At 37.5% G+C, this 144,179-nt stretch overlaps 4 protein-coding genes and 1 pseudogene across 5 annotated transcripts in view; 2 read left to right on the forward strand and 3 right to left on the reverse strand.

Annotated features, from left to right (window-relative positions):
* LOC306847889 (uncharacterized protein) overlaps positions 1-1,241 on the reverse strand; it is a 5,240-nt gene extending 3,999 nt beyond the window's left edge. The window contains exons 1-2 of the mRNA XM_079382117.1: positions 1,015-1,241; positions 571-705 (exon numbers count right to left, since the gene is read on the reverse strand). Coding sequence (XP_079238243.1) covers positions 571-655 — 85 coding nt within the window. The 5' untranslated portion in view covers positions 656-705; positions 1,015-1,241. The remainder of the gene's footprint in view (positions 1-570; positions 706-1,014) is intronic.
* Positions 1,242-16,495: 15,254 nt separating this feature from the next.
* On the forward strand, positions 16,496-36,009 carry LOC306848793 (histone-lysine N-methyltransferase SETD1B-A-like; the record flags this gene model as incomplete). Its single annotated transcript, XM_079383561.1, has 18 exons — positions 16,496-16,538; positions 16,667-16,809; positions 16,961-17,059; positions 20,298-20,562; positions 20,715-20,836; positions 20,950-22,965; positions 23,083-23,238; positions 23,410-23,497; positions 23,868-24,037; positions 24,160-24,250; positions 24,790-25,212; positions 25,739-25,957; positions 31,745-32,920; positions 33,061-33,227; positions 33,702-33,827; positions 33,988-34,107; positions 35,121-35,258; positions 35,412-36,009. The coding sequence occupies 18 exons, from the start codon at positions 16,496-16,498 to the stop codon at positions 35,583-35,585; spliced, it is 5,736 nt and encodes a 1,911-aa protein (XP_079239687.1). The 3' UTR covers positions 35,586-36,009.
* Positions 36,010-37,078: 1,069 nt separating this feature from the next.
* Positions 37,079-38,467, reverse strand: LOC306848794 (annotated as a pseudogene). The gene is made up of 2 exons: positions 38,438-38,467; positions 37,079-38,224 (listed from the first exon to the last, which is right to left on the reverse strand). The product of its transcript is annotated as an uncharacterized misc_RNA (transcript).
* A 1,285-nt stretch (positions 38,468-39,752) lies between these two features.
* Positions 39,753-44,504, reverse strand: hpdb (4-hydroxyphenylpyruvate dioxygenase b). Its single transcript, XM_079382490.1, has 14 exons — positions 44,412-44,504; positions 44,299-44,325; positions 44,011-44,073; positions 43,551-43,655; positions 43,373-43,415; positions 43,202-43,284; positions 43,014-43,103; positions 42,735-42,838; positions 42,473-42,550; positions 41,303-41,465; positions 41,145-41,216; positions 40,894-41,016; positions 40,568-40,684; positions 39,753-40,390 (listed from the first exon to the last, which is right to left on the reverse strand). The coding sequence occupies exons 1-14, from the start codon at positions 44,412-44,414 to the stop codon at positions 40,280-40,282; spliced, it is 1,182 nt and encodes a 393-aa protein (XP_079238616.1). The 5' UTR covers positions 44,415-44,504; the 3' UTR covers positions 39,753-40,279.
* A 4,152-nt stretch (positions 44,505-48,656) lies between these two features.
* gapvd1 (GTPase activating protein and VPS9 domains 1) lies at positions 48,657-87,980 on the forward strand. Its single transcript, XM_079381920.1, has 27 exons — positions 48,657-48,813; positions 60,013-60,217; positions 60,892-61,159; positions 61,375-61,950; positions 62,502-62,588; positions 63,026-63,160; positions 64,288-64,480; positions 66,639-66,796; positions 66,895-67,024; positions 67,503-67,628; positions 67,742-67,915; positions 69,672-69,797; positions 71,078-71,212; positions 71,931-72,050; positions 73,119-73,196; positions 73,944-74,290; positions 75,026-75,113; positions 76,708-76,779; positions 76,856-76,996; positions 79,387-79,516; positions 79,690-79,802; positions 80,220-80,379; positions 80,557-80,744; positions 81,859-82,072; positions 82,351-82,423; positions 82,502-82,699; positions 84,716-87,980. The coding sequence occupies exons 2-27, from the start codon at positions 60,033-60,035 to the stop codon at positions 84,854-84,856; spliced, it is 4,356 nt and encodes a 1,451-aa protein (XP_079238046.1). The 5' UTR covers positions 48,657-48,813; positions 60,013-60,032; the 3' UTR covers positions 84,857-87,980.
* Positions 87,981-144,179: the final 56,199 nt, after the last annotated feature.

The following is a 144,179-nucleotide window of genomic DNA, read 5'->3' on the forward strand; positions in this document are numbered from 1 at the left end:
AACAAAAAGCCAAATGGGTTTTTAAATGTATAAAAGCCAACAAGCCAGGCCAAAATAAAATTTTTAGAGAACACTTATTCTATAACATATCATCCGTTTCTTTGTTCTACTTTATTGACTTTTCACTTTACCTTCATGTTTACTTAATTTAAAAAAAATAATTGAAGGCTACATACTGTTTTAATGTATTATTTACTTAATATCAAAAAACTATTTTTTTTTTATCTTCAAAAAGTTAAAATACTAAAACCGAGTTCTGATATTTTTGTTATATACTAAAACTATTACTGAGAACAGTGACATTTTACTGGCATTGGTAACAACTACTTAAATTTGGTATTGTGACAGCATATCATAAATGTAACCCTGTATTCCACAGTGTCCATGGTGAATGATTACGGCAAAGGTAGGCTATTATTGCACTGTTGATGTTTTTTCTGTTTTTTTTTTACACGACCATCTTTACATGAATTTACATGACCAGTGGAAATTACGTTTTGATGTTATGATTTTAGTAAAGAACAACTTATATTTGTGAAAAAAAATTACGATTCACATTTGAGAACCAACCTGTTTGTTCCTCAGTATCTTCACGTTTCACTCGAAATGGCTCTGAAATGCTCATGTCTTCACGCTCTTCTTTAATAAACGCCATCTTAATAACAGAAGGTAGCTGATCTCAGTTGTTTCAGCAGCAGTTTTCCCCTGTGTGTTTGGACATTATATCATGTTAAAAATTAGGGAAAAAATTATATGAATAAATATGATTCCAGACAATTAAATAGCAGACAAATAACACGCATAAAAGAGATACACCCTTGGGGTTCATGTAACGCTTAGTTCAATTTTTAGACCATAACAATACAAATGCAAAAACATGTTATTCCGCATAAACAAAGAAAATCACACGTTTGTAACGATGTAATTAAATAATATGATTGATTTCACATTATTTGTAAACTACTATAAATATATGTAAACACCTTAAGTACATAAACGTTCAAAAACACAAACCTTTGGGGAGCAGTTCTTCTTCTTCTTAATGTTTAACGGCGGTTGGCATCCAGCGTATTTGGTGCATTACCGCCACCATCTGCTCCGGAGTTTGTCTCAGATATTAGGTTTACAGGGCAGGCCCTTCTCCCCCAAGCATACAAATGCACACACTTCATTCTGTCAGACCTCACACACTCCAGTATCATGTTTTCGTTTTCTTCTTCTTATTATTATTGGTTTTATGCAATAGGTGGCGGATTGCAATCATGATTTATCAGGTGCATACCGCCACCTACTGTACCGGAGTATGTAACATGGCTTATCCTATATCTCAATGACCCCCCCCATATATGTCATCATCCTGTGCATCTTTTACCCCTTCTCCTGTTGTTCCCAAAACACCCTCAAGGTTCCATTTTCTTCCTGTCTGATTTATCTTTTGCTTTAATCTAATCCTCTCTTCTCTATACTTCCTACAATGCAGCAGTATATGTTCTACATTTTCTGTGATTTTACATTCCATACATTCATCTGATTTACTTTTACCTAACAAAAACAATGTTTTATTTAACCCTGTATGGTGAAACCTCAGCCTGGTTAAAACTGTCTCCTCCCTTCTATTCTTTCCATTCACACCCTGTGTATTAATACATTTCTGTATACTATAATATTTTCTTCCACTATTATCCATGTCCCACCTGTCCTGCCATTTCTTCATCATTTCTTTTTTAATTATTGCCTTAGCTTCTCCTTTACCAAAGGGAATATTCATTATTTCGCTCACCCTAGTTGATTTCTTTGCTATTTTGTCTGCTTTCTCATTCCCTTTTATATTTACATGAGCAGGTACCCAGCAGAATCTCACATCTATCTGAAGCCTTCGCAATCTAAATAAATTTTGATGGATTTCTAGCATTAAATCTTCTCTATTAGATTTCATATTTCATTATATTGAATACTATATAGGGCTGCTACAGAGTCAACACAACATACCACTCTATCTGGTTTTACTTCCTCCACCCACTGCAGCCCTACAATAATCGGTATCATGATTTCCTATCAACTTGAGTGTTTTATTTAATAGACAATGTCCCAATCTTAACCTAGATATGACTGTTTCTTCTCTGCGATTTCCACGTCCAATCACTGAACATTTAACATCCCTCTGGATTTCTGTTAAGAACGGCGCAGCCTTATGACGTCTTAACACCAGGCCAAAATAAAAGTCTTTTCTACACGCTGTTTTCAATCGGAAGGCTGTTTTTTTTTTTTACTTATATTAATTTCTTTAAGCATATATTATTTGCTTAAAGAAACTGGATAAGCTATGAAAAGTACACCTAAAATTCGAATGCAATGTTTTTGCATTCGAATGTGGATTTTTATTTTAAATTTGACAAATATTCAAAATTAGATTTTTTTTGACAGCCCTAGCGCACACTCCAATGTCACAAGCTAAGATCTGCAGTTTCAACAGCTACACCCGACAAACAGAATTTCTGAAAACCTTCACACCAGCAGGAGTTTTCAGAAAGGTCCAGTTTCAGTATGGGTGGCCATATGTGTCCTTCATATGGGACACATCCTGGCCAGGATTTTAATATTGCCTAAATCATCCAAAGTAGTTTGACCAATAACATGCAGGTATTGTACATAATCAACCAATCGTGACTCTGCATGTGAGAAGGTGAGATCTACAGAGAACGATCAAAGCAAATATGCGCACGTATTTGTTGGTTTGTTTGACTTGAAGCGTGGCTGCGCACTGATCAAAAAAGACACCAAGGTAGGCATGAGAGCGATTCGAAAGCATAAGGAGCCGTCTGCTCTGCTCTCTATAGATCTCAAGATTGTCACAAAACTATCTACCTGCACAGTGCAAACAGCCAAAACCTGGATATTTTAGGCAATATAGAAATCCTGGCAAGGACTTAAAAATGGACCGTATGGTCACCCTGAGTTTCAGTGACCTGATACTGCGTTTGCATGTGGACGAATGGCCAAACCACAAAGAAAAAGCTGCGGTTTTTAAAATACCCATGTTTGTGTGGACAGGGCCTAAATTCAACCAAGGAAGACAAGAAATAAACGCAGTAACAGGGAACTCAAAACTAAACCAAAACAAAACAGACACATGACAGGGCCCTTACTAGTTCTTCTTCTCTTCTGTGTTCTGTTTAACCACAAAATGTGTGCCAGTAACAGGCAGGGAAAACTTTACAGAAACGTCCATAAAATGTCCAACATTACTGATCATTAAACACTAACAGGTCTGAAAAATGTGTAAAACACTTTATCCCTAAATTTACTCACCCAATGCAGTTCCTTTCAAAACATGCAGGGAACTACATATCCACGGCCCAATTAGTTATGTCAACAAAAATTATTCATGTAGTTTTAACACAAATTAATTAGGTAAACTTAAATTTTAAATATAAGTAGAGTGAACACAATAAAATTAAGTTACTACAAAATGCTCAAAAATGGTGTTACTTTTAATAATTATACTGAATAAGAGACAAAAAATTGTTTCGGCATGCCTTCCTCGGGCAGAGTAATACAGCAAACATAGCACAGATGAAAGCAGTGTCAATCATTAAGTCATCTGATTAGTTGACAACTGCCATGATGTGACCAACATCTCATATGGGTGCTTCTCAAACGGAAAGTTGCATTCCACGAAGGCTGCATATCTCAGCTGCCAGGTCATCAAATGTCATTGAAGGCCATCTCAATCGGAAGGAGCCTTGGAAGGCAGCCTTCGTTTTGCATCCTTCATGCAGCTTAATTTGAAGGATGCATAGGATGTATCCTTTGCGACCCTCAATCACCCACAATCCCTTGTACCCTTTCCATTTCATGAAAATAAACTGATGAAAATTACTGAGTCAGTAATGAGCTTGTCTGAATTTATTATGAAATATTAGACAAAAAGAATGTTTTCGGACATGAAAGCATAGATGCTATTTTTTGTTTTGGTGTAAATTATTCAATAAACGCTTAACTGCCAATAACTTAAGCCACGGGGAGACTGTAGACCGCTGTGATTAATTGTATTGCATTGATAGAAAGCCAAGTAATATAAAGATTTGTAATACAAAGTATTTTTCCAAAATTAAATTTTAGAAGTATTTTCGTGCCGTGACGGTGAGAGCGGGAACATATGTGACCCTGGACCACAAAACAAGTCTTAAGTGTCAATTTTTCCGAAATTTATATTTATACATCCGAAAGCCGAATATAAAAGCGTTCCATTCATGCATGGTTTGTTAGGATAGGACGATATTTGACCGAGATACAACTATTTGACAATCTGTAATCTGAGGGTGCAAAAAAATCGAAATATTGAGAAAATTGCCTTTAAAGTTGTCCAAATTAAGTTCTTAGCAATGCATATTACTAATAAAAAATGAAGTTATAATATATTTACAGTAAGAAATTTACAAAATATCTTCATGGGACATGATCTTTCAATATATCCTAATGATTTTTGGCATAAAATAAAAACCAATAATTTTGACCCATACAATGTATTTTTGGCTATTGCTACAAATATAACCCAGCGTCACATATGTGACGTAGCCACGCACACTTACTAGACCATCTTATTCTAGCATTTATATGCAGATAAGGACTCAAGCCTACAAGACTCTGAAGGACTGAACTAGGAAGAACGCAGCTTCAGTAGGATGCAGCCTTCTGTTTGAGAAGCACCCTATCAGGGGTGTCAAACTCAGTTCAGCTGCAGTCCTCTCTGGTGGAATACAGTAGGTTTGTATGAGGTGCAGAGCAGAATTTAAATTGTTAACCATTGAAAATATACAGATTATTTTCCCGATCCAGTCTGTTGCGTGAACTCGTGAAGGCACGCGCATCATTCAAACACACCTCACCAGAAACACGGCATGTCACAATCTGTGATGAATGCAGGAGAGAGTTACCATGTCTGCATTTGTGATCGGAGAAACGACAAACAACAAGCACTACTCTACACAGCTCAAAACTCGCGTTTGAATCATCAGTGGCAAATTCTTTAAATAAGAAAACGTACTTACAGGCTGTGAGTCAGTAGCACCAGACTGTCCTTGCAAAGTTGGAATTGCCCCACTTTATAGAAACAGCCTTTGTGCGTAGCTGGCAGGCTTCTCCCAGGTTCAGGAAATAGTCCTACGTAAAATGCGCTGCACACACTGTAATATTTGGGTTGAACTGTTCTGGAACAGTGTTGTAAATATAACTTAACCACTGATTTCTAGTTGTGTCCTCTTTTGGAAGCCCACACAAAGTACTTTCTCTTTCACAGCGAAACACAGTGTCTCTACGACATGGCGCCGGTGGCAGCAACAATACTACAGCATATACCTATTCTTGGAAACGAGCTGGCAGCAGAAATCACACTGAACAGAATGAAATGTTATCATTTCATATTAAGTGAACGAGTAAACAATTTAATAATGCAACTGAAAACAAGGTCATTGATATGATAACTAAAAACAACAATAATAATAAAATTAATGCTGCGACATCAATATTCATAAGGATCCATCCGTCAGTACGTCAGTTGTATGTTTAAATGCTGAAAATATGTCTGTATTGTACGTTTTAGTGCCTGTAAAACGTAAGTAAATGTATGTTTTATAGAACCACATTTTACGTAAAATACATATATGATATATATGAATTATCATGAGATCACGTTGCATTATCACAATGATTACAATGGGGACATTTAAAGCAACCCTTAGGTTTATCCCCTAACTAAGAACCTTTACTGGTAAGTGCTAAATAGCTGTACTAATTTGGGCCCTAAAGGTATATTATTTGTCAACTGCATCGAGCATGGAGAAGCATGGGGAATTGTATTTCTGGGCTTTTTACATATTAATGTATGTAAAAATATGATTTCCTGCCATACAGGTACATTTTCATGTTTCATTGTCTTTTATTGTTGTGTACCTTAATCAAATATCATTGTGATGTTATCATGACAAAATTTAAATGGCATCCACTAAGCAAATTCTGAATTTAATTGTGCATGTATTGTCCTGACATTAATGTGGCCATATGGACTCACTTTTCATGCTTCCATTTTATATAGAAGATGCTGAAATAAAAATAAAAGTTTTTTTATCATCATGTCAAAGTTTTTCAAATTAATCTGAAAATTAATATGTTGCTGAATTTATATTGCTGCATAAAACGGTGTACTCACATGGCGCAGGAGAGTATATAATCCGTGATGTCCCAGATCCTCGTCCTGAATAAGAATGACAGTTAAACCATAATGAATAAAGAGTATCACAGAAACATAAAACTACATATGGTGAACTTTGAAAGAGTGTCTCTAAAAGAACTGATGTTTGATTTTCAATGCGTGCATAATTATTAGGCACATTGATATTCTGATCATATTTTTTTCCAAGCACATTTTACCAATTCCAAATCACATCAATCTTCATAACTATTAATTTGTGTATTTAATGATTTATAAGTTATATAATTGTCCATGAAGGCTGGAAGCAAAAAACGTCTTATATTCAGGTGTGCATAATTATTAGGGAACAGACAAAATGAGCAAGATAAAAAAAGAGATTTAACTCAGACTGAAAGTCAAAAAATATGAAGTGCCCATGGAGAAGGATGCAATACTTATGCAATGCTAGAATTTGCAAAGTTAAGGCATGACCATTGGACAGCGAAATATTCATTGGGTCAGCACACTCAGAAAAAACAGGTGGAGAAGAAAATACATTATTTGCAAAAGAATTAAGGAATAAGGTGATGAATTCGGTGTGAAACCACCAGGAACCCTTTTCCAGAACTGCAGCCTACCTGGAGTCTCCAGAAGTGCAAGGGGTCAGATTCTCAGAGACGTGGCTTTGGTCAAAAATCCTTAAAAATTACCCTCACTTAATAAGAATAACATGCTGAAGTGTTGTGAAATACACAGGGACTTTTTTATTATATTATAGGCTATTATAGATACGTTGAGAGTGACTCTTGAAGGACCAGCATCACATCCTGTCAGGGATCTGCAAGAAATGGGACCCAGATGCAAATGAGCAGACAATGGTAATTTATTGACAAGACGTTGACTAGAAACAGCAGGGGGAGTGAGAAGTGAATCAGTCCAAACAGAGGGGCAGGGCAGACAACAATACAGGCAGGAGGGATGACCACTGAGCCAGTCCAAGGTGGCAGCGGACTCAAGCACAGAGGCAGCAGCTCCAGAGGAAGGCAGGAAGACAGGGACCCCGTAGCTTGAAGTGAATCTCAGAAGTCGCACCAGTCTAGCCGCCGGGTAGCGACTCACAGAACCAGAGACCTGACTCGTGAGAGTGGAGAGCTGCTTCCAGGTGGTAGGGGTCAGAGGCCAGGGAATCTGGGTAAGGACAGGACAGGGCAAAACACAATAACACAAGACAACACAACGACACAAGACAGACAAAAGAAAATCTAATCAAGAGAAAACACTAGATAAGAATACACAATCAAAAAACAAGAACTTGACAGAACAAGAGAAAACAAAAAAGGAACCGAGGATATAAAATAAGACAAGAGATCAAAAAATCACTTGAGCTAGATCAAAGGATATCTTTAGGACCAAGAAACTGGTAGACACCAAAACGAACCAGCAAGGACACAAGGGAAAGGAACGCAATATAAAGCAGCAGAGCACACGAGGATCAGGTGAACACAATCAAGCAAACGAGGACTAGACAATGACTAAACAAGGGGGCGTGACCATGGGAAACAGGGAGGTTGGACAAGAGGAGCATGTGGCAAACACAAACAGAGACAGAGCCATGTGCTCAGACACAAAACAAACAAAGAAACATTGAACAGGGACAAGACAGACAAGACTGTCAGGGTAGGATCCTGACAGTACCCTCCCCCCAACGGACGCCTCCAGGCGTCCACACTGGGCAAAGGAGTCAAAGGGGGGTACCAACTGGGAGGGCGGGCTGGGAAGAAAACTTTGAGTTCCAGGGGGGCCCTTAAACATAGGGGGTGGGACTGGGGAGGAAAATACTCCAGGGAAATAGCTTGTGGCCGACCAGGGAGGTGTCGGCTTAGCGAACTCATAAGGCCTTGGTAACAGGGAGGGCGGGATGGGGACCTTGTTGGTGGTCCTTCTGGAGAAATTGGAGGCCTGTTTCAGTGGTGGAGTCGTCAAAATGGCCTTAGTGGTCTCTGGAGCCAACTCCTGACTGGTGACGGACCTTGGGACAAACTCAGGGGCCATGACTGCACTGGCAGGGAGGGTGCATTCTTGGAAAACAGGGTCAGGAGATGCAAGAACAGGCTCAGGTACAGGCTTGGAAGCACACTCCAGGGCTTCAGGGACAGACACTGGGCTTGACTCTGACGGGCCCTGCGGGACCGCAAGGACAGACTCTGGGACTGACTGGGGAGTGGCCACTGGAGGGCGCTCTGGAGGAGCGGGCACTGGAGCTGGAGCAGACACTGGAGGCTTCTGGACCAGAGCTGTGGCTGAGAGAACTGGCTGCCCAGGAATGGCCTCCATGGCCATTGCAGGAAGATCGGGCTGCTTGACATGGACCTTTGTGGCCGGGACGGTGGGAGCGGGCTGCTTAACAGCTTCAATGGTCGCAACAAGGTGAGCGGACTGCTCAGAGTCGGGCTGCATGGCCATAGCTGGGGGATTTGACCGCTCTGGGCAGGCATCTGTGACTGAGGCAGGAACAGTCTCAGAGAACAGAACTTGACAGACAGCATCCCCTTCAGTGATCATGACATGACTGGTTGGCAGTACAGATATGGCCTTCTTGGCTGTAGCAGGCAGATTAGGATGCTCAGGACAGGCCTTCAAGTCTGGAACCAGGACAGGCTCCGAGGACATGGCACGACTGACATGACTGCCCTTCTTGGGCGTGACAGGATTAACAGGTGGTTCAGGTAAAGTTACACGAACAGTCACAGATTCCTTCACTAGGGCAGAGACAACAGGTGACGTGGGCAGCCAAGGGTGTGGTTCAACCGGGTTACATACTTCTGGGACCACTGGATATTGGACCATCAGAGTTGGTTTCTTCAGGACCATTGGACCTTGGGCCTCCAGACTTGGGTCCACCTGGACGACTGGACTAGGAACCTTCTTAGTCTGGTCCTCCAAGACCTCTGGAGGCAAGGCATCCTGACTCAAGTCATCCTGGACCACTGGACTTGGGGCCTCTTGACTCAGGCCCACCTGGACCAATGTGCATGGGATCTCGTGGCTTAGGCCCTCTTGGACCAGAGGACTTGGGACGCCTTGAGAGGCAATGTCAAACTGCACCACCCGGGCCCTCCTTCGCTTTGGCTTCTGGGGGCACAGCAGTGTGTGATCAACTGCTACTGGGGAGGCGGCAGCAGCCGTGGCTGCTTCTGAGTTGACTATATTGAACTTAACCACATTTGAAGTTATTGCTGCTAATTTGGCCATCTCTGGGATGAAAGAATCTGACTTGACTGGTTCTGGACTGACTGGAGCAGGCTTGACAGGCTCTGGACTGACTGGAGCAGGCTTGACAGGCTCTGGACTGACTGGAGCAGGCTTGACAGGCTCTGGACTGACTGGAGTGGACTCAACTAGCCCAGGACTGGCAGGAACGGACTCAACTGGCTCAGAGACCGATGCAGTGTTCTGGGTTGCTTTCCTTCGTCTTGACCTACGCTTTATTGGAGTCAGAAGATGATCTGGGACTTGACTCAGCAAGGGTAAGAGAACAGGTTGGTCGCTGCAGTCTGGACCTGGGATGACTGGAGAAGACTGGACAGGCCCAGGGATAACTGGAACAGACCTAGGATCCTTTGCCGTGATCGCTTCTACACGGACTGCGGTTAACTCCGTGGACTCGGAAACCGATACAGCAGTCTTAGCTGCTCTCTTCCTCCTCAGTCTACGTTTTAACGTAGGAGACTGAAGAGGGTCTTGAACTTGACTTGAAATGAGAGGGAGGGTGGCATGGTCTCTGCAGGCTGACTCTGGTGGTGTAAGGATCTGCCAATCCTTGCGATGGTGCAAATACTTTAAAAAGGTCCAATAATCTAGGCCTCTTAGTTGCTCCATTTCCCATTGTGGTAGGGGGTCATCCAAGCAGAGATTAAAAGCCTCCTTAAGAGTTGAGTCCGGGTACTCCAAGCCCCTTGCCATGGTCCAGAAGAATTGGGCAAATGAACCCACCTCCCGGCCCTGCTGGCGGAGCGATGCCACTGCCCGTTGGAGTTCCAGTCTTCCCTTGGCAGTACTGGGAGGAACAATACGGATGCTCATTGCTGGGTCCTGAACAGGCTGGTTCGTTCTGTCAGGGATCTGCAAGAAATGGGACCCAGATGCAAATGAGCAGACAATGGTAATTTATTGACAAGACGTTGACTAGAAACAGCAGGGGGAGTGAGAAGTGAATCAGTCCAAACAGAGGGGCAGGGCAGACAACAATACAGGCAGGAGGGATGACCACTGAGCCAGTCCAAGGTGGCAGCGGACTCAAGCACAGAGGCAGCAGCTCCAGAGGAAGGCAGGAAGACAGGGACCCCGTAGCTTGAAGTGAATCTCAGAAGTCGCACCAGTCTAGCCGCCGGGTAGCGACTCACAGAACCAGAGACCTGACTCGTGAGAGTGGAGAGCTGCTTCCAGGTGGTAGGGGTCAGAGGCCAGGGAATCTGGGTAAGGACAGGACAGGGCAAAACACAATAACACAAGACAACACAACGACACAAGACAGACAAAAGAAAATCTAATCAAGAGAAAACACTAGATAAGAATACACAATCAAAAAACAAGAACTTGACAGAACAAGAGAAAACAAAAAAGGAACCGAGGATATAAAATAAGACAAGAGATCAAAAAATCACTTGAGCTAGATCAAAGGATATCTTTAGGACCAAGAAACTGGTAGACACCAAAACGAACCAGCAAGGACACAAGGGAAAGGAACGCAATATAAAGCAGCAGAGCACACGAGGATCAGGTGAACACAATCAAGCAAACGAGGACTAGACAATGACTAAACAAGGGGGCGTGACCATGGGAAACAGGGAGGTTGGACAAGAGGAGCATGTGGCAAACACAAACAGAGACAGAGCCATGTGCTCAGACACAAAACAAACAAAGAAACATTGAACAGGGACAAGACAGACAAGACTGTCAGGGTAGGATCCTGACACATCCTGTTGTACCACTCTTTCAATAATCAAGTATTGTGCCTAATAATTATGCATCCACTGTATTGTATTTTTCTAACTGACCATTAGATGTAATGAACTGGACCGAACAGAACATTTACCAGCAGCCCGTCTCTTCTTCCATATGATGACTGCAGTTATGATAAGTGCAGCCACACATATGAAATGAGGGATCCTGTGTCAGATTCAACCACATCTGAAAGTGTGGTGAGGATAATAAGATGAACAGCAGAAAAAAATATGTACGCTACAGACAGATAGTGGAATAGTGACAAATGATCTGCAGCAAAAAAAAAATACATCAATAAATTATTAATAATAACGTAATTAATATTGTAATATAGTATTTTGAGACATTTTTTCGGGGTTGCTACTCCCTAAATTTCTTTGTATTGTATGTAATGACAATAAAGTATATTGAATCTAATGTCTGTTTTGTTGTTTGGTGAAGTTTTGTTTATTTGATGGTTTGTTAATTTTTTCTTTACCAAATGTAATGTCCAGTCTGTTGTCGAGACTGAGGTGCTTCATTGAGCAGTTGTATTTATGTCCCTCGTGAAGGTCTTCTTCACTGATAACCAAACTCTCCGTTGGGCAGAATCTCTCCTCCTGTGATCTGATCATCATCCACTGGCTTCCAACATTTGTACTATGAAGCGCAGTCCAATCAGTTTTGTTCCATTTGACTGAATCTGGGCAGACATTATATCCCTATACACTTCAGAATTCTTCCGGCTGCTTCTGTCCTCTGTCACGTCATCACTAAACACCAGTAACCCAGTGCCACTGGAAGCCATGCATGCTCATGCCATCACACTGCTCCACCATGTTTCACACATGATGTTGTATATTGAGCTGTTCCAAGCCTTCTCCATACTTTTTTTCTTCTCATCATTCTGGTACAGGTTGATCTTAATTGCACCCATCCAGACCACTTTTCCAGAAGTGGTCTGGCTTTTTTATATGTTTTTTGGCAAAGCCTAATCGGCCTTGTTTGCACCTTGTGGTGAACCCTCTGTATTTCCTCTCATGAAGTCTTCTCTTATTTATTTATTTTTATTTATTTAGTCATTTAGCAGACGCTTTTATCCAAAGCGACTTACAAAGGAGGACATAAGAAGCAATCAAAACCAACAAAAGAGCGACAACGTGCAAGTGCTATTACAAGTCTCAGTTAGCCTAACGCAGTACAGATAAATATTATTATTATTAATTAAATTAATTAATTTCGCAAGCTTCTAGAGGGCATATAAGTCTGAATTAATGAATTTAGGTAAAGGGGTGCAGAGCCAGTGGTGGTTCTGGCAAACATTAATGCCTTGAATTTAATGCGAGCAGTTTTTGGTAGCCAGTGCAAATTGATGAACAGAGGTGTGACGTGCGTTCTTTTCGGCTCATTAAAGATTAATCTTGCATCTTCCATTTTGGATTAATTGTAGAGGTTTAATAGAATTGGCTGGAAGACCTGCCAAGAGATTGATTGATTCTCTTGATTGTAGACTTTGTGTTCTTCTCTTGGCTGGATGTTGTGAAAGGGTTTTTCTTTACCATGGAGAGGACTCTCCGATGATTCACCAATGCTGTCCTCTGTGGACATCTAGGCCTTTTTATGTTGATGAGCTCACCTGTGCATTCTTTTTATCAGAATGTACCAAAATGTTGATTTGGCCACTCATAATGTTTCTGCTATCTCTCTGATGGATTTGTTTTGTTTTTGAAGCCTAACAATTGTCTATTTCACTTGTATTGAGAGATCCTTTGACTGCATGATGTGGGTTCACAGCAACAGCTTCCAAATCCAAATGGCACACTCAGAATCAACTCCAGGGCCCGTATTTATGAAAAATTGTAGTGCTAAGAGTTGCTCCTAGTAACAAAATTCTAAGAAAATTCTTAGAAATGTGGGTGTTTCCTCTTAAAATTAAAGAAAAGATCCTAGTAAAGCAAAAAGTAATTCAGAAAGCATCTTAACCCTTAAAAGAGGTCTTAAGGTCCAAAATTGTTAGGAGTACGGACGAGGACTTTTAAGGGGCTTAAGAGTTTCTTTAGCAGTGGAGAAAATGGACGAAACATGAAGAGGGTTCATGTTGCACACAATGCATGACCCTGTTGGGATAGTTAGACCATAGAACCGCTGGTGGGATAGTTGTGACATTTGGCACACTGATAGAGGACAGTCTCAATACTAACCACAGCAAGTTTGGAATCTCTAACTCAAACTCTCTAGCACCACCACTTGTCCAAAGATTCACTCATGTTTATGCTAATAACTTTTGAACTGTAAGGAAAATTATTTTTTCCTCTGAAGTCGAAGGTTTAGTTTTTTCGCTATTTTTAATTGTTCGTAAAACCTACTCTTTCGAACTCATCCTAGACAGTGTGTCTCATTTTCATCAAAATTGGCTCAGATCATCTGACCATGCTGGCCAAAAGTTATAGAATTCAAGTCGATTAGTCAAACCGTTCTTGAATACTGCGCGAATGAATTTTACGGAAAACACACAAAAATGGATTTTAGGCAATATCTCGGTTTGGCGCATTGAGACCAAACTTGGGCTGTGTCCAAATTCAGGGTCTGCATCCTCCTTAGGATCCTTCCTACCCGGTTGAAGGAGGAGGGATCCTCCGACGTCCGCAAAACCCGGAAGTCGGTGTTTGTGAATTTGGACAGCCTACCCTTCTTTCAGTTCCCTCCCTTACCCGTTGCTCATATCCTGTCGCCTAGCAACCGTGACAGCGCCAAGCAAGAAGCGGGAAAATGGACAAACAAAGAGTTATTCTCCTCATTTTAATTATTTTGGAAGAAATAAAGCAATTAAATAAATTAAATACTTTCTTTGCTCGTTGTCGGAGAGTTTTTTATATCAGACTACAAGACAGTCACATCCAGGTAAGCCATTATAGCCTATTTTTATTTGTTTTTAAGTATTCTACTAATTTCTCCTACAAATTCATTGAGCCGAAGCATAAACTTTAGCTTGTTTTGTCAGAGAAACTCCTCTCCCACTCCGCTACCGCTCGCTTCGTCCGCCATTACGCTCTGCCGAAAAGAATTATGGGATAGGTAGGACGGGAAAGGATCCACCACACCCATCCTTCCAATTCGGGGAAAAGGAGGACGTATTTGTGGGCCGCATTTGAAGGATCCTACGAATTTGGACAGCCTTCGTCGCGGCGCTGTGACGTAACATCCTTCAAATGAGTACTCCGAAGGATGCAGACCCTGAATTTGGACACAGCCATAGTGTGTGTTATACCAAGTATGATCTGAGACTACCTGCAGTGTTTCGGCACTGTGCCACCTAGTGGTCAGGAGATACGAAAAATAGATTTTTTGCTTATAACTTCTCAGTGGTTTGGCCAAAAATCACAAAACTGTTCTCTTTAGATTCAATGTATCATGCTGAGTCGAACCATATCCAATTTTCCCATGTCAGCCATTTTGAGCATCGGCCATTTTGAATTTTGTAGCTATATTTGAATTTTGTAGCTATATTTAAAATGCTATATTTTACGAATGCATTGACGTATTGTTACGAAATTTGGTATGGGTCATCAGCACGATACCCTGAAGGAGCCTTAAAAATTTCAAGCTAGTGGTAAAATCAAATATTCACATGCTTATAACTTTGGTTGTGGTTGACTTATTTTGACAGCAGTCACCCTTTTATCCTTGCTGAGTCCAGCAATACCAAACTTGCCAGGTTTTGCCTTATGGTTTGTGCAATGTTGCATTTTAGCGCTTAAAAAACATTCACCAATATCTTAGAAACCGTTACTCCGATCGACACAAAACCACCATAGGAAACTCGGAAACATAGCGTTTCGGTTGAACACTATTGCCCAATTGCCAAAATTTTGATAGTAAGTGACAAAAAAATGCAAACAAAGTTGGCCATCAGTCATTTTTTTCTCTTCTCATATATAAAACTGTCTATAACTCCAAAACAAAATGAGATATTTTCACCAAATTTGACACACATATTCGACACACAAATTTAGCACACTCTTAAGGACACAAAAAATTTGGTGGGATTTTACCTCTTGGTGGCGCTATAATTAAACAAAACATGAAATTTCCATTGACTACAATAGAGTATTATGATAAAAATGCTATATTTTTCGAATGAATTGGTGTACCAATACAAAACTTTGTATGTACCATCAAGACCATGACCTGAATGTACAAACAGTTTTGAGGCAGTATGTGCCACTTTGTGATCAAAAGTTATAATGAAATTTCAAATAAATTAGTAAGTACAATAAAGTATCTAATTAGTTACCACGTACGGGCACGACCGTAAGTGACCGTTCTTACCCACACTTGTCTGTATGTACAGACTAATTACCATGCATGTACGACTGTTAAGTACAGCCGTGTTACTTATTTGTTACCATGTACATACACTTCAGGTAAGTACCTTGTGTTACTCATTTGCCTGTAGGTACAATATGTTTACCATGCATGTACCAGGGAATAAAGTGTCAAATAAAGTGCTACCAAAATAGAATTGTTTCAGACATGTGAAACAATGAGCTCATGACTAAGAAAAATATTAACATTTTATTAATTCTTACAAATTGAAATTTTATAGGAGAGTTCATTATGTGCTGGAAAGTACCCACATTTCCCCATCCCAGGAGCTTTTATTCTTATTAGTATAGGGGAGATCCAGCAGTGTAAGGTAAGTTGTAAAACAGTTTAACCACAGGTTAATGGATATTAAATTACATAGCCTAACTGAAGTAAGCTAAATCACCAGATTCTTTGGTTTAGTTCAATATATACGGTTTTCATGAAACTATAGTTTCACAACCAACTCCACCCCTGTTACAACTCACCTTGGCTAGGTTAAAACAAGCATTCTGGCCTACTTTATTAAATAAATCAAATTTAGAGATAACTGAGAGTAATATTTTATAACTGTTTTGGGAATAGCGACTAATACTATTAATAATGACGACGACGACGATGATGATAAATAATAATAATAATAATAATTAGGCCTAATAATGTTGTAATGTTTTTTTTGTTTTGTTGAGTTTGTTTTTACAATGCTAGCAGATATTTCGTTTGGTTATCTATGATATTTCCTTTGCTGATCCGCAGTGATCTTCAGTCTTGTCTCTGTCCTGGTGACAGCGCGGGTGTGGCGGCAGGTTCCTCCCACCTGTTGTGCAGTCTCCTCTTGGGAGACACCAGACCTGCAGCGTACTCCTGACAACAGCCTCCTGATATTTACAGGAAATATCGTTTTAATCAGCGTCTTATAAAGAGTAATTTAATATCATTGTACAATGACTGCGAATCATGTACGAAAGCGGCGAAAAGGAGGGTCAACGGAAAGATAACGGTAAGAAATAAATCTGTAGCCTATCAAAACATCTGTTAGTAGTAGGCCTAATTATTATATTCATGACTCAGAGCTTCCGTCGTGTGAAAACGCTACTTTTCGTTGTGTGCTGTGATTCTCAATTTTAGATGCATTAGTCAAAACCGATAGTTGTGATCCCCTGGAAGACGCAACTCCAAACTGGAGTTGTTACAAACTGATTATTGATCCGGTTTTGAACGGCGGAAGTCAGAAACTGTACCGCTATGATGGACAGCACTTCAGCGCACCGGTGAGTACATCTGGTTTTAAGCAGAACAAAAAAATAGCTATTTATATAGATGTTAACATAAAGATTAGTTATCTAAGTTAATGAGATCTAATCCTACACTGTATAGTTGTATTCTGCATTGTACAAATTAAGCTAAATTGTTGTCCGCCAGCATCCTGAATGTTTCCCTGTGGATGTTGTACGAGATCCTAGAATTGCACGTTTTTGGACAAATATCAAAGAATCAGATCTCCCAGTCCCCAAATTTAAGGTTAGTACTGTTAATTAAAAATAATAATAATAATAATAAACATGTAACCCTCATGTTATATTGGTATTGACTTTCTTTGTGTTTGGGGTCCCTGAGAAAATAAAATGTGTAAAAATATCCTTTATTATGTGTTTTCATTTTATAATTACATTTTCAATTTATAATTAAACTATCTATCTATATACAGTCCCCTCCATAAGTATTGGAACAGTAAAGACAAAATTGCTCAGTTGGCTGTGGAGTCAAGACATTTGCAAATATGATTAAAAGATGAAAATGAGACAAAACTACAGAATGTCACATTTTATTATTAGCTATTTCAACACATATGTTTTACCAAATAAAAAGAGCAGCACTTTTAGAGTTCATCCCACTCATTGATGTGAGCATAAGTATTGGGACAGTTGAACATAAGGCAGATATAAAAGATTAAAAGCTATTATTTAGCAGATCCCTTGCGCACAATCACAGCAGTGAGTCTGTGACCCATAGACATCACCAGACTCTTGGTCTCATCCTTTGAAATACTTTTCCCAGCCTTTAATGCAGCCAATTCCAATTGTTGCTTGTTTTGGGGAGTTTCTGCCTTTACGCTCCTCTTCAGCTGGTGAAATTAATGTTCAATCAGATTTAAATCTGGAGATTGACTTGGGCAACCTAAGACTTTCCATTTCTTTGCCCTTATAAATTCCTTGACTGAACTGGGTCATTGTCCTGATGCAATATGAACAGATTATACTGTTTTTTGCTATTAAAATAGTTCAGTTTTGTATGTAATGGCAAAGTGATTATATTTAGTTTTTTTTTATTAAGTTAAATTAGAAAAACGTTTGGAGAATTTTTTGTTCGTTAAATAAGTTTTTTTCTTTCTTAAAGTAACGACCAAGCGGCCAGCGGCAGACCGGCGGGCTGATCCATGTTTGATCAATTTAGCCTTCTCAAATCATCACGACTTGCCTAAAATAAAATCTATAGATATACTAAAACAGTTCAAGCATATAATAATGTTCAAACGTTAAACCTAGATAAATGTGCGCTGCATCCAATAGTTTGTGCGGAGAATGGAAGCTAAAGCGCAGGACATGGAGGCGCCAGCTCAATCAATTGCATTTTTTTCAATGGAAACAGCTTACGCCGTAATTTTTGCTTATAAAAATACTACTACTACTACTTAACGAACTAAATCAAATCGAAAACAAAAACAAAAGCTTGTTCATTATAATCCGTGAAGATGCACTTTTCTCTAAAGGCGCGTCTAATGAGGAGATGGCGAATCAGGATCATCATATTCATCTTTGCGACACTTGACACAGACACTAGTTTATTAGTAAATAATTCAAATATCTCCTTACTATTTCCCCCCGACACATTCATGGTAATTACTTTTGCTGGGGCTTTGCAGCAAGCTTCAGCCTATTGTGTGTATTTGAACGCAGAACTCTTCATCTGCACTGATGGCACTCGCTGCTGCGGTACTCTAAACACCGTCGAGCCGCTCTCAGTCACGGCATGGTCTCGTGTTGTTTCCACCAGCGCGGCAATTTTTTTCATCACTAATTGATGGATGTCTAAAATATAAAAATAAGGAGAAGCCTAAAACAGGCCCGAGGCCCGGCCCCCGTCTGAACTATGACGTAAAAACTGGCCTGAAGCCCGGCCCTAGAGGTGTAAAAAAAAAAAGCATGGCTCTAGCGTTCTCCTCGGTAGAAATCACGTTTCCCCCATCATCGGGCCCTTAGAATCGTCCTAACTTCCCCCCACCTTCCGGCGCCCCTGTTTAGAATTATTGGCAGTTCCCTTTTTTCTCCACACTTTTGCTTTCCCATCACTTAGATGAAGGTTCATCTTTGACTCATCGGTCCATAAACACAGTTCCAAAACTCTTCTGGCTCACCTTTGTGCTTTTTTGCAAACTCTAATCTTGCCTTTCTATTTTTGGTGCTGGTCAGAGGTTTGCATCTTGCTGTGTAGCATCTGTAATTCTGTGTCAAAGTCTCCTGAGGACAGTAGATTGTCAGAGCATCACCCCAGCTTTCTGGAAGTTGTTGGTGATTTTACAGACACATCTTTTAGGGTTCATTTTCACAGCTTTTATGATTTGTCTGTCATCAACTACTGTTGTTTTCTCAGCCGATCAGGTCGTTGTTGGTTGCTGGTGTCGCTGGTGGTTTCCAAACTCTTGATTTCTCCATGCCCTTTGTTTTTGCTAGAGCTCTAATTAACTTCCTCTTTTCTTTTATAGCATCCAAATTGCTTGCTTTTCTCTCAAAGTCAGCTCCCTCATCTTCTTCCTGGTTTGTGTGTGTCATCATCAAATGCAAGATTCGGTATACATAAGTAATGGATATAACTGATACGACACATTCCCTGCTTTTAATATCTGAAGAATTAATGCAACCGGACACAGCTGATCACTTAGAAAGATCTGTGAGGCAACTGTTCCAATACTTATGCTCACATCAGATAGAGGGATGAAACTCTAAAAGTGCTGAACTTAGCTGGTAAAACATTTGAATCACCCAATAATAAAATGTGACATTCTCTAGTTTTGTCTCATATTCATCTTTTAATCATATCTGTAAATGTCTTGACTCCACAGCCAACAGAGCAATTTTGTCTTTACTGTTCATCTATTTTTTATTTTTATTTATTTATTAATGAATTATTTATGCATTTAGCAGGCGCTTTTATCCAAAGAGACTTACATTGCATTAAAGTTACAGCCAATCTATCTATCTATCTATCTATCTATCTATCTATCTATCTATCTATCTATCTATCTATCTATCTATCTATCTATCTATCTATCTGTCTGTCTGTCTGTCTGTCTGTCTGTCTGTCTGTCTGTCTGTCTGTCTGTCTGTCTGTCTGTCTGTCTGTCTGTCTGTCTGTCTGTCTGTCTGTCTGTCTGTCTGTCTGTCTGCCTGCCTGCCTGCCTGCCTGCCTGCCTGCCTGCCTGCCTGCCTGCCTGCCTGCCTGCCTGCCTGTCTGTCTGTCTGTCTGTCTGTCTGTCCAATTTAACATTGTTCCTCTGACTTTGTGATAAGTTTTTTTGTTAGTTTTTTTGTAAGAAAGGTGATTGTGACTCGCAGTGTTATCAAACTTATAGTTGTTTCTCAAAAGTAACAAACAGATGTTAATGTATGCTATCTGACCAATTAAAATTTCCTTTGGGTTTCTCACATCCAAAACACAACAACAAAGATAATGCCATATGTCAATAAACCCTTTTTTTTAGGTTGATGAGAATTATGTTGGAGCACCGAAGGAGCTGACATTTGCAAGGCTTAATGACAACATTAGAGATGGATTCCTATCTGAAATGTGTACAAACATTGGAGAGGTTCAAGATTTGAAAGTGTTATACAATCCAAAGAATAAGAAGCATTTAGGAATAGCGAAAGTTGTTTTTGAATCTGTAAAGGCAGCAAATAATGCAGTAAAAAACCTCCACAACACTTCTGTGATGGGAAACAACATCCATGTAGAGTTTGACCCCAAAGGTAAGTATATTTCTACCTCAATTTTTTTCTATAATACCTTGTTAATATCTTCTAAATAAAATATTTCATGAACACGTCTATGCAATCTGTATTAATAACCGGATTTACTGTATTTGCCTGCATTACATTATTCATGATCTTCATTGTTTTAGGTGTGAAAAGGAGCCGATACTTCCAGATGCTTGTTAGTGGTTTATATACACCTTTTACTCTCCCTGTTGGAGAAGAAGCCTGGGGACCCCAGTCACCATCCTCATTCACTGACTCTTTAACTGTGAGTACAAGACCATAGGCGTTGCTATTATTATTATTATTATTATTTATTTTTTGGAAACCTGTCTGGATTTATTGTTTTACTTCACTTGTAACTAGCTTTCAACATTTCAGGAGTGTGAACCATTGAAGAGGCTAACATACACATTATCATCATCATTGTCATCAATTTGTAATGGCTCCCCTTCTTTGGATTGTTCTACTCCTTTATCCATGGATACTGCCTACTCCAGCATGCATCAGGACACACCCAGTAGCTTCTGGCAGACCCCTCAATACCAAGATACACCCTGCACCCCTTCTCTGACCCACAGTAGACCAGGCACACCATCTCAGTGTGAGAAGACCCCAAATGAATCAACACTGATAAACAGTGCCTCCAGTATCCCTTTTATTCAATCCATCCCAAACATCTCACAGCTTCAGCCTGATCATGTGACTCAACCAGCCTCAAGTAAACCTAGCATTATTCAAGGTGCTGTGCAAAACTTTTGGAAGCTAGGTGGAGCTCCTTGTCAAAATGGCAGCTTTTCAAAAATGCGAAGGACTCCAGGACGCAATCCTCACTTTAGCAACCATGTTCATAGAGGACACCGGGTCAGACCGCTTGAGAGCAAGTATCAAAACGCATATAACCGTAGGCCACAGCACCACTATATACATAGACCTGTATATAGGGGAGCTCACTACCACTCTGGATCTACAGCCAGTCAACTGCCTTTTAGAAAATTTCAGGATGCTCCAACCACACCATCACTTTCAGATAAGCTCACAGGTCCAAACTTTACTGGCTCAAACAAGGCCCTCAGTGTTTATCACAGATCTGTTGGTGAAGATCCGCCATCACTTCCTAATTTAGATATACTGCCTCAAAAGGCTATTGGAGTGGATTTTCATTACATTCTTCCTGATATACAGATAAATGCAAATAAGTCAGAAAATCATTTCAGTGGTACTCAAGAACCTTGTAAGACAACCTATGAGGTGAACCAAAATCATTGTCCACCACAAGGCCAGGCTTCTCACACATATACCCCAAAACTGTGTTCTTCCTCTGAAACCACAGAAGATCTTTCAGAGCCTACAGTGCACTGTCCTTCTCCTGAATCTGAATCTCCTGCTCTGGAATCAAAGCCTGACAGCCTGGACTCTCGCATCCAGATGCTTCTTAGTGGTGGAAGTCCAGTTCTGCCTCTTCTCAACCAAGAAAGTTCAGACTCAGAGACTTCAGCTACTGAAGAGTATGGTCCAGACTATCATCCTCAACCCTCTCCCAAAGCTCCCAGCCCCTCTCCTACTTGTTCCACAGATGTTGTCCTAAACCGTGACCAAACATCATCTATTGTGAGTAATAATGGCTCTCATCCAAGAGAAAGTTTATCTGGCATTGATGATGTGAGTCTCACTTCACTCTGTGATGTGGGAAAAGAAGACCATGTACTTCAATCGGCTAAGAAGCCCAAGGTCAACCCAAATGAAATTGAAGATACTTCAGATCAGCCGTGTAGTATACCAGTGATCTGTAGTAACAGGAGTTCTTTACCTCCAACTATTCCTCTAATGCCCCCACCTCCAATCCTTATATCACCATCTGCTCACTACCCCTCCCTTCCATCTCTTAATTTACCCTCAAAACTGTGTCCTCCTCCACCTATGGCTCCATTGTTACCTGGATACACTCTGCCTAGTTCTTCTTGTTCATTGTACCCTCCTCCAAAGACCCAGCAAGTCTGTAGGCCACCCAACTGGCAGGGTAGCCAAGTACCTCTTCCCATTCCTACTAGAATAACACAAGGGCAAACCTCATTCTCACCTCCCTTCCTCCCTCCAACCTTCAATTTCATGACTCATCACCCACCATACCCTTCCGCTGGGTGTTCATCTACAATGTTGAGGTACAGGCCACCTTGGCCTCCACCCCCCATGCCCAGGTTTGACCCCTCAGTACCTCCACCGGGTTATGTTCCTATGAATGAATCACCCTATAAGGCAACAGTGGATGGAGTTTTAGCTGTTGTCGCCTCAGAGCTGCGGGCTATCGTAAAGAAAGACATACATCGCAGGATGGTTGAGATTGTGGCCTTCAAAGCGTTTGATCAGTGGTGGGATGATAAAGAACAGGCAGCTAAGGTGGGAATTGCTTCTTACTGTATTTCAGCTGTAGTGAAAAACTGTGTAATGTCAATCTGTATTTCCATTACCATTTCAACATTATTTTCATATACTGTACATCATGTACACCTACAGGTATCCACCCCAACTGTTAAATCGGGAGGAAATAAAGATACAATGCTCAGAGCAATGGAGCACAGCCTAAGAATGGGGAATGCAGGGGTTGAAGGCTCTGTATTGGGCACAGAAAAAATAAGTCTGCATGGTGGCATCAAACTACCATCTTTTAAGGTACAAACTTGGGTAAATTTCAGGATATACAGAAGATAATCTTGACTATGATTATGATTTTACTATGATTTAGTATGTAGTATGCATTTTAGTATTGCCTGCACTATCATAAAATTTAGATCAAACAGTAATATAAAAGGTTTATGAGATTTGATTTATGTTTATGCTCAGTTAAAGAGGAAGGATCCATTAACTGAAGCATCCAGTGATGTAAAAAGGATCTGCCCTTCTCCTGGTCTTGAGCACTCGGAGGATGAAGGTTAGTTTGGAATGCGCCTTCACTTGATTTTATAAAATTGATGTTTGAGGTTGAAAATTTTTTATTTTTTCTATGGAATCCTGCTTATACCTTAGAAATAAAAAGATGACTGTGACTTTATATAGCATCTTCTGATTGTGATTCCAAAATGTTACTTTATTTCTTAATCTCACCTTTATTTCACTATTACCTTTCCTGTCTTTTACTCTGAGGTGGAAACATGCTCCCATAGTTTGATAATATTATACAGAAATGTACTGTATGAAGTTTAATTTGCTCTTTTGCACCTGTCTCCACCTGAATTTGTAGTCCACTTACATTTAAAGTAATCTTACACAATGACGAAATATGGTAAACCTTTATTTTATAGAATCAGAGCAGCAAACAGCCGTAGATAATGTTGAAAATCCCAGTGAAGACACTATGGTGAAACGCAGGCCTTCCAGGCCTCTGGTGTTAGATAGTGAAGAGGAAGAAGATGAAGAGAATTCTGACAAAGCAGAGAATCCAAAATCTGAGGAAGCTCATGTGTCTACTCAGGTATTGTTTCACTTTTTATAAACTAATATGTCCTCGTATAAAAAGTAATATTTAAGCTGAAATTGTGATCAATTCCCTGTCACAAATGGACACAATTTTAATGGTGTCATTGTGTTTTTCAGGACGGTAAAGAGATAGAAGTTGATGAAGTACATAAAGATGAGTGGAGTGACCCCAGTGGTATCATAGAGGATGAAGATCACTCAGATACAGGTATTTACTTATATCTGTTTATTGTAATAAAGTAATTGTATTTCTATACTGTATAAACATATAGTACAACATTCAGTATATTTTATACAAATATAAACACTACCATTCAAAAGTATGGGAACAGCATAATGCATTACAATGAATAAAAGGGTCAGTAAATATGTTTAAAATGTTACAAAAATATTTTAAATAAATAATTTTTAACTTTCTGTTCATCAAAAAATACAGAGGGAAAAAATCAGTTTCTACAAATCAGCACAACTTAAGCATCATATTAGCATATTAGAATGAATTGTGAAGGATCATGTGACATGAAGACTGAAGTAATGCTTTGCTGTCACAGGAATAAATTATATTTTAAAATATATTGAAATGAATGCTTTTACTGTATTGTTAGTCAAATAAATGCAGTCTTGGTGAGCATAAGAGACGACAACAACAAATAATCTTAATGAACTCAAACTTCTGTAAAGAATTTTAAAATAATTATATTTCTACATCTTGTATGATACATTTATTGTATGTTTTTATATTTTCAGATACTATCAGTCACACAAGTTCAAACTCATCTGCTTCTAAAAGCCAAGGATACGACTCCTTAGCCTCTCCCAGAACTGTCTCTGACTCTTCAGCTTCTTCTCCATCTGTTATTGACTCCTCAGTTTCCTCTAGATCTGGTTTTGACTCCTCAGATGACAGAAGCAATGATTCCTCAGACTCTCTGTCTTCTGAGGAGGACGATCAGTTGGATGGTGAAAATTATTTTCCTGAAACTCCACATGAGGACAGAAAAATAGAAGAGACTATATGGATTTCTTCAGATGAGGATGGAAATGAAAACCAGGAGATCATTCACACTCCTGTTTACTCGTCTTTTACACAATGGGAAGAAGATCTTGACCCCCCTGTGACCCCGTCTGCTCCAGATTTAGTAGAAAGTGATGTGGACCATGAATTGTTCGGTTAGTTTATAGATTTTCTGTTTTCACATAAAGCACAAATCAACCCCCATGTTTCCAAAATGAAAATAAAACAATCATGTATATGTATATATATATATATATATATATATATATATATATACATATATATATACACGTATATGATTGTTTTATTTTTATATCATGTCCACTAGAGGTCACTGTTTAGACAAGACATATTTTTATCTTTATCTGTATTGTTATTTTTTTTTAGAGATGATAAATCATAACTTTATTAAAGTTTTGAACTGGAAATTTATAAAAAAAAAATCCACTTTTAGACAATTGTTTTTTTTATTGTTTGTTTTTGTATTATTTACATTATATTACAAGGAGAATGTATGTGTTTCTGTTATCTGTGCATCAGATGTTTTTAAGAATTCTAAATTTTTTCTAATAGTTATATCAGAGATATGGTGATATAACTGGTGTAGCAATTTAGCAAAACATTAATTAATATCTAAATCATCAGTGTTGCCAAATGTAATTTGTGGTTCGGCTCTTGCAGATTTGGATCCAGCTAGCACAGAAGACCCAGAGGAGGAACTGAGCGTAAGAGTTTATATGCAAGGTCTGAAACTACCTGAGCCGCTCAAATACACCTTACATGACCCAGTTAAACACTGTTTAACAAATAAACTAAAGCTCCCAGACCCGGCGATATTCTTCTCAGAGCAGGACTCAGAGATGCCAAGCCCACCGTCTCCCACATACAGAGGATTGTCAGGTATGGTTTACTCTTCACTGATCCATATCACATTTCCAACAACTTTCTTTTTTTTTTTTTTTAGTTTCTTTCATTATTTCTTATAAAATACACTTTTGTCAACAGCAGGTGTACACAAAAATGCAAAATTAAACCAATAAAAGGAAAAGTAAGGGAAAATAGTGCCTTACAACCCCACAGTGAGCAAGCCGAAAGCCACATATTTTGTCATTTATGACATTTAATTTTGATTTTCTAGTTCATATCTAAAACACAAAAATAAACACATGCACATACAGTGCCCTCCAAAAATATTGGAACAGTAAAGACAAAATTGCTCTGTTGGCTGTGGAGTCAAGACATTTAAAAATATGATTAAAAGATGAATATGAGACAAAACTACAGAATATCACATTTTATTATTGGGTGATTCAACTCAGATGCTTTACCAGCTAAGAAGATCAGCACTTTTAGAGTTTCATCCCTCTATCTGATGTGAGCATAAGTATTGGAACAGTTGCCTCACAGATCTTTCTAAGTGATCAGCTGTGTCCTGTTGCATTAATTCTTCAGATATTAAAAGCAGGGAATATGTCGTATCAGTTATATCCATTACTTCTGCATTCTGAATCTTGCATTCAATGATGACACACACAAACCAGGAAAAAGACGAGGGAGCTGACTCTGAGAGAAAAGCAAGCAATTTGGATGCTAAAAGAAAAGAGGAAGTTAATTAGAGCTCTAGCAAAAACAAAGGGCATGGAGAAATCAAGAGTTTGGAAACCACCAGCGACACCAGCAGCCAACAACTACATGATCGGCTGAGAAAACAACAGTAGTTAATGACAGACAAATCATAAAAGCTGTGAAAATGAACCCTAAAAGACGTGTCTGTAAAATCACCAACAACTTCCAGAAAGCTGGGGTGATGCTCTGACAATCTACTGTCCTCAGGAGACTTTGACAGAATTACAGATGCTACACAGCAAGATGCAAACCTCTGACCAGCACCAAAAATAGAAAGGCAAGATTAGAGTTAGCAAAAAAGCACAAAGGTGAGCCAGAAGAGTTTTGGAACTGTGTTTATGGACCGATGAGACAAAGATGAACCTTTATCTAAGTGATGGGAAAGCAAAAGTGTGGAGAAAAAAAGGGAACTGCAAAAGATCCCAAGCATACAGCCTCAACTGTGGATGATCAGTTGGATGGTGAAAATTCATGGTGGAGGTGTTGTCGTGGCATGGACATGCATGGCTGCCTCTGAAACAGGCCCTCTCAACCTTACTGATGATTTAATGTATGATGACAGTAGCAGAATGAATTTGGAAGGGTACAAAACCATCTTGTCTACCAATATTCAAGAAAATGCCTCCAGATTCATTGGGAAGTGCTTCATATTGCATCAGGACAATGACCCAAAACACCCTGCCAGTTCAGTCAAGGAATTTATAAGGGCAAAGAAATGGAAAGTCTTAGGTTGCCCAAGTCAATCTCCAGATTTAAATCCGATTGAACATGAATTTCACCAGCTGAAGAGGAGAGTAAAGGCAGAAACTCCCCAAAACAAACAAAAGTATTTCAAAGGATGAGACCAAGAGTCTGGTGATGTCTATGGGTCACAGACTCACTGCTGTGATTGTGCGCAAGGGATCTGCAACTAAATAATAGCTTTTAATCTTTTATATCTGCCTTATGATCAACTGTCCCAATACTTATGATCACATCAATGAATGGGATGAACTCTAAAAGTGCTGCTCTTTTTATTTGGTAAAACATGTATGTGTTGAAATGGCTAATAATAAAATGTGACATTCTGTAGTTTTGTCTCATATTCATCTTTTAATCATATTTGCAAATGTCTTGACTCCACAGCCAACAGAAATTTTGTCTTTACTGTTCCAATACTTATGGAGGGGACTGTATATATGCATGTAAATATAAATTTACCATTTTATTTTTATAGTAACTGATTTCACATTTGTCTGACTATTGCTATAACTTCTGTATCTAAATAATAAGTATTATGTTATTATATATTACTTTACTTTACTTTACTTTTAGTAATTTAGTAAACGCTTTTATCCAAAGCGACGCACAAATAAGAAAAAGTAGCTAAAACTAAGTCAAAACTCTGTAAATACTATATACACACATTTAAGAAAATAAAGAAATTAAATAAAATTGACAAATGCATACAACAACATTTCATTACTAAACATTTAAATGAAAACAAAAAAATAATCTAAAAACAATTCAAAATATTAAAAAAACAAAAGGTATGAGTATAATAATGCTTCTCACATAACACTAAGCTAAACACCAAAAAACAACTACATGTGTATGTACAGCCACACACATATACATACAATAAATTCAATATATATATTATTTCATTTCCAAATAGTATGAAGTACTAAAATAACTAAAATAAAACTAAAACTGAATAAACAACCTATACAGACATCAACACTGAGCCAAACACACACGTTTTAAAACAACAACAACAACTTACTTACTCATAGTAAGAAATGGTTATAAAAACTGAAGCAGAAGTGAAACAAGTAGTAGGAAAGAGGAAAAATAAAAAGCGATACTTATATCCTTTGCCGGTGTCCCTGTCCGGTGGAGTCGTACGGTAGAGTCGATGGTCTTTACACTCTTCGGTCTTCACACGACGGCTGCCGCGACCGCTGCCACGGTATAATAAGCTTTTTTATACCCATCTAACAAATCACTATTTGAATTCAGCTGAACCCACTTTCCTGTTTATCACAAAAAATGGCCAAGCAAGTGCAGACACTGACAAAATGATACAGTAATATATAAAAAAATATATATAATATATTAAATCATTTATATATTTCTATATTTTTACATTTTGCAATAATATATAACAAACTTATAGGGCTGCCATTAGATAAAATTATATATACATAATAATAATAATATTAATCAATAACTAATCAGGTTTTTGCTCCATAATAAAGTAGTAAAAACAAATTTATATGCAATATATTTACAGTATATGCTGTTATATTGTAATAATGTTACTTTCCATTATGCAGTATTACTGTAATTTTGGGTAATTCAACTGTTTCTTTATATTTTCAACCATTTTTGCATTTTATAGACTTAAAGTATATTTGCATATCAGAATCAGAAAGAGCTTTATTGCCAAGTATGCTTGCGCATATAAGATATTTGTTTTAGTGTCATAAGCTTCCAGTTCACAGAGACAACAACGACACACAGACAATAAAAATAAGATGAGAATAAAAAATACACATATACAGTATAAATAAACAAAAAAATTGAAAAAGAAAAAAAAAGTAATTGAAACATAAATAATTGTATATACAGCTGTTCAAAAGTTGATAGAATGGGATAGAATAGAAGGAGATGGAGGTGGTAGCAAATAAATATAAGGTTATTGCACATTGGGGGGGGGGGCATTTAACTGTTCGTAAGTTGGATTGCCTGGGGGAAGAAACTTTTCTTGTGCCTGGCTGTCCTGGTAATTGGGGCTCTGTAGCGCCGATGGCTGAGTAGAACTGTTTCATCAGCTCCTGTGGCAGGTTAAACTTCCTCAGCTGGCGAAGGAAGTACAAGCTTTGTTGGGCTTTTTTTACAATCGAGTTGATGTTAGTGTCCAAACTCAGGTCCTGAGAGATGATGGATCCCAGGAACTTGAATGTCTCCACTGCAGTCACAGTGCTGTCTATGATGGTGAGTGGTTGGAGTGCAGGGGGGTTTCTCCTGAAGTCCACGATCATCTCCACTGTTTTTAGCGTGTTGAGCTCTAGGTTGTTTAGACTGCACCAGACAGCCAGCTCTTTAACCTCCTGTCTGTAGGCAGACTCATCACCATCCTGGATGAGACCAATGAGTGTGGTGTCGTCTGCAAACTTCAGGAGCTTGACAGAAGGGTCTTTAGAGGTGCAGTCGTAGGTATACAGGGAGAAGAGGAGTGGAGAGAAAACACAGCCCTGAGGGGCACCAGTGTTGGTGGAGCGGCTGTTTGACATGAATTTCCCCAGTCTCACTAGTTGCTGCCTGTCTGTCAGGAAGCTGGTGATCCACTGACAGATAGAGCTAGGGACAGAGAGCTGGGTTAGTTTGGTCTGGAGGAGTGTAGGGATGATGGTGTTGAAGGCCGAACTAAAGTCCACAAACAGGATCCTCACATAAGTCCCTAATTTGTCCAGGTGTTGCAGGATGTAATGCAGTCCCATGTTGACTGCATCATCCACGGACCTGTTTGCTCAGTAAGCAAACTGCAGTAAGGGTCCAGTGATATCCTTCAAATAAGCCAGAACCAATTTTTCAAATGACTTCATGACGACAGACGTTAGAGCCACAGGTCTGTAGTCATTAAGTCCTGTTATCTTGGGTTTCTTTGGAACAGGGATGATGGTGGAGTGTTTGAAGCAGGAAGGGACTTCACACAGCTCCAGTGAGCTGTTGAAGATCTGTGTGAAGATGGGGGCCAGCTGGTCAGCAGGCTGGTGTCATACCATCTGGGCCTGGTGGCTTCCTTCTCTTGTTCCTCCTGAAGACCTGGCGCACATCTTCTTCACTGATCTGAAGTACAGGAGTGGAGAAGAGGGGGGTTGCAGGAGGTGTTAACGGTTGTGTAGAGAGATGGTCAGGACGGGTGTGGGGGGTATCAAATCTACAATAAAACTCATTCAGATCTTCAGCAAGTTGTTGATTCACCTCAGTGCTGGGGGATGGTGTCCTGTACTTGGTGATGGCTTTCAGGCCTTTCTACACTGTAGCGGAGTCATTGGAATTGAACTGATCTTCCAGGTTTTTAGCGTAGGTCCTTTTAGCCACTCTAATCTCCTTATTCAGTGTGTTCCTGGCCTGACTGTACAAGACTCTGTTCCCATTTCTGTAGGTGTCCTCTTTGGCTTGACGAAGGTGACTGAGTTTTGCTGTAAAGTCCCCAAGAATGATTAAAACAGAGTCTGGGTGTTGTTGTTCTGTGTCTGTGATCAGATCAGCGAGTTTCTCTAAAGCTGAGCTCACGTGCGCTTGTGGAGGAATGTAAATACTCACGAGAATGAACGAGCAAATCTCCTGCGGAGAATAGAAATTCCTACAGTTTATGAAGAGCGTTTCTAGATCTGAACAGCACATCTTCTTTAACACTGTTACATCTGTACACCACCTTTCATTGATGTAAAAGCACGTCCCGCCGCCGCACGATTTCCCCGTTGATTCTGCATTGCGATCTGCTCTGAACAGCTGAAAGTTCAGAAGATGTAACATGCCGTCTGGAATGGTGTCGTTCAGCCAGGTTTCCGTGAAACACAGAGAAGCAGAGTTTGAAAAATCCTTATTTGTCCGGGAGAGCAGAAGGAGTCCGTCTGTTTTGTTGGGTAGAGAGCAGAGATTCGCCAGATGGATGCTAGGCAACGCCGTTCTAAATCCACGCTGTCTGAGCTTCATGAGCTCACCGGCTCGCTTCCCCCGTCTGCGCGTCCTGCGTTTGATCAGCGCCGCTGCTGCGCTGACTACTATGTCCAGCAAAACATCAGAATAATCGAAAAATGGTAGAAGATTTTGTGGTGTGTTCTGCCGAATGTTCAGCAGTTCTTCTCTGGTAAAACTGATTGAGTCTGAGAAACAAAAAAACTGGAAAAACTAACAAAAACACTAAAACAACTGGATAGCGAAGTACCATGGATGCCGTGCGCGCCGCCATCTTAGATCATCATATTTGTAATAAAAGACAATCAAATAAATAATCAACAGTTTATCAAGTAGTTGTTAGTTGCAGAATCTGTATCTTTCTGATTTCAGATGATTTGGAGACACAATACACTTCAGATTCAGAGGACCAGAGAGTCATTACAGAAACACTGGAGGATTCTGAGAACCTCAGACCCATCACACCCACTGGATCCTTGTTTGACAGTGACCCTGAAATGGAGGTGGGATGGCGATTTTCACCTTCTACTATTGAGGAGGTGGAGCTGCCTCACACACCTGGTGGATGTCTGGAAATGGAGGTGACTGAGGATAATTTTTTACCTCCAGGACCACCTACACCACTACCACCTCCTCCTTCTCCCACAGGCATTCAGGAACTTCCCTCCTCACCCATTTACCACTGTCCTCCTCTCCCTTCCTCATACCCCACGTATGAGGAAATACCAAAAACACCAGGCTGGGTCAATGGTCCACGCCATGTTTATCACTCTGAGGGAATAACACCAGCGGGATTACTGCAAGAGACCTCACTGAGAATGGGAAGCCCCTGTAACACCGTTCTGTCTCCATGTGCTGACAGCGGGATCCCGAGGACTCCAGGGAGAGACATGTCTCCATCTCCACCTGTCCGAACTCATAGAGAGATGTGGGCTAGTAGACTCCATCATCACAACTCTGGTTTTGCACAATCAGATGTGCAAACTAATCATTTCAGTTTAAATAGTAGTCATGCACCTCATGACCATCATATCTCCTCACGTCGAACAGCTTGTTTAGACACGGCACGCTTGAAAAGGCGGCGAGAACGGCTTAAAATGAGAAGACGAATGATTGAATTACAACGGACAAGACAATACACAAATATAAATACTCATTCGTCCTTACAAATGAACAATGTGACAACAAAATCTTCTTCCAGTCAGGTTTTGGGGCCTTTGGATTGTGTCTCAGATGTTAGGACTGAACAAAATCCACCAGAAGCCCATAGAGAGAAGTGTTCACCAGAGGACAAACATCAACAGAATGAGAATCAAAGACTTCAGGAGAGTTCTTATGTGTGGAGAAGGTGGACAGAACCTTCATCCACACGTCACCTCATCTTCTCTCCACGTTCCGAGAGAAGAGAGAAGCTGGTCCTCCATGCTGTGTGGACTAAAGGGGTAAATGAGGAGGAGCTCAATCACCTGAAGGCCACCTATGAGAGGCTTGTGGTGGAGGGTAAAGAATGTGATTGGTTGAACAGCACACGCTGGGTCCCACATCCTCATATCCTTAAACACATAATACACTTCACAGTACTTGATAATGTATTTTTTAGTCCAGTGGACTAATGTGTTAAAATATCATATATATTTTCCATATGCTTTTTCCATTGCTCTGTTGTTTGTTCCTTGACTCTGTTGCACCAACCAGCACTCCTGACGACAGGCCAAGAAGATGGCAGGATGGAATCAGGAATCATGTGACAGGTTGTGCACGCAGTGAGGGTTATTACTTTATCAGCAAGAGGGAAAAGCTGCGATATCTCAGGGAGGAACTTGCTGCTTCAGAAGAGTTTATTTCAAATAATCAGGTGAGAAAGAAACAGTGTTGTTATTGTTAACTGGAACCTCAACAAATTGCTTTTGCTAATTGAAATAAAGCTGAAATAAAATAAAAAAAATTAACAACACTTAAAACAAAACAAAACTTAAACAAAAATGGTGCTGCCTTGGCAGCTACATTAAATAAGTTGTAGTTGAAATAATAAAATGATTGGAACTGAAATAAAATTTAATTTAAGCTATATAAACCCACCAAAATTAAGAAAAATTACAAATAGTTTTATTCTACCATGTCCACCATGTTATGTCATAATTATGCATGTTGTGCAGTCTGACCAATTTACTGTCATGAACAAAAACTTTATACTGACACCTACAGGTGTGGATGCATAAAGTCCAAGACCAAGATGTTTTCAAGAATATGTCATGTCTTGAAAGTCATGACTCAATGCACCTTTAAAAGTAATTTACAGTAATTTGAGATTATATCATGATCTATGCAGGGGAAAAGTGTGCCAGCTCAGATTCCATCTTCATCCAGATCAGGATCAGAACTCAGAGCAGAACAGCGTCGCCTGTTGTCCTCCTTCAGCTGTGACAGCGACCTCCTCAAATTCAACCAACTCAAGGTGAGACAAGCTGTCCTAACAACAGCATAACACAATTTAAGAGATGCTGGAATCACAAGAAACACCTAAATCTTCCACAACAGCACTATTTTGCTACTTTATTTTTCAAGTTTTTTTTAATATGGTCCACAAGGGTTGTAAATATTTTCCCTCTTTGCAGTTCCGTAAAAAGAGGCTGCGTTTTGGCAGGAGTCGTATTCATGACTGGGGGCTGTTTGCAGAGGAACCTATTGCTGCAGATGAAATGATAATTGAATATGTAGGCCAGAGCATTCGACAGGTGAGATATACAATACACAACCTGAACTTAAAACACATATTTAGATATTTCAGCACTCATTTCTGAGTTAAAACATTAGTGATTTATTTTTTAAAGGAGTCACCGGATGCAAAATGCACTTTTACAAGTTGTTTGAACATAAACGTGTGCTGGCAGTGTGTGTACACAACCACCCTATAATGATAAAAATCCACCCAGTTGTTTTTGTTTTTAATCTACTAAAATCATTATCCCTTTCTCAAATCAAGCCGTTCTCAGCTTTTTGTCTGTGTGACATCACACAGACCCAGGCCTCTCCCATGACTGTTGATTGACACTAGCGTTTCAGTACAGACTGGACTGGTGTCTTAGATGGTACCTTAGATCTGTCCTGAGTGAGCTGCCATCAGTCCGTCATTGTTTCACTGCCGGAGCAGATGTAGACAAGAATGACTCCTAAGCGATTTAAGTGTACAGTATGTAATAAGGAACATAGCAGTCGTCATTTACCCCTGACATCTGAGTCGCTGAAGACGCAGTGGATTACATTTGTTTCTGAAGGTAATGCACCCCCGATCTACCTAAATGCATCTATGTTCGCGCAAATCATTCGTGATCCAGCTTCACCAGAAGAAGTGAGTATACGGGGTGTTTTTTTATGAATCTTTGCAAATCACCTTTCCTGAAAACATGCTAGTTAGCAAATTTCACAATGAATGCGGCTAAAGTTTACCATTTCTCAGAGAGCGGCTTGGAAGAGAGGGGTGGGGTGAGCAGAGCTCATTTGCATTTAAAGCGGCATGCAAGAAAACAGCTTGTGCTGAAAAGAGCTGATAAAGAGCAGGGTAAAAAGGGTGTTGTTTTACACTACCATTGAGAAATTTTAACCAAAGTATGTTATAGACTTTTCATTAAGACCCTAAGGAATCATATCAACTTGTGCAAAACAGGCATCCGATGAGCTCTTTAAAGCTATAAATGTTTTGCAAATTCACATTTCACATTTTTTATTATATTCCAAATTCTGCTTGTAGGTGATTGCAGACATGCGTGAAAGACGCTATGAAACTGAAGGTATTGGAAGCAGTTATTTGTTCCGGGTCGACCAGGACACTATCATTGATGCAACCAAGTGCGGTAACCTGGCAAGATTTATCAATCACAGTTGCAATGTAAGACCAAAATTATGCGTTTTTTAGTAACTAGTCATAATACACTGTCAATATGCCAAATAATTATTTTTGTTGTTTAGTGTTTAGCATGAATGTAATTAATTTCCATTTTAGCATTCTATGTTTACTGGTTTTATGTTTTTCCTTCCATAGCCAAACTGCTATGCCAAAATCATCACTGTCGAAGCTCAAAAGAAGATAGTCATCTACTCTCGGCAACCTATTAGTGTAAATGAGGAGATCACATACGATTACAAATTCCCTATTGAGGATGAGAAGATCCCCTGCCTTTGTACTGCGGAGAACTGTAGAGGAACCCTCAATTAGACAAGGACTCATCTTGCACACTCAAAGTATTAGCAGTAAACATGTTTCAGTTAACATGAACCTGTTCTTTAAGTCTGTGAGGATTAAGGGTTTTAATTATATTCACTAGGACATAACATATTCCTGACTGTCACAGACACAGGGGCAAATGACAATCTAACATGAAGGTAAATTAGTAATCATTTCCAGAATTCCGATTTTAAATTCTGCATAAGAATTTATGTTTAAGTTTCTGTTTAAATTCAGAAAATGTCCAAAGCAAAAACTTCAGGGCATATTTGAAGTTCACTGGTAAAATGTGATTTTCATCATGTCAGTTATTAGATTGTTTGGATTAAAGTTAAATATGCTTTCATGAGTTTTATTGTGAAATATAAATGAAAATAAAAAGTATATGTATTTTTCCAAATAAATGTTTTTTTTTCTGCATGCTAACAATCTTTACTCTAAATACACTATTTCATATTACACTTGGCAGTGAATAATTAAAAATATACCTTAATTACAATGCAAACAAGAGATTTGATTACCTTGTTATTTTGCTTCCGTATACATAGCATAAAGACAAAAAAAGGATATTGTAACTGTTTCACAAGTAGGCTAACTTTTTAGTGCTATGGTGCCTTAATTCACCAGCTATCCTTTACTTTTGTAATCTGCTTAACCAATGTAAAGCCTTCACGTTGTACTTTCATTCTCTATTTTTGAAGGGGGGAAAAGGATTGGAGAATGCTGGCATTAGTCCCGCTACCTCTCGCATATTGAATTCTTAAAACCTACAGAGTCACATATCTATTGTGAACATGTCAAGTCAAGTCACCTTTATTTATATAGCGCTTTTAACAATGTAAATTGTGTCAAAGCAACTGCACAATATCAAAAAAGGAAAATAGTGTGTCAATAATGTAAAATGAAAAGATTTAAAAAAAGATTTTCAGTTAAAGGCATTTCATTATAGAATTCAGTGATGTCATCATCCAGCTCAGTTCAGTTTAAATAGTGTCTTTCAGTTTGTAAACGTTATGCTTGTTGCACTGTATGTGCACAGATTACAGTCTACATTTTTTTCTGATGTAGAGTAATTTGGTGAAGTTTGCATATATGAATAAAATAAGAACGCTTTTAAACACAAGTGGTTAACCTTCAACCATTTCTTTACTATAATGCTCATATTAAATGTAAAGAAAAAAAGTACATAAAATACAAAATAATTAATTATAAATGTAACTTTCCTGGGAACAACTCCAGAAGGAAAGGCTGAGTTAAAACCAGAAGTTAATTTGCTGAGTATAAATGAAATCGGGCCAGAGACTCAAGACATTAGCTGTACATTACAGTATTTTTTTGTGCAAAATGCTCTACCTTTTTAACTTTTCCTTGGTCTAAATCAGTTTTGCAGTCATTTTGGCTAAGATTATATTTCTCAAACGGCACCCTTTATTTTTCAGATGTCAGATTTCTCACATCTGCATAATTATAATAAAATCATGTCATCAGTAAGGCCTTAACAAACCTGAAAGCTTCAAAGTCCGGTCAATATTGGGTATCAGTTTTTGCTCAAAGTCCCACATTCTTTTGTCCACAATCAGTTGCAGTTTAGTAAGATTCTCCTGCTCTGGTGTTCTCACATGCACCATCCTAGACACATGACATTCCACACTGTGAATATGTCCATAGTATTGCAACAAGGTATGCACTGAGGTTTGCTGCACCTTCCTTGGGTTGACAATCATCTTTGTGGGATTGAAAATGTTCTTTTGATTAGGTTCTCTGTAAATGTGCTCCATGATATTAACACCAGGAATATTATTCCATTCCCACTCTCCTCAAACTGTGTTATGGGCAAAACATGGCTCTCAAAAAACGAATACACTTACTTGGGGATTAGCAGACTGGAGGTCCTCCATGAGAGATGGTAAATTGGCGTGTTTGTAAGGCATGATGATTTCATCAATGTCATTCAGGAGAACGTACTTTGACTGGTACATGTGCCTGTAAATGCACTCGTTGAGTGTTACTAACTGACCATAATAATGGACATCACCCTTGTGCTCCTAGAAGTTCCAGCCTGAAGAAGGGTTTAGAAACTGGTCGATAGGCCATGAAACTATCTCCATTATCCCCTCTGCTTCATAATGCTTTAAGAGCTTTTCCAAGTCTGATCCACAACCAGTTTCATAGATGAACACATGCTGTACACCCAGAAGCTTGTACATCTCCATCGTTTGAGCAAACTGCAGTACATTGTTGTAGTCGCCAAAAAGGTTGGAGATGCAAACGGTAAAGTTATACTTAAAAGTGTCCATTCTGACATGATTTTGTATTGGCAGATACTCCGTAGCACTGTTATCTGAATCTTTAGTTGATTTGAGGACATGTGTTGCATTTTGCATGTGCCTGCCTTTACAAATCACATCTGAGACGTGAAACGGGAAGCCAAAATGGTCGTCGTGTATCTGGACATCTGTGTGAACAGTTTTGCAGTCTTGTTCAGCGCTGCAGTAAACACAGTAAAGGGGCTGAAGACTGTTTCTGTTGATTATGCTGATGACTCGAATGACCCCATCCAGTCTGTGGTCGATAAACGCAGACACCATAAAATGCTCTGAGTCTTTGATGGGTGTTATCGAATTTGAATTCTGGGATTTTTTGTGTATTATAGAAATCAGTCATATATTGGTAAAGAGGATAACTATTAAGGTATGCCAAAGTCAGTGTTAAAGTAACAGAGATACATGTTAGAGCAATAAATATTTTAAATGTGCTGTTATCCATCTGCCCTTCAGTGCCTGTAGGAAAACCATAAAACTAATCGAGCTAGTCAAGTCCAACAACTAGGTCGTTTCTCAAACTGAAGGCTGCATCCTCTGGAGGTGGCGCATTTGTAGGCTGATTACGTCATCAAGCCTGGTTTATTTCAGGTAAATGAGCATTACATTCGCGAATCAAAAGCATATTACAACTGTTTACTCTTAGCTAAGACTAGTGGTCAAATGTATAATATTCTAAAATAAGATCTTATTTATGACGTGTGCAGCCTACAAATGCGACCTCCGGAGGATGCAGCCTTCAGTTTGAGAAACGGTGCATTATAATATTTAAAAACTGTTCTAGTGGTTCCCCTGTTGAGGGCATGTGCAAAGGTATAGAACTGAAAATATTGCATGCTCCTCAAATCCCGCGTGTTTAATGGTTTATTTTGAAAAGGTAATAAAGTATCAATGTTCAGCATTAAAGCAAGAGTGTCAAAATAATGCATAGTTTGTGTAATAATATGATAAATCGTCTATAAGCTGTTTTGCCTGATTGATTACAGGAACACAGCAAAACAAACAATGAGTGAATAACTTACCTAATATAGTTTTGTTGTTGTTGTTTCTTTTTGATATGTATTTATATATTTCATTTGTGGCAGTCGATATATCCACCTTCTTCAGCAAAAGGCCTGTAAATTCTGAGAACATTTAAGTCTTCATTTACTGCAACAGTGTACCAATTGTTTTGATGAAGTGATGGGTTAATCATCTATGCTTCTTGTTTACTTTTACTCTCATTTGAAATTAATTTTTACTCTAAATAATGAGGGTACTATTTTCTATTTTGCTCTATACAGAAAATAGTAATAGCCTACTGAAGTTTTGAAGCCTATAACTTTATATGCTCCCAGAATGAATGGTAACACCAAAAATTATTGTCTGCCATTAGATTTAGGCATGCAACACTTTTTTTGTATTGTGCCACATAACATTTTATACTGACCCCTTTCAGGAAACCCTATAAAAAAAAATCCTGGAGGCGCCACTGCTGATACAAATAAATTTTGAATGGATTGTTATTGTTGCTTCCATAGACATCTGTGTATTTTACAAACTCTAAATGTATTGTTTTACTAGTATTTATGTGTATTTAAATGTCTCGGGTTCAGCGCCAGCAAACGCGGGAAACTAGTTTGAATTCGGCAGTTATGAGACGTCACCGAACGTTCTAAATCCCATATGTGGGACAGTACTCCCAGGGGCACGGAAATAAAAATCCCATATGTGGGCCATACCGCTCAAAAGGTTAACCCTTAACCTATTTAACCCCTATTACACTCGTGCTATGATAAGACGAGCATAACATTGTATTTCAATCAAAATAGAAATACTAGACATTAGGAGACAAATACATGTTTGGTCTTTATTTAACTTTATTCAGTATATAGATTTTTAAAGACACGATTATATAGACACAAATTATCACTGTCGTTGTCGACTTTCAGTGATATTTCAGTGTGTTTTGTTAAAATCAAAGAAAAAGGTTCTATTCTCATGTAAGGAATCTTTTTTTATTGTGCTTCATTTCCAATCAATATGTAATATTGTAAATTATGCATAAAGTTTGTGTGAAAATACAGGATACATAAAACAATGAACCTCATTTCCACTACCATATTATAATATTATTTCAACCACAGAATGCTGTTAAACATAATTTATAATTTGAGATATGATGCAAATGAAACTCTGGTGGAAATGTCCATGTGACATTTAGATTTTTCTAAAGGTCCACAAGGTCAGATGTGTCTGTAGTTGCAGAAACACTTGGGAATAAAATATATATAAAAAAAAAGACAAAGTAAAGCATTAGAGAGTTTATTATGCATATTTCAAAATATGTGTACCATGCATTTACTGTGAATAGCAACAGCCAATTCAGAGTTTCTGTGATGTGCCATTAGGTGTAAGGATGGTGAGGTTTCCTCTGGCATTCTGGTCTGCTTCAATTGCCTCAAACAGAGATTTGAAATTTCCAGCACCAAACCCCTAAAACAAGAAAAGAATGTACTGTTATTTATTTTTTCTCCACATAGTAAGAAAAGCAACATATAGGCCTACATAGACATTTCTGAAGAACAGTTTTTAATCAGTTAAATGCAAATTTATATATGAAGAATGCTTGCTCTGAAACAATTAATGAAATATTGCGAGATTCTTGCTTACCTGATGGTTGTGTCTCTGGATTACCTCCAGAAACAGTGTAGGTCTGTCCTGTACTGGCTTGGTGAAGATCTGGAGTAGGTAGCCATTGTCATCATAATCCACCAAGATTTTAAGTTCCTGTATAAAACAATGCCACACTAATTTCACATTCTGCTTCAGACTTGCTACAGAAATTTGCATTCATATGGACTATTAGCTGGCCAATAACTCTTTGCTGCATTTCCTTCAACTTAAAGGTCAAATTCAAAATTAAGACTCTGCATTGCTCCTCCTTCTTAATAGCAGATAAAACACTTTGATTACTTGAATTGGAAATATTGTCTTACCTCCAATATGCTGATGTCCTCAACAATTTTGACTTTGGAAAATTTCAGCTTCTCCTTGAGCTGCTGGTAGTAAGTGTCAGGCACTGTCATGAACTCCATACCACGTTCCTTTAGGTTACGGATCTGAAAATATATTCAAAATACCAAGTAAACTTTTTCAGCATTCACAAAGAGCAACGTAAACCTTTGCACACTACCTTTTGCCTTGTCTATCAATGTTGTAAAACCTCTTATTGCTGTGGTTTACTCACTGCTGTGATGATGTCAGAGGTGTTCATGGCGATGTGTTGAACCCCTGCACCACCATAGTACTCCACATACTCCTAAAAAGAGAAAAAAAATAGTGAACAGATGCATGCATTTTATAGATGAATGTAAATACAGTAGATGTCATTTCTATAATACATGCCTGAATCTGGGACTTGCGCTTCCCCATGGCTGGTTCATTAATTGGCATTTTCACAGTTTCTTCATAGTTGGCCACCACTATGGAGCGCAGTGCACTGTATTCAGTCTGCAACTGCTTGTCATCTACAGACCAGAATCTGTGGAACAACAGGTTCCTCTGATACCTTCATACAAACACACACAGGTCAATTTAACACAGTGATGCTGATGTAAAAAGCAATAGCAAAAATATTATTGACAAGGGATCATCTGCAAAATGAATAGCAATAGTTATATGCTCAAGGTTATAGTCATTAAATGTTTTTTTTAACCATTTGTTTTAAACAAAAACAAAATGACTTGAAATATAAATCACTAATAATGAATTAATTTATTTTTATTCATTTATAATTTATTATTATTTAAAATAAAAAAGGTTTATGTGTAAAAAAAGCCCAAAACAATACTGTTTGCTTTGAATTGCATTTTAAAATATTTTTCTTAACCCACTGACAGACATTTTTCCTTTGGTAAGCATAAACTCACTTAATTTTGATAATTTTCTTTAGAAAATAAGACTTAATAACACTTCAGTCAAGTAAATGCATCTTGGTTTAAGAATGTTTAGGTATTTGTTCTGAAAAACAAATCATTTTCTTCAGTGTATGTTCAAGAGCTGGACATTATGGGATGGGGTCTGCTTTAGATCATTTTGCTATTCCCACCCCTCGCCACCCTCTTTTCCTCTTTCTCCCCCTCCGTGCTGTGTCTAACTGTCTCCAGATGGTGCCTCAGACCCTTTAAAAATCATTTTGCTGAGTCATAATTACTATGGTGTTTTCTTGCCCAATAATCAGTACCACATATCCACTACCACAGACTAAAATGCACCCATCCCATCTGCTGTCTCCACCTATTCTCTCTGAGACTCTCTTCTGATCTTTCCCCTGTATCTTCACTCCATCCTCACCATGGAGACACACTGCTGATCACTGAGGAGGGGCTCTCAGTGTATTCTGACTGGATGGGATGGATAGGGAGTTTCCCCCTAAGGACTTGCACTGTTCTGAGCGAGTATACCTTTGTGACTTCTTTTATGCGTTTCAGTCTTAACAACCCTGGCACAGAAGTCTGTTGCAGTCTGTCTGTTAATATTAACGAATTTTGGAATGTGTTTAGAAAAGTTTTATACCACTCCACTACTGGCACCATCTCATTATCTGGCTGATTTCCAACCACATGATCAATGAAGTCCAGCTTCCCACTTGGCCTGTGAAAGAAAAATCAGGTTAAGAGACAAAGAAAATAACACTGATAGAAAACAATCCAAGCATGATCTGAGATATGGACCTCTTATATGATAAGACATGGACACATAATTTCACCACTGAACATTAGCAAACACAATTTAATCATATTTACATGTCATCATACAGTTTGAATACTACACTCACAATTTTGCCAAGAAAGGGTCACAGAAGAGAGGAGCATGGAATCCTGGGAGGAAGATCCCATTATATCCTGCCCGCTCTACAAATGTATGAGTGGTATCACCATACTAAAACAATAAGGAAAGAGGAATCAGAGAAGAATTATAACCAAATTTAGATTTAAACACACACACACACTACCATGTAACAGTTTGGGGTTTACTGAAATTTTGATTAATATTAATACATTATTGCTGAATAAAAGTATTAATTTGTTTTAAACAATCATGACACTATACATACTGTCTGCAGCACTGCCAGCTTCACCCTGCCAAACTTATCCTCCACATCATGAGGCTCTTTAATAATGATGGCACCTCGTTCTCTCGCTTTCTGCAGAAACATTAAGAAAGCAATAAGTGATTATTGCAAATGAAGCCCAGAAAGCACGTTTAAGAAATAAGACATGAGAGGAAACCATCAGTATTTACCTCTACCAGGAAGTCACAGTTTTCTACAGTGAAAGCTACATCTTTAACACCATCTCCATGTTTTACCAGGTGATCTCCCATCTCTGTTCAAAGAAAAGGACAGATTATACAGTATGGAAGACAATCGAATATCAAGAATCCATAATACTCATTTACAGGCCTAAGTCTTACCTTTATTACCAGGATTCAAGGCAGAGCTGAAGACATACATTATCTACAAGAAATAGACATTGACATTGATTGGAGAACATGAACAAGCAGATTAAATTTTCAAGGCTTCTACAGAATGTATTAAATGTTCAGTCCATAAGGAATATGGACAGGAATAATGACACAATCTGACTCTCACCTTCCCCTGTTTCACCACATGAGACACAACATCACGACTGCCAGTCTCCAGCCCACGATACGCCAGGGGCTCAAAACCCAGTTTGTTACAGTAATAAGATGCTGCCTAACATCACAGAGAGGAATTATGGGGAGATTTGAGAAAATTATTTACCTGCATCTATATATTTTAAATTTAGACCATTCATATAAATTAAACAAACTATTCGCAAACTGATACTTCAAAGTGAAACGTTTTCTACATGTATAGAATGATAATGGCACCATCTACTGGTGAGATCTAAGAATTGCCCAAAACGTCTCAATATGGAACACATTAGTGAGTGGAGGATGGTGGTTTCTGCAGCTGCATACTTATTTCTCCCACCCCTGAAAAGAGCCAATAGCATCTCCCTACAGGACACCTCCTCTAATATTCAGAAACACACTAAATCTATAAACATATAATGTTAAAGAATTACCTGTTTGGCATTTCCAACCCAGAAAGTTAGGTGATCAAAGCAGACAAACCTGCCCTGCTCGTGCTGTTGGCATAAAAACAATTACAGCACTGTCCATGATCATCTTAATTTTTGGATATTTTCTATTCCAACGAAGAGTCTTATAGAATATCTAGAGACTAGTTTGAATAGTGTAATGATGTTGCCTAATGAGAATCACAAGCACACAAGTTCAGAATGCAGATGGCAATTCAATATTAGTATATTAGGAGAAGGAAGGGGGGCAAGTTATTAAAAATAACAAGCTACCTTTTCACCTTTCTCAGTATAGGATGTCTAGAGAAAAAGAAACGAGAATTGAAAGCATGTTTAAATTGTTCGGACAGTCACTTTGCAAAGTCGTCTTAAAAAATAAGTCTTACCATAGTGGTTTTTGAAGGTAGCTTCTTCTTGGGTCAGTGGTAGAAATGAGGAGAGGTGAGTGCAGATGCTGCAGATGTGAATTTGTAGTATGTGAGACTCCGCCCACCGAGAGCAGCGATTAAGATGCTCTGCTGTTAAATATAAGTTACTATTTTACTACACTGTTTAATATGCTATTATGATTTCTAATGCAATCTAATCAAGTAATAATAAAATTAGTTTAATGTATAATTACTTTGATTTTAAAACTATAGCCTACTTGCAGTTTGTAATAAAGAGTGAGTCCAAAGTAAACAAAGTAATCTCCGTGCATACAAAACCAGTCAAATATACCCCAAAATAATTGATCTTCAGATTTTTTAGCTAAGCTAAACTGTGTTTTTTAAGTGATTTTCCTTTTTCATGTTTTGTGAAGCTTTTTGTCTACAAGCAAAAGAGGAGGCACACAGTTCCTTAAACCCTATTGGCCAGTTGAGTTGCTTATGTAGTTTTAAATGCAAGACCAAACCATTCAGTTCTGTAGTCATGAAGTTTGAATTTTTTCTCTCTAGGGTAAAATTATAAAGTTAAACTTATCTATTGAAGCTTAAATGAACAAAAATTAATAATAATCATAACTTTAATAAATTATAAATATAATAAATTCTACTAAATCCACCCATAACTATATTTCTTTTTAAATGAGCTTGTATTTCTATTTAAATGTACACTACTATTTCATTAAACAGTGAAATAATTATTGATGCAATTAGTTATTTTAACTTAATTAGATATTTGCCTGAGTTCATTTCAATATGGTAATGAAGGAAATGTAAATGTTTAATGTAAATGATTGTAAAGAACTGCAGTGTCATTCTGATGTCTAAAATTCAAACTCCTCCCTGTCACTCCCCCTTCCAACTAGAGAATGCATCTTAATAGTAAACATCAGGTTTACTGTTGCAGCCCCACTCCACAATTTCGAATAGTTTGCAAAATGCTTTTAACCCACTGGGGACTTCATTAACAGTGTTTGAGATGATGCTAGGAACAACTCAGGACAGTTGTGATGTAACTAACATATAAATATTTGCATTTACATTTGCTCATTTAGCAAACACATTTATCCAAAGCCACAGGAATACAAGTGTTTAAGATAGATAGATCGATAACAATTGCTTTGCTTCACAAAATTGTAGCAAATGGTCACAGTGCTAATGTTACTGTGAATCACTGTTGTAAATGTAAATGTGAAACATGCTATGTGTTCTCAAAAGTCCAAGCCTACTGAGAGCAGGTATCTCACCTTACACATACAGTATTCTTGCAATAGCTGAAATTTAAATGAGCATTTATGTAGTGTTTGGAGAAAGGTGTTGATGCACATGAGGCATGCTTCCCCAGAGAACAGTGAGTGACAATCTGTAGCCAATGCTGATTGGACAGATACAGTTCTTGAGGGAAATACAGCACTGTTGGTCTCTCTTAGCTCGACGTGATCTCAACACAAGTCATAAGAGAGATCAGAGGAGAATGAAGAAACAACGATGAGATAATAAACCATGAGACAAGCTATAAAAAGCTTATAAACAAGCACGAGGAGAGGAGACAAATAAAGAAAGGCAACAAATAGAGCTGAACACCATGAATGAGCAGACAGCAGAAAACCCAGCCATCCTGGAGAAGTGGTTGCAAAAGAGGAGAAGCAGAGATGACAAAGAGAAGGAGGAAATAAACATGCAGGTTGAAGCTGATGCTGTTCATGAAGAAATGGAGGGGACGTTTGAAACAGCAGAGGCAGTTACAGAAAAAAAAAAGCAGGCTAGAGTCCATTCAGTCTTCTCTTTGGTGAGGAGTCAGATCAGAGCGCAGACCGGTTTGGATGGTCAGCGCATGGGCATACAGGATGTTGTAAATCAACTCACAGAACTAGAGAAGAACAAGAAAGAACAAGAAGAACCTGCACTCATAGTTGAGATCAGCCCATCTAAGGAGAACGCTGTGGATCAGGCGGCCCAGAAAGAGACTGTAGAAGAGCAGATGACAGAAAACGGAGAAAATAGTAAGGAAAGAGGAAAAGAGATATGTGTAACCTTGTTGGAGGAGATATTGTTGAACTTAGAGTCATTAAAGAAGGATTTTAGAGAGGAGGTCGCTCAGCTTCGCCATGAGATGCAAAGCTACACAGACCAAGCGCTCTGCGGCCTGGAAACCCGCCTAACTAACTTACTGAGAATACAAGCGCTGGCTCGCACAACTCCCTCTGTACTTCCAAGAAACCACACAGTCGAATCCATGGAGACTAAGAAGCACAGACCTCCCAGCATGCCTCCTCTGGGAACATCTAGAAGACGAGTGCTCAACCGCACAATGACCACTATCACCCCTAAAACTTGCCTACCTCTGTCCCTGGGGCCCCGCTCCAATTCAGAGCCACCAGGGGGCTGGGGGGCTGAGAACGCCAACAGCAACGGCGCTCAGATGTTGCTGAGGAGAGACGAAGTGCTAAGTCATCCTCCTGGGCCGTTGCCTCCTTCTCTACCTCCTGCACAGAAAGGCAAGAAGGCTTTGCGAAGCAGGACTCGCATTGGTAAGCCAACATGCTAGTGAGGTCTGTGATCCAAACACACAATATTGTTATTTGGAAAAGGTCCATCAGGGGAGAAACCATCATTATTCTGAACTTTCAGAATCAACGATAGAGATTACAAGATAAGATCGTTCAATATGAACAGCTGAAAAAAGAGCTAAGGAGCAGAATGGTTCTCTTCTGTGCTATTTTGTGTCGTATGTCCATGAAACTATTGAAGACCACCAAGAAAAAAAAGGACTCTCAGAAAAAAAAAAAAAATACACCAAGGAGGTGAATAGTGAGTATAATGCTGATTTCTAAGACATAGTGACAAACGATAAGATGAATTGCAAATTAATTTCTGAATCTGTTTATAGTTTTATCATCTGGGTGCTATAATTTTACAATCACATTGCACAAAATGATTTTTGTTATTGAATAAATATATAAATATCACTAAATAAAAATATATTTTTAAGGATACTGATCTATGTATTTAAATTTGTTGTCCAACTGTATTAATCAAATGTACAGTGATGCAATTTAATGCACATTAAAAAAATGTAATTGCTAATTTTATTTTGTATTTTGGTTAATGTGTTTATGATTTTAGAGGGGTAATCAAAGAGGTGATTTTATAAAAAGTGTCTATTCAATTTTTATTTTATTTTACATGAAATAAGGATATTATTTATTATATATGCAATGATATTGTCCATAATAAAGAAATGAATGATACAATTTCATTAATTTGTATTATATTTAATTTGTATGCATTTGCTTACAGATTGACTAGAACTTATAATGTGTTCATTGCATGCATAGGTTTTTAAAAATTCAATAAAATTTCAACTACAAAGCTTCTATTTAAATATATCTATTAACAGTTTTCCTAGAAATCCCCCATTAAAACACCAGATCTTATAATTAAAATCAACAGTTCTTATAATTACACATACTGTACAGTGGTCTCTGTGATCCCACACAACTGGTTTAAGAATGGGGTTTAAAACAAACAAAAACACACAAGAAAACCAAACACAACAGAACTAGAATAAAACATAAATCTCTATGTATGAAAGTGCCAGATGTTTTCCTTGTCACATCTTTTGCCACATGTACATCAATCTGGAATATTTAGTTATAAATGCGATATATAGTTGCATTTTAGAATGCTAAAATAATATTATCATTGTAACATCAACAGAAAGGGAGTCATATCTAAAAGATTTACAAACCAAAACTGAGAATACAACTCACTTTTCCACAAAGCATTCTCCACAGCTTTCCACAAAAGAGAACATGAGAACATTTTTCAATCATGACATGCTGCTAGCGACACCTGCTGGAGAAAAACAATTTAATTTCTTCAACGATTCTGCCAATTTCAAGTGTTCAAGTGAAATTAACTTAATTAATCCTCAAATTTTGAACATAATGTTAAAAATAAGTAGGCTATAATGGTGAAAGAAAACGGTGCTCGCATATACAAAACAAAAAAACACACGTTGCAGGTTCTTTCTCCTACATATATTTGATTTTTTTTGTATACTTTTTATATATATTTGTACAAATGTTTGTACATATTCTGGAAATAAAATAAAAAAATAAAAAAAAGGGTCTGCGCAGGCTTGAATTGCGCATGCGCATAGCGCGCGTCCCTGTTTGATGACAGCTGTGTGCTGTGTCTGTTGCTAAAGGGAGGAGAAAATCTCACGACGGAGGGCTTTTTATCTCTTTCATTCGCAGCTAGGACTTTTGGAGGACTGGAACGAGAACTAAACTGTTAAACCCACCCATACCAGTCGCGACTGAATTCAGTACTTCACACCCAGCCGTCAAATTAGTCGGTAAGTCTGTTGTCTCGAGCTGGATTGTTAATGTGACACTTTAGCGAACTGAGCGTTAGCTGATTGTTGGCCTGCTTGTCTCGGTCATGTTGTCACCTTTTGTTTTTAAAGCCCGTTTGTTGCCAAATTAGGCTCTTAGGAACACATTTGGGTTTCTAGGCATATTGTTACCTGAATGTAGATTTAAATACGCTACAAAGCGGGGTATTTAATTTATTCTTGCGCTATAAAACACGATAATTCCTCGCTGACACACCGACTCTTGTAGCTTTTGTTGTTGTCATGCACTTCTCATCTGTTGTGATAATGGCACATACAGTGTGTTATTTGATAGTCTAAGGCCCTTACAGGTTTGTATCATTTCCTTTCAACGTGAATCGCACTAGGTTTTGCAGCAAATTTTGTTCCTGTAATCTCTATAATGGCTCACATGTGAACATTTCCTATAGTGATCGAAATATGGTTCGAAATAGAAGTTCATTTCTATGATAGATGTCACGTGCTTAACCATTCATACAGTATTTGACAGTGTTGTTTGCCGCAGATCTTTAAATTCAATGGTTTGCGTACTGGTCACTTATTTCCCAACATAATAATTTGTCTGGAAATATGTGACTTAACTATCCCTAAAGGTAGGTTTAGTTAAATTTCAAGAAAATGGTAATTAGGTGTGTAAAATAATAAAATGAAACAAAAATAGTCTAAAAATCTATAATTTTAGGAACATTAGCTGATGTGGTTCAACTTGCAGATCATTAGTCACGTTGATATTCAGACCAACAGCACAATTGTGAGTTTGGTATTGCCTTTATACAACAGTTTATTAAGTGAGACGGTAGAGTTTGTTTCAGACAAAACAGCCCAATTTAAAGTTATCAATTTACGTTATGAGTAATTAGTTATGATCTCTTTTGTTATAGATTTTATTGTGAACAATTAATCTGTGCATATGTTTAATTTTTGATTATTTATTTTTTTAAACCTCTGAGGTTTCATTAAAATGTCATAACTCAATCTTCTGGGAATAACGACAAACTTCTCTCTGGTCACATTTGCAGGGCTTCTCCACTCATATTGTCCAGTTAAACCCTGCCCTTTCGTAAACAACTGAAACACTGCATTAACAATTGATGGATAGAACCAAGTCCCCACCCTATTTTAATTAATTAATTGAATTTTTTTGATAATCCGGTTCACTTGGATGTGCCTCACAATACAGAAGAAGAGTGTTGCTAATTCTTCATTGTGACTTTAACCGCCTATGAAAATTATCCCAAAATAAGCCAAAGCATAAAGCTTTGCTTGTCACAAAAGCCGTTTATTCTAAAAGTCCCATTGATTTTAGACTGAATCAGCACTGGAATGCTCTGATTAGACATAACAGGGCTTTACGCTTACTTTTCTTTTTAGGAGCGCCTGTGCTCCTAATTTAAAAAATATAGGAGCATGGTCAAAAATTTAGGAGCACCTTCAAATCAATAATAAAAAATTCTGATCAAAAATTAACCTTCCCATTACGAGGTGATATTTGACTTCTTAAAGTGATTTACAGGGAATTTTGTTTTTACCTTTGTAATGGCATTTTTCTAACTTTATTAAAAGTATGTCATCTTTTGCAAATGCGACTGAAATGGTTGCACTGTAGAGCCCTGCATAATTAAGAGCAAATACAAAATAAATTTGAATGGGTTTTGGGTATTTTGAGAAACTATGATCCATACGAGCTCTCTTGCTCAGTCTCAGAAAAGCCGGACTAGTTTCTCTTAGAAGTCTGCCAAATCCTAGAGCTCTCTTGTTTTCTAATCACTCAGCTGTGTGTGGCTGGCACAGGATGGACTGCTTTTCTGATCTGTTTCATCCCCCAACTGTTCGGCCGTCCTCATGTTGCTTCATATTGAGGGTATGAAGCTCCTCCCATGGCATCTCCTCAACAAATGCCAAAGCTGTGACATTAGATCAGCGGTGCTCTTTCAGTAATATACTGGAGTTTATTTGATGCAGTAACTATTTTAGTGGTGCTCTGCTCATATCTCTACACCTTTCTTTGCTTTCTAGTATAGTGAAAGCTCAATAAGGAAGTTTCATGATGCAAATTTACTCCTACCTCAGCCAAATATTCTGGTTTTGTTGGAGTGCTATGTACTGACAAACCATTTCAGCTTTAATGGATGATTTCTGCATTTTTAACAGACTGCAGTTTTGTGTCATGTGACTGAGGCAGTGAACAAACTGTTTCCGGGACGTGCTGTAAGGTGATGCTGAGGTCAAGCAGGATGTTTCTAGCAGGGTCAGGAGTTAGGAAGTGTGAATCTCCTGATAGTATGTGTGTGTGATAATGTGCATGAGCGAGAGAGAGTGCGCTGACACACATAGTAATGTCAGAGGGGCTCTTAGCATATTTTTCTTGATGCTCTGCTGTTGGTATTTAGCAAAACTGAGAAAATGGGCAATTCTTGAACATCATGTTCTTGTAAACATACTAGAATGTGATTCATCCTTCTCTGAGATTCCACAGTAGACATGGTTCCAGATTCTCTTTATTTCTGATGACTTTAAGAAAGGATGCACCTATTGAAAATGTTTACAGATAGTAATATTTTTTTTTTCATGGTATAGCCTTTTAATTAGCTTTGGGCAGTCGTGGCCTAATGGATAGAGAGTTGGACTTGTAACCCGAAGGTCGTGGGTTCGAGTCTCAGGTCCGGCAGGGATTGTAGGTGGGGGGAGAGAATAACCAGCACTCTCTCCACCTTCAATACCATGACTGAGGTGAGACCCTTGAGCAAGCCACCGCACCCCCGACTGCTCCCGGGCGCCAATGGCTGCCCACTGCTCCAGGTGTATGTGCACTTGGATAGGTTAAATGCAGAGCACAAATTCCGAGTATGGGTCACCATACTTGGCCACACACCACTTCCCTTTCCCTTAAATATTTTAAAAAACACCTGAAAGACATGGTTTTTATGTCATAGTTTACACCACTTCATTTTGTTCCAAACTTTTATGACTATGCTGTCTCTGGATATATTGAAGAATCTTGGACAGTTTTGATGACTATTGACTTTCAAAGGGGGGTGGGGCACTGAGACATTTCTCAAAATATATTTTGTGTTTCATAGATGAAAATTTGGAATGAAATTAGGCTAAATAGACACACGCGTGCACGCGCAGGTAGTAGTTCAAAATCTTATAAGAAATTTAAATCAGTGATGTAAGATTCCATTTCAATCAATGCTAAATTGAACTAGTTGTAATTATAATAGCCCACAGTTAAATATCCAGTATGGGCCAACTAAATATCTGATATTGTTAATTAATTTAAATCCCTAATATTGGGCGATAATGTGGACATGTTATTCGTACTTCTTTTTTAATAGATTTATAATAGAAAAAACTTTGTTTTTTTGTTTTTTATGTATAATAAAGCAAAATGGTGAAAGGGACTCAATGTGTGCCCACTTCAAAAAATATAGAAACATAGTCTTAGGTGAGAGGAGTGTTTGTTGTTTTTGTTTATTTCATTGAGGAAACATTTGTTGGCCTTTCTTTACGTAATTGACCACTTTTTCAGATCTGTCAACAACTTCTCTGTCTACAACACGAGAAGTATGACGATGGTTTCTGGGAGCAGCATGAAATTGTATTTCACAGGAGGCTTATGTCATCTGTGTGTTGACTTTAGTCATGCTAGATTTTTTTTTGTTTTTAATTGTTTTTTTTTTTTATTCGTCATTTGATATGCTATTCCATCAGCAGTCAATTTTTCTGAGGCATAATATCGCCTTCGTGTCTTGGCACAGGTGTTTCTTAGAGCCATTTTATTTGGTGATTTGTTGTGAAATCTCAAAGATGACTGATGCTAAACTGTGCATGCGGTTGTTATTTTATCTCAGGATTTTTGCCAAGGTCCTCAAACTTGCTTGGTGCACTGTTTCTGTAAACCACAAAGATATTGTTTTGCGTTGTCTAAAGAGAGCAGAAAGCATCCTGGTTTGGAGACATTTCCGTGCAGTACTCCCACACCCTCCTGTACGTCTGGCTGGTGTAATGAAATAGATTTCTCAGAAAGACTTGGTGCTTTGTTATGGGATTTTCAGTGGTCAGTCAGATACCCGTAGAAGCAGAAAAATGCAGATCTGAACGCACTGAAAGGGCTTTCAGTATGGCCAAGTTGTTAATGGAAATGTGGTTGGATTGCTTGGCCATAGAGAAAGCATCCCATTCGTCATCACATCCCTAGTCACGTTCGCTGCCCTCATTCCTCAGATGTTGTCTTGTTGTATTCATAATGGCCAGGAAACATTTATTTTCCACTCTGATTTCTCATCTGCTCAGTCACTAGTACATCCACAAAGCTGTCCATTGCAGAGTCAGATGACATTCACTGCTGGAATGGGTAGTTTCTTATGAGTGGTCAGGTCTGGTGCATTGTAAACATGTGAAAGTGCCTGATGTTGCATTTGGGCTGTGATTCATATCCCACACAGCTCCACACTGCTGTGTTTTAAGGGCACTGTGAGCACTGCATCAACCAGATACAAAGAGGAAGAAGAAATGAAAAACGGATCCTTGTTAAGGCACCTACCTAACCTGAGAGTTACACGCAACTCACACAGAGTGTTTCCGGTCAGTCTGTCTTAAACAGAATTGGTTTGACTGTTAATCTTGTCAACAAATACATAAAGCAGACTTTGAAACATGGTAGCGCAAGCTCATGCAGCACTCTTTGAATACATCCAATTCGTGTGTGTATTAGAAAACATAATATTCTGCGGTTTATTTATTAATTGTTTGAGGCCATTTCGCGATTTTCAATCATCATACAGTAACCAGCATTAACCACCTCTTCCTCTTCTCATCGGAGACATGAGATGCAGCACTAAGCAGTCTCTTGCTGTCGATGTTTCGTGCTTGTAATGATTCTTACTTCTTTCTCGGACAGTTTTATATACATTCACACTGCAGACACGTTTGCTGCATTGGTGCACGCCTCTATTTGATTGCGTCATGTCATTGTTCGGAACATATTATTTGGTCTTTTCGCTTACTCGGCCGAACACCGAAAGAGCTTTTTTTTTTGCTATTTTCAGCTGAACAGTTTCGTTTGCCGAACATTTGGTGCATCCCTAATACTGATAATTCTAAATGTTTCTTAAGCAGCAAATCAGCATATCAGAATGATTTCTGAAGGATCATGTGACACTGAAGACTGGAGTAATGATGCTGAAAATTTAGCTTTGCCATCACAGGAATAAATGACATTTTAAGATATTATAATAGAAAACAGTCATTTTAAATGGTAATAATATTTCACAATATTTTTTTTAACTGTATTTGTAATCAAATAATGCACAAGACAAAAGATGTTACAGTTTTGAGAAAAGTTGATGCTGTTAGGCAAGGAATGCACCTTGCATGTCTAAAGCAGTGCTTCAAATCTTCATTTGAAGTGTCAAATTACTCTCAAAAGGTGATTTACTCTATTTTAATCGCTACCGTACACTTCAGAGTTTATATCTGAACTATAAACTTTTATAACAGCGCTTCTGTGGTTTGAATGTTTGTAACACAGAAATAATGATACTGTGTGGTTGAAAAGACTGTAAAGCTGTTTCATTCATGTCAGATGACAGCTGCTCTCTTCAGGTCAGCGGCAGCGCGAACGCAGATTTAAATGTTCAACTCACACTGGTGTGGACATTAGCTGCACAGATGATCACAATATTGATCGCAAACGTCTAAGGTTGAGGAGTGAAACAGACGAATCATTGTAATTTAGGAATAGAATCACATTGGGGTTTGAATCATGTTCACGATCTTTAACAATCTATTAAATTAATGTCATGTTGGTGGAGACACCTCTCTTGCAACATGTTTAGCTATCACAGATATTTTTTGGCTTTTTTTGGCCAAATCGCAAGTGTAGCCAAACTTTGGAGCGCTTAGATTAGCGAGCAAGGTCCTGGCAGATCGCTAGGTCACACTGGTCCTCGCAGATGAAGGAAAAAAAAGCGCATTGGAATCGAAATTTTAATTTGACAAGAAGTATCCGATTCCTGACCGTAAATATCAGATTCTGGAATCAGAATCGATTTTCGATTCCCAACCCTAACGGTAACTGTAACAGCATTGCACTGTTCTTGAATGTGACACAGCAGTACTGAATTTCATGTATCCTATCAGCAGGTACAAAAAAAGAAAGTGTTGGTAGCTGTGCTTGGCCTCTAAAAAATGTTATCTGCACATCCCTACTTTAAACCCCTGGGCTGTGTGCTTGAAGACATTTAATAAAAGATATTTAGTTCTCTTGCATAAGAATACACTAAGCACACATTCATCTCTCTCTCCATTCCTCCTCGGAGTGAGTCTGCTGTACCTGCTCAAATGCTGTCAGATCTAATCCAAACAGCTCTTCAAAATAGAGGAACTGAAAAAAGGACCTTCCTCCTGTTCCCAATGCTTTTGGAAAGTGCGTCTTTCTCTGTGTTGCTAAAAACAGCATCGGCTGCAGTCCAAAATCTGAAAAAAGCGAAAGTAGACGGATCTCTTGGTTCTAGTTGCTTGTCTGTTTATCACTGCTGTGCTGACAGCAGAGTGTCTTTTTTCCACCAGAGAAACATCCCTGGGATGTTTTAGAGTAGAAACAATACTGCTGCTTAATAACTCAGCCTGTCTTTTTGTATAAGACGCAAAATGTTTCCATTTTTTTAATAGATACATTAGTGTTCTTCTGTTGATCTTTTTGATCATCAAATCTGGGACATCTGTGTCTAGAAACTGTTCTCAGCTCCTTCAACTTCCCATTTGGCCATGGAAGAAAAGCAGTATGTTAGTTAAAAATGTAAATTTTTATTTCTCTGTGGTCCTATTATTATATTAGGTCCAGTTTGTACTGTGGCCGAATTACTTTTTAATTAAGTTTATTTATGTATAAACATGTAACCGTGCCATATCAATTCAATTATAAATGTATAAAAGCAGACAGTTATAAAGAACAAATTGTCTGCATATCTGTAAATATCTGTGTAATAAAAAAACAAATCTTACTATCCCCAAACCTTCATAGTGTACATAAGCATGATACCATATGGCCAATTAAGTTTAGATCTGTAGAAAAGTAGGCCTGGTTATTTGGTTTGTGCTCATCTCTGCACTATTTATAAGCTTATTGACACAAAGCATGAAAGCAATTACAACTACCTAAACTTCTCAGAATAGAAGAAGACAGTATGTGAATAGGTGGCCATTTCCTCTGCCCCCAAGGCTAAATCTTCACATACCACTGCATTCAACCACAAAACACAGCGAGCACAGTGATCTGCTGTATTTGGCAGGATGACAAGAGGTTGAGCTGATTCAGGAGTGAGCGGTACAAGAGGCCTCTGCGGATGTACTGATATTCTGCTCTGTGTTTGTGGGCTGCTTTTATACGGATACGCAGGGGCCCGGGCTCCATCAAGGGCATCTCTGGGCTGCTCTTCGTCCCACATTCTCCTGTGTAACTGTGCTTTACAAAGACCCCTTTGTGCTTTAGGAACGGTTCAAGAAATTATTCAGATTTTTTGCATTTTCTCTAGTTTGAATGTTTGTGTGTGTACATTAATACTTGTGTGTGTGTGTGTGCGTGAGAGAGAGAGAGATTAAATGGGTGTTTTCTGTTTGTCTATATCCCTCAATTAAGTGAGAAAGCAAAGGCGACTAATGTGATTTGCTTATTATTTTTTGGCCATTCATGAAGCACGAAGTGTCTGTCAGGTCACGGTAGTCCAGGCTTTGTAATTGAGTTATAGCTGCAATGTGCACACTTGCACAGTGCTTTTCAACCAAGCTGATAAATTAGATTTTCACAGTCTCTGAAGATTATGTATAGGGTCATTCCGTGTCAACTCAACCAGAGGTCCCAAACTTAACAAACTTCTCTTTTGGCATCTTCATTTTTAAGGCCCTATTTGGTTCAGTTCCAGAGATAATGGAATTTCAATATGGCTCCAGGAGTAGATCGATAAATTGTACACATTTTCAGTGGTCAAAAACCAAGTGTGGGTCGCATTGCAAAAATATGATAATTATTTTCTTTTAAAGAGGAATGTCTGAAGAACAAATAATGTTTAAACTAGAAATGTATCTCGTTTACATATGTCAAAACAACTGCAGTGAACATACCTGTCTGAGTACCATAAATATTCTTTTTCCAAAGTTTGTGTGCCTGTATAATAATATGCCTTGATATTATTATTATATTGAGTTTTGAGTTTATATTTGAGTAACAACAGCATTAGAAATTTAGTTTGATCTGGGCACACTCCTAAAATACATCATCGACCAAGAGCAAATTGCACGCTCCATCTCTTTTAATTTCTCAGAAGCGCTTGACTGTTGAAGGAGACTGTCTAAAAGATTTTATGTTGTCTTTGCATTGTCATTACGTTACTGCAAAGGATTACTGCAGTATAATCCTTAATACTCAGTGCTGCCTTTGTTTACCAGTTGAATGATTTTGGTCAAAGATTTTGGCGCAGTTTGTTCATGACATCTATTTTGCTCACAGAACAAATAAACAGATATGATGCATTTCATGCCTTGCTGCTTTTTACAGCAGTTTCATGAGGTTAAATGAAATGCATCGAAGTTAAATGCGTAGTTGCCATTGCTTTGTGCCGACTCGGTGAAGAGTATGAAGTAATTAAAAAATGCTTTACTTCAGCATGACCTTTGGACCTTTCTCTGTATGTCCGTGTTTATAGTCTGGTAAGTTCCCTGTATGAAAATGGCTCTATTCTCTCCCGTCTCAGAGGAAATAGAGCGGTCTTCCTTTTTAGGCATGATTATTTGTCTTACACAGTTGGATTTGCACTATTCAGCAGCTCTGTTTAGTGATTTTACTTTTATAATAGGCCTCATTTGCTTTTATCCTACTAAGGTAGAGTATGTGTAAATCTAAGATATGCTGTCCAGCTGTTATAATGAGGGTATACTACTGAATCCCCGTTGTAAAAACTCATACCACCCTAATAACACTACACTTCAGAAGGAACCAAACTGCTTCTGCTTACTTCCCAGAAGTATTTTTACTAGGGATGCACAATATTTATCGGACAGATAAATTATCGACCGATATGAGAGAAAATGACGTAATTTTTATTGCTCCGATAAATAAATGAAATCCGATAACTAGATCCGATAAAGTATGCTTGCTGGTAAATCAATCAATCAGTCTGATTTATCTGAGATTCATCCTCTTTCGGAGTGCAAGTGATTGCAGCTTTAAACTGCAGTGACTCTCAGCATGTGTTGTGCTCATTACGTCATCATTTGCGAACATGTCTTCACCGGTCTGGAAGTTTTTCTCAGTGGCAGAGGAGGACAATTTCATTGCTATTTCCAACGCATGTTCAGCAAGGATTCCAAAAGGAGGAAAAAAGGCATCAAGTAGGTTTGTGACAGTGAGGAAATTTTCCCACTGGTTAATCGACGTGTGTCAACACCTTACCGGTATCACCTCGATGGATGGGTGGTGGAAGTCGTTTGACGTCTCTTTTCCTCGCTTTCCTTCGGTTTTAAATAGCTTGTAAAAGCACCGTGCGTATTTTATTTTCACTTTTAAATTAACGGCAATTCGGCATCAATTGCTTGAATTCAATTCAAGCAACAAAATACAACATAGAACATATAGCTAACTTTTATTAACTAACTTTTATTTAGCTCGGTGTGCTGCATTGAGCAGCCGCGTTCAGTTTTAATTGTAGTGTCTGTTCTCTAACTGAACTAAATTATTTTTATTACTATTAAAAAAATCAAAATGACAGTGATGGACGGTGCTGCGGTGGGCAAGTGATAACCGGTGTTGCGACTTAACAACCTTGGTATGAGGATGCACTTTATTTTTGTTGAGCATGCACTTTTGTTTTTCATTTTTTTCGAGGCTGACAAATGTCAATGCATTTTTTTTATAATGTATTTGAAAACACGTGACTTAAAGACTATATAACTTTCTCATCCTTGTGCACTAAAAACGTTGAATAGATGCATTTCTTTGTGCATGAAATATTTTGAATATAAATTTATAAATTTGTTGTTAATGAGTTGTTAATTGCAGATAAACCATAATTCTGTTAAACCATTTATGTTACAAAGTATTGTGGTGCCTTCAGGACTGATGTTTGCTATAGTTAGGCCAGAGCTACTAAAATATCAGTTTAATCAGTGAATCTTAGATTTTATATTCTCCTGGGTGCACAAACTGCAGATTATATGAAAATTATAATATAAAAATATGAACTTATCAGTATCGACATCGGCCATGAGAAGGACTTAATTATTGGTTACCGGTATCGGTTAAAATTTTTCATATCGTGCATCCCTAATTTTTACCTCTTATTCCATGCTGACTTACTGGGATGACTGGTGTGACGTGATGTCCAGACCAGGCAACGTTTAAAAAAAAAAAAAAAGTAAACTGTTTTTACAAAAATATAAATGCACAAGAAAATTGTGAACAACTGAGACAGCAGGGAACAATCAGCCTGAGAACCTTAGCCAAAATAGCTTTATTTTCGGTCTGTCATAATTTTGTATAGGCATTTGACATGCATTTTAACACAGATCTTCATGCAAACTTTTAGTTTACCAAAAACCTTCAGCCTCTTAAAAACAGTTTTGGAAAATGAAACATGCCATACAATTTAGGAACTTGATACACTACGACATATTTAACGGACTGTCTTTGAAGACGCTGTTATCCAGGTCACTGCAAAATGTCTAGTTGATTTTATTCTAGTTAACTTAATTTTGTCTTGAACAACAGGAAAAGCACATTCATTTGACTAGAATAACTGTACTAGACAGACCCTACTTCCATCACTCACAGCCTTTTTTTTAATTTAATGTCTAATTAATTATGGTCACTGCTCCAACTGAATTCTGTTGTCTTTTGATAAGTATTCATTGTCTCTGAACCCCATTGAAAACAGTTGTTCATTTATGCAGTATATCTGTATGTGTGTTATAACTATTTTTAATAGCCCGGTGATTGTGATGTCTTCTGTAGCCTGGGATAAACATAATACTGCTCAGGTCTTGTTGCCCATAATCCACCCATCTCTTGTACTGAATTTACATTAGTTTTTACATCATACTCTACTGATGTTGTAAATATTCCTGCAATGCCACTAATTTGCTTGTCCTGCTGTCCACCTTCAGCACCGTGGCTGAGCTGAACGATGGTGAAGCCAGACATTCACACTCTGGCCCACCACCTGAAGCAGGAACGGCTGTATGTGGCATCAGAGAAGCAGCTCATCCAGCGGCTTAACAACGAGGTGCTCAAGACAGCAGAGAGGCTCTACCGTGCAGCCTGGATCGCCAAACAGCAAAGGATCAACCTCGACCGCCTCATCCTCACCAGGTGACTGCACTCCCAGACCAGTAAAACCAGCAGGCTCTTCTTGTGATTTTCTTTGCGGATTATCTCCGTGGTTGAAATTAGGGAAAGAGCCAAATGAGTATTCTGGCTTGGCATGTTCTGACATTGGATTGACTGATTTTTTTCATTTTTTTTTTCATTCTAGACTTAAAAAAATTAAGTTTTTGTCATCATTTACTCACCCTCATGTTGTTCCAAACCCGTATGAGTTTGTTCCTTTGTGTTATATGAACAAGAAATATAAATCTAAAATCTTGTTCACTTTCAATTTATGGAAGAGAGAAGCCTGTACATTCTCTAGAAGTTCTATTTTTGTGTTGAATGTCATACACGTTTGGAACATCATGAAGATGAGTAAATTACTTCTGGGGAAACTATTGCTGAATTTGGCAATGGTTTTCTTTCAAAGTTTTTGATGCTAGAAACATCTTTTACACAACATTCAAGTTTGTTCAGGACAGCCACTTTGATATTCAGTTGGGGTTTTATAAGCTTGTATTGAATAGTTGGCGTAACCATCTAGCAGATAGTATCTAGATATTTCTTTATCTGAATTGCATTTGCGCATTCATTCCAGTACATCTCCAGCATTATCAAATTTTATTCACATGATTCTCTGCAGTCCAGTTCTCTGAATGCATTTCTTTCCTTTCCAGTGCGGAGGCCTCTCCTGCGGAATGCTGCCAGCATGCCAAGTTTCTGGAGGACACACAGTTTGTGGATGGTTATAAGACACTGGGCTTTCAGGAGAGCATCTATGGGGAGTTCTTGGGCCGTTTGAGGGAGAACCCACGTTTGGTGGCATCCTGTCTGGTGGCAGGAGAAAGACTCAATCACGAACACACGCAGGGGGTCATATACGCAGTCTTCACCTCACTCTATGGCAACTGCATCATGCAAGAGGATGAATGCTATCTGCTGCAGGTACATTAGATATATGTGTGTAGTGGTAGAAATACAACTTTTTAAAATATTATTTTATTTGTTATAGTATATTATTTTAGGTATGTATTATTATATATAGGATTTAATTTATTTGTTTAATTTTTTATTTTATATATATATTTATTTTTAATTTTATTTCTTGAAGATTATACATTTATACCACAAACTACATTGTGTGGTCCTACTTTGTCCAGGTGCTTCGTTATTTGGTGGAATTTGAGCTAAAGGAAAGTGACAACCCTCGTCGTCTGTTACGGCGAGGCACGTGTGCCTTCAGCATCCTCTTCAAACTCTTCTCCGAGGGCTTGTATTCAGCTAAACTTTTCCTCACTGCAACCCTCCACGAGCCCATCATGCAATTGCTGGTGGAGGACGAGGACCATCTAGAGACAGATCCAGCCAAACTGATAGAGCGCTTTACCCCAGCCCAGCAGGAGCGTCTGTTTGGGGAGAAAGGCACAGATGAGTACCGCAGGAAAGTTCAGGCAGCAGTGGAGGCAAACGAGGCCAAGCTGGTAGCCCTGGTCAATACCTTTATTGGCTACCTAAAGCAGAACACCTATTGCTTCCCTCAGAGCCTGCGCTGGATTGTGTCTCAGATGTATAAGACGCTGGCACGGGTGGAGAGGTTAGAGGTCGGGGAGGTGAGGACGATGTGCACAGACTTGCTGCTCACCTGCTTCATATGTCCAGCCGTCGTCAACCCTGAACAGTACGGCATCATCTCAGATGCACCCATCAATGAGGTGGCACGTTTCAACCTCATGCAGGTAGAGGATAATGTTGTTTCATCAGTATATTACAAAATAACTGTAATGTGAGGGTCTTTCTTCAACTGCTGTCAGCTTGGTTTAAAATGCTGAGTAGGACAGTAGAATGTACACATTTTTGTTTGTATTTAAATATACAGTATTAATAAACATTAAAATATTCATCAAAACAATATATTTAAAAAAAATAGAATTACTGTAACTTGAACTAGGCCTACAATTGTTGCATGAATAACCAGTTGGCAATTGTAGGCCATTTAAATTTTTAAGTCCCACAAACCACTTTTTTTTACAGTATGGTACATAGATGGTTATGTATAGAGCAGAGTACAGTTTCAGTTTGCTTCAAGTTATGACTTGCAGTTCAGTGAGTTCATTAACACAACCAAATTATAATCATTTGTTCATAAATTGTACTGCAATTATGTTTGATTTTTCATATGGCCAGCACGGGTGACACTATAGAAAGACATTTTGCAATAAGTCAATGCTTCATGTCGGGCTGTGATATTAATATATTCTAAAAAATAAAACCTAATTTGATATTTTAGGTGGGGCAGTTGTTGCAGCAGTTAGCCATGTCTGATGCAGATGATGGAGATCCTCGACGTAAAAGCAGCTTATCCAAGTTTGATAAGGTAAGAGACAAAGCCAGAATTCTGAATCCCCTTTTTTTCTGATTGTCTTTTTCATCTTGTTACTATATGAAGATTAACATAGACTATTGGCGTATTGCGTACTGGCCAGTTTACAATGTAATATGATAACAATAGCAACATTTCAGTAGTGGAAACCAACCAACACCAGTGAAATTGCATGATTCTTAATACAATTTGACCACAAAATGTAATATGCTGTTGGACATACTCATATTTTAGTAAATATCATCTGGGTATTGCATACATACAGAATATTAACATGCTGCACAACGAATATTGTGCATATTACAGTACGAGTACTACGTTGGTAGTGCGCTATTCTAATCATAACCAGGAAATGTTAAATGGTTCATTAACATGTCCCAACACACTTTTTGTGGATTGACTCATTGCAGTTAGCGTTTTCATCTTTTTAGACATGTGTTGCTGCCTTTTTGGATGTCGTCATTGGTGGAAGAGCTGTCGAGACTCCACCTATGTCGTCAATGAATTTACTGGAGGGCCTCACACGGACGGTGGTTTACATGACTCACAATCAGCTTTTAGCTCTGGTATGTAATGTAGAGAAGAAAGAGATGTGTGGAAGGAAGTTAACTTCATCTGAGTTTTATGATTTCATCGTCAGAAGTACAAATGAGCTTAATGGGTTGTTCACATGGTCACAGTGAGATCACATCCCTCAAAAATATTGGTCTGTAGTTTCATAATAAGTTGCACTATGACTTATATACGAATTCCTTTGCAGTTTCACATCCTTTTCCTGCCTGAAATGTTAAGGCTTCATGAAAATGTAGTTTATAGTTTGAACATTTTCTGAACAGTTTAGCAGACAGTGGGATGTCCTAAACGTTGTCATAGTCCACCTTCTGTAAACTAGGAATGTCCATTTAAATTGTAATTTACTACAATTATAGAAAATGTAATGTGATACTAAAATGAACCCGTTTAATCACCTGCATGTGAATCGGCACACAAAAACTTTAACATCAATTCAAAGACATTAGATTATTGTAGCAGGATTGAGAGCTTTTATGTAATATTGATGTACAATAATTTAGTTAATTTAATTAATCAAAGTGTCTTGTAATTAATTTAACATGAATAATCACTTTTTTTATACATTTGAGAGCCCTAATCAAAACATATCTCAGCGCTTTTACTGTACTTAGCTGTTAGACAAGATTCAGATCAATGAAAAATGACTTGTCTACCTCACCCTCTTTCGAACCTCAGTAGAACGTGCCCAAACCTGTCCCATAATATAGCAGTAACAGTCATACTGCATACCTTTACAGTCCCAATGCTTTAACTCTTCCTGCCCAACACTGCCAAAAGCCAGTAACCCTCCGTTTCCCTGTGTTTTTCTTCTCAGCATGAGCAGCAAGATGTTCATCATCGCACTGTCATTTACAGAGCCAATTAGCCCGACTCCTATGTTGTTATTGCATTAGACTCACTGTTTGAAATCCACTAATGATGATAGCTGAATAATGAGGCCCACCTGCTTTAATTACCAGCACTGATTAAGAATGAGTTAAAAAAAATTACCTGAAGATGTAAAGAAAGCTCGTTATACATCTTTTATTTATCCTTATTTCACTGGATATCAACTTTGAGTGATTGCTCGATAGCATGTTTGTGCCAAAGAAAAAAAGAAATGTCTCATTTCTGTGTTCAGGTGGACTTTGTGCGTAGTGTCACTGCAGGAGATCAGCTCAGAGAAGAAGACCACCTGGCTCTGGAAACCCTACTAGCCAATGTACCTCAGTCCCGCACGACAAAGAGCAACAGCCTGGAGCTCACACCCTCTAACACACCCCAGCTCTCCCCAGCTACCACACCCGCCAACAAGAAGAACAGACTCCCTATTGGTATTCCTACTACATTAACTTTACTGCACGTTGATTGCTGCAGATTCTTTGGAGACTAACCCTCTGATTACAGAAAGTGCAGTCCAGTGTAATCTGATTCAAGAATAAATGACTCTTTATTCTGGTTCTTTGAAATTGTCAGAAAAGAATCAAATTGAATCAGTTATTTCAACCTACTGAGTCAGTCGAAAAGGGCATTGAATCTACATCTGACTCACTTATTGAACTGCAAGTACCATTACTTTCAGTGATGTTCATATTGAAAGTACGTTTTGAGCACTAAGGATGTGAAACTTAAATCTGTGTTGTTAGTAACTGGTTGTTCATATGATTGTGTAGTTGAGGATACACATTTTTTTAAATAAATTATAATATAATAATCATAATATTTTATTTAAGAACAAATTACAATAATAATTTATTATTATGGTTATAAGATAATACCACTGCTATTATTACTACTACTACTACTAATTATAACTATCTAAGATTATTTAATAATATTTACTAATAAAAAATTATAAGATAAAAATATAAGATACTGTCTGCTACTATTTGTTGATGTAGTTCTTATTATAAGATAGGAGGATGATAATAAGAATAACACGTTTTTTTTTCGAATTCTGAAAAAAATCTTAGATGGCATCCTATGTATCTTCCACGGAGACGGCAATCTTAAAATGAGCTTAGTGAAAAAAAAAGTCCTAATAAGACCTAATTATTATTTATTTATAAGATTATTAAATAATAATAATGTTTAAGATACTACTATTACTGCTACTATTTATTGTTGTTGTTGTTCTTATAAGATAGGAAGATGATGATAATAACAATAATAATAATAATTATTATTTTAGAATTAAAAAAAAAAAATCTTAGCTGGCATCTTATGTATCTTTCAGAGACGGTAATCATAAAATGGGTTTAGAGAAAAAAATATGTACTAATTATTATTTATAAGATTCTATAATAACATATGAGATGATACTACTATTTGTTATGATGATTGAGGTCAAAGAAATGTTGATTTAAAATAATATAAAACATTTCATAGAGTATTAAAAAGGTTTAATCAAGGTAATTTAGATATTTTTTTTTTATTATTATTTTTATGATTTTGCCCAATATACCCATGTGGTGGTGGTGGTGTTTTTTTTATTTTTTTTTATTATTATTATTTTTTTTCCTGCATGGTACATAGCGCTGTTAGCTTAGCTACATGTTGATCTATTCAAAATATATTGAAATCGGTTATGAGCCTGGGAGGTTTAAGCGTGGAGTCATAAGGATGCTGAAACAGAAAATCTCTTCTGTACAACTCGCTCAGACATGGACACTAGTTAGTAGTCTTCTATTAATTAACTACTGTCTGTTCTTACAGTCATTTACTGATCTTTTACACACTTTTTATCTTATCCACCAACTATCTGACTTCCCCCTTCTGTCTCTTCCACCTTTTTTCTTGCCTTGCTGCCAATGATCATCAGGACAACAGTTGGCAGCCATAACGTGTTGGGAGCCCTCTGCCACTGCCCTGTCCGCTCATATACCCTTAGTAACCCCATTTGGTGGGTAACCCTGACACTCTGCCATGACCGACATGTACAAATACCCCTGTCCAGCCTCTCACTGCTTCACCCATGCTTTGCCAGTGTGTCCGTGCTATTTTGCTTCTCGCTGTAGCACATCTGGTTTGAATAACTTGCCCCAAGCAATATAAATGTAGTTGCTCAGACAAGCAAAACTGTTTATGAGTGTCATAAATTTAGTAAGATGTACCTGCATGCTTTCAATTATATTCCACACTAGCTGTTTTCTTCATTTGATTTGTTTGCTCTTGTTTTATCCATTCCAGTTTCAATGAATGATGCAAAGTTTTTAGCATTAGAATTAGGTTTCATCAGCCATAAAAAGAAGCAGTCCAATTTGTCTTTAAGCAGTCTGGAACAAAACACGTTTATCGTCTTAAAGAGTTATCTGTAAAAGCTATTTTGCCACAGTTCTCTTAAAAGTTTATGTTCACTTTTATGTTATTGTTGTTGTTTGTTCAGCATTTGTGAGTGCTAGTTCTCATGCAGGCTTTTGCTAACACACTTAGCAGCCTTGCTGTTTCTCTATCCCTAACAGTTTGTCTCCATTCCTGCTCTTCCTCACCCAGCAGGCTCTCGCAGCCGAAGCCGATCTAACATGGCCCAGGAGGGTGAGACTGAAGCCAGCTCCCAGGAGTCTCTGCAGGAGGTCACACCTGAGGAAGTGCTAGTCATCTCGCTGGGAACCTCACTGCAGACCATACCTGGGATGATGTCTGAAAACGAGGTCAGACTCTTGAGTCGATATGTCATGCTGTGTAGGTCTAATTGTAGAAGTTAACAAGTATAGTGGTATTGGTAAGTGACTGCTGTGTCTGTCTGTAGGTTCTGACTCTACATCTTGGAGACGGTGGACAAGGAGATGCCCCTGTTGATGACACCAAACTGCATGGAAAACCTGACAAAACGCTGCGCTTCTCACTCTGCAGTGACAACCTGGAGGGCATTTCTGAGGGTGTGTTTTCACCAGACAACCAGCAGATGGCTCTCTTGTACATAAGCTGTCCCATATGCACCTGACTTTTTTTTTTCCAATATTACCTTTTGTAATAAAATTTCTTATTTTAAAAGATTGCTAGTTTATATCACTCTTTTTATTTAATTTTATTAATATATTTAATAATTTTTTATTAATTAAATTTTATTTTATTTTGTTCTTTTATTTAATTTTATATATATATTTTTTTTCATTATTTAATTTCATTGTATTTTGTTTAATTTAATTTTAATTTTATTTTAAATTTTTTCCCTTGCAGCCAGAAACGGACATTAAGCCCAGGAATGGATATAATCTGCTGTTTTAAATTTGTTTTGTTTTGTTTGTGGGGAGGACTGTTGTTGCAATAAGTGTTCTTTTGGATAAAACCATTAATTATGTAAGTAAGTTAGTAGTAGCTTGTTAGTTAATATGAATAAATGTGGTCTGTCTGCAGGCCCGTCTAACCGCTCCAATTCAGTTTCTTCTTTGGACTTGGAGGTGGAGTCTGTGTCAGAAGGAGGACCAGGGCCGTCTGGTAGCAATGGTGCAGAGGCCTTGCAGCTACTGGAACATGAACAAGGTGACTGTTTTAAAGTTTTTCACCATCTCCAGCAATAAACTAAATATGATTTGTGGAATTTTTCAGTTAGAGTGGTGTAGCTTAATTATTACTCTGGGTTGTTCTTTATGTAGCCACTACACAGGATAATTTGGACGATAAGCTGCGTAAGTTTGAGATTCGGGACATGATGGGACTGACAGATGACAGAGACATTTCTGAGACGGTCAGTGAGACTTGGAGCACTGATGTCCTGGGCAGTGACTTTGATCCCAACATGGATGAGGACCGACTGCAGGAGATAGCTGGTACGATTGCATTTCTGCAAATCTTGCAGTCATGGCTACAGTTAGGCCTATAATGATATGCTTTTTTTTTAGTGTGCTGTTTTCATGTAGGTCATATAAAGTTCATATAACTGTAAATAGTAGTTTTTTCCTCTCTTTGCAATGAAATTTTAGTTTCAATTTCAAGGTTGATTTTTTTACGTTTTTGATTCGGGTGCAAATTACACATTCGATAAGTTAGACAAATTACACCGTGAGATAAGGTTAATTTTGGCACAGTGGCCAGCAAATCCATTACTGCCATCCTGTGGTTAGCTGAAAAGTTGCACTTCTCAATCAAGGAGCTGTAGAATGCAATAGATTCTGTTATTGTAATTATATTCTATCATTGTTTTGCTATTGAAGACATTTTTACAAATCAATTGTCATTTTAGCCATTTTCAGTAATATTTGCATGCAACATTAAATAGTTATAATTGAAGTCATTATTATAATAATGTAACAGTTTTTATATATCGATATATGCTTTCAAATTAGATTGCAATAATGGTCATTCAGAGAAAATCTGAAACCAGTTTCCAAAATATCAGGTAATGTACATTGCCGTTCAAAAGTTTGGGATCAGTGTTTATTTAGTAAGGATGAGTTAAATTGATAAAAAGTGATAGTAAAGACATTTTGAATATGCTGTTCTTTTGAACTTTTTATTCATCAAATAATCCTGAAAAAAGTATCAAGAGTATTAAAAATATCACGTGTGTAAAATTTCTGTACAGGAACAGAGTGATGTGAAGAACAACCTAAAACTGCTTCTCGTTTAATCCCACCACATTCCATCTCTCTCTCTCTCCATCTCTTTCTCCTCCTCTGTCTTTCAGTCAGTCTCTCTCCCTCCACCCCTTCTTTTCACTCTGTTCCTTCGTCTTCCGTGCTCTCTCTCTTTCTCGCTTCCCTCTCACTGACATTCACACAGTCCCTGCAGTCTTATTGACCTTGGTTCCTTCTCATTTGCATCCTCCATTTTTCATCCTTCGGAATATGGCGTTGGGGGACTTTTCCATCATTAAGTGAATTTACAGCGATTTCCTTATGTGTTTTCTCCGAGGGATTGGGTTATGAGATACACATTAAATATCCATTAATACCTCATTATCCCACTGATAAGATTACCATGATAATGAGGTAGAAATTCTAATTGTTTCACTACTGCGGGTGCCACTCATTTAATCATGCACCTGAAAGACGGGTGGCCCAGAGCCCCTGCCTCACTCACTGTAAACAGGGCCAGCGGGGGAAAGCTCTCCTGCAGGCCCACCAAACCTGACCTTGTGCACGTGCGTATGTGGGGAGACGTGACCTGTGGAGAGCTTCATACGGAGCGCTCATGATCTCCGCTTCCGCCCGACCATCAAACGCCCCCGCATGCATGCAAACACCCCCCCGCCATGCTGGCTGTTCACTGTCCCCCTCCCCTTCCAGCGCTCCATCTCCATTCTTCTGCCTTGTTAGGCGTTAGCTCCTGTTGGGAGTGTTTGAGTGAGAGGAGGCGCTGTGTGGGATGCCGGTTGAGAGAATAATGAGGTTATGAGTGATGCTCGGCTCGATCCACACCTCAAAGTCACAACCCTGATGATAACGCGTACGCGTGTCTGCATCTGTGTGTGAGGAGGGAGGCTGCAATTAACCTTTGGCCATCTCTGGCACAGTCCGCCTACCTGCTGCTTTAGATCACAGACACCTCATACCCATGTGTTTCTTATGTGCGTGTTCTCCTCAGGGGCTGCGGCGGAGAACGCCTTGTGCAGCTTGCTGTGTCTGCCGGTGCTTCTGGACCCTTACGGTTCTACCATCTCTGAGACAACGAGCGAGGCGTGGAGCGTGGAGGTTCTGCCGAGTGATTCAGGTGAGAGCTGAACCCATACAAGGATGGTTCAGTTTGACGGTTCAGGTTAGAGTATTCAGTAAAGCCAAAGCTGAATACTAACAGTCATGAAGCTCTTTATTAAATATAGCTCTGTTCCTGACTGCTGGGAAATAAAGTGTTCCATCCATGCTAAAATATACAATTTAGTAACACAAAACTGCTGATATCACTGGTCCAAAGATGGCATTTATTAAACTTACTATAACTGTCTATAAAACTATAGCTTGCGGTGGAGGGTTTCCCAAGCATCCCCTCTGATCTAAATTATTAACCTAAAGCGTCCCTTGAGAACCTGTCAACTTTTTTTTTTTTTTTTTTTTTTTTTTTTTTATAGGATTATGAACGTAAATTAACCATTTTTATCATTTTTACTTTTAATTTTACACACACATTTTTAAACTGTTTAAGTTTAACTATTTAAGTAATTTATTTTCATATTATTTTTTTGCATTTCTGTCACAATTCCTAGTAGGAAAATATGAATCAAGTCGGGCAAAAAAAAAAGAAAACATGGTTTGTATTAAAGCATTCTATCTGTGCTTTGCTACTTGACTATTATTATTATTTCATTATTATTATTAATAATAATAATGTTAAAGATATAAAAATAATAAAATATTATTATTTATAAAACAATGCAGCCTGATTAATAATGATATTAAATAATCTTTTTTTTTTTAATTGTCAACACTCACTGCTCTTTTTTTATTCTTTATTACTGACTGTTTATTTGAATAAACACTTTATATTTTCCATTGTTTTAGTTCAGTTTGATAATTAACATTAACATAACTTTTTTTTATTATTAAACCAATGTAACAATGTAATTTTTGTTGTCGTATCAGGATTTTTTTTTTTTATTTAAATAATGTTGGTATCCATTACTGAAATTTGGTTGTTGTGACAACCCCTAATGATAATCCAACAGGACTGATTATGTTTTGAATCATGCAATTGTGAGTAAGAAATAATGCAAAACCAGGCTGTGCCAGTAGCAGGCATACGGCAGTCTGTGTGTGGTCTTGTCTCCCTGCCCGTTTTGCATCACAAACACTAGAAAGAGAGAATGAGTGATTGTTTTTTCCTTTGTTGGGGTTTGATTCAGTTCTAGGCAGTGGAAAAGTAGACTCCGAAGACCAATTGAGACCTGCATTATTACAAATGAGCACGTAAATGAGAGCCCTCCACGGGGATGCCCTGGGTGTCTTTATGTGTGTGTGGATACACCGTTTTCTACAGTTAATGAATCTGTGTTGCAGAAGCTGCAGACCTGAAGCAGGAGGAACGATTGCAGGAGCTGGAGAGCTGCTCAGGTGTGGGTAGCACTTCAGACGACACAGAGGTCAGAGAGGTCAGCTCCCGACCCAGCACCCCGGGACTCAGTGTCGTTTCAGGTACACATACACAAAAACCTAACTGTCTAAATGCATTCAAATGAGCAATCGCTGTCAGTCTGGAATTGCAGAAATGTGCGAAAGTTAATTTACAGAATTCAACAATCCAAAGGTTTTAACATCTTGCATGTTACATTTGAATGTTGTTCTCTGCATCACTGAGTTCTTTATTCAGCGACTCTTCTTTCCTGACATGCTGATGAAGACGAATAGCCATGTAACACAACACAAACTCCTTGTGGGGAATTTTCCCTGAGGACTTCAGCAGATGGATCGCCTTTCCCTTCCTCCTTCGTTCATTCTTGCCGTTTCCATCTCTCGTTCACCTACTCTGACCTCCCTGGGGATTCTCCTGCCCTCTTTGTGTGCTCAAGGGAGCATTGGCATGGTTTCTTCGCTTCCATGAAGAGCTTTAAATGAAATTGGCTGTTCAACATGGCCACCACTCCATCACTTACACGCTATACTTTTGCTTACTCTCTGAACTATTCTGTAGATATATGCACAGTCGAACTCTAGGCTTGTTTTGCTAAGGCAGCAGAACAAAGTGTTTTTTTTTTTGTTTTTTTTGTCATTTGTTCCTTGTATCAGAGGTACTATGTCATGAAAAGTTTCTTCTTTGACAAACCAAACTACTTCACAGCTCAATAGGTAATATGTTTCCTTCTGTGATTTATAGTTGGAGGTTTTGCTGATTTGTTACATATTGTTTGTGCAGGCATCAGTGCCACGTCAGAGGACATCCCCAATAAGATTGAAGACCTACGCTCAGAGTGCAGCTCAGATTTTGGAGGCAAAGACTCCGTGACCAGTCCAGATGGAGAGGACTCTGCTCATGGTACAAACACACAATCAAGTGACTGATTGGGCACATGCACACGTACACACACTCACTCATTACTTAAAGATGCACCAAGAAAGTTTCACTCCTTAAGATATGAACTGACACAAGCTGTTTTGTGGTGCATAACACAAGTAGAGTCTCATTGTGGCAGCCAAGATGTCAAGGTTTGGCTGGTTAGATGATTAGATGATTCAACTTCAGTGAAACGTAATTCAGACAATATTTGCCACAATGTGTCAGTACCATTTCTGATATCAGCTGATATTAGTGATTTGTTTTATTATTTTTTTTAACATCTGACATTATATGCTCATTTACAGTTGTACCTTTCAGAAGTTTGGGGTCAGTAAGTTTTTGAAATAAGTTTTTATTCAACAAGGATGCATTAAATTCAAAAGTGAATAAAGCCTGAATAATGTTACAAAAGATTTCTGTTTCACATAAAATTTCTGTTTACACTGAAGACTGAAGTAATGGCTCCTGAATATTCAGCTGTGCCATCACAGGAATAAATTGCATTTTAAAATATATTAAAATAGAAAACAATTATTTTATATTGTTAAAATGGTTCACAATATTATTGTTTTACTGCACTTTGAACAAATAAATGCAGCCTTGGTGAGCATTAGAGACTTCTTCCAAAAACATTAAAAATTGTTAATGTTATTGGCTAATGGCTATGCCATTTTATATAACTGCTAGCTCTTCGTTATTGGTCAGGATTTTAATATCAGTGCATCTGTATTGGAAAAGGTGTTGCTGAGAGCATAATGCTGACATATCAGTTGTTTAAAGATGGTGGTAGGAACCAGCGAAACATATGAACAATTAATAACTTGGTGCATCTTTGTTTAAATCCAAATTTGTTGTGAGTTTTGTAAACGCATCTCTAAAGGAGTATGTCAAACTTATCTTCAGATATATGTTTTTATTCACTATTAAATCTTATCATGTACAGCTGTTGAATATGGGTCTTGGGATTTCTGGTGTGGGACTAACATGTATTTTGTTACTCATTTACTTCATCCCTTTATGCAACCCTCCATTCTTCCACCTTTCTAGGAACTCACAGTCTATCCTGTGCACCCTCTCAAGCAGATTCACTGCTGGCCATGTTCGATCCCCTCTCCTCTGGAGAAGGTAATGTCACTTCCCGGCATGCACTGCTGTTGAATGTAGTATTTACACATGTAAGAGCTAGAAAGGAGTGCCATTAATGTGCCTAATGACAAGAGCCCACTAAACAGCATGCGCGCTCTGAAATAAAGCAAGCACTTGCCAGATTTCTATCCTATTATGGCCCATTCTTGTAGAATAGAGGGTTTTTAGGATGTTGGTGTTTAAAGGCAAAATTTGATTTGTGTCCAAGCCTACAAATCTACAATGGAAAGTTGCATAAATGTTGGAGAGACATTGTGAGAATACGTGTGTGTGTGGGGCTAGGTGAGGGGATGACAGGTTGCTAGACCTCACTGCAGGCGTTTTGGCTCAGCAGCCTGTCCCTACTGAGCTAGTGGCACAGGGCTGGCATTGGAAGGCACACAGCAGAGATGCTGTACCCTTGGAACAGGTGGCCTACTTTCACCTGAGGTCTGTCTGACTCTGACAGCTCTCTCTCGCTCTCTCTCTCTCTCTCTCTCTCTCTCTCACACACACATATATACACACACTCCTGCTGACGGTGTGCATGCAACCTTTTTTATGAATGCCAGTTGAACAGAAGTCATGTCACGACCCTGGCTCTAGTTTTGTTTGTCAAGAACTGGAGGTTATGTTGCAAATATCAATATGCAAAAACGTTTTTCTCACAGGTATAGAGTTTAGCCTGTGGCATGATTTAAATACAAAAGCAAAGACCCTCTAAATTTGGGTCAAATGTCTTTGCAGGTTCGTCCACTGGCACCATTGTGCGGCCCAAGGTACACTATCCCCGGCCCCCTCACCCTCCCCCTGACCCGCCCATTCCAGAGGCCAGCATAGCGGGCCACCTGGAGCCTCGTCCACCCCTCTTCCCCCCCCACCTAGCGCAGAGTGACCTGGAGCATCCCAAGCAGAGGCACTCTTACCCTGAAAGGCTGGTCAGGAGCCGCAGCACAGATGTGGTATCCTCTGGCCGCAGACCCAACAGTGATCCCGGTCTGAACCGCAGGACCATGATGGAGGAGAGAGACCCGGCTGGGGCTTATTCCACAGGACCCACCTCCTCTCCCAGCAAGGATTCACTCAAAGGAGATGTGAGAGAGATGGATTTATCAGTTTTGTGTAATCAGTATTTATCTAGACTTGCACTGCTGTATCGATATTATTGCAATTTAAAATAACTGTTTTCTATTTTAATATAATAATTAAAATGTAATTTATTCCTGTGATGCAAAACTGAATTTACAGAAGACATTACTCCAGTGTTCAGTGTCACATGATCCTTCAGAAATAATTTTAATATGCTGATTTGCTGCTCAGCAAATATTTATTATTATTATTATTATCAGTATTGAAAACTGTTGTGCTACTTATTATTTTTGTGGAAACCATGTTTTTATTTCAAAAGAACAGCGTATTTTTGAATTAGATAAAAAATTTTTTGTAACCGAATATATTTTTTGCTGCTACTTTGCTCAATTTCTTTCTTTCTTTCTTTTTCTTTCTTTTTCTTTCTTTCTTTCTTTCTTTCTTTCTTTCTTTCTTTCTTTCTTTCTTTCTTTCTTTCTTTCTTTCTTTCTTTCTGTATCCTTCATTAATGAATTCATTGTCAGTTCATTGTTCAAATTAAATGAGTAGGAAAAAAATATCTTCTGCTATGTAAAATTTTAATTTCGGGGGGAGAAAATCTACTTAACTAAGTTATATAAACTGAAACTTAAATATTTTTTCTTAATTCACATTTCAAGTTAATTGAGGTCAAGTAATTGACAATGTAAATGTTTGAGTGAATTACTTCCTTAAATGATCTTGTTTTTGTATGTGTTCAGGCTGAGGACAGAAAGGACAGTGATGATGAGAAGTCTGATAGGAACAGACCCTGGTGGAAGAAGCGCTTTGTTCCTGCCATTCCTAAAGGTGAGGAGCCAAACTCTTATTCCCTGAAGGTTCTTGTAATGAGTACATGCCTGCCTTTATGCTGTGGATCAGTGGCCAATGGCTAGAAAATTGCATTTAAATATAAAATTGCTGGCAATTCTGTTTGAATGTGGGGACAAGTGCTCATAATACCTGCTTCTATTATTAGTCCAAATGGAATGATGGCAATAAAATAACTTTAACTTTAATATTGGCTGATACTGATATGGTCACTGCTCTAATGTGCATCCCTACAACTATAAGACTTGTGCAAAACGTTAAATGTGTACTTGGATTGTTGCATTTCTGAATGTGAATCAGTGTTTCTAATTGGAGGAGAATTTGTCTTATGTCTAAGAAAATATTGTTCATTTAAAAAAAAAGTGTTTTCTATTGGCTGTTCTTTTCTTTCAGATGTTTGACAATTAAACACTAAAGATGTTTTGTATGGAATTGCCTTGTACATTTAAATGTTTGGGGTATAAAGTATATATTATATTGTATATATATTTTTTCAGTATTCTTTGAATATAAAGTTCAAAAGAACAGCATTTATTTAAAAAGTAGAAATCTATTGTAACATTATAGCCTAAATGTCTTTTCTGTCACTTTTGATCAATTTAATGACAAACTAAAAGACAAAAACAATTTTTTGGACAGTCAAACTCCCAAATGCAACTCGATTCGGTCTAACTTTCTGATGCTCATTAGCAATTAGGATTTAGCATGGCTTGGGTTTGTGTTTGTGAAGCCCAACCCTGTCTGTTGCTGTCTGTGTTCCTCACACAGTGCTCTATTGGACTGCAGAGGGTGAACTCCCAGGTAACCCACTCTTCAAGTTCTCTCCCACTCAGTCTAGTGCTGTACACTAGAAGCCCGAATATTGGCTAGCACCTGTAGACTTCTCCTCACTACTGCGTGACGGCTCGAGCTGTGACGTGACACAGTCAAGCTTCATCTTTTCCTTCATGCAGCCATCTTGGTTTTCCATAATTTATTTTGCAGTGGTTGAACTCAATATAAGGATTTTGCTCAAATATGCACTTGAAAAAGATGCATAATTTTCTGTAGAGATATAAAAACTACCTACTTTGGTATCAAGTCAAAACTAAAATGAGTAATTAAGAAAATTAAATACTTTATTAAATTAAAAACAACAAGATTGTTTACTAGCATAACTTTTAAATAACTTTTTCTTGTGGAATCAAAATTAGTGTTCAGAATCAATAAATTTTACTCTTCTTGGCAACTATTGAAATTTTGGTATCGGAACCTCAATTTTCATAATATTAAGACAACCTCATCAGTTTGTTTTCGCACACAGCCTTCACACGCGCATACACATGACATTCTGCAGCATAGAGGCCCACATCTATGTGTTTGCACTTTAGTAGTGACATGCTTCCTGTTTTAGTTCCCCATTACTGAATATTTGGTAGTGGCTTAAAAGCATTCAAAGCATGTTCGTCCATTTGGTACAGTGGACCGGAGAAGGGTCCGTGTCTTGAGGTTTGCCTTCTTGTAGGAGCACGGCTGCAGTATTGTGTGATTTTTATTTTTTTGTGAGAATAACTGTTCCTGTTAATTCTTGCAGTGCCAATCGGGGGGCTGCGAAAGCGGGACAAGCCGGAAAAAGACGAACAAGGAGCAGAGAGGGTACCACAAGGTATGCTTTCATTTAACTCTTATTAAACACTCACTGCAGCCATTGTCCAAGCTGACCACGTGTGTATGCATCTCAGGTATACCAGATGAGCCGTCACCATTCAGGCAGAGCTCCAAGACTCAGTCAGCAGAGGCCATAATGGACAAGTACAAGTACATCATGGAGAAACGACCCACCCACAGTGATGGGGGAGTTGCTGGAACTTATGTTGGACAAGGTTTGTCATATGATAATGTTCATACTTTATATAGAAACTGTAGAAACACTCTCTTTCTTTAGTATTGTGGAATAAATAACTAAAAGTAGTGATGCTTCGAACATTTTATAGTAGTCTGGTACAGACACTGTAGCTTGTGCAGCATCGTTCAATTCATTGTAGTAAATTGGTTTGTGCAGATGGTTCATGTAAATACAGGTTTTTTTTTGTAACTTATTTCAAAAAGTGAAACTTTCATATATTTTAGATTTATTACATGTAAAGTAAAACATTTCAAAAGTTGTTTTGCTTTAATTTTGATGATTAGAGCTTAGAGCTCATGAAAGCCAAAAATCAGTATCTCAAAATATTAGAATATTTACATTTGAGTTTCAATTAATGACCATCCCTACAGTATAAATTCCGGGTATCTCTTGTTCTTTGAAACCACAATAATGGGAAAGTCTGCTGACTTGGCAATGATCCAGAAGACAAACATTGACGCCCTCCACAAAGAGGGTAAGTCACAGAGGGTAATTACTGAAAGGTGTGACTGTTTACAGAGTGCTGTATCGAAGCATATTAAATGCAAAATTGACTGGAAGGAAGAATTTGGGTAGGAAAAGGTACACAAGCAACAGGGATGACTGCAAGCTTGAGAATACTGTCAAGCAAAGCTGATTCAAACACTTGGGAGAGCTTCAAAAGGAGTGAACTGAAGCTGGAGTCAGTGCATCAAGAGTCACCACGCTCAGACGTCTTCAGGAAAAGGGCTACCAAGCCACTTCTGAACCAGAGACAACGTCAGTAGCGTCTTACCTGGGCTAAAGAGAAAAAGAACTGGACTGTTGCTCAGTGGTCCAAAGTAAATTTTGCATTTAATTTGGAAATCAAGGTCCCAGGGTCTGGAGGAAGAGTGGAGAGGCACAGAATCCATGTTGCTTGAAGTCCAGTGTGAAGTTTCCACAGTCAGTGATGTTTTGGGCTGCCATGTCATCTGCTGGTGTTGGTCCACTGTGTTTTCTGAAGTCCACAGTCAACGCAGCCATCTACCAGGAAATTTTAGAGCACTTCATGCTTCCTTCTGCTGACAAGCTTTATGGAGATGTTGATTTCATTTTCCAGCAGGACTTGGCACCTGCCCACACTGCCAAAGGTACCAAAAGCTGGTTCATTGACCATGGTGTTACTGTGCTTGACTGGCCAGCAAACTCGCCTGACCTGAACCCCATAGAAAATCTATGGGGTATTGTCAAGAGGAAGATGAGAGACACCAGACCCAACAATGCAGATGACCTGAAGGCCGCTATCAAAGCAACCTGGGCTTCCATACCACCTGACCAGTGCCACAGGCTGATTGCCTCCATGCCACGCCGCATTGATACAGTAATTCATGCAAAAGGAGGCCCAACCAAGTATTGAGTGCATAGAAATGAACATACTTTTAAGAAGCCTGACATTTCTGTTTAAAATATCCTTTTTTTTATTGATCTTATGTAATATTCAAATTTTCTGAGACTGAATTATCTGACAATTTTCATTATCTGAAAGCCATAATCATCAAAATTTCAAGAAATAAAGGCTTGAAATATTTCACTCTGTGTAATGAATCTATATAATATATGGGTTTCACTTTCTGAAATGAATGACAAAAAATATTGACCTTTTTCACGATATTCTAATTTTTTTTAGATACCTGAGGTACCTTTTGAGGTACCTGCATATCAAGCATGAATCACATAAATTCACAGATTTTGACAAACAAAAGGATTTGTTTTATACGATTTATTTTTATTTATTTTTTAAATAATTTTTAACACAAATAATATTTTATAGATCTTATGGAGTACACACACACACACACACAAAGTTGTATACTCTGTTTTTTTTTTTTTATCCAAGTTCAATTTGATTAAATTATTTATTGTATTGTTTGTATCTATTTATTCAATGTTAAATCGGTCTCTGTCATTAAATAGCCTGTGAAGCTGATATGGCATAAACTTAATTGGGTCAATAAAACAAGAATAATTTATTGAATTTATTGATAATTTATTTAAGATTGATCAGCTAATCAGTGTGTAGAAGTTCCTCTCATTAATTTGTTGTCAAATACATTACGCTTAGTCTTTTTTGACAGTTATATGAAATTAAATACGAAAATAAAACAGTTGGTTTTGTTAGAAACTTGAATTGTTTGGAACAGCGCTGGAAATAGTGATGATATAGTTGCAGTAATTCCAGTAAACTATTCTTTTAACTACTTTAAGAATAGCTTGACTGTAGTTTTTAAAATGGCTTCCCCAACACTGCTTATGCTGCATCTTACTCTCATCTGTTAGACAGAATTTATCAATGAAACAGTTTGTCGTCTGCTGTTTTGTAACTGTTCTGCTGTGTTTTTTTTTCAGAGCCTTGTAGAGAAGGAGACAGTGAGCATGACTCCCCTAAAGATGAAGCTCTGCAGAACATCTCTGCAGATGACCTTCCAGACTCTGCCAGTCAGACAGCGCCACCTCAGGACAAGACATTCTCCTTCAGGTGTCTCAGACAAACTAACTCTCACTCACACATTATTCTCTTGAAAGTAAAGTCAGTACATTCTGAAAGTCTAAGTCTCAGAAAACAAAATGGCAATGAACATTTAACAGAATCAGAATGAGGAGTGAATTTTGATCTAACGTGTGCATAACCTGTCTTTTGTATCTCTGCAGTGATATTAAAAAAAAGCTACGCCTGGCGTTGTGCTCTGCAGATTCGGTTGTATTTCCCATCATTCCACCGGCAACAACACGTAACGGTCTCCCAGACCATGCAGATCCTGAAGGTTGCTTATTATCTATATTATCTTCAATTATCTATACTTGCCTCATACTATACTTCTTACAAAGCTGTAATATGTTTCTTTTAGTTTATAATAATAATAATGATAATAAATGAATATTATTTTAAAACGGTATTATTTTTATATAATTAAAACTATTAACTGCTAAAAAAATATGCAATTATTAGTGTTGTTAATAATAATGGTCATTATAATTAATGCTACAATTATTTATTTTTTATTTTATAAACTTGTTGTTGAGTTTTTATGCTAGTATGCAGTCCTGTTTAAATGGAACCTTCATCTGAACTAAAGTTTTTGTAGCTCTGTACACATGGGGTGAAAGTAGCTGTTCCGCAGGTTTTGAGGTTCAAAACGCTGTGCATTTATGTCTGGCCCCTGTCTCCTCTCTCTCCTCAGACAACGAGACCGTGTGCTTTCTGAAGGTGCAGCTGGCGGAGGCCATTAACCTGCAGGATAAGAACCAGATGGCTCAGATCCAGGAGACTACGCGCTGCGTCAGCCACCTCGACCCCCGCACCTGCAGAAAACTGCTCACTGCCATGGCAGAGGACTACAGGTACGCACATTACTCTCTTATTCTCTCTCTCTTAATGTCTCCCTAACTTTGTCACATTGTTTCTCTTTTACTCACTTCTTTCACACACATCTGTAAATCACCGTTTAATAAAAGATTGTGCTGACATATTTTTGGGCATGACTCCATAATGAGCGCTGTGATTGTTTTGTGCAATAGGAAGCGGGCTCCGTACATCGCCTATCTGACGCGGTGCAGGCAAGGCTTGCAGACGTCACAGGCTCATCTGGAGCGACTCCTGCAGAGAGTGTTGAGAGATAAAGAAGTGGCCAACCGCTACTTTACCACCGTCTGTGTCCGGCTGCTCCTGGAACACATGGAGTCAAAGATGCTTGACTTCATCAAAGGTGAACATACATGCATCTCTATGAATACAAAATGAAAGTTGTAGTTGCACTCATGGTGTTGATTGGATATCCCAGTGCATTTGAGTCATTCTCAGAGCAGAGGTGGATATTTGTCTCATTAGAGCTGAGATTTCAGACTTTAATTACCCGATGGTTACTAGGTAGCTGGAGTTCTCCATTTTTTGTGTGTGTGTTTTACAGCTAATTGTATAGTTATGTATGCATGGCTAGCCCTTTTCAGACTATAGTGACTTATATTACACACCTAGCTAAAGTCCTACTCTGTAGTTTAGTGGATTAATGATGTCTGAGATTGTATTCATGGAGAACTGCAGACAGGTTGCAGTCTCATTAATAGACCAGAAACATCACAGTGCAAGTAATTTAAAAATACAGTACTGTTAAGAATATTGAGGTTGCTTAAGAACTGTTTTAAAGTCTCATGTTCAGTAAGCCTGCATTTGTTTGATCAGCAATGCAGTAAAAACAGTAATATTGTAAAAAAAATTACAATTTAAAATGTTAAAAACATGGAATATATATTAGAATGTAATTTATTCTTATAAGGGCAAAGCTGAGTTTTCTGCAGCCATTAATCTTGCCTTTAGGATCCTTCAGTCTTACATGATCCTTCAGAAATCATTTATTCATATGTTTCTTATTATTATCAATGATGAAAATAGTTGTTCTGCTTAATACTTTGTGGAAGCATGATACATTTTTTTCAAATGAACAGCGTTTACTTGAAATGTAAATCATTTGTAACATTAGAATAGCTTTACTGTTAGTTTAATTCAATTTAGTACATCCTTGCTAAATATTGTTTATTTTGGTGTTAGAAAAAATTTAAAGTCTTACTGACCCAAAACTGAATGGTGTATAAAATGAATAAAATACTTAGCAGTAAATTTGCGCACATGATCTGTGTAAATAACATGATTTTATTTGCTGTAAACAGGCAAAATAAAGTGTCTGAAACAGCTACATCTGGTCGAAAATCTAAAATATTTTCTAAGTGCAAAATAAAATTACCCATGTGTACATTTAAGTGGTTGTATTAAATGATAGTGTGAGATCCCTGCATTTAAGTCTGACTGTCTTTGTGGTTCTGCAGCATTTCAGGGCTGCACAGCAGCTGATGATAAGACAGCAGCCGTGGAGGATTTCCTGCGTTACCTATATGGAGCCATGGCCCATGATGCCATCTGGCAGTACGCCAGTGAAGAGCAGCTCCAGGACGCCCAGATGGCCATCGAACGCAGCGTCATGAACCGCATCTTCAAACTGGCATTCTACCCCAATCAGGATGGGGACATCCACAGAGACGAGTGAGGAAACTCATAAATCCTTCTTCCTTATTCCTGTTAATTTCCACATTGTTTCTAAACCAGATGTGATGCATGATGCAACCTCCTCTATACTAATTTGTCTGACATTTTGTCAGTCAGACATGGTTTTTGCCTTTGTCGTGCCCACAATGAAATATTATTGGACTAAAATCCTGTTTATGCCTGCATAAATACTAAATATGTTTCAAATGCCTATGATTGTTAATTTGCACAAGAAAATGGTATAAGTGGTTAATGATATGTCTCCTTTATCCAAGGCTGTTCCAGGAGCACATTCAACGTCTGTCCAAAGTGGTGACGGCCAATCACAAAGCCCTGCAGATCCCAGAGGTAACCATTTTACGTCTCAGAATTAGTTAGAAACCAAGACAGAAAAATAGCTTTTAATCTCTGTGTGAATCTGTGCAGGTGTATCTGAAGGAGGCGCCGTGGCCCTCAGCACAGGCTGAGATCAGGACCATCAACGCCTATAAGACCCCACGAGATAAAGTACAGTGCATCCTGCGCATGTGCTCCACAATTATGAACCTGCTCAGCCTAGCCAATGAGGACTCTGTACCCGGGGCAGACGACTTTGTCCCTGTGCTCGTCTTTGTCCTGATTAAAGTGAGTTAAGAGACACAACCATAGAGTGATAATGCTCATAATTGCATTAAGTGTGTTGTGCATTCTGTAACAGTACGATGATAATTTCTGGTAGTTGGCACTAAGGCCCATAAGCATTAGGGTCTAAGTAATCAAATATGGCATTTAATAAAAATATCTCTTTAGAAGTTCATTAAATAAATTCAGCTTGTTCTGTTATCATAACTACAGTACATCAGTAACACATATTGGCTTTATTAAACAGCTTTAAGATGAAAAACTGCACATGCTTTCAACTACAAGCAACTGGCAATAGTTATTTTGTAAGAGCAGGATTCATTGCTTTGTCCTTTTAAAAAGATACCTATTATTCATTTGTTTTTGCCTCCCTGATGCTTAAAAACCAGCTGCACAGTTATATTTCCAATAGGGCTGGGTGATAAAAGGATAACGACAATTAGCGCAATGTAGTTTTACTTGATAAAATGATAACAAGAGCTTAATAAATGTTTGATATAATGTTTATGTGCCAAAAGCTGATCAAAACAATGCTACTTATTTGCATCGTTCCACACGGACCTATATCCGCTCAGCTCAAAGTTCAAATGGCAGCGCAGCGCGAGATTACTAGAGCACTGTGTTTACTCGCTAATAAGTGTTGGGTAATGCGACCACAGTGAAGCGCTTGAGTTCAGCGAGCAACACAAATGACTCTGTGATTTAAACTAATTTACAGCCAGATGAAACCGCGCTGAGAAACACTGTGTACAACATTACAGTCAGAAGGCTTTTCAATCTAAATCGCTATTGTTTACAGTGGATTTACTGTAGTAACACTAACTACACCATGGTATTGTGGTAGAAATGTGGGCTATTCATATAGAATTTTATTAAATACATTTAAAACATGCCTACATAAGTAAAGGAGTAATAGAAAATAGTGTTTTTTTGTGATTTAAGCTATAGCATTTACGCATTTATACTAAATGTATTTAGACTCCTGTTTTTCATATAAATACTTAGAAACCATATAGATACATTTTTACCTTGGTATTGAGGTGCTATATGCTATATGAATATAAACTGTGATTAAAGATACTTGTCAAATACAGAAACTAAGTAAATAATTTTTCTATTAAGATATTTATTTTAAGGAAAAATGACTGGAAAAGTGTAAAGAACTCAAAAACGTGAAGTGTTTGTCGTCATGTGACCATAAGAGTAGTTTAAAAGCACAATTAATGGTCTGCTTTCTATAACTTTCACTTAAGAGCAAAAATCTGCCTTTAAACTTGAAAGAAATATTTGAGTTATTGTGATATTTATCGATATCATGCTAATTTTTTAGCCATATCGCCCAGCCCTAATTTCCAATATTTGCTGATACGAAATTATTATTTTTTTTTCAAATGACATTTATTTAAAATCAAAAACAGAAACTATACATTAGCCAGTAAGGCATGGTACTGAGATAGTGTGCATCACTGCTACAAAAGACACAAAAAAATATATATATAACGAGATATTTATATATAAATATATATATATATTGTTGAAGATTATTCTTTTTAAGTTTAATTTTAAATACATTACGTTTAAATGTTTTGTGGTTGGTAAGATTTTTTGTTTTTCAAAGAAGTCTCTCATGCTCACCAAGTCTGTATATATTTGATTAAAAAAAAATACAGTAAAAATGTAAAAAGAACAGCATTTATTTGAAAAAAGAAAAAAATACTTTTGAATGCTACTTTGCTTCAAGGTTAAAACCTGTGAAGTCTTCATAAACAAACTTAATGCACTGATACTAATACTAGAGTTTTTGTTTGCTTGATGTGTGTAAGTTTAGTTATTGTGTATGTGTGGGGGGGGTTTCAGTTTTCCCTACCCATACCGATTTGCATTTTCTATGCACACACCCACACCAGATTTTCTAAACTTGTAAGTGCACTTGAATGTGAAAGCATGCACAATGTGGGTGGTCAGATGTTATCTCGTACGTTAATTTCCCCCTCTCCCTTGTTCTCTCCCTCCCTCCAGGCAAACCCACCCTGCCTTCTGTCCACCATTCAGTACATCAATAATTTCTACGCCAGCAGGCTGAGCGGGGAGGAGTGCTATTGGTGGATGCAGTTCACTGCCGCCGTGGAATTCATTAAAACCATCGACGATCGCAAGTGAAGCAGAACAGCCACCTGTATGGGCAGACTGTAGGAAGGAGAAAGAGAGAGACAGAGAGAGAGAGAGAGGACAGCGCGGACAACTCTCCCCTTCATCGAGAACGTACAGCACAGCATTGCCTCAGTCTGTATAGCTGTACATAGAAGCAAAAACACTTCAAGTTTAAATTCGATCAAACATTAGATATGATCATGACAGGTTTTACTACGCTGGGGTGTTAAACGAATAAAAACAAAAAACACGGCAGGTGGCGACATTGTCGCTCTCTGATCTCGCTTATAACACGTCTTTTTCTGTAGTACTGGGGAGGTGCTGGGGCTTAGAATCAAATTTTATATTAAACACAGATTTATCAAGTAATTAGCTCTGTTAAAACATACCTATCGAATGAAAAAGGGACCAGGAATTACCTGCAATGATCATGTGTCGGGACGCTTCAGAGGGGAATCCATGATTCTGTCCTTGTATAAACCGTGCAATCTCACCCCGTTCAAAGCTAACAGTCACACGTCGAGTCATATCGAAGAATGCGTATCGAATATCGAACGCGTCACTATGGATGCTGCCAGTGATTCAATGTTACAGTTTATCAAATTAATCATGCCATTATTTTAATAGGGCAGCTTGTTCTATGAATGTAAACAGGTGTTGTCATTATTGTACATTCATTCTTTCTTACGTTTCCCAGACAATTTGGAAATAAGGGCCCACATATTTATATAAAATAAAATGTATTTATTACTTAACTCCTGTATTTAATGTTTTATTATATTTACTGACGTGTTCCGTGAATTAGATGTCGGGCAGATGCACACAGTTCAGTTGAGGAAACGAGTTCTAGAAATCTTCAATCTCACAGAGAGCTGCTAAAACAGGGTGTCTTCACATTAGCGGATAGAGTTGTAAATTAGTGCCTTGCTGATATTTGCAGTAACACTTGTTCTTTTAGGTTTGGTGGGTTTTCTGCCACATCTCGCGTTTCTTGCGTCTTCCTTGAAGTGAGGAAGTCGGATCTGTCAAAGTCAAGCCTGGCTAAACGACACTATGCTATTAATAACAAAGTACAATATGCCAAGTAGAAACACCCTACATTTGGACAGTCAGTATGAGGATTGTTATTTGTGTTGAATAGATGGAAAATTGACTGCTGGGTCTTATGATATGGTCTTGCATGAGAGGTATTGCTGTCATCCCCAGAAAATATTTTTATTTAGTTTGCTACTGACCTTTACTTGTGTTGAAATTCCATGTATTGTTTCAGAGTTCTTACTTTTGTAAGATTAAATCATTGTTATATTTTATAATGCAATTCCCAAGTAAAACTATGAGTTAGGAGGAATATTTTTGTGTGATTTTAAGGTTCACTCTCAGAAAAAAATGTGTAGGATGTACCCTCAAAGGGACAACTTATTTACCCCTAAATGGGCCATAGTAGTACCTTAAGTACGAACATGCACATTTTAGGGGTAAATAAGGTGTTCATCCCAGTGACAAGCTGGTGCAAATTTTGCATATTTTTTTCTGACAGTGTGTTGTTTGAGTTTAGAGAGCAAAGAACACTTTAACACTGTGGCATCATTATCAATGCTAGTGTATTGATGTTGAGGAGAATATATACTGATACAGTCTACCTCGTGTCATAACCCCTTAACAGCTAGCACATATTCTTCATAACAGATTTTGCTCTTGATATCAAATGAATTACAGCACATTATATTATTTAAACAGGAATATGAAATATCACGCTCTGTGTTATTGTTAAATTATCTTTATTAGATCAGAACTTCCCACTAACCTTTGCACACCAGTAGAACTAGGGCAAAAGAAATGTATTCTTAATATTATACGTGGTGATCAGAGTATCCTGCTTCAAATCTGTCTTTTAATGTTGCTCTTAAACATCTAAAAGCAAATGCTGAGGGCTGGGTATTGGTTTTGGTCCTAAATATAGTAGATGCACTTAGAACAATTAGTTCTACCTCTGACTATGTACATAAAGGGATGAATAATATGTAATGCGTTCTTTTCCTCTAGCTTTTGTAGCCTTTAGAGCTCTGTATATGCTTTTTCTTTCTGATTTGAATGGTGCATGAACTCGATATCGCCAGTTGCTACCATGTATCTCTCTCTTGCACAAACTGTAATATGAAGAGCATCAGCGACAAGACTCACTTCGCAGTGCACTTTGGAACAACACTGATATTCTGTATATTATAGCATTTTATATTCTATATAAATGTTATAACAGAATATCTCTGTTTTTATTTGTTCCATTTAAAGTCATAATGTGATATATATACAAATATATCTGTAATGTGGAATCGGGTGTTGATGATTAAACATCTCAATATCTTGAATGGTTCATGCTATCAGATTGTTTTGGTGCTCTTTTTGGTTGAATTTTTCCCCTACAGCAGCAATGTTGCATTTGGTGGTATCTGCATCTTGGTGAAAGTAGTTGCCAAAGGAATCAAAGACTATATTTTCATGACATTCTTATACTGACGTTTTTTTGTGTACATAGCCTGTCCTAACTAAAACATGCACTTTGAGGGTTGTGTAACCTGTGGCAAATATTTAAAGAGGATTTGATCTGGATTTGCTTGTTTCTTTTGCCCCCAACCCCCCCTCATGGTATGCTTGAGATTGAAAGGCTGGTGTTTTTGGTGTAACTGGAAGAAATAAAAGGTGACGGTCTCAATGTTCAAATATGCTAACCTAAGACTAATTGCATAATCTTTGTGATTTCCAATAGGGCCTTTTTAATTAAACCAGTGAGAGCGTTTGAATAAAATACACTACTATTCGTTTGTTCACTGTTCTAGCAGAAGTGACTCCAGCGACGATTTCTGGTGTAAACAGGGTTTTGGGGTAATGAACTGAACTGGCTATGTTGACTGAGAGCAAGGCATTGTACTCGATCTGTATTTAAGAGCTTTATAATCCCTACTGTACAATGTTGGTCCACTGTTTTGAAGAGCATGCTAAGAAAATTATGGGTAATGCTTGCATTTGTAAGCTTACTCATTTGGGCTACTGTTGGGAAGACATTCTGTGTGTTGTTGTTTTAATATAAACTGTACAAAAAAAAAAAAAATGTATATGATTAAAGACTTTTTCCGTGAACATGCAATGTCTGTTTTTACGCCAAATGTCCTTCTGCCTGTGTTCTAGCTTTTTGATTTAGTTAACCGCGCTGACCTAAACTTCCTGAAGCAGCCAAGGTCAGACAGTGGAAAGACTTTCTTCACAACTGTTCATTCTAAAAAGTTTGATCAACAAAGACATAACTGCTTTAAAAAACTGGCTTTCTGTCGAACTTTACACGTCGATGTCTGTCACCTCACGCTACGTGCCAGGCTTGAATATGACGAAACAAAGGGTGCCACAAATAGCAATGCCCCTGCACTCGCCACACATTTAATTACCACTGACAACTGTATAGCGGATTTGTAATTGGAGATTTTTTCAGCGTAATAGGCTAGGCTCTCGTTCGCTCTCTCTCTCCCCTGCCCTTACCACTCCAGTGCTCTAATTGTAATCTTTCCATCAGAGGAAAAGAACACAGCGGGGCGCCTTTGCTACTCTTGATGATATCTCCGGTTGTTCATTTAAATTCAAATTTGGCTAGAAAAAGGGTAATTAGTTGTATTAATAAGCCGAAATGACTCGCTTGGTTGGGAGATGAGATGGCTTTTGTTTAGGTGAGATCGGGTGGATATCGGCAGCCCCCCTGTGTGAGATGGAGGCCTTATTGGTGAAACAGGCTGGTCATATGAATAAACTTTGATTATACGACACGAGGTCGTCGCCCCCCATCTAAACACATTTGGCAATCCTCTGGCCGTGTTATTGTCGTTTATCCGTTTGTAAACAAAGGTTCTTGGGGGTTTGCTGATTTGATTGTGCATGCTGGATTTGGGAATGGGTTTTGTCTGATGCAACTGTGTTACATATTGATGTCAGATTGTTGCATGAAGATCTAAACAGCCTGAGGGCCAAGCCCAGATGGCACTGAAATCACAGATCATCAGTCCAGTGAGGCTCACAGGACTACACACACACACACACACATGCACTCACACAAACTATTCAGTCAGGATTTTTATTTTTTTTTTAATATATGTTAGGCTTGCTTGATTCACATGGTTTGTGATTCACATGCAGCTGCAAGTTTTATGGGTCAGCTACCTTAACAGGCTACCCCTATGTACTGTATGTAATATACCCAATATGTGACCTTAGACCACAAAACCAGTCATAAAGGTCAATTTTTCAAATTGAGCTATTTGAAAATCTGGAATCTGATCTGAAAATTTAAAGCTGTCCAAATGAAGTCCTTAGCAATGCATATTGCTTAGCAAGAGGAAATTTACAAAATATCTTCATGGAACATGATCTTTACCTATCCTAATGATTTTTGGCATAAAACAAAAATCGTTAATTTTGACCCATACAATGTTTTTTTTGTTTGTTTTTGGCTATTGCTACAAATATACCGGTGCTACTTATCAGTGAATTCAATTTGATAGACGATTTTTTAATTTTTTAAATGATAGTAATACTAATAATACTGCTACTAATAATAGCTGTACTAGCATTTTTTTGGATATGTTAAGGAAATAAAATTATAATAATATTTTATTTTAGCTTATTATAGCTTATTATATACCTTTTTCTTTCTTCAAATTTTTTTATATTTAAACCACCCATACTTTTTTGACTATACATTATGCAAAAAAGTATTTGTTATTATTGTTATTATTATTATTTATATATTTAGTTTCAGTGAACTCAAAATTTGAAAGCAACCAGGTTTCTCTAAGTTAAACATGTATTTTTTTAAAAACAATATAAATCAGAAATTTATGATGTGTGTTCAAGTAATGTTTTGCATTGTCGTACTAAGTAATGCGTTGCATTTTGTTTTATAATTTGTTATTAGATCCGGACAAAACTGTCATTAACCCATACATATTGACTGATTATATTGTGTTACATTGCGTTTTTTTTTTTTTTTTTTTGTATAATGCGTGTTTAGTCCAGTAGGTAGCTAAATTTGTCCGCACACTGCAAAAAAAAAAAAAAAAAAAACTGACCAAAAAAGTCTAGCAAAAATCCAATTATTTATTTTTCAAGGTGAAAAAGTGACAAAAGTGCAAAATGTATTAAAAACAGACCAGAGAGCAGACGTTTCAGCCCATGCTTTCTTCAGTGATCAATAATGCGTGTATAAAAATTCACAATTATCAATTTCAACTGCAGTTTAGTTGAAATTTGTATGGTGTTATTTCAACCTCAGAGAGTGAACGTTTAATTACCTCATGTTCCATTATGAAGCTGGGCTAGGTTGCTCTGAACTAAAGTCATAATATGCGATTGACAGAATTAATGTCAATAAATGTGCAGAAATGAATAGGTCTGAGTGGGTGTCATTCTCGCAGTGACCGCCAGATGGCAGCCTCGCCATTTGCGACCAGCGCTTCTGATGTCCCCGAAACAAAGAACACATTCAGATCCTGTAGCTATAAAAAATACACACCATTTTGTGAAACCTTCCTTTAAAATAGCCTACATAATTTAGACAATCAGTAATGCTGATAAAATAAATTAAATAAAAAATACAAATGCAAGATGGTACGTTCAGATATAAACACCTAATAATTAGAAAATGTAAATAACAGCTGAATTATTCTCATTAGCAAGGTTATGGTTATCAAATCAAAAATCTCATGTTTAAAAACCATAATGTACGATTTTGTAGATTACATTATAATAATTACATTTTGTGATATTCTAAAATCTAAAATTTTACTTTTCACTTATAAGAAAATATTCTTAATCATTCACAACTGCATTCTTTAACAAAGTGTATGGGAGCTTGTGGATCTTATATAACTGTACTTTTGATAAATATTTCTGGTCTAGGCCCCAGAGTAGCTTCACATGAGCTAAAAATACATATAAAAAAATGTACCGTGCAAATAAGTTTAACAATTAACTATAAGTTTATGCTCCTGAAAATCACAACTCTTTCTTTGCTCTTGTTTTCTCAAAGTGCTTTTTGGAAATAAGTTTACCATCAGTCTACACTATTAAATAACTGCTAATTTAAAGGCAACATTAACCAATGCACATAATCGATAACCAACATAATGGCATTCTCATAATCTCAGCTGGTTATTATTCAGTCAATCAGATTACGCAACACAATTCTGCTGATGCCCACAGGTACCGCATGCAATTGTAATGTAATGAAAAAGTCACTGACTTTTACCTTCCCATAAGCATGCTTGCATAAATTCATTTTCTCTGTCTGTCCCCACACAATAAAAGTTCTAACACAACCGCAGCATTATAGAAGCATTAGAAGATGAGGGAAAAAACCCATCCCTACACAGGCGAGAACAAACAAAACAAGGCAGCAGCATGTCAATTAAATTAAAGGGGGAAGCTAAATGAACAAAACGTCAAACGCACATATTAAAGCTAAATGAAATAGCCCCGAGGAGCCTGCGAGACGTGCAGATTAGAGCTCAGGAGGATCCGCAGAGATGTAAATAATGAAACCCAGCTCAACCTGCACACTCTGGGATTGCAGCATGGACACGAGAGACGTTCAGCATCCAAACCAAATACCACAACAAAAAAACAGGGTCTTCAGCTCCAAACATGTTGTTCATCTTAGAATGAGTTGAGCTGGATGCCTAAATTGCGTTAGTGAAAAACATGACCAGCACACCAGGACTGTGCTGTACGTTAAAAACCTGAGGATGCGAGTCTTTAGTGCAGCTTTCTGCAGCAGATAAGCTTATTATACGATATGGCTTATGGAAGATTAATAACATCAGCATAAAACATGTGGCGTTTTAAAGATCTTGTAAGAATATTAGGTGTTTCGGCTCCTAAGGACTGTCTTGTAATATATACAGCATGAATTGTTTTTATGTCTTGTTTTGTTGCTGTTAGCAGAGATGCTCTTTAAAGTCAACTTGTCATTCACAATATAACTCGCGTAATGTGACGTATTTAAGAGGATCTTGAGAGAAAAAAAAATCAGGGTGGGATTTTTATGTTAGTTTTAATTTTTTTTAACCCGGTAGTTCGCAACAATTTGGACTCCAATACAATATTTGAAGGCCATTCAATCAAAGCATATATTCACCTCTGGTACTTTGACTGTAACAAAAAAATATATAAAATTTTAGTTCAGTACTGCACATCATTACTTTTTATAGTGTCTTTTTAAAGCATTTGAATTAAGATTGTTAATATAATTTAAATAATATTAATATTATCATCTTAATAATCAACCTGACCTGGGACTACAGATAAAAATTTGCCATCTTAAATCTAGCTGATTTTATGTATTATTAATTTGTATTGTCCCTGATTTAAAAAAAAAAAAAAAAGGTTACAAAGATTTGCCGAGGTCCCCTGAGAATCACTGTATTGTCAATCAGTATAAAACTGTTGATTTGATGGCGAAACAGGGTTATTTGTATAAGAACTGAGCCAGAATTGTTTTAGAATTTGCTAAAATAAGGCCTAAATAGCTGTTTGACTCTTGTCCAATAGCCTGCCTGGCCTAAGTGATGTCATCAGAAAAGGAAAGTCGTTTCAGAGTATGAGCAAGATATTCGATTTTAAGCTAAAGTTAAACTATTTACTTTGGAACATGTACTGATTATTCACAGCGAGACTAGGAATTTGCATGTTTTGATGGCAAAAAATATATTTACTCACACTTGTATCAATCCAAACACGTAGAACTATCTTCTGTGGAACACACACACAAAAAAATCATATTTTGATCACAGTATCAGTGTTTTTTTTTGTTTAGTTTTTCAAAGGGGTGCACGGACCCTATTGACTTGTATGGCCAAAACAACATTCTTTGAAATATCTTTTACAGTAAACCTGGTCATTTTTTGGTCAATTTACTAAAGTAGGTACTTACTTTATTCTGTGGAACACAAAAGAACATTTTGAGAAATGTCTTGGTATTTTTATCCATAAGAGTCAGTGTTGTTTTAGACCCTATTGACTTTCAGGTTTTTCCGAAATATCTTATTTTGTGTTCTGCAGAGGGAAGAAAGGCATTCATACAGGTTTGAAATGACAAGAGGCTGATAAAAGATTTTTAAAGTGAACTGTCCCTTTAAGATCACTTTATGTTAGTGTTCACCTCAGCCTCTTCTCAGATGTTGATATATTTTATCTGAGACGTCTCTAAAGTCCACCAGCACGATCAATCAGACATGCATCATCTGTAGCCAATGGCTCCCTCCGAGTGAGAGCGATCTGGCCTAAGTATGTATGCTTGACGCCTGCTTTGCTGATTTCTGTCAGCGTTAATATGAGAAATGAGCTCTGAGCTGTGCCACTGATGTGCCTGAGGAAACTAAATTGACGGGCACACAGTTTTCTGGTTTCAGATAGGGCCTCTGTAGCTTCTTCTGCATTGATGTGACTGCTCTCAGTCATGCTGCCTTGTCCCTCAAGCAACAGGTGACAGAAGTTACAAGCAAATGTGTCTTTGGCCACGGCGGCCCTCCTATGAGGACCTGACCCAGGGCAGGCTGTCTGGCGACGTGCCCGATGGAAAAGTGAGCTGTCTCGACTCCCGACACGCAGTGAGCAGAGGATGTCAAGCCACGTCTTCATCGGAGAAGAGTTTAATCCACGTTTGAGGAAAAAAAAAAAAAACAGTTGTCATGGCTGAAGAGATCTGATCTCAGAACAGACACAGATTACTGGTAGGAAGCGTTTTGTAATTTTCTTACAGTAATAGATAGCCTTAAAGCATTTGTTTTTGTTTCTTTCAGAACTAAAAAACTAAAAATGATGAATATTATCATACAACTATTGTTTATCTCATTGCTGTAGACTAATTCTGTTCTCTCATTCTCTCTTTTGTTGTATAGGGTTGTGTGTCTGTGTGGTGTGTGATCTATTTATATGGCGCCAGAGAGCAGGCTACTATGAAATAAAAGGTACAGTATATGACAACTTGTACAGTAAAAAAGGGTAATGTTTTAATTGACTATATCAAAGCAACAAAATATTTAGGATAAAATGTGGGACAGAGCTTGTAGGGTCCAAAATAACTTTCTGTAACTGATTACAATTTTTGACATGAATATTACTTACTGATCATGAAACTGTATTATAAATTTTATTTTTGTGTATAATTATTGCTTATGCTCATCAAGGCTGCATTTATATAATCGAGAGTACAGTAAAATGGCCAAATGTATTATCAGATATTATTCAACATTTTTAGAATATTATTAGAATTTAAAGTAACTGTTTTCTATTTTAATATATTTTAAAATGTAATTTTATTCATGTGATGGCAAAGATGAATATTCAGTAGCAATTACAGTCTTCAGTGTCTGAAGTAATCATTCTAATATGCCAAATTGCTGATTGAGAAACATTAGTTATTTTTATGAATGTTGAATACAGTTGTGCTTAATATTTTTGTGGAAACCATGATACACATGTTTTTTTTCAGGATTCTTTGATGAATAGAAAAAAACAACATCATTTGAATTAGAAATCGTTTTGTCTTTACTGTCACTTTTGATCATTTTTAATGTAAAAAATATCTTATTGACACTGATAGTGTTTATGATTGTTATGAGCAGCACAGGTTATTTAGTAAAATTCCAGTGTCATGAAAAAATTTTGCAGTTATTTCTAAAGTTACAAGCCAACTGCCAAATATTTATTTAGTTAGTTAAAATCATTTGTTTTCTATAACTGCCAAGGCCTTGTCTATTGGCCGTGCTGCTATTAAAGCTATGCTGCAGGGTAAAATGTAACATTTTGAACCTCACAAAACTATTACTAGAGATTTATATTTCATGTAACAAACCTGTGAGTAATTCAATGTTTGGTCTATGTGCATTCCTGAAACTTAGTTTGTATTACATCCAGCAACTTACAGTATGTGTGTCATCAAATCCTGCCAGGTGAGAGTTCTTGTTCCCCATCTCTCCTTTTTTTAGATGCCCTAGTTCTTTTTCCTCCCTCCATTTCTCTCTTCTTCTCCCCTGGTTGCCTGGAGTATGCCCTGCAGGTATTTAACACAGGCCTGACTTTTCTGCTGTGCAATGCTGTTTTACAGGGCACAGGCATTAAACAGGGCTGGTCCTGGCTTCCCTGCCCTGCTTGTCAGCCCAGCAGGCTAACAAAGGTGAATTTGCTCTGTATTAAAGAGGCTTTTGCAGAAAAAGTGCTGTGTGATAGTGGCACCACAGCGCTCGGTCCAGTGTCCCGCTGACCGTTAATGCCCCGGCACTTAGTCTTACGAGCAGGACTGACTGCTAAACAAAACCGGGGAACATGCACTCCTAAAAATAAAGGTTCTTTATTGGCATTGATGGTTCCATAAAGAACCTTTAACATTTAACAGTGGTGCCATTACAGAACCGTTTTTTTTGGTTCCCCAAAGAACCTTTCAGTGAACAGTTTTTAAACCCGGTTTTACAGACGAGGCTTAAGCCTTGTCCAAGACTAAAATGTAAGTCTGAGCTGTATAAACTGAAAGAAACTTCCACTGACTAATCTTAAAATATATCAGTGCCATTGTTTTGTGTCAAGATGCACACAAATAATGTTTTTGTTTTTTTTCTAAGGCACGTTTATAAAAAATTACTTAAAGGTATAGTTCACCAAAAAATTTAAATTCTGTCATTGATTATTCACCCTCATGACTTTTCAAACCCGTAAGACCTTTGTTCATCTTCAGAACACAAATTAAGATATTTTTGATGGAATCTGAGAGCTCTCTGACCCTCCCATAGACAGCAATGATCAATGCACAGAAACAGAAGGACATTGGTAAAGTAGTCCATGTGACATCCTTTTACAAAGCTACAAGAATACTTTTTGTGCGCAAAGAAAACAAAAATAACATCATTTATTCAGCAGTTCTTCTCCCTGAGTTACCACCTTCCGCCATTTTGGAGAGTACCCCAGAACGTAATCAACGTAATGAGTGTCTGCTGAACGTAAACAATGCTCATTACGTTCAGCGAAAGCGCACGCATGCTGAATTACATTTTACTGATGTCCTTGCTATGTTTCTGTGTGTTGATCGTGGTAATGTCATTGCTATCTATGGAGGGTCAGAGAGCTCTCAGATTCTATCAAAAATATCTTAATAAGTGTTCCGAAGATGAACGAATGTCTTATGGGTTTGGAACCACATGAGGGTGAATAATTAATGACAGAATTTTCATTTTTGGGTGAACTACCCCTTTAAATGTCCTAATTGAACTATGGCCTAATCCTGGTTTAGTCTAAGCCCTTTCTGTGAAACCAGGCCATTGTGTTTTATACCAAAACTATATGTTTTCATATATCATATATATCATATATGTTACTATATGTTTTCATATTTCAGATTTTTTTTCCCCACCTCATGATATACACTTTATTCATTATTTATTTGAAATACAAATCTTTTTTAATATTATAAATGATTTACTGTCACTTTTGATCAATTTAATGCATACTTTCTGAATAAAGGTATTCATTTCTTTAAAAAAGTAGTACTTAGTACTGCAAAACAAAACTGGACAACACATATTTTATATCAAATCCATGGATCGCACCATGGGTACTGTCACTTTTAAATAAATTAAATGCATCCTTGCTGAATACAACTAATAATTTATTAAAAAAAAGTAGTTCTTAGTACTGCAAAACAAAACCGGACAACAATTTTTACCAAAGTAAAAATTTACCAAAGTTTACCTCTGGTAAAACTCTTTTAACAGAGTTTTTTTTCCACGTCATGATGGACACTTCATTCGCAAACGTCCGTGCGCGTAAACGCAACTAAGCGGGTTGCAGATTGCATGTCATTTCAGGAGACACTGCGCTAAGATTAATACACTTTGCTTGTCAACCTGTTTAGCAGGGAGGCCATTTAAATTGAATATTGTCATGGATATAGAAAAATACTATTCCACAGAAGCCCAATGAGGTAATTCGATTAGGCTTCTAAAATGGGAAATCTAACATGAACTAGCTCACAACTCATACAAATCTGATTTAAAAAGACATTAATAGAGAGGCCTAATGGGAAAAATGCCAATTAAGCATTGATTGCCCTGAAATGAATGTTCTCAGTGTTATAGAAGAGATGTGTGTGTATGTTTGTGTGAGTATGTTCCCGAAGCAACCGACCTGAGTGTGTGACCTCGGCCCTATATGACACACAAGCCTCCACAGGCGTCTCTCTCTCTCTCTCTCTCTCTCTCTCTGTCACACAGCTATAGCCGCTCACCCATGGAGGGGATGACAATGCTATATATTAATTGAGGGTTTTCAGAAATAATAATAGCAACAATAAAAAATACCTCTCCACCATATCTCTCCCACTCCATCCGGCCCCCTGCTGTCAGACTACATTAAGAGGTGCATGCAGAGAAAGAGCGAATGAGAGAGAGAGGCTGCAATGGAAGAGACGAGACACCATCTCATCTCTCCTGAAGGCAGCAACAATTTCGCTCCATTGTAACAAGGTGCAGCCTAAACTGATAAATTGCAGATTAAATGACGGCCACACTTCACTTGCTCTCTCCCATCATGCATACACACACACACACACACACGCACACGATGCCCTCCTTAATTTCACACGTTTCTGCTATTCGCTACCTTCTTGGCCTGTCAATTCTACCTAATAGCAAGAGGCACTAAAACACCAGGGCCTGACAGACTCAGATCAAGAATGATGAACATCTCTTAGCAGTGAGAGACGCGTCTCCTCAGTCCTGACTTCACCGAATGGCTGAAACTTCTTAAGAGCTCCAGCTGACAGTGCAGACGAGGGCCATGTCGACTCGTCTGGGTTATGAAAAGTAGCAGAGAATGTCAGACAAATTAGTTTTAGTGATATTATAGTCGCAGGATGCGGCTAATGCTGTATAATGGAAAAATTATGTTTTATGGAGCCGAAGGCATGATGATGAGGGTTTCTGGACTTTTCCATGCCTAGGGCCCAAACTATAATAGTACCCTAAAATATAAGGGCAGCTTTTTAATTTCACGTATACACTGTGTCAGAGAGGAAATAATCATAATCTGATCATGATTTTTGTAGCGTTTTAAAGGAAAAGAAGTGCACACACACACACCAACCAACCAACCAACCAGTGTTGTTTTTGTATTATATACAGTATGTACAGTACTCTTATGGTAATTATTAATAATTACAATTAGCTTTTATTTGTATATTTTCAGTTTTCATTTTAAGTTTTAGTAATTTTGTTGTGTACTTTTGTAATTTTTATTAGTTTTTGTTTTAATAGAATAATAATAGAATAATAGAATAGATAATAGAATTGAACTTTCTTTTATTTTAATTTTTAAAATAATTTTAGTCCTTCAGCTTAACCTTACAGTATTTTATTTCAACTTGTTGCCACCTTTTTAATTTTTGTTTAAGTTTATATGTTCATCTAATATTTTTATTTTTATTTATTTCAGCTTTATTTAAATAAAAATCTTTTTTAATAGAATTTTTGTTAACAATAACAACACTAATACATGCACACGTGTATGTATGTGTGTATATATATATATATATATATATATATATATATATATATTCACATACACGTGAAAAAAAAAAATATATATATATATATATATATATATATATATATAATTTTTTTCACATTCACAACCCCCTATGACTGCAATTTAATTTGTAGTCCCTTATTTTTAATCTAGCAAACAGAATCTTCAATTGATAACAAAAACAACACCAGGATGTCTATTTACTGTGTGCATTTTCATTTGGAAGATGTAATTGTTGCAGTTTTTGCTCATCAACAATAAATCACATAAACGTGATGACATTCAGCAAATGTTTTTGCACCATTTATACACCATTAATTGTTTTCAAAGTGTATAATTTTTGGATGTTAAAATACATTCTCCTAACCCAGCATTATGCACAAAGTAAGCCAAATAAGCCATTTGTAGTTTGACTCCCCTGAAAAGTGTGAACACTGGATCTCTGAGGTGTTTTCAAAACATTATTCTGTCTGTTTCAGAATCCCGACCTGCCCAGCACAGCAACAGTGGCTCAACCAATGGTGTGCGTTTGGGGTGGAGCTATCTGTTTGACTGACCAATGACAGACAGGGTGAGTGTTTAGGAAACCTGTTTGAAAACATTCTACTTGTGCACACTTCACATTTAAGATGTTTACTGGATATTAATTTGATGCTTAAATAGCTCAACGCTTTATTTTAGTCTATGACTTTTTGTAGAGACTAGTTCACCACATTAGCAATGTTACTATTCCTTCAGCATTTGTTTTAGTCAAAGATGTTCTCACTTTTAAAGAGTTTCTACCACTAATATGAGGCTAACTTCCTATACAGGCCTCAAAATATTCCACTTCCGAAAATCGTATCTAAACTAATAGAGGAAAGACACAATTCTCCTTTCCACAAGTCTGTCTCAGCCCCCGCCCCTATAACTAGAAAAAAGCTCAGGAAGACATGAAACAGGGTCATTAAAAACCAAAAACAGTGAGTAGATGCTTGTCTTCCATGGGTAGATTTGTATTGTATATTCTAATTTTACTGCCTAAATTAGAGAAATAAGCATTCCCATGTAAATTTATTCATGGAGAAGGAGAGGGAGTCTTGGGGGGTGTACTAAGATCTGCCACATAATGCATAATTTCAGAGCTGAGACCCTCATTTTTGCATCAAGCCCCTGCCGTAGCGCCTGGTCATTAAATGCTAAAATAATGACAACCTCGCAGCTTCCTCAGCCTAATTGCCTCCTTCTCTAGCACTGCATTCTCAAGACAATAATGATGTAGTGTGCCTGTAGCACCAGCCTTTCTATTAATAAGATTGTATTTCTAAGTGTGCTGGATGACGCCAACATCTTTGGAGTTCAATGCGGTGTGTGTGTGTGCATGTGTGAGAACAAGAAGTGACTGCTGTTTTCATGTTTAACGCACGATGCTTTAGCACATATTCTGCTCGCCGTTCTTTACTGTAGCGGCCTAGGATCTTACTGCTGATCGTCTTGATGCAGGAGGGCAATCAAGGAAGAAAAATTCTCATTAATAAGGCGTTATGTCCGCTTGTTTGCACTGCTTGGGTTGTGGTGGTGGATCAAGACTAAGCGTGAGGCATTTTAATAAAATTCACCCCCACTTTTTTAATTGGCAGGGTTTAAGGAGAGCGCCGTGTGCATTTCAAAGCGAGATCAATACATTTGAGTTATTTTCGTGGATGAGCAGTTTTTCTCTTTCCTACAAGTGTGGCTGTAATTAAGCTTTCTATCCGTCTTTAAGCTTACAGGCTAACATGATTAGCAACGTTCAATCAAAAATAAAGGTTCCATCAGAGCGATGACATAGAAGAACCGTTTTTTGGTTTCACAAGGTACCTTTCAGTGATCAATTCTTAAAACAACAAAAAAGAAGAACATTTTAATAATCTAAAGAACCCTTTTCCATTACAAAGAGCTGAAAGTTCCCAAGCATAGATGCCAATAAAGAACCTTTATTTTTATTTTTAAAAGTGTAACTCACCTGTTTTACCATTGATAGTGCACATTATACTATTAAAAAAATAAAGGTTCTTTATTGGCATTGATGGTTCCATAAACAACCTTTAACATCCATGAAAACTTTTCATTGCATGAAAAAAGGTTCTTTAGATGATCAAAATGTTCTTTACAAAAAATGTTTTTTTTATTTTAAGAACTGTTAACTGAAAGTTTTTTGTGGAACCCAAAATGGTTCTTCAGTCGCTGTGAAAACCCGCTTTTGAACCTTTCATTTTAAAAATAAAGGTGCTTAAAAGGTTCTTCACAGCGATGCCATAGAAGAACCATTTTTGGTTCCACAAAGAACCATTCAGTCAAAGGTTAAAGAACCATCTCTTCCTTATCTTTTTATAATATCTTATATTATCTTTTTTCACCACAAAGAACCTTTTGTGAAACAAAAAGGTTCTTCAGATGTTAAAGGTTCTTTATGGAACCATTTAGACAAAAATGTTCTTCTATGGCATCGTGAACCACCATTATTTTTAAGAGCCTGTTCCAGAGGTCACCAAACTTAATCCTGGAGGGCCTGTGTCCTGCAGAGTTTAGTTCCAATTTACCTCAACACACCTCCTTGGAAGTTTTAAGTATACCAAAGACATTGATTAGCTGCTTCGGGTGTGTTTGATTAGGGTTGGAGCTAAACTCTGCAGGACACCAGCCCTCCAGGACTGTGTCTGGTGACCCCTGACCTATTCAAATCCTTTGCTGGCTCTCTGGAACGCTCTTTAATTATGTTGATTTGGTTGTTTGTTGGTTAGCTCAAGACTGAGGTTCTACATCAAGGTCAGTTCTCTCGTAAACTTGTGCGCAATCGTTTATAAACTCCCTGCTTGTGACGGCCATAATGGCTTAGGAGTTAACACTCAAAGCTCTTCCCCTCGCACTCAGGCTCAGAGGAGTCTTTCCACAGGGCACTTAAGGCTTTATCTGGCCGTTGAGGGGAACCTCAAGTGGTTTTGACGGCATTGACTACCTTAAGCACCCTCTCAGCGCTCACTCTCTCTGAAACATTTAGTCTCTGCTCATCTTCTCGCATCCTTAAAAGCTGAAATTAATGACAGGAGCTCAGCCGCTCATTTATAATTGCTTCATTATACGGCCGTGTTCTCCTGACAATAATGGTGTTTGTGGTGTATTTCTAATTATGTGGCATTTTTTGCGCTCGTTATCAAGGACTTCAGGTTTCCTCTAATTGCACAGAAAATAATGACTGCCTCTGCCTTAGCCTCGTCTGCTCGCTCGCTAGACGTGTCTCTATTGGATTGCATCACAAACAGTCTCTCCGTATCGCTGGAGTCACGTGAGGACGGTCACAAATGCCCAGACGTCTCTTCTGGATGGCTTCAGCTGTCCTCTTTTGGCCCTCTGGTTCACAGCAGTGACTTTTAAGAAAGATTCTGGGGGTATTTATCAAAGGGATTTATTGTACATCTATAATCTATCGTTCTATTATTCTATCATTCTTTCTATCTTTCTATAGAACGTTATCTATCTATCTATCTGTCTGTCTGTCTGTCTGTCTGTCTGTCTGTCCGTCCGTCTGTCGTCCGTCTGTCGTCCGTCTGTCGTCCGTCTGTCCGTCCGTCTTTCTGTATGTCTATCTATATCCCTTTGTCTAACTATCTATCCATCCGTCCATCAATTACAAATGTATTATAGTCTTACAAATCTAAATATATTCCACTGATGCTCATTGGGTTTAATTAGAGGAACTTTTACACCATTTTACATGATATTTGTTTTGATTTTTTCCCTTCCCTATGTATTAGCGCACACTCTGAGGGAAGCGACATGCTGCACACGGCACTTCAGCGCAAAACATCGCTCTGCCCAGCAGGGTAAGAAAATTTCAAACTAAATGAAAACAAACAAACACAAAAATCATAATTATATCCAATAAGGCCCCTGAGGAGATAATCTCGCCACCCGACGTGTACGAGTGATGACATTTGATGATGCATCCCGCTTAATAATCTATTGCAGTGATGATGATAGCATCACCAATAAAGTCTTCTTTAGATAGAAACTTAATTCAACTGCAGGAGATTAAAAACCTGCGCTTAACGCCCACTGCGCTCAGCTGTTCCTTCTCTCCGTGTTACATCAACGGATATGGATAATGCCATTATAATAATTAAAGTGTGTCATGAGCTGAACAAGCCTCACTGTTTGGAGTGGAGTGTAATGGTGACCACCACTGATACTTCCATTTGAGAAAGAAATCCATTTACGTCTGAAACAAATAATAAAACACCAGGAGCATTACAGTCAGTTTTATTCCTCAGTTTAACCCTCTGAGCCCGACAAACGCGAATACGCGTTTTGGGGCAGATTTTTCTGATAAGGCAGAAATGAGCTTGAATTACTCTGCCATGTTTGATCGTTCAGATAAGAGCAATACACCATTCGAATCTGTAAGGGGTTTTCTTTTATTTGTATTCACTCATAATAACAACTAAACTTTGTGCTTTTGAAGAATAAAGAAAACAAACAGCGTGCGCTCTCGGTCTTCTCCATCTCCGCGATCTGTTTTCAGAAATGCGTCACTAAAATGAAGTGTAACTCAGCGAATACTCAACACAGACACATTAGAGTTAGCTCTATAGGAAGCTTGAAGTGTCTTCTTTCAAATGAAGTAAGTCATATCGAAAACAAATATTCTGTGATGAAGTAATCCGTATGAAACCAACACCATGTCCAGTCTGTCCCGTCTAACTCATTATTTTTAATGAGATCCCGCCCCCTCGCGTTCACATGCAAATAACCACGTGACCCGCGCGCGCGGAGCATAAACAAAGCGTCACAGTGTCAGTGAGGAGTTCATCGCTGCTATACTGTTACTTTCTGGAAGAAGACGCGCTGAGTAAAGGCTGGATTTCCCTCAAAATCGATCTGATGAGTAAGTAATGTTTATTTTCTGCATTAGTTAACGTGTTATTGTGACATAAACTTGAACACATTACTAGTTGGGTTGTTCCAAAACTACAACACGATAAATGCTACGCATCTAAGAATGTTTAGACCATGTTTATTATTAATAATCTGTTCACAAATATATTTTAATAACGTGCTAAACGATAACAATTAGTTCTCAGATATAAAATATATGTTTTATAGTACGAAGTATATCCTTTTATAGTACAGAGTCTATGACTGCAGAATCATATCTTTTATACTATAAAATCGTACATGATGTTCAGGATGGCTATAATTCCTGACTAAAATGTTTGAAATCCAGTAAAACATTGTGAATATGATGGGCAATTCATTGTATTTAAATTTCTTACGGCGCGAGTACAAAACAATAAAAGTAATATGAGAGTACATTGTAACATGATGAATGCTACGAGTCTAAGTATGTTTAGAACATGTTTATGATTAGTAGCCTACTCTGTTCAAAAATAGATTTTAATAACGTGCTAAACAATAATAATTAGTTTCTCAGATATAAAATGTTTTTTTACGATAATACAAAGCATGAATGAGTCTATGACTACAAAACCTATATATATATATATATATAGATAGATAGATAGATAGATAGATAGATAGATAGATAGATAGATAGATATAGATGCTCCTGATATAAACATGCTCACAAATGTTTTTTATTTTTTTGGTTGTTTGTATTTTATTGAATCAGACACCTGCACCACAGATGATGAATCCTGCTGACTTTCAGTCTCTTCCAACTGTTTTCCTCTGAGAGCGCTGCACTAACATCAGAAGTTCAACAGTTTCTTCTTGAAACCATGGAAAGTAGCAGAAACACTTAAATAACACGTGAATATCAGGTATGATTTATCTGTTTCACTTGTTGAACAGAATCTGTTGCAGGAACGAGTCAAAGTCTGTTCACATCTCTGTGGTTAGATCAGTGCACAATAATGTGTCTTTGACCTTCATTATGTATGTTTTGATTATACTGTGTTGTAAATAAAATACAAATCATTTAAAAAAAAAAAATTTTCAGTCTCCTCACACTCTCTTACCTGCCTCAGTCACATTCACACTGATGGGCCATTAGCAGCTTTAGGGGAGGGCCCTTTGTCTCTCAGGTGAGAACCACTTAATATTCAAGCCCATTACCACTCCCTCGCATATTGGATTTCGAACACAAAACATGTCTTTAAAAATTTAAGTCAATGTATTTTTTTCTGTGAGCAAATAAACAAGATGATTTTCACATAATTGTGAAGTAAATATTCTAGCCTACAAGATCTGGTTCTCAAAAGTCTTGTAAACAATTTTTCTGTATGTGTTTTATGGTCTTATTTGAGTGACTTCAAAATGTTAGTTTTTCACTAACCACGCATAAACGTTGTTTTCTCAAAAACACAATCATGTACATAAATGCTGCTAACATATTATTGTAGCCCAGTTTGTGCTGTTTACAGTGTTATTAGACTTTAGCCATTTATATTTTTTATAAGCAACCTAAAAAAGCACAAATGTCAGGGCATGTCGAAAGTTCTCCAGGTCCCCAAAACACCCTCAGGGCCCAGAGGGTTAAAGAAAGACGAAAGCAAGTCTAACTATTTCTCTCTCTTTCTTCCTTCCGCTCTCTCTCTTCTCTTTTTTTGGATTCTGCTGTTGCAGCATCTACCTCCACCACAGTAGGAGCCCTCAGAGGCGGACTTAATTAGTTGCTAAGAGAAAGCCGGCTCTAGCGTGGAGCCGCTAGTTCTGAACAGATCCAAATTCTACTGTGAACTTTGCTAATTATCAGGTAGTCTGTAATTTTCCCCTCTCCCATGTGGCCCCTTACAAAGAGCTGCTAGAATAGAGGGAACAATTAGATGAAAATGATGCATAGATGTTGAGAGGGGGGTGAAAAGCGAATGGATATATTTCATTTTCCACTCTGAATAAGCTCGGCTGCCTGTCGAGCGCTCATTGTTTTAAGGTCATGAATGAGATCCGAAGGAGACATTATAATGCATTGGATTTCCGACTTAAATGCACATCTGATGGCGGGATGGCTCGTTGTACCAATGATGCAATGATGAAACTTATTTTAGCATTTAGCATATATTTAAAGATAAGTCCATAGCAGATGATGTAATTATGATATCATACTATTTTTTTCCCACTCCACTCAGATGCCAGTTAAATAAGGACACTTTAGCGTACTTTTAAAAGAGTACACATTATGGAAATATTTTACTTTAAAATAATATATGGAAAAAATTTAATTTATATAAATTATATTAATTAAATCGAATGTTTTTGAACACTTAATTGCATGTTTTGCAATTAAATAAAAATGTATTATATGTATTAATTTATATTAGATGCCATTAGTTGAACTTAAAGAGTGCTTTTTGACCCACTTAAGTAGGATTTAAAAAAATAAACATTTTTATATGTAATTTTATAATTACTTTTATTGTCTTTGAAATGGTGTGGAATGAATTGACAAGCATTTCTGGTAACTAAAATATACTTAATATGCAAAACATAAAATATTGACTGACATGCCAAATATTAAATATATAATTTCTATTAAAACTTGCGTGTCATGTATTTAAATATACATTTAATATATACTGTTATGATGAAGTTGCAATTTATTTACATTTAAAATATAACTTAAAGAAATGTAATATCAAATAATCCACTACTACAGCTAAATTTATATTAATATAATAACAGTACATGTGCTGCAGTATGTTAGTCAAAAAGTGTACTACTTTAAAAGATTATTAACACATAATTATTAGTTGAAAGTAAAACTTTTTACAAAGTGCAAAATCTTCTTTTGTTTCAGTAATATTATAATATCTGAAAGTATAAAAATATACTTTCAAGATTTGAATATATTCAATACATTTAAGCGCACTTCAAGCATGTTAGCGCATCTGGTAGCACATGATGCTATAGCAATGTAACTTCACTGTTCGTCACTGTGGATGGAAAAGTGTCTGAGAAATGTGAAAGCAGAAGTCTGTGCACTAGCAAATGGCTTTATGCATGTTCATTTTTGTGATCTATTATGGAAGAGGTGTGACATGATAAGATCAGGATTCAGGCATTTGCCAGGACATTTATGAGGACATTGCCATCTGCATTAACCCATTAATATATTCAAATGCCAAGAGTGCCAGGATAAAATTTCTTTTCTGTCTTTTAAATAGACACCCAGTGTCACTTCATGCCAGTTTGGTAATGGTCTTTGCTTCTTGAGTGGCCTTTAAAGTTCAGTGTGTCAACATCACAAGCCATTTCAAAGTCTTTAGCATTATCATGGAAAAATTATGTGATCGTTAAACACCCAAGGGGATTCTGATAATAGCAGGACACCCTATCAGATAAAGGAAGCTTGAGAGAGAATAGACAGTACTACCTGAAACTCAAATAATTATTTAATTAGAACTATTCAACAGTTAGTTCTGGTCCTCAGATCTTATTGGCTGAGTGTTGTTATACAGTCCAAAAACACTGGGACTTTTCACTGGTTGTATCACTCTGAATCACTGATTCAGTCTAGGAAATCAATTTGTTTGGTTGATTCATTTACATGAACAGATTCACAAAAATGAGTCTCAAATTCAAGTCCCTGTATTGTGCACTATGTTTCGAATTAGTTATGTAAATTAGGGTGTTTTATTTGCACCATAACTTTACCTGGTCAGGTTACCCGCTCTGGGGTGCGATTCCCAAAAGCATCATTAGCCAACTATGGTCCTTGCGACCTTATGCTCTGTCGTTATCAACATAGTTCAATAATTCAGTGTTTCTCATAACTATAGTTCAAACGGACACTATAGTAAAAACACTACTGAAAGAAACTGTTAATATGTTAACAGTGAGTTCCTGTACTATATACAGGGAAAAACTATAAAAGATCTAACCACACATTTCATGTAATTTTACAGTAAAATGCTGTTAATTGTACAGTTTTTAGAAGTAACATTAACAAATCAATGTATAATTTACAGTCAAAAACTATAAACTGATATTCCCAGAATTCCCTGCGTGACACTCCACATTTGAAAGTATTTTGTTTAAATAATCATGTTTTTAATAGTTTTTGATCTCAGTTATGTATATTTGGGCTTTGTTACAACATCTGTTGTTTAATGAGTTAAGTATCGTGTGTTACCATGATGGTGTTTTGTGTTTGCATGAATGACTCTGTGCACCTTCTATATATTAGTATATATTTCTGCTTGTGGCGAAGCTACTTGTGATGAGCTTTGATTCTTCATGTGGCTTTCTCTCTTACCACCTGCATTATTATGGTGGTTGTCAGTATACGTTAAAGGTACAAATCAGCAAGTTACATTATTGTATGGGAAACGCTCCTCTGTTCCTGTCCATGTGTTGCTTTGACAACACAAGCTTGATGGTTCAGCTTCTCCTGTAACTATTTCTAGTAGTGGAGGGGGTAAAAAGTATTACTTGGACATTTTTTTACTCAGAAATTGCTAGTAAATTTCACAAATAATTACGAAGAAACAGCAAGTAACAAGTTTTGAAGCAGAAAATAGTACTTTTTTTTGTAAAACGTACTCCAATAATCTTTAAGCATTTTTTACAGTGTTTTGTATAAAAACAATATCGCACTCTACACTACGCTTATTAGCCGCTGTCACAATGCTACCATCATCACACAAGTTCCTTCTCCCTCAAGACCTCTAAAAACCAAACAAGTTTTGGTCCTGCTAAACATTCATTACCCTCCACTGGTAGTCGTCTGAAGTCAGTTGTTTTTAAGATGCAAGTTTCTCTTTTTCCCCACCCCTCCACCCCCTCCGTGCTCTATCTCTCCCGTCCACCCTGTCGCTACAGAGTCTCCGTGTCAGTGATACCAGGGGAAAAACTTTTAACATGCACGCCAGAGAGCTTACAGAAAAGAATCCACTTCTACCACACTGCCTTTAATTGTCCCTCAGAGACCAGTGGAATTGGAATCTAAGTGGAAAAGCAGTCTCTCCATCCCTCTGTCTCTCTTTCTTCTCTCCGTCTCTAGGGTGGTGGTGTGCAAGATGGAGGAAGGAGTGGCAGTTTGTTTTGGGGCCTGCGACATGGCTGTCTTTATATTGTTGCGGGAGCCCGGTCTTTTTCTGTTCTTCGGCACTCTCTCGCTCACTTCCTCTCAGCTCCAGACTGTTGGGCTTTATTAACCCTCCTAAGCACGGGGGACCTAAGGGAGGTCAGACATCGGTCGTTAAAAATCTATTGTGACTCGTCGGGAAAATGAATAAATGAGCACATTATTCCCCCCTTCGTGTTCCGCGCTGTTTGTCTAATCAAGTGCGAGCGGCGGGCGAAGTCAAGCGGGGCTGACGCGCACATTTTATTTAAGTTTTTTGGTCTGTCAGAGGAGCTTAGAGGTGTAATGAAGAAAGGAGCAGTGATTTGAAATATAATCCCATTACCCTGATGAAATTACAAAAACGGTGAGAGTTCACAAATCACACGCTGTGTTTTCTATCAGCAGTGATGCCCCTGTTGAGGTGGTGGCACCCAATGGAAACCGGCACAGCCAATGAGAAGTGACAGCACTGTAACAGCACTGAGACCGCAGAGCAGGGGAGGAAAGCGGGCGTCTGGATCCCTCTGCACCTCACGCTGGTGCTGCGTTTAACTTATCTTGCTCGCTGAGGTCTTCACGCCAACCACTCTCATGGCAGGCTGTGTTTGTTTATAAATTCCACTTTAATGCCATATTAAGATGCCTTTAAATAAAGACTAAAGGACCAGTTTATATGGCTGCACTACGCAATAAATACATTTAAAATATCTAATTATAATAATAAAAAAAATAGTATTAGAAATCTTTTTATATTATAAACTATTAAAAATACTCCATTTCTAACAAAAAATTTTAATTCTTTGTTAAATTACATTTTATTTATTTCCATGACTTTTTTCAATTCTTGAAACTAAACTTTTTACGCTGAGGCTTTTTCACAACTCCTGGTTCTTTAAAGACAAATGTTGTTGAGGGGGGTGAAATAAAATAAGAAATATCTTGAATTTGAGTGGTTTTAGCTTATTTTAATTAATTAATTGATTAATTCATAAGACTTCTTGAGACCCCCTGAGCCCCTGGTTTAGAAGCGCTGCTTTAGAAACATAACTGGGGTGTCATTTATTAATATTCATGCACAAATGTTTTTTCTTTGTGTATAAAATGTGCTCACATGAACAGGTGTATTTTTCAATTACCAGATTTTTTACTTGTATCAAAAATAAGCCTTTTTTCAGGATGGTCAGGTGTTTATCCAAAGGACTATGCTACAAAATAATTTAAAATATTCTTCTCACAGTAATGACTCAAATGATTTATGTTTATTTCAGTATTTTAGATTATCATAATGATAAATGTCATGATTCATATTTGTATCATGGAATTTATTAGTTTAAGATTGAAAGTATACATAAAAGGTGTTTAAAAGTAGCAAAATTAGTCATTACTTTTTTTTTTTTAAGCCAGTTGCATAAAAACTAAGACCGATCTCTTGGCTAACTGCTAGTTTGTCAAACTAGTTTTTAAGTCTTAACATAATGGCTGTATTTATGCAACTGGCCCATGATTGTAGTATAAATCAACCCCTGGGGCATAAAAGTGCCTGAAGTTAAGGGTGCTTTCAACACTCAAGTTTAAATTGACTGACTCGACATACAATAATTACTGTATTAAAATGCTCCCACACAAATACATGTGTACATACAGTTAGAGACCCAATGTGTGCAGAAATAAAGATACATCAAACTCAGTGACCATGTTAGTGAGACATCTGTGTGGTAATGGAAAGATTATGTGCGTCCTCTCTCAGGTACTTACCGTGTAATCTCACAATTCAATCTGAGGCAATCCCAGTGAAGTGGGCATTGTATTATTTGCGAGCGTGGAATCCATATACCCTCTTTGATTTTTCCATTTGATAAGGCCAATGCGAGCTATTCATTCCTCAGGAAATAAAATACAGTCACATTCCAGAGGGTGTGGGGGGTAAATATTATCTTTCAGAGTTCCCCTGTCTGTTCTCTCTCAGAGTTTCTAGTTTAATTAGTTGCCTCACGTGCCCTTTAGAAGAGCATTACAGAGGGCTAATAATGCTAAAATCTACATCTGCCTATAAAATGCTAGCCATTTTTAACACTAATGAAGTCAATAGTGTCTTGGTGGGTGTGAAGCAGTGAGTGTGCACATGAAATGTGGATTAGGCTATGGTGCAAGAGTACAGTGTGCCGCAGATTGCCCTTTCTCAGAATAGAGTTGTATGGAGGTTATTTGTGTCTAATTGGTGTGGTGGAAGGATAATGACTTGACTGAAATGCCCTTTTAAGCATCACAAGCTCAAGCGTAGCTTCTCCATTGCTCGCAACTTATTGACCACATGAACACATTTCAGGACTATAATGTGGAAACTTTTTCAATAATTGCATTATGTATTGTAGCAGTCTCCAATTAGGCCCAAATGTACATTACTGATGAATGCTGAATTTTCCAGTCGGACATAATGCAGCTAGTTGCAAAACTTGACCGCATGTAGAAAGCAGACCAAGCAACATTCATTATGAGTGTGCCAAAAGAATATTTGTGCAAGCCAAATCTCAACTTATTGGCTTGTCACTGACCAGTCAAGTATGAAACTTGCTCAGTCCTGTGCTTGATTCACTCATCTATTGCATGCATGCGACAGCTTAATCATGTGCATGGGAGAAGTATAGAAAAATACTTTGATGGAAGCCTTAAGAGGCCATTGATTATTATTATTATTCTTTCTTGTTGTGATCACAACTTGTTTTCTCATTATCACAACCTTAATTATCTTGTAATCTTGCCATGACAAAACAGCAGCACTAACTGTATACCAAATGAAATAATAAAATACTGAATAAATAAAGCAGTAAGGATGTCATCAAATCACGAGTCTGTTTTGATCAGATGTCATGTTCAGATAGCTTATCCTACAGTATATGATGAATAAAACTATTTAGAGTAGTTTTCTGATAGCACTCCACCTGTGCTTGCCATGTTGAATGCTCTGTTATCAAACTATTTAACCATTTTAATTACACACATAATATGTTTAACGTGCTGTCTCTAAAAAAAAATCAGAAGGGATTAATTAGACTATATTCATTTGTTTATTGTAGACTTTGTTATTAAGTGAAGCAAACGTTTTGCTGAAATATCCAAAACATTAACAACAGATAAGAGAGCACAGTTTATCTGTCAATAGATGTGCATGAAAGTTGTGTTTGTTGTGTTCACGGTGCATTTTGTTTCATAATCAAACAGTAATTGTAAAATAAAAACAATCATAAGAAAATGAAAGGGTTAGTTCACCCAAAAATGAAAATTCTGTCATTAATCATGTCATGTCAAATACGTAAGACCTTCATTCATCTTCGGAACATGAATTAAGATAGTTTTTGATGAAATTCGAGAGCTTTTTGACCCTGCCTAGACAGCAACGGAACTACCACATTCACATCATCAAGCCCATGTGACATCAGTGGTTCAACCATAATGGTCTGAAGCTACGAGAATGCTTTTTGTGTGTGAAGAATCCAAAAACAAGGACTTTATTCAACAATTTCTTCTCTTCTGTGTCAGTCTTCGCCATGCATTCAAGAGAGTACCACAACGCATGCATGTGGTGCTGCTGATGCAGGAACCAGATGCGCTGTGCCTTGTTTACAAGCACAGAAAGACGCATGCTGAACATAAAACGGTCTTCAGAAACATGTCTGAAGATTTCGACAGAGAGGATGACCTTACTTATTTGAACCAGAATATACAGACGATGAACTAAGAGAGATGGACGTTCTACATCAGAACACCGGCTCCTGTGTCAGCAGCACTGCACGCATGCGTCGTGGTACTGCGTGACGAAGACTGACAAAGAGAAGAATTTTTTGAAGAACAAATTTGTTTTCTTTGCGCACAGAAAGTATTCACGTAGCTTCATAAAATGAAGGTTGCTCCACTGATATCGCATGGACTATTTTAACAATGTCCTAACTACCTTTCTGGGCCTTGATTGTGGTTGGGTTGCTGTCTATGCAGGGTCAGAAAGGTCTTGGATTTCATAAAAAATTTTTTAATTTGTGTACCGTAGATGAATGAAGGGTGAGTAATTAATAACAGATATCCCTTAAACTAATATAACTGTCCCTTTAAGTTATGTTAAAGCTGCAGTCCATAACTTTTTTGTTCAAAATTTGCTAAATTTATACAATAAGCGAGTACACCATGAATCCACAATCCGTGTTTTTGGCTTGTTCTGAATTACTACAGTACACCTATAACAAGTGTTTATATTCAGACTATTTTAGACTGGTTCGGGTAAGTACCGGTACCTGCGTGATTCGTCAAAAGCCCTATTCGGACGGTAATTGTTTCTCAGGGGGACGTGAGTGATTTTCCACATTTACAGGGGGTAGTTGGTGATTTTAATGCTGTACAAATCGAAGATGTCGGTATTTTTCTCTCACCACCCCCCATAAAAACCCCAGCTGAATTACCTACTGTTTTTTGACAAACATCAAGGTCGTGTGGTAATTTAATTGCCGTCCGAATCCACATCCCTGAGTTTATGAGAAAAAATAAATTCAAAATTCAGTGTTTAAACCCTTTTTGAGCACTCCCGAACACTGTAACATAACATTGTACTTTGGTGTAATTTGCATACATATTTATTTCTGAAATGCTGGAAATTATTTAAAACAACAATAGTTCATAACTGCTTCAGCAACTGGGAAGAAAAGCACATAAACATTCGAAAATGGGTCTTTATTATGGCAGAAGCATGTATGCAATACAATTTTAAAATGTGTATTATATTATATAAATGGGTATAAACAGATATATATCAAGTCTTATTATATACAACTATGTCTATTTTCCTATTTTTAAACAGGAGATTTAAATAATCAAATAATAAATAGGATTATTATAAAATATGCTTGGAATAATAAGAACACATGTTACATAAGTATTTTTAAATACAATACATTTTACACAACAATAAGAATAAATTTGTAAATAAAATTAATTTTATTTACAGCAGACAATAATGTGACTGGCCTTGCATGTTCCCGGATTCGTAGGATCACAGAACTTCCTCCTCCACTGTTAATAAATCCATGAGTTTTATCACTGAGGTGATATGTAAATTAATTTTTACAGACGTCCATATGAGAAACAATAAATTACCACCCGAATCGGGCTATAGACATAAACAGAGAGCAGTAGCTCCGGCTACAATGTTCTTCCGCAAGATGCACACAGTTCTGTTTATTAACCGCTAGAGTGCCAAAAGTTACGGACTGCAGCTTTGACAAGAAAACAGCTTTTGTTGTCAAGATCACAAGAAAAAAGTTAAGTTGTGATCACAAGAAAACTACTTGTTGTTGAGAAGATGAGAAAATTAAGTTGTCATCACATGATAACAAGAAAGGAATATAATGATAATCCATGACTTCTTAAGGCTTCCTTGGCTTAGTTCTTACATAATACATATTGATGGTTTGTTTGCTTTTTTAGTTTATATTATAGTGTTAAACATCAAAATTCATATTTTTTTTATAATGGATTTGAATATTTTAAGATTTTGAAAAGGTGTTTAAAAATTAATAAACTATTATTATTATGTTTTACACTTTAAGACTGGTCAGTTGCATTAAAACTTAGATTGGTATACTGACTATACTTTGGCTAACTGCTATTTCACAGACTAGTTCTTAAAACTTAACGTAATGGCTGTAATTATGCAACTGGCCCTTAACTGTAATAAAAATCAACCCCTACGGCAACCCCAATGTCAAAGAAACGGTCAAGTTTGAATTTAACGAAATGTTACTGCATAGCCAGAAATCAACTTACTGACCAATCAAATTAGAAAACTGCTCAATGCTGCGCTCAATCTGATCATCTATTCCATGCACGCGACAGCTCGTCATGTGCATGGGAGCAGATTGTACAGAAAAAATACTTTGCTTTCCCCTCTGCCCAGTGGAAAACATGGCTGTCATGTGCCCGTTCACGCTCATCTCCATGCTCAGCTTGCCCAGCCGCCTTTATTCAAAGTGACAGTACAAGGGCTGGGGACCCTCTCCTCTGGCACCCCGACTCCAGGCCTGCCCATGCGTCTCTGCGGCAGCACATTAATTCTAATAAAGCCTCGCTTTAGCGGACGAGAATCCCGCGTGGGGGGTGGGGTGGGGTTGCGGAGCGGGGGGCCAGCAGGAGTGGTATAAATACACACTTTAATGAAGGGAGGACATGGGCGCAGGTGGCACGGCTGGGCAGGTGGCACCTTACACCCTCGGGCTCCTGGGCGACACCGCTGTTGCGGCGTGCCCCGCTCTGGGGGGTTGAAGTGGTGGAGATTGCATTTTAATTACCAACCACTTCTTCTCCGTCCTTTGCAGGGGTCACAGCCTGAGTGTGCCTCTTGGAGTTGAAGGTGGGTGATGCAGCACAGGTAAAGTTTATGAATGTTTACAGGTATTAATTTATGTATAAGGTGTGTGTGAGATTATATGGGCCTCTGTAAGAAACCTTAATAAGGTTCAACATAGATAATTAATTAATGCTTTTGTATTAACAAGCTTCACTGTGATATCCCAAAATTAAAATGTATTTTAGAACTGAATGAACAAGTCACTCTTTTCCAGTTACGATGTAACTGGCTGTAAAACAGTATTTTGCATGAATTTTGTTCCAGCAACAGTGAAATTGTATAGAATTGTTTCTTGCATATTTGTGACAAACAGTTCAGGTGTCACATCATGATTTACAATATCAGCCATTCTGCATAAAAGCGTGACAAAACAGTGTAATTTTCTTCCTAATATTCTCATTTTGGTGGCTAAATGTAAGGGGTTGTTTCATATGATTCCACTTTGGAATACTTGATTCTGATTGGTTAACTGCATCATTGAGTGGTCAAACATTTCTGAATAATGAGTGCTGTTCATGGGAATACTGTGTATAACTGACCATTCCTCCTGAAAACCTATGTTTAGTATCTACATAATCTGCAACTTGACTAATATAATAATTGCAAATTAATATTGCATGTCTGTATATTTTAGTATAGTATTAATAAAAACACATATAATGAGAGAGAGAGAAGGAACTGCTCTATAATTATTAGTATAGTATTTATATACAGTACTGTTTAAAATGTTGTTGTCAATCTGTTTTTGAAAGATATTAAGACTTTTAATTTTAAAAGTATCAATACTTCTTATAGACATTTATGATGTTGCCAAAAAATAGGCTACATATAAATGCTGTTCTTTTCATTCATCAAAAAATCTTTAAAAATGCATCATGGTTTCCACAAAAACATGAAGCAGCACAACTGTTTTGAACATGTATTTGTTTCTTGAGCAGCAAATCATCATATTACAATGATTTCTGAAGGATCATGTGACACCGAAGACTGGATTAATGACTGCAGAACATTCAGCTTTGCATCACAGGAATGAATTACATTTTAAAATATATTACAATAGAAAAATTATTTTTAATTGTAATAATATTTCCCCATTATTACAGTTTTATTTATTTATATATTTATTTATTTTCCATTAAATAAATGCAGCCTTGGTGAGCATAAGAAACTTCTTTCAAAAACATAAAAAATTAGTATAGACCCCAAAATTTTGAACAGTAAGTAGTCAAGATATATGGTGATTCAAGAGCTGTTGATCATTAGACAGTACATTATCCCTTCTTGGGGGGAAATAGAGAGAAAACTTTGGCATCCTAAATAAACCTCTTAGGTTCATTTTTCCACTGAGGTAAAAGTTCTGGCTTGATAGAGTTTGAGACCAAAAGTTTGTGTTTTGGATTTTGACGATCCACATACCAAGGTGGCAGTCCGAGTGCGATTCCTGAGTTATCCTCAAAACGCAAGAAAACTTGACATATTTACAGCCTGCACTCCTCAGTCCCTGAATCATGTGTATGTCCAGTGCATTTCCATGGGGGAAAGGGGGAAATGTAGAGCCTCGCTCATGTGTTAAACCACCCTGGGGGCCCATTCATTAAACATCACTTAAAACTGAAGTACACACCTGGTTTTCTTCTCTCATTTTTCGCACATTCTCTCCCTCTCTCTCGTTCTCCCTCTTGGGGTAGGCCATCCTTCTCTCCTCGTAGTGCTAACTCAAAACTCCTGACGTTTTAAATGTTTCTTTTCTGGGATTCGGGTTTCAAGCGTGAGCAGTGACCTTGGTGGGAGATGCTTTATGGATTTGACCTGGGAGTCCCCTCAGCAAGCTTGGCTCCTCGATCGGCAGGCTGATGGAGGGAAGGAATGAAGGGAAGAAGGAAAAAGATGGAGGAGGGTGGGGGTTGGGAGGAAGGGGGGTGTCTGGAAACACAGGACAGGTGAGGCTTCCCCCCCCCCCCCCTGTCCCGTGACACTGGGGAAGAGGCACTTCAGCACGCCAGCACAGATGTTGTTGCATTGTCTGGAGCTCCAGCCCAACGGGGAGCAAGCTCTCATTAGCTATTGTCTTCCACTCACCGTAGATCCCTGTGATAAATGCAGCAGTCGTTGCTACACTGCCATGCTGAAGAAAAGCACCTCGGATGGTTCAAAAAAAGAACAGGAGCATCCTCAACAAGTCTGGTTTAATTCAACATATTCATTTTCTCTAGGAGTCTGTACATATTTTATCATGTTAATGTGTCTATGGGTTAGTAGTTTAAAGCATTTAAACTCACTGCTGTCTGTCAGTGTGCTATATATGAGCTCCCATCAGCCTCACTGTATTTGTCATAAAAGCAGATCTTAATAGTGAAATCATTGGTGTGTGTGGAATACAGGAAGCCATTGATGTTTTATGAAGATTAACTATCATATAGAGCACAGAGCGTGCTGTCAGGTAGGACAATGCCAGAGGGATTTACACAATATATAATGTACTCCACCATGAAGAGAAAGAAACAAAGTAAGAATTCTATGAATCTCTAGGCCCTAATGCTGAAATGAGTCCTTAGTGTGCAACAGTCGGGTTTCCGAAGTTAAAATCCTGTTCATTTTTCCATAAGGGAAATGATATTGAATGATAACTTAGAAACTATTAGACAAGTTTGTTAATAGATGGTATATGTTGTTGTTGAAGCCATCAGTCCGCATTATTTCAGCTTACTTTTTTAAAATAAACTTATTTAATGCTAGAATTCCAAGTCACAAAAAACATTACCCATGATTCAACAGAGAAACCTCCACCAATCAAAACTGAAGCAAGCGAATTGTGCAAAAACACAATATTTTTTCACAATATTAAATAATTTTTTTTTTGGCTTCAAATTAAAGTTTGCTATTTTCACCTTGTATAGCTTATTTGGTTTATGCTGTATAAATCTTAAATGAAGACTTTTTAAAAATCCCTATGGGAAAAATACTTCAGAAATCAGAGCTAAAGTGGACAAGCACTGTTCCATTTTATTTGCATAGACTCTCTCTTTTATTTGGATAGATTTGGACTAGATCTCACTAATTACCTCAGGTAAATGAGCATTTTTACTGATGCAAAACAGCACTGACAGAGCACTGTACTTTAACCAACTCAGGGTTTGGTTTCATGGAACAGGCTGTCTGGACAGAATGCCAGTGGTCTGAAACATTCTCCATTTATAGATCATTTTGATTATAATTGTGCATTTTTAGATTATAATGTTGCATTTGAAATAGCTTGTAAATGGGAAGTAAATGACTTTCCATACTCATAAGCCTCAACAAGCTTCCATTTAGGGGAACAGGCATCTCTTTTGATCTTGGTGTAATGTATTATCAATGCTTGACCAGGTTAATATAAGGGTTAATATAAGCTGTAACCTTTTGCTTTAATTGTGTTATACAAAATTGCTCGTGATTCTACTAACTCCAAAGAAAATTGTCACTTCATTAAAGGCACTTTGGGTATTTTTAAGGAATGGCATGCAGAAAATGATCCTACTCCATAATAAAATATATTACCGCCAATTTCTGTACTAAACAGTAAAATAAAAAGTGGCTTTTCAGGCACTTTCTACCTGTCAATCAGTTCACAGCAGGCACTCCACTCCAAATATGGGCAGCAGCAGGAAGCTGAGCGTGCCATAGTTAAACTTGAAGCGGTTGTCGGGAGCGCAGGACACGTTGAATGTTCACGATTTCCTTTCATATAAAGTTACTCTCTCTTTATCCTTCTACTAGCATGACCAGCTGTCGGAGACGGAGATACGACGGAGCTGACGGAGATCATTTTTAATAATTTTTCTGTGTAAATATTCGTTAGCGGCGTCTTTAAGAATGCTACTTTTTTAAGACACTCAAGTTTAAAGAACTTTCTTGACACCCTGCTTTCTTTTTTATTCCGCTGCGCTGAGTCAAGAGATTTTAAGCACAAGAGCACGTTATGTAAAGGCTCCTCATTTTGCTAACTTATAGTTTCATGTATATTTTATTTTCCTGTGACACTGACCTTATGCACTGCTACTAGCCTCCTGTTCCTGTTTGTTTACACACACCATCATATACAAATGATGTTTAAATTATATTGGCCTAATGTGTCGCATATATGCATGCATCCAGTACATGAAATCACATCCTTTGTTAATAATTCTAATTCAAATGCTTTTTTAGAAATCAAATTTAGTCTTGATAGTGCAACAGACACCATTTTAAAAGACCCCCTCTATCTTTGTGCAGGGAATATTGTGAAAGGCTCAGTGTTAGATTCACCTCTTTAATGTCTTCATCCAGCAAGACATGATGGCCATAGCATTGTTTCTCTAATCCTTTCTTCTTAGCCCTCTCATCCCTTGTTTCTTTTCCCCAGCCAGGGCTGTGAACACATTGCAGTGCCCGAGGGCAGTAGCGTGGACAACCTGTGCTCTGCTCACATGAGTGAGCGGCGAGCGGTCCAGGGATCCGAGCTGGCACACTCAGCTAAACAGGTGTATGATGGGAAGACGCGGGCTGTGAAGGGTGAATTTTCTTACGTGGAGGTAATGTTGCTTTTGGAGCCAGTCTTGCAGTTTGGACCTGACTCAAGAAGCTTTAACACACATTGCAAACTGACTGTTTTGAATAAAATTGCCTCACGGGTGTTAATGGCATGAATTTTTGATTATGCCATGCCTTTTTCACTTTTCTTAATTCTGTTGGTTATAGTCTGTGTGCACTTAAGTCATTATGCTCACATTTTGAGTTTCATTACCATACTGCGTTACTGCAGTCTCCTCATATTAACCTAAGAAGTATATATATATATATATGTGTGTGTGTGTGTGTGTATGTGTATATATATATATATATATATATATATATATATATATATATAATATTATTATTATTTACTTTTTGGGGCTTTTTGCCTTTATTTGATTTGATTCGATTTGCCTTTATTTGAACTGCCTCGAAATATGCAATGTAATGTGTATCAGGTAATATATATCTAATGCATTAGTTATGCATGTCAACGGATATGTTTGGGGTGTGGAGTTACATAATTAAAAGTGATACACACTAATGCACCATCCTTAATAATGTAACACCCCACCCTAAACTCAAATACAATATATCTTTGTTCTCAAAACAATATCCTGTTGTCTACAGATGTCTGACTCTTAATAACGTGGTGTAAAAAGCTGAGTTTGTCCCACTCTACACATTGGAATAAAGAAATGACACAGACTCCCTTAGGAGTCACTAAGCCATTGGACATAAATCTCAAGCAGTCCCGCTCTTGATGGCTGGACCTTGGGTTACCATAAGAGACCATGCTAGTGGTTATTAAGTGAAAGTTTCCAATCGATAGCTAGGGAGGTGTAATCAGGGAGGGTTTAATTGCACTGGGAGACGACATCTATTCAGGTTATTGCCTCAGCTGTCCAGTGAGGGTTCATTTCCGCTTGGCGCCTGTTTCTCTCCTACTCATGAACCCGTCCCGGGCTGTGCATGAGAGCAGAGAAATGGATAAGAATGACCCTAACCTTTGACCCGTTCACCTTTTTAGTGTGAGGTCACCCAACTGGAATAGATTTTTAATTCAATGCATTATAATATCACTATAGCAGACTGATTGCATGCGCAATAACGAAAGGGTACAAAACGACCACTTTATGGGTCTTGTCTCATCTGAAACGATAAGCCCCCGAAGTCTATTAAAACACTTTGTTTTGTTTTTTAAGATTTACCAATGAATCAGCTAATGGAAATCTAATGTTCTTGGTTTTTAGAAAGGAAAAGATTAAAAAATTTACCAAAGGAAGGCAATAACTCGGACTGTCAATTTATTTTGTTCATTTAATATAATTAATAATAATAAAAAAACAATGCTATAAAATGAACTGTATGTAAACCAAACCAACCACACTTACAAAGGGAAAAAAAGTATAGTACACAACAGAATGTAGTGGTTTCAGAAAGTAGTGCTGTCAAACGATTAATCGCGATTAATCTCATACAAAATTAAAGTTTTTATTTGGATAATATATGTACTGTGTGTATTATGTATATATATATATATATATGCAAGTATATATTTCAGAAGAATATGTTGTTTATATATTAACTATATTTATTTGTAATATAAATTATATTATAAATATATGTAAATATTTTCAAGATATATACTGCATCTATGTGTATTTACATAATAAATATACACAGAACGCAAACATATATTATACAAACAAAAACTTTTCTTTTGTATGTGATTAATTGCGATTAATCGTTTGACAGCACTAGTTCAAATTTAGCTACTTATAGCTGTCTGTATTTTAAAAATATGCTAAAATACAGCGAGACAAGATGCACCAGCTAAAGACACCCATCTACATCTCTACAACTGACCAACAATTTACAAATCACAGATTGAATGCAAAAACACATCCTTTGTCAACGGTCCCTAAGTCAGATTGACAAATTCGATGGCAAAAACAGATTCCCGTATGTTTAAAGGGTTAGTTCACCCAAAAATGAAAATTAACCTGTGTTTTACTCAAACTCAAAGCATGGGTGTATATGACTTTCTTCTTTCAGACAAATGCATTCAGAGTTATATTAAAAATTGTACTGGTTGGTACCTTACAATGGGGGTAAGCAGGTGGTTTTTGTCAACAGTCCAGAAGACGTGAAATAAAGTGCATGCATCCGTAACAAAACGTGCCTCACACGGCTCCTGGAGGTGAATAAAGGCCTCCTGTAGCGAATCCATGTGTTTTTGTAAGATAACTATCCATATTTCAAGTATAATAAATATTTTTTTCTCACTTCCGTTGACTGTCGTACTCAGAAGCAGTTCTGGGCGGATGACTTATGCTGAGTTCACACTGCACGATTTTCAAAGTTGTCGGATCACCATTGTTTTAACACTGCACGACTATCTGGGGTAGCATTCGGTCGCTGCTGTGTTCACATTGCATGATGGATCGGCGACAGGAGGTTACACACTGCATGACTTTACAATAGGAAGAATCGCCGACAACTCTGTCTGGTCCCCGAACTACAGTCATACGCACACGAGAAGTGATCACGCTGATATTATGGTCTATAAGTCCTCCCCGAACACACAATAATTAACAAACATACTTCTGCTGGGAGATTTTTATATACACAAATCTAAGTAGCCTACTTGAAAGGGAAACCAGCGTTTTGTTCATTGTATGAGTTTATTTCTTATAGCCTTTAAAAGCCCTCAAAGTGAAGAAAAAGAAAAATGTAATAAATCTTTTGTCCTTTATAGAATAATATTATTTACAGGAAAAACCCTTGCCCGTTCTTCATCTTCATATAGCCAACCTGTTCTGTAGGCTGTATTCTAATGCAAAAATGTAGGCACATTGTTTGTAAATGGCTAATCGCTTTGTAAAAGAAAAAAAAAAAGTCCTCCCCTAACTTCCCGCTGGCCTGTATCTTGTTTTCTCATTGGCTGTAGGTCATCACCAATGTATTTCAGTCAGAACACATTCACACAGCATGATTTTGAATTGCCGACAGCTCCAGATATTAAACATGCCAAATGTGACCCTGGACCACAAAACCAGTCTTAAGTCGCTGGGGTATATTTGTAGCAATAGCCAAAAATACATTGTATAAGTCAAAGTTATTGATTTTTCTTTTATGCCAAAAATCATTAGGACATTAAAGTAAAGATCAAGTTCCATGAAGATATTTTGTAAAGTTCCTACTGTAAATATATCAAAACTTAATTTTTGATTATATGCTTTGCTAAGAACTTTTTTTGGACAATTTTAAAGGCGATTTTCTCAATATTTAGATTTTTTTGCACCCTCACATTCCAGATATTCAAATAGTTGTATTTCTGCCAAATACTGTATTGTCCTATCATAACAAACCATACATCAATAGAAAGCTTGTCTATTCAGATTTCAGATGATGTATGAATCTCAATTTCATAAAATTGACCCTTAACTGGTTTTGTGGTCCAGGGTCACAAATTTCACGGGCGTTGGCGACGCATTGTCGATTCCCTCAGATCATGTCTTTAATAATTCACACTGCGTGATTGTCACTCGCGTGAACGAGCACCGATTTGCCTCCGATTTCGGCATTTGTTGACGATTTATCAAAACCTGCCAGCAAGTGAAAAGTCGGGCTAAAATCGTGCAGTGTGAACTTGGCATTAGGACGTCAGCGTTGCGTGATTAGTAATGAACGATGAGAGACAACAAAACAAAACGCCGGTCACGAATTAGAAGCAACGAGGATTTGTAAAGAAAAATGTCAGAGGATTTTGATATAAGCCAAAAGGAGACTGGTTTTCCTTTGCTAAAGTAAGGAAACTTTGCTTCCTTTGCTCCTGCATATCTCAGAGGCGCACGCGATGCCGATCGACGTCCTACGTTTGAAATATGGATATTTATCTTACAAAACTGCATTGATTCGCTACAGGAGGCCTTTATTCACCCCCAAGAGCCGTGTGAGGCACGCTTTGTTACAGATGCACGCACTTTACTTCACGTCTACTGAACTGTTGACAAAAAGCACCCGCTTATCCCAATTGTAAGGCTTGGAGGGGCCAGGACAATTTTTAATATAACTGATTGGATTCGTCTGAAAGAAGAAAGTCATATACACCTAGGATGCTTTGAAGGTGAGTAAAACACAGGCTAATTTTCATTTTTGGGTGAACTAACCCTGTAAGTAACAAACAATATATTTCCTTCTAAAGCCTCGTTTTGTAATCTCTATTCAATGACTGCATCTGCCTCTGTTATTTTTTATAGACAGTGCAATTAATTATTGTTAATTCTATATTAACATTTACATTTATTCATTCACATTTACATTTTAACTGACATGTCATTAATTTGGTTAATCACTTGATGGCCAGAATAATAAAATGTTCAATATGACCGTCCAAAACAGATATAAACGTCTCAGCATTTAATCCTTTAACTGTTAGAGAAAGAGTGCCACAAGGAAACTGTGCACCATACGGGACAGTCTGTGAGAATGGGAGCAGTTTTTTGGAGAGGAGCTGATTTGGCCCCGTCTCCCCTGTAAAGGCTGCGGGCTATTAATTTCTAGCTCCATGTGCTGCCTGATCACCAAAAAATTCCACGGGGCGACTTATTGCGGGGCAATTTAGTGCCACCAAATGACACTGATGTGTATTGATGGCTGGTGTCGCGTCAAAGCTGGTAGATGTCAGTAAATTGGAACATATGTTGCTTAAACTATAACATCAGGATAATTCTCCCTTTTAAGATGGCTCATAAAATGGCAATTTACGAGCTCAAATTTGAGGTGACGATAACATAGATAATTTTTAATGGAAGGTTAATGTGGGAATCAAAAGATAAAATCCAAACCCTTTGGCCTTTTGTGAGAGAGCTGGCTACAGTATGGCAGCAAAAAAGGAAAAAAAACTTACAAGTATTTTATGCACCGTAGGGTATTCCCCTTTCATTACGCTTTATAGCTTAAGGCATAAAAATATACTGAATATTTTCATGGACAATAAAATGTAAGATCCATGCATGACAGAGAGAGACTAAAATGAAAAAAAAGAGAAAGAGAAGCTCAGAGAAAGAAAGAGCGAGTAGTCCAGATAAAGCAGTGCATGCAAGGAACTTATGTTCAAACTGTTCCCCATCACCCAAGATTTAAGATCCCTCTGGAGCGCTGGATTGTGCTGAGGCTCTTTGTAGCATCTCGTCCTCACCGGTTTTCTCTCAGGGCCCGGGACTGAACAGTTGGCAATTGGCGGGCCACGTTATTCCCAGTGCTGCTCCTTCCTAAATAGGCCACATCAGAGAAAACATGACTTTTCACTATTTTAATAAATGGAGCCCTGTCGTATTCATTATTAATAGCATCCCAGCATACTTTTCGGATTCGGTTTGTGCAAAGCTACATGAGTAATTTATATTCACACGCACGTGCAAGACTTTGGCCTCTAGTGTATGTATGCTCACTGTCTTTTCTACTGTCAGAAATGTGTAGCAAGATAAAAATTTTAATGTTTACCAGGGTGTTTCTGACCTCGCTAATCCACCTGGTTATTCGTAAAATCAACCCAGCACAGAGGCACAATTAATCAGTGTACAGTGGCCTATCCCATTCAAACACAATACGACTCAAACCTGCAACCACTGGGTTATGAGTCTGACTCTCTAACTATTAGGCCACGACTGCCCCCGAGGTTTAAAGATAAGTTTAAAGATGTTTACTTTTAAGGGACCCTGTTACTAAAACATAATTTTACTGTAACATTTTCACACAGTGTTATTTGACAAAATTTGGTTAGGTTGGAGATTTTTTTATAGCTTTTTTTGCACCTCCTAGCACCCCTCTTGTAGCCTCCTGGGGTCCTTGGACATTGGTTTGTAAACCCCTGATATACAGTACAGTAGACTTTCTCATCCACTAATCAATGAATTTAAACACCCATAGATGCAGCCATTGAATCTATGTAGTAAGGCAAAGCACTGATTTCAGCTCATTCACAGGCAGTGGTAGTGATACTGTGTTCTCTGGCCTACTTTCCCGGACCCCAGGGCAGAGAGAGGAGCCCGGTTGTGGGGGGTCACAGACACAGGGGCTCACTCATGTCTAGACCAACCCTAACGCTGCACTGCTGGTCTCTCCATTTCACAAAAAGAGAGAGAATGAGTGTATCAGTGTGGCCAACTGCAGCTGCAAGAAATATGATGTCTCCTCTTTTCTGAGTACTAAATCCTGTTCTGTACATACTAGGTTTTGTTATTTCGAACTGAATTCACACCTGAGAAATTCAGCTAGCGATATTAAAATTTGTATTTATGCTATTGTTCAAAAGTTTGGGGTCCATAAAGACTGCACTTATTTGATCAAATATAAATTCAGTAAAATTTGTGAAATATTATTGCAATTTAAAAGAATGGTTCTATGTTTTATTATATTTTAAAATGTAATTTATTCCTGTGATGGTAAAGCATCTTTACTCCAGTCTTCAGTGTCACATGATCCTTCAGACACCATTCTAATATGACGATTTGCTGCTCAAAAGACATTTCTTATAATTTTCAGTATTGAAAATGGTAGTATTTTTGTGAATATTTTTTCAAGATTCTTTGACAAACAGGAAGTTTCAAAGAAAAACATTTATTTGGAATATAAATATATATTTTTTTGCATTATGAATGTCTTTACTGTCACTTTTGATCAAGTTGATGCGTCCTTGCTAAATTAAAGTAATTTTTTTCTAACCCCAAACCTTTATTAATCTGTAGGTTGAGTTTATTATTATTAATATTAATAATTATTTATATATACACATTTCACTGTCCAGTTTAACACCCCCCCCCCCCCCCCCCCCCCAAAAAAAAAAACTGTTAATATTAATGATTAATTAAAAGTTGGGTCTGTGTATTCCAGACTTGAGGTTAAAGGTCTTTATACAGGAATGCCTCATTTATCATAACCTTTTATCTTTAATGCTGTGATAAATTTGCTTCCTAATCATAGTGTTGGGTAAAATATATTACTGTAGTAGTATAGAATGTCTAGTGTAAATGGACAGTTTAACAGAACAAGCCTTTCTTCCATTAACAATGTTACAATTTATTCTGAAGGGCGGAAGCAGACCCTTGGTCACATTCAGACACTGGACCGAAAGAGAAGAGGCATTTAGTCATGATGGTTGAGATATGAGAGCTTGAATATTGCATGACCTACAAGGAGAAGGCAAAGACAATTTGAGCAAGAGAGGGAAGGAGGGGTGGATGGATGGAGGAGAGCGAGAGGAGCTTTGGTGTGGGGGCTGAAGAGAAGGAAAAAGAGGAGGAGGATAGGGAACAGATGGCTGTGGCCCCCGTCTCTTCAGTACAACAGACGGGGGCCGCAAGATGGCGAGAGCACTCGCAAGAGTCAGCTGCGTTCTGGGAGAATATGCGACGTCTAGCAGGCAGCTTCGGTTTTAATAACTGTCTAAAAAAAAGGTAGAGTTAATCAGAGTGAGGGACATGCAGACGCAATCCTCAGGATGGTTTACGAACATGCACGTACGCGTACACATGTTCTCACTCATGCTTCTGAAGTGACATCTTCACGGGGTGAAGACAAATGATAATGCAGTGGCACTGAGAGACACAAAAGTTTCCTGTGAAAGTCAAACCGTAGAAGCTCCTTTGTGTAAGACACCCTTCACTAACTGATGTGAGTCTTACAGCCAAACACTTAAGAGTAACAAAATCTATATTTGTGTACAGTGTCAACTGTCTGGCTTTAATTAACACTTAGTTGTTTCGCGTTCAGTTGTATCTGGTGAATTTTGACAAAAGTGCTGCATCTGAACGTTTTTTTTTTTTTTTTTTGTAAATTACACAATGTAAATTAAGGGGGTTTGCATAAATAATCAAAATCAAACTGAAATTGTTATATGGCTTATTGTGATTATCATACCTATACATATTGGAATTGGAATTTTACAGTTGTACTGTAAAAATAAAAAAGCTATTATTATTATTACTTTTATTTATATTATTATTTAATTATCTTTTTATTTTACAGTAATATATACCAATACTAAAATCTATTATTTTAATATTTTTATTTAATAATAATAAAATAATACATATTTATTATTATTATTACTATTATTACATTGATATATTATCACAATATATTTGGCCAAATTTTTCAGCCTTACATTGTTTTTAAATATTACATCACAGTTTTTATCAGAAAAATCACAATTATGTGACAAATGGCAAAAAGTCTAATTTTTAAAATTGATTTTATTTTATTTATTCAATTGTTTGTTCGTGAATTGATTAAATTGAAATATTTGAATCCTTTGCAAACATGCAGGTGTATAATGTCCCACAAACTTGGCAAATTAAGCAATTAAAATGCATCTGTGAAGCAGAGTTTGCATAATAAAACTTTTAGCAAATGCTTGCAGAGACAGGTGTGCAAAACATGTTAAATGATCCTGCAAAATAAATGCTTGCATTGCAATAGAATCGTTTATCTTCCATTTTATCTTCCTGGTTTCTTTGCAAAAATTATTTATTTGTGAATAACTTTGAGGTAATTTGTGACAGTTTGACACCTGGGGTTTGTCAGAATAGTACATTTGTTAAAAGGAGACTATTTTAATGACAACAGTCATATATGAAACTAAGCCTTGCCTTTTCTTTAATATAAATATGTCATTCTTTGAGCTTCGGATATAGGGAGCATCTTTATTGTCAGAGGTCAAAGATATCAAACAGGAATATCTCATACCTATAACCTACCCTTAATTGGAGTGATATGTTCAAAGACCAACAAGCATGCTAATTCAGGTATGTCCTACTTTGCTAAATGACATTAGGTGCGTTTCTGCATTTATATGCATGCACGTGATCACGTTCAGCTTCAAACTGTCTTTAAACAGCCGTACTTTGAAGAATGACTGGTCAAAGTTCCAAAACCTTGGCAGTTCATCATCATGTTAATTAAACATCATTATGATACACCAATCGTTAACATAAATTCCCTGTACAGAAATTGTTGAATAATTAAAAAAATTCCTTTGAAAAGCATTTGATAAATTAGCCTCTGGTGTTGCTAATGTCCAATCCATATTTTACATCTCACTGATAAAAAAAGAACAGTCAGCGCAACTACTAATTGAGGTTTAATTAGTATGTTAATGTATGCACGGTGTCTGCGATGAGTAAGAACGAGAAGAGAGCAAAGAATGATGAGGAGGAGAGGTACGAGGTGGCGTTGCAACATGCTTTTCCTCCATTTCTCTTTCTTTCTTTCTTTCTTTCTTTCTTTCTTTCTTTCTTTCTTTCTTTCTTTCTTTCTTTCTTTCTTTCTTTCTTTCTGCCTGCCTCTGTCAGTCTGTGGTTTTCTCGCTCAACCACAAGGGTCACTCGAAACACCTTTGCTTTCATATCCAATCACAACCTCGGCTTCTTCAACAGTTAATAGATTAATGAATACTAATGTAAATCAACCAGCAGGGCCTGTAAGCAAGTGGAAGCTAGCATATGGAGATTTCTCAATTCCCAAATGGAGACCTTTTATATTCAAGGGTCCTGATAGTTGGCGTAATCAATGACGGCATCTAAGTGGTACTCTTTTTCTCTCTTCATCTCTCCCTCCCTCTCTTTCCCTCTCTTACTGTGCTCTTTGCAAAGGGCAAAGGACCAGAGCGAGAGAATCATGCATCTTTGGGAATAAAAATTAATAAAATCATAGGATGTCAAAGTGTGCTGGAAAAATGGTGCCCGCTAATGGATTTTCAAACGAAAACAGCTTTTATGCAATCAATCTTTTGGTGCGGGGACCAATTATTTAAGTAATTGTTCATTGCAAATGCTACATGAATTTGCCCATTTGACGTCATTTCAAGTAAACATCTTTTTCTGTCATAAGGGCTGTGAGAGGTCTCTCATTAACTCTTTAGAGCCCAGGCCTCTCTCTGCCCGCCACAGAATAAATCATTCAGTTGCTTTTAATATAATCCACTCGCTCTATATCACATAAGCAACTCAATGCGGAATGTTTAACCTGCCTTTATTTATTTTTTTTTATCTGAAAAAAGTGACTACTGGGCGGCAAAATCTCTCAACTTCGGTGCCACCATCAGATGCGTGCCACATTCACCTTAATACTAGTTTGCTTAAAAGCTGTGATTAACAGCAGGAATACCTATTTTAAGACATATCATGTCCTGAATATACTGATACCCCCTGTTAGCATGCATTGACCTTACTGTCTTGTTAGTGAACTCTCTGTAATGAGTATTAAGGTTCCCTGTTGATGTATTTTCAAGTGGCTCCAATTAACAGACTTGTATATCAGGTATTGTCTGCTGAAATGCAAGAGCTATACTATATGTTAGGTAAACACAAAAACAGTATGTTTCTAACACAAAGAATGACACGTGTGCATGTGTGTGTTTTGTTCTCTGTGCTCAGCTGCTGTCATTCTCCAAGGTAACCTTACGTTTAACTGTTGTGCGGAGGTGGCTTTGCCAGATGTTCCTGTTTTGATGAGAAGGGATGATGAAGAAACAGCTGTCTGTACAGATAAGGGAAAGAAAGAGAAAACCTGTGCTTTTACTTTCTATAGGTTCTCCGATGCAAAGCGCACCTCATTCTGCAGAAAATCTAACATTATATAGATCACTGCTATGGTAACACTACCTGTTGCTTGACATATTATTTGATTCTATTCATATTATATAGCAGGCCAGTGGAGGGGCAACCATTACAACATCATTATATGTCATTATATTAATTTTGCTTGGACTGAACAAACCGGTAAGCAGTAATTCAACTATTGCTAGTGGCTAGCTTCTTATAGAAAATCATTTTGGAGTGAAGGTCATGTTATGCAATTAATGTTCATGAGCAAAGCTGGTAAGTTTGAGATCATTATGACACCATTGCAACTGCCAACAATTTTGTATATCATCGATATTCCACAATTCAGTGTTATGTGGTATTGATTTTATGTAACCCGCTCAATACACAAGTTGTTAGTATTGGATAATTTACGTTTAAGACACAATATTGTCAATTACTAGTGACAGGAAGATCAGATCATTTTCTTATTCAGCAAAATCAGCTATCTTTATTCAAGTGGTTTCATTGGTCACACTTTTTAGAGCACTGTTCTCACTCTTAACAAACTATTAAGTACAAATTTTGGTAACACTTTAGAATACTGATCCTTTGTTAATGAATAACTACACAGGAACAAGTCACTAATGCACTATAACACTGTAGTAACTACTATTACCTAACAAGAAACTATGATTATTGATTTAGTAAGTAATAGCGCTCAGTTGAAACTGGTAGTTCACTATTAGCTAATCAATAACTACTATTTTTTATATATCCTGGAGAACTACTAAGAACTACTGTATACAGGTTCATAATTCATGTGAATTATGCATAATGTATAATTAATTCTAAAATGAAGATCATGGTAACCCACTAGTAATGACTCAAGAATTATCAAATTCTTTTAAAGGAACTACTAACTACTTGGATCAGTATTCTAAAGTGAAAAGCATCATAACTCCCTAATATTGACTGACATCATTTTAAGCTTTTGAGATATATGTAAGGTTTTGGATAGTAATGACTCAAGTGTTACTACATCCTTCTGAAGAAACGACTAATTATTGGGTTCAGTATTCTAAAGTGAAGATCACGGTAACCCACTAGTAATGATTTAAGTGTTACCAAATTAAGCAAAATGAATTACTAACCAAAACCTTACAAAAACCTTAAAAGTTTACAATGATTTCAGTAATTACTAGGGAGTTATCACGATCTTCACTGTAGATTACTGATCCAAAAAATGAGTAATTCCTTCAAGAAGGATGTAGTAACACCTGAATAATTACTATCCAATGCTTCACAACACTCGCAAAAGCTTACAATGATTTCAGTCGTTACTAGGGAGTTATCATTATCTTCTTAGGGAGGTATGAAAAAATAATAGTTACTGATTAGCTAATAGTGAACTACCACATTCGACTAAGCACTATTACTTACTAATTCATTAAACAGAGTTTCTTGTTAGTTACTACTAGCTACTAGAGTGCTTATATTGCGTTACTCATGTGTTCTTGTGTAGTTATTAATTAATGATGGAACAATATTCTAAAGTGTTACCCAAATTTTGCCTCAGTAAACACCCAATTTCTGCTTACTACTAGTTAGTAAGGTAGTTGTTAAGTTTAGGTATTGGGTAGGATTAAGGCTATAAAATGTGACTATAAAAATAAAATAATTAATAATAGTTATAATAGCATTATTGCACTTGTAGTTAATTTGTAAAATAAATTAACAAGCAAAATAACAAGCAAAAAAAAATAGTATTAAATAAAAATACAGTTATTTTATATTACACAAAAATAAAATGCTAACATTTTTCTTTTCTTTTTCTTTATACGAATTTTCATCATTTTCAAACCTAAAATCAGCAAGCTTTTATTTAGGCTTTATTTCAAGTAAGTATATACACGTCGCCGAATGAAACACGTCAGTGAATGTCACTTTTGCGTTTTACTCTGAAACCAACAGAGCATAGATTTATGCTTTCAGTTTTCACAAATGGAAATCTTATACAATATTACAGTTAGTCGATATAAATCAGCGATTGTGCATTAACGGCTGTCAACCATGTCAGTACACAAATGAGCATTCTGAACTTATATATCAGCACATATTTTATTTTGGTCACGCATTAGTACTGTAACGGGGTGAACGAGACGTGAGACGTGCGGATCCAAGTGCAAACTTTTGTTTATAAACATACACAGGCAGGGTCAAACAACGGCAAACAGATATGACATGGGCAAGACACAAGAGTGATCCTAGGGCAAGCGTGGGTTGACGATCGGCGAACAATATCCAACAGGGCAAGGCAGAGAGAAAATCCAGGTACACTAGCAAAGATCCAAACGAGGGGCAAACAAAGTCAGAACGGCAAGGCAAAGGGTTAATCCAGGAAACACGGGCAGGAATCAAAACACAAGAAAACTAGCAAGGAAAGACTAACAACTGAGTGGGCTCCATAGAGTAGCTATCGCTAAGATATACGCTAAACAATACTCGGCAGAGAGGAAGAGGAAGTCCATGGTTAATGTAGGGTGTGTGATCAGTGCAATCAGCTGTGTGTGTCGTCAGTGCAATGGATGATGGGAATTGTAGTCTGAGGTGGCGTGCAACAGTTAGTGTAGTGCAAGAGTCCCTGTGGTGAGTGAGTGACCTCTGGTGGTGGATTCGTGACAAGTACATTATGGAAGTGTGCTTTTTTTTAATCCTGGGAAGTTTGTTGAATACTTTCCAGGCACAAATTTCTGGAATATTTCTCTTTGAAGATTTCACATGCAATGGCCAAGTACAACTAATCCAACTAAATCCAACGAATCTGTTGATCTAATGCAAAAGGTTCATGGTTTTAAATGCAAGGGGCCGTTACTATGGCAACCTGCACAAACCGCGGATGAGATAAGGGGCCAGAAACCGGGCCCCATGGGAGTCGTTAGGCATCTGTCTCCCACCACACCCCTTCTCCATCCCCTCTCCCTTCAGACCTCAGCTGGGGAGGAGCAGCCACGCAGAAAACGCTTAGCTAACAAATTGCGGTGTGTCTCCCTCTCTACCATGGCCATCACCTTCCTGCTGGGTTAATCAAACATTCGTTCACCAGCTCCCTTAGAGCTCACTGACCAGGAAGTGAGCTCGGATGGGTTGCCACTCTGTCCCGGCATCAGAATTTGGGACTGACGGACACCTTTAGCCAGGAGAAGCCCCATCAATTGTCCTACTCCATTACAGTCACACTGTCTCAGTCAAGCTCCATTGCTCATGGAGTTAGACCTCCACAGCATATTTCCCCCATGAAGTGCGTCGTGTTACACGTCGGAGGGCAGGCGAGAGGCCTGTCAGAGGCAAGGTTCATCAGAGCGCTGTGATTAGACATTTGCAGGTATCTGCAAGGGGCACTCATGCTCCACTGGGTCTCAATGCACCTTCCCTTCTCGATATGTTCCAATCAAGATGCTTTTCTATTCTGCCTTTCTGAAAAGCGGACCGATAAGAGCAAAACCCGTGTGTGTTCCCCGCGTGAACGATTCCATTTAACTAATGCAATGACGAGCAACAAAAGATCAAGTGTCCTGAGCAGTGGTAAAAATAGGCTTGTTGAAATGGATGATGATGACCATTCAAAGGCTGCTATCTTCCATTGCTGTCATACAGGAGCGTGTAGAGAGTAGTTTTTCATTAACTCTGACAAGCCTTTTTATGTGTATCCTCATTAAAGGGAGTATGGATTCATTACCAGGCTTGTCTTTTTGATGAAAGTCGACCACCCATTGTTCTTAACGTCTACGCTACGGAGACGCAGCTCCCGTGTCTCGGTGCAAGTGAATAAAAAAATTAATTCCTCCCCCCACCCCCCGTTTCATTAAAAGATGTAACTCGGATCATTTTATTTTCCCGGCGCTTTTCAAGTTTAAATTAGTCTGAATCTTGGTCCAGTGCTCTATGTAGACACCATTAGGGTGTTTGCAGTGAAGCGCTATCTGCACACTTTACCCATCAAGATTGAATTATTCCTGCAGATTCGCCATTGTTGAGGCTTGACAGTTGACGTATGGTTTGATTCTGCCAACTGATATTCCTCCGTGCAATTAAAAGTTTTTTTTTCCTTTCTAATGCAGACAATGCATTATTTGTTTTGCTGTTTATTAAAGTCTTACACATTTTAATTAGCTGTCATGCTAGTCTCTCAGGTTGTTCACTGTACAGTGAGAATTAGTTTCTATTTAATGATCAGGACTTCATGGCTGTGTGGTTTATAAGGAACATCAGTAAGTCATTTTTAATTGAGATGAGGCAATACTGTAGTCGCTGTAAACAAGTAATGAACTGTAGCATGTCATCCTTGGAAATTTGAAAAGGCAAGCTAATTTCTCAAGACAGATTATGAATGATTTAAATCTCCTCGTTGCCTCTGAACACCTTCACAAAAAATGTGGTCAATGTCCTAAAAAGATGCTGGGTAAATTGCTACAAGTACAGTTTAATTGGAAATAGTGAAACATGAGAGAGCTGGAGGATTTCAGGATATAATTAAAATTGCGATCATGAGTTTTAAAGAGAGCTTACAACGCTCTAAGAAAATAAAAAAGACAACATCACTGTGGAGATTATTCTACTTTGTTTGGAGCAAGCCCTGTTTCCCAGTTAAAAGTGTTACAAATATAATTTACAGTGAGAAGTTAATTATTTCATAATTAGATCTATTTTATTCAAAATTATGAGAGAAAAAGATCACTGTTTAAATATGGTTGTTTAGTAGGGCATTGCATTGCATTTTTTTTCTGATCAACAATTTCAAGTAAATTAATCAACAAATGAACTTGTAACAATGTTTAAAATGTTGCAAATTCATATAGGTAATGAGAATACCTGAAATGATCACACATATTTAAAAACTTAAAACTATCTCTCTCTAAAGAATTGAATAGGTTTTAAAGGATGTACAAAGGGGACCTGTATTAATACCAGTTACATTGGTGATTCATTTATGAAATATACCTATACTAACATTGTATTGATAAAATATTGACTATAGAACATGAACAATTATGTATTCCTTGAATAAGGTGCCTATACTGTAATATTACTCAAAAATATCTTGCAAAAGTGTATGCACATGCCATTGAAATTTGGACTCTTAGAGTGTGATCTGTCCTGTGAAAGACAAGTTAGGCTCAATCATATCCATGATATATCCTACACAGTTTATAATGTGTGTGTAGGACACATTTTAAACATCCTTTATAATATCATCTGACATGATCACATGCCTGTCATGGTTTAAAGTGACTATCTGCATATAATCAAGAGAATGGGCAATTTCTAAATTATATCCACAGTGCTCACTGGGTGATACGTTAAAAACATTGCAGTGGTTTAAGAGCACATCCCTGACCACTACAGATAGATGGGGGGTCTGAAAGACAATAACAGATCCATCACATCCTCCTGCTGCTTTTTCAGCCTCATTGGCTGTAGTGTGTACATAAACCCTGGTTGAAACGCGCTGTCCATCAAGAAAACGGCACATTATTTTCCTACGATGCACTCCTGCTAACACGCTTCCATTCATTTTCAAAATACCCTGTTTTTACGAGTCTCTGTCTGCCCTGAGAAAGCACGATGATTGTCCAGACAAAGACCTGCGGTTTTGACTGGATTATCATTATATATTTTTAGACATTGGAAAGCATTTTATCTCGAGTGCAGCATAAAGGGAGGATGGACGTCTCAGGAATATTATGCCTTTATTAAAATACATTTCAGTAGTTTTCTGTACTGTTTTCCTTTCTTTGCTTTATGTTTTTAATATTAAAATAATAGTGTTACACGTTACTATCAGTTACCATCAGTACTATCAATAATATAATTGATCTGCAGTCATGGACTTTTTAAGATGGCTGTTTAGCCAACCTCAACATTTTGGGTTAAATTCTGAATGGGTGTATAAATGATATTTTAAGGTATAAAGGAAAGTGTATATTTTAGATCCCGATAACTGACCATTTAATAATTTTATTTTATTTTCTAGTTCATTGTAAATCGATGTAAAAAGTACAAATAGCCACTCAATTAATTCTGCATTAAAATAATTATATTAAATACAATCATTCAATAATAATAATAATTATTATTATTAATACTACTACTACTACTACTACTAATAATAATAGAAGAAGAAGAAAAATAATGCAGTATATTTAAAATATTTTAGATGAAACATATCTCACTGTAGGACAAGCAAACTTCTCAAAAAGTATTTTATGTCTACAGCAGTAAATAAAAATGTACATTGTTTAGTAAGTTATATCATTTCATTGAGCTGGACACTTTGGTTGATGTTAATCCATCACTGAATGACACAAAGTGAGAGAAAAGAACATAAGTACACATAAACTAAACTCTGCCCACCTCATACTGTGAATCACCACATTCTCTCTCTCTCTCTCTCTCTCTCTCTCTCTCTCTCTCTCTCTCTCTCTCTCTCACACACACACACACACACACATTCTTGCACCAAGGCTGCCTTACACCTCTCTAGTCCCCACCTAGCGGTTTAGGGGCCAGGCAGAGGCAGGCAGCCTTGTTTTAGAAACAGATGATAAATAAATCAAAGTGCACTAAGCACTGCTTCCACATGGCAATCGGCCTCCTTCATAGCGTCTGCACCTCATCAATCACGCCATTGTCTGCCTGAAAGGCGAGCCTTGTAAATGTCATCTCCACTCAAACCCAAGGAGAGGCGAATCAGAATGCACCCACTGAAGAGGGTCTCTCTCTCCCTCTCTCTTGCTCTATCTCTCATATTTTTTTTTTTTTTTTTTTTAATTGAGTAGTGTAATTAAACTAAAAAACCCGGCTGGACTACCTTTTGACAGGACGGATGAAGACCCCTTTTAATAGGGCTATGAAACATATTTGTTAAAAGGGATGAGGCAATATGTGGGCATATGATTGGGTGCCCTTATGTGTCAGAGTTTTCTTTTATGATTAAAACCCAATGAAACGGGGTCCTTGTATTCAATTACACAAAAACTTGAAAGAGATGCCAGTGAAAGAATGAAGCATAATTGTTTTTATTACATAATGATAATCAAAAAGATGTTGTTTTGTGTAATTGATTGCAGCTTGTTTTCATTGATTATCTACACACTTTAAGTCTGTTTAGCTACATTTGTGGAGGTTTTCTTGTGCTAAGCCAATTAAGAAATGTCATGTGTATTACAGATTGAAATAGTAAGACTAAAGCTGCGTTCTGATTTACAGGATTCTTGCATCCTACGCACTGAGTGGGAAAGAAGTTCTATTCACCTGGAAAGATTTGACAAGACCTGACAGTTCTTGTTGTGCAGATTAGGAGTTTCAGGTATGATGGCATAATACATCTGTGTAAAAAAAACTAAAATCCCACTATATTGTAAATAACATGACATGTACACTTATAATAAGATTTTTTTTTTTAGAACAAAATCAGCATATTAGAATGATTTTTGAAGGATCATGTGAGACTGAAGATTTGAGTAATGGCTGCTGAAAATTCAGCTTTACTGTCACACAAATAATAATAATAATATAGTTGTTTACTATATTTTTGATCAAATAAATAAATACAATCTTAAACCCCATAAATTTAATGGTAGTATTTCAGTGTTTGCTATGAAAATAAATGTTTTTTAAAAATGTAATTTATTGTTAATAATTTTTATCTTACATACTTTAAACTTGAAAGTACCTAGAAATTGGACCACAGGTGAATTAAGTAAAAATCACTGAATAAAGAGTAAATTTCTCTCCCCACTTGCTGTAAATATATTAATGTACAATGGTTCCCTCTGCCATTTGCGGTGCCCTTCAGAATGAACTTTTTGCCTACCTTTGATTTGAAATTTCACTTCAGATGAAACCCTGTGAAGCCGATTGGAACGTACCCTGGCATGATGTAGTATACAGATCATTAGAAGAAGAAAACTGGTCAGTTTCGTTAGCACATGTTTTCAATTCCATTTCATTTAACTCTGTTTGTGCACTCGTGGCTGAACTCAGGTTTCATGGTGCATTGCCCTCCACGATTATCATCAACGCTCTGCTATTTTAATCCACAAACCCCATTGCCCTTTCTGATGCGCCCATATTGGGGTAGCATAAGCCACTAGGAGAGGTGCTGCTCATCGGTGGGCGACCCTCTAGAGATATGAACTCCGAGACCGCTCACGGCGGATCAATAGGACAGGGGTGCCGAAATAAATCATGATGTTCAACTGCTGTCTGTCAAACAGCCGCATCCACGCGCACACAGACAGCACTCAGTTTTATGGCGGCGCTCAGTGTTATTGCAATCTTTTGATAGCTGCATCTAATTTATCTGATTGCCAGAACACCTCGCACTTTCCACCTCTCACGCCTGTGATGCAAAAGTCTGCTAAACTGGAGCAAGAAGCGCTTAAAGTGATTTACGGAGTCTGTCAATAACACTGGTGCTCATCATAGCCTGTTGTGAATATGGAAGCCATCTTTACATTTCAGAATAATAACGTGTCCATAGGGAACACGAAAAAAACAATGGTAGATATCCATCAGAGTGTTTTTTTTCACTCTGGATCACTTGATGGTTTCTTTGCACGGGCTCCAGACATGAAATAAAAGGCAGGCGAACGATACGCCGCTGCTAGCAGCAGGGCAGACCCCATCAAAAGCAAGAGTGGCACACACACTGAATGAACACGTCAGCTACCTTTTGGCTTTTTTAAATGAAACGGCATAAAGGGCTCCCCTGCCACTCTGCTGCGCTGGCAGCCGCCACCAATTGCGTTGGAAAATCTATTTTGGAGTGAGCGGCCCCCCTCCCTTTCCACCCCGGTCCCCTTCTTCTTCCCTTCAAATCAAAAGGAAGAAAAGAGTGACTGCTGGACTGACATCAATCAAAGCCAGGGACGTGCTGGCGGCCAGGAACAGAGGAGGACGGGGTCCAGAGTTCACAGGTTAAAGCAGGCGATGGAGGCAGGAGGGAAGAAATGAGGGGAGGGGGTGGATGGGGGAAATCTGGCAGCTTGTGCCTGACTTCCGATATCTCCACATTGTAAAAAGTGCTGAGGAGAGAGAGAGAAAGAGGGAGGTAGCCCCTCCTGTATTCGCCTGCCCTCATTAATCTTCATGCCATCTTCTTTACCTAGTCATGTAGAACGGCTCGATAGAGGGCCGTATAATGGGGAAGGCCCGATGCCAATTACTAGGTTAACATAGTGTTCAGCCCCACTGCAACAAAGGAATGAGATCTTGGAGGATATCTGGGGTGCAGGGGAGCAATGCATAGCATTATGAAAGAAAAAAAAAGGAAGAAGAGGGAGAGGTTGACAGAAAATAGGACGTTACCTCCATTTTTTGTGATAACTAAACAATACCGAAACTCAGGATTTCAGGGTAATGCTATGTAGTCGTTCTTCATTCATTCTTTTGGTTAAAGGATAGCCAAAAGAGTTAAAATGCCATTATTTAAGGCACTTATATATATTTAAAAAACATAAAATATTGCTCTAATAACTGAGCATCCCAACAAATGTTGAACCAGTTGTGTGAGTTTGGGGTAGTACAAACTCTTTGGAATATTGTCCATCAACAAGTCTGCATTTATTTGATCAAAAATACAGAAAAAATCGTAATATTGTGAAATATTATTACAATTTAAAATAACAGTTTTCTATGTATTTTAAAATGTAGTTTATTCCTGTGATGTAAAGCTGAATTTTAATGTCACTTGATCCATCAGAAATATGCTGATTTGGTGAATATTAAAATGATTTTTAATATTAAATATTAATCTTTTTTGGTGGAAACGTTTTTAAGGAAACTTTGAATGGAACGTTCAAGAGAGCATTTATTTAAAATATAAATCTTTTGTAACATTATAAATGTCTTTACTGTCACAGTTGGTCAATTTAATTGATCCTTGCTGAATATAATTTATGTATATGTATATACAGTATATATATAATTTTTTTCTAACATTTTTTTTTTTTTAAATATAATAAGATTCAATAGCCTATATGTTTTAGGTCCTGTAACTGTAAATGGTCCTATGTTGTGACAAATTAATTTAAAAAAGTTTTTTTCTTTTTCCATCTCCTCTCCTCTCATCATTTCAAGTGAGGGATTTTGCAGAGTGATCCTCTTGTAATGAGTGCTGTCAGATGTAGCGCTGTTGTAAAGAGCAGTTATTTAATTCCAGGTGATTAAAATAGGCCTGGCTTAGACTGGCCTGACCTGTGGGCCTGAGGTTTTGTTTAGGGACAAGCTCTATATTAAATGCCCTATAACGGAAATGTCACACCGTCACTGTGCAGATGCTTTGGGAGAGAGACAATGAGTGTAGATTCAGTCCTTACTGTCTTCACTACAAAGTAGCATTTGTGTAATGCACCTGTGATGTTTCTCTCCTTCTCTCTCTCTTTCTCTGTGCTTTAGTTTTGATGTTAAAGAGCCTGACAAGGGCCAACAGGACATCTCTACCTGCTGACGTCACGTCAAACTCCTGCTGTCCTTCAGTGCTGTTGGCCTCAGTGGCTCAGTAGGTGCTGCTCTTGCATTACACATGCAAACAAATTGCATTTATTCACTATAGCTAATAGCTTCTTTCCAGCAAGTTATAAAACACTGTTCGGAAGAAAGCAAAAACACAAATGAGATCTCTTTAATATCTCAATTGTTTCTCTTAGAAAATGAGATTAAATGGAAAACAAATTGAGATTTTCTTCCTTAGAAAATAACCTTTATCTTATTTTTTTCTTTCAATTTTCCACAAGAAACTGAGGCAAAATCAACACCACCGCTCAAAAGTTTGTGGTTGGTACTCACCAAATCTGCATTTAATTGGTTAAAAAACAGTGATATTGTGACCTACTGTATAATTACCATTTAAAATAACTGTTTTTATTATAATATGTATTCCAGTAATGGCAAAGTTGAAATTTCAGTCTTCAGTCTCACATGATCCTTCAGAAATCTTGCTAATATGCTGATTTGCTGCTCATGAACTATTTCTTATTATAATCAATGTTTAAAACAGTTGTGCTGTTTAATATAACCATGATATATTTTTCAGGATTGTTTGATGAAAGTTCAAAAGAACAGTATTTATTAGAAATAGGAATCTTGCGTAACATTATAAATGCCACCTTTTTCATCAATTCATTTATGCTGAATAATTACAAAAAAAAAGAAGAAAAAAAACTTACTGACGCCAAAATTTTGAATGGAAGTGTGTATACATATACATATATATATATATATATATATATATATATATATAATGTAAAGCTGTTTCCTCACACCGTCTCCTCCTGTCAAGAGCTTATTATTGCCTGATCTTTGTCTGGAGAGAGTAAATGAAATGCGTATATTATTTTATTGCACATTAGGATGTTAAGACATATATATATATGTGTATATATATGTATGTATGTATGTATGTATATATATATATATATATATATATATATATATATATATATATATATATATATATATATATATATATATATGTCTTAACATCCTAATGTGCAATAAAATAATATACGCATTTCATTTACTCTCTCCAGACAAAGATCAGGCAATAATAAGCTCTTGACAGGAGGAGACGGTGTGAGGAAACAGCTTTACATTCAGTGGGTTGTGAGCGGGGTTGGCTGATAAGCAGCATTTTTGTCTGAAATGATAAGGCTAGGAAAGCAAACATATTACAGGGCTTGAATTTCTGTATCTATCGCTTCCCAAAACCACATGTCCAATAATTCATTCATTTGTAGCGTGTGAGGATGCGCCTCCATCCGTACATACATCGCACTGATAAGAGATCTGGAGACAGAATTGGTAATACAGAGTGAATGGGACACAGTTTGAGCTGATTAAATGAATCTGACTCTCTGCCTGGATACAAGTAGTGGAGGCCCAAAAGAAAGAGAGAGAGGATGATTTTGGTGATATGCACAATTTCATACGACATGTGGCAGCTGCGGTAGAGAGCTGTTAGAGACGGGCCGTCCCTCTCTGACCTCTGTGTCATAGATAACGGGGACACTCACAATAGCCAAACGCATCATTACAGACCTGAATAGAATAATGATTGATCTATTTCAGGTGATGGCTTTGACGGTTACATTTTGGGCTTGGCATGTCAAGAGAAGATATATATGAAGCAAACATTTGATTAAAACATAGGCTGAATTGAACAAGTCTTAGAGTGATAAGATCCAACATTATGCTTTCTTAATACAGGGTGAATTCCAAATGCTGTATTTGCACCCTTGAAGGGCAATATGGACACTAAAATAGGGTTGATCCAAATCAAAGTGAGCAACTGAATCCATTCATAAAGGACCCTTATACAAGAATTACATCTGATTTAATTTCTCATACACCACCAAGTTTAAGTTTTTTTTTTAAATAATTTATTTTTTAAATAAATTAATACTTTAATTCAGCAACGATTCACTGAATTAAATTCAGGACCAAATGGGACAGTAAAGACATTTCTAAATTCTATTTTATATTTATAATTTATGATATTAAGCAGCACAGTTGTTTTCAAGATTGATAATAAATGTTTCTTAAGGAACAAATCAACATATTAGAATGATTTCTGTAGGATCATGTGACACTAAAGAATGGAATAATGGCTGCTGAAAATCAAAGAAATAAATTACATTTTAAAATATATTAAAATACAATTTTTTTTTAATGATAATAACAAAAAATATAAGTGGAAAATATGTATTTACTTATTTATTTTGCAAAATGTTATGCATTTTGAAAAGTATTTAAATTAAAGACACAAATAGGCAATATTTAATGCTACAAATTTGTCACATCAAAAGCTATAAAAATCTAAAAATTGTATTTCTTATTAATAAAGTTGGTTATTTTGGTTTATGCGTATTATTAGTTGTGTAATGTGTATTGCTATTTTTAATTTTACTCATCTTAATATATTTCAGCTCTAGAAACAAGCAAAATTACTTCTAAAGTCTAAATGATTGGTATTTACACCTGCAGATATTAGATACAATTCATCCATCTTGCACTATATAATGAGTGTAGAGTATTAAGTACCGCTGAGATTAAATTAGCAATGGCTTTAATACAGTTTGACCTTATAGGATACATAATACTACACTAGTAATGATACTTGTTTTCTATGAGAAAAAAAAAGTGTAAGAGAGCACACATCTGAGCCAGTTATGGCCTTTATTAGGATCACTCATGATTAGCTAGAGTTTAAAATGGGTGTGAAGTGTCATTCAATTACAAATGCCAGAGCAGGCAGGGATCACTGCAAATATCAAGAACACTGTTCTGAATGAGTGTAATGAGGCACTCTGAACTCTGAGCTATCATTATGGACAGGACAGTCGGAATAATTCGAATTTGTATGAGTATATTTAATAAAACCGTGGAGTTTTGCTAAATTAACTTATAATGCAGATTCGAGTGTCATGGCTATGGTACAGACATCATTTAGATTGTGCTTTAGATAGAAATATTACAATATCTTTTTTTACGGAAGCATATTTTTTATTTTGTAACGACTGCTGATCAATATTTTGGCAGTAGCTTATTTCAAGATTTCATCTGTTTTAGTGAGGAATAAATATATTTCATACTGTTTTTAGCATGTTTTGAAATTCTAATTCAAGCATGGCAATACATTCTCCGTTTTCATCTTTTCACCAGTCTACCATTCCATTACAGAAAAACACCGGGAGCAAAAGGTTACCTTCTCCACAGAAACATGTAAACAGACTGAAAGGTCATCAAACAGAGCCCCGTGCCGCAGCGCCCATCTCTAGCGGAGGAGGAATTTAAAAAAGAAAGGTTGTGAGGAAAAGTGTCTGGCCCTTTCAAAAGCACAGAACAGGACAAGAAGGGTAAGTAGAAGAAAGAGAAGCAGAGAGCACACGCTTTCTTCCATAACCTCCTCCATAAGTCTCCTGCAACTCAATTGGGTGAATTAGAATAGCAAGCATATATCAATGTGTAGGACTAACCTTGTTTACCTCTGGGTCTCACGTCTGTGCTGCTGTTTCGTTGTTGTGGTGTAACAACACTAAAAAGCATTTTAATGTTTGCCCTCATTTTGGGATGTTCACGGTCAAGTCAGGTCGAAAACAGGGTTCA

Source organism: Barbus barbus (assembly GCF_936440315.1).
Source record: "Barbus barbus genome assembly, chromosome: 28".
Lineage (NCBI taxonomy): Eukaryota > Metazoa > Chordata > Actinopteri > Cypriniformes > Cyprinidae > Barbus > Barbus barbus.

What these genes read in the sequence shown, in the direction of transcription:
- hpdb (XM_079382490.1), bottom strand. An exon ending in ACTGTGACTTCCTGGTAGAG is followed by an intron (nt 43,104 to 43,201) that starts GTAAATACTGAT and finishes ATGTTTCTGCAG; the next exon opens with AAAGCGAGAGAACGAGGTGC. An exon ending in TCCAGAGACACAACCATCAG is followed by an intron (nt 40,391 to 40,567) that starts GTAAGCAAGAAT and finishes TTCTTGTTTTAG; the next exon opens with GGGTTTGGTGCTGGAAATTT.
- gapvd1 (XM_079381920.1), top strand. Translation starts at nt 60,033, where the DNA reads ATGGTGAAGCCAGACATTCACACTCTGGCCCACCACCTGAAGCAGGAA. An exon ending in GGGACTCAGTGTCGTTTCAG is followed by an intron (nt 71,213 to 71,930) that starts GTACACATACAC and finishes TTGTTTGTGCAG; the next exon opens with GCATCAGTGCCACGTCAGAG. An exon ending in AGACCATGCAGATCCTGAAG is followed by an intron (nt 79,803 to 80,219) that starts GTTGCTTATTAT and finishes CTCTCTCCTCAG; the next exon opens with ACAACGAGACCGTGTGCTTT.